General features: G+C 39.3%; 4 protein-coding genes across 6 annotated transcripts; all 4 read left to right on the plus strand.

Annotated features, from left to right (window-relative positions):
* The first annotated feature begins 25,197 nt into the window (after window positions 1-25,197).
* Window positions 25,198-81,442, plus strand: Vps50 (vacuolar protein sorting 50). Its single transcript, XM_071598305.1, has 19 exons — window positions 25,198-25,562; window positions 25,655-25,837; window positions 26,019-26,155; window positions 28,546-28,723; window positions 30,863-31,075; window positions 32,714-32,980; window positions 41,456-41,612; window positions 43,148-43,400; window positions 49,185-49,374; window positions 51,655-51,870; window positions 58,502-58,614; window positions 59,737-59,962; window positions 63,578-63,697; window positions 69,401-69,664; window positions 71,346-71,504; window positions 75,909-76,030; window positions 77,482-77,601; window positions 77,668-77,749; window positions 81,040-81,442. Exons 1-19 carry the CDS (start codon window positions 25,518-25,520, stop codon window positions 81,151-81,153), a joined length of 3,159 nt encoding a protein of 1,052 aa, XP_071454406.1. The 5' UTR covers window positions 25,198-25,517; the 3' UTR covers window positions 81,154-81,442.
* Window positions 81,443-86,926: 5,484 nt separating this feature from the next.
* LOC139699879 (histone-lysine N-methyltransferase SETMAR-like) lies at window positions 86,927-87,298 on the plus strand. The gene has a single exon (XM_071598306.1). It carries the CDS (start codon window positions 86,927-86,929, stop codon window positions 87,296-87,298), a length of 372 nt encoding a protein of 123 aa, XP_071454407.1.
* A 2,577-nt stretch (window positions 87,299-89,875) lies between these two features.
* Window positions 89,876-122,996, plus strand: LOC139699882 (traB domain-containing protein). 3 transcript variants are annotated; one of them, XM_071598308.1, is made up of 9 exons: window positions 89,876-90,679; window positions 97,664-97,896; window positions 102,384-102,498; window positions 106,566-106,702; window positions 108,048-108,184; window positions 111,673-111,840; window positions 115,066-115,171; window positions 115,850-116,030; window positions 118,557-122,996. In XM_071598308.1, exons 1-9 carry the CDS (start codon window positions 90,343-90,345, stop codon window positions 120,899-120,901), a joined length of 3,759 nt encoding a protein of 1,252 aa, XP_071454409.1. In that variant the 5' UTR covers window positions 89,876-90,342; the 3' UTR covers window positions 120,902-122,996. The 3 variants fall into 3 exon arrangements, with proteins under 3 accessions (XP_071454409.1, XP_071454411.1, XP_071454410.1); XM_071598310.1 differs by having other exon boundaries at window positions 111,668-111,840; window positions 118,557-118,669; XM_071598309.1 differs by lacking the exon at window positions 89,876-90,679 and adding an exon at window positions 90,745-90,850.
* Window positions 122,997-136,044: 13,048 nt separating this feature from the next.
* Window positions 136,045-139,541, plus strand: RpL37a (ribosomal protein L37a). Its single transcript, XM_071598304.1, has 4 exons — window positions 136,045-136,132; window positions 136,391-136,526; window positions 139,244-139,328; window positions 139,442-139,541. The coding sequence occupies exons 1-4, from the start codon at window positions 136,130-136,132 to the stop codon at window positions 139,497-139,499; spliced, it is 282 nt and encodes a 93-aa protein (XP_071454405.1). The 5' UTR covers window positions 136,045-136,129; the 3' UTR covers window positions 139,500-139,541.
* The last annotated feature ends 4,638 nt before the right edge of the window (window positions 139,542-144,179 follow it).

Genomic DNA, 144,179 nt, shown 5'->3' on the forward strand with positions numbered 1-144,179 from the left:
TGTATTGTTGTTCATTTTCATCAGATAAACAAAATAAAACCCAGAATAAATCCTGAAAGACAAGAAATGGGCATAAAAGATGCTTCAGCGCAAGTGTTAACGTTACTAAAAGAACCCAAATTTCAAAAAATATTGCGAAAACAGCTATCTTCTGTTTTAGAGTGAATGTTTGAGGTGTATAGAAGGCATTTATTTCATTTTTAGAATTTTAATTTTTCACATTTTTCCATGAAAACAGCCAATACCCCAGGTGAAAATCTCACTCGAAACAAATCAAACAAAAATGTTTTTATGTTGTGTATTGTTGTTCATTTTCATCAAATAAACAAAACAAAACCCAGAAAAAATCCTGAAAGACAAGAAATGAGCATAAAAGATGCTTCAGCGCAAGTGTTAACGTTACTAAAAGAACCCAAATTTCAAAAAATATTGCGAAAACAGCTATCTTCTGTTTTAGAGTGAATGTTTGAGGTGTATAGAAGGCATTTATTTCATTTTTAGAATTTTAATTTTTCACATTTTTCCATGAAAACAGCCAATACCCCAGGTGAAAATCTCACTCGAAACAAATCAAACAAAAATGTTTTTATGTTGTGTATTGTTGTTCATTTTCATCAAATAAACAAAACAAAACCCAGAAAAAATCCTGAAAGACAAGAAATGAGCATAAAAGATGCTTCAGCGCAAGTGTTAACGTTACTAATAGAGCCCAAATTTCAAAAAATATCGCCCCCCCCCCTTGGGTTCTATGTGAAAATCTCACTCGACACAAATCAAACAAAAATGTTTCCATGGTGTGTATTGTTGTTCATTTTCATCAAATCAACAAAATAAAACTCAGAATAAATCCTGAAAGACAAGAAATGAGCATAAAAGATGCTTCAGCGCAAGTGTTAACGTTACTAAAAGAGCCCAAATTTCAAAAAATATTTCGAAAAACAACAACTTCTGTTTTTATCTGAATGTTTGAGGTGTATAGAAGGCATTTATTTCATTTTTAGAAATTTTAATTTTTCATATATTTCCATGAAAAGTGCCAATACCCCCTTTGGGTTCTAGGTGAAAATTTCACTCGACAGAAATCAAACAAAAATGTTTCCTAGGTGTGTATTGTTGTTCATTTTCATCAAATAAACAAAATAAAACCCAGAATAAATCCTGAAAGACAAGAAATGAGCATAAAAGATGCTTCAGCGTAAGTGTTTACGTTATTAAAAGAGCCCAAATTTCAAAAAATATTGCGAAAAACAACAATCTTCTGTTTTAGAGTGAATATTTGAGGTGTATAGAAGGCATTATTTCATTTTTAGAAATTTTAATTTTTCACATTTTTTCATGAAAAGTGCCAATACCCCCCCCCCTTTGGGTTCTAGGTGAAAATCTCACTCGACAGAAATCAAACAAAAATGTTTCCTTGGTGTGTATTGTAGTTCATTTTCATCAAATAAACACAATAAAACCCAGAATAAATCCTGAAAGACAAGAAATGAGCATAAAAGATGCTTCAGCGTAAGTGTTTACGTTATTAAAAGAGCCCAAATTTCAAAAAATATTGCGAAAAACAACAATCTTCTGTTTTAGAGTGAATATTTGAGGTGTATAGAAGGCATTATTTCATTTTTAGAAATTTTAATTTTTCACATTTTTCCATGAAAAGGGTTCTAGGTGAAAATCTCACTCGACACAAATCAAACAAAAATGTTTCCATGGTGTGTATTGTTGTTCATTTTCATCAAATAAACAAAATAAAACCCAGAATAAATCCTGAAAGGCAAGAAATGAGCATAAAAGATGCTCGATTATTATGTCAGTTTAAATCGTGAATTTTAAATTGGAAATACCACAGACTTAAACAAAAAGCGTAGTTTTTCCATTTACACTCACATTTTCACTAAATAAACGAGAATTTTGATCGCTACGAGATCGTTAATCGTGTTAAGTTTTATATTTTTCGTTTTTAAAAAATTCTGTTGTTTATATCGTTCATTCAATTTAAAATCAATACCTGCGTTAATACAAAAGCACGGTTTTTTTGGTTAATTTTACATTCTCATTAAAAAAACACGGTAATTTTTAATTTCAACTGGAAGGTATATCGTTTTGCTATTTAGTTAGGGGTTTTTAATTTCTTTTGTCATTTCAAATCGTGACTTTTAAATTGGAAATACAACAGCCAAAATAAAAAGAGTGGTTTTCAATTTATACTCACTTTTTCAAAAAAACGAGAATTTTGATCGCTAAGAGATCGTTAATCGTGTTAAGTTTTATATTTTGGGTTTTTAAGTAATTCTGTTATTTTAAATCGTTAATTTAATTTAAAATGAATAATCAGCATTAAAAAAAAGAACAGTTTTCCGATAAAATTTACATTCCCAGTAAAAACACGGAAATGTTTAATATCCAAGCGACAGTTTATCCGTTTTTCTATTATGTAATGGTTTTTTAATATTTCTTTTTATTTTAAATCTTGAATTTTTTTATTGGAAGTACAACAGAATTGATAAATAAGCGCAGTTTTCCCTTTACTGACTTATTTCCACTAAATAAACGACATTTTTTTTGCTACCAAATCGTTAATCGTATTAACTTTTGTATATTGGGTTTTTAAGTAATTCTATCATTTTACATCGTTACATCAATTTAAAGAAACAACAGCGTTAATAAAAAAGCGGAGTTTTCTCATTAATTTTACATCGGTTGTAAAAACACGGAAATTTTTAATTTCAACGCGAATTTGTATCGCTTTTTCTATTATTTTATGGGTTTTTAATTAATTTTGTCATTTTAAATACTTAATTTTAAATTGTAAATACAACAGCCTCAATAAAAAGTGGATTTTTCCATTTACTCTCACAATTCCACCAAAACAACAAGAATTTAAATTGCTAAGAGATCGTTTATCGTGTTAGCTTTTATATTTTGGGTTTATAAGTAATTCTGTTATTTTAAATCGTTTATTCAATTTAAAAATAATACCAGCGTTAATACAAAAGCCTATTTTTTTGGTTAATTTTACATTCCCAGTAAAAACACGAAAATTTTTAATTTCAACGCGAATGTGTATCGCTTTTTCTATAATTATACGGGTTAGTTAATTGTTTTGTCATTTCATATCGTGAATTATAAATTGGAAATAAAACAGCCAAAATAAAAAGCAGCAGTTTTTCCATTTACACTCAAATTTCCACAAAATAAACGATAATTCCAGATCGCTACGAGATCGTTAATTGTGTAAAGTTTTATATTTTTGGTTTTAATGTAATTCTGTTATTTTAAAACGTTAATTTAATTTAAAATAAACAACAGCGTTTATAAAAAAGAGCAGTTTTCCGATTAATTTTTAATTTGTATCGCTTTTTCTATTATTTAATGGGTTTTTAATTAATTTTGTCATTTTAAATACTTAATTTTAAATTGTAAATACAACAGCCTCAATAAAAAGTGGATTTTTCCATTTACTCTCACAATTCCACCAAAACAACAAGAATTTAAATTGCTACGATATCGTTTATCGTGTTAGCTTTTATATTTTGGGTTTATAAGTAATTCTATCATTTTAAATCGTTACTTCAATTTAAAATAAAAAGCAGCGGTAACATAAAAACGTAGTTTTACATCCGTTGCAAAAACACGGAAATTTTTAATATCACTGGACGGAATATCGCTTTGTCTTTTATGTTATGGGCTTTTAATTCATTTTGTCATTTTAAATCGTTAATTTTAAATTGGAAAAACAACAGCCTTAAAAAAAGGGCAGTTTTTCCAAGTACACTTACATTTCAACTAAACAATCGCGAATTTTTATTGCTACAAGATCGTTAATCGTATTATCCCTATATTATGGGTTTTTAAGTAATTCTATATTTTTGAATCGTTACTTCAATTTAAAATTAAAAACAGGGTTAAAAAAGCGTAGTTTTCCGATTAATTTTACCTCCATTGCAAAAAGGCCGAAATTTTTAATATCCACGCGATATTATATCCTTTTTTCTATTAATTTATGGGTTTTTAACTTCTTCTGTCTTTTTAAATCGTTAATTTTAAATTGGAAATACAGCAGCCTTAATAAAAAAGCGTAGTTTTTCCATTTACACTAACCTTTTCATTAAATAAACAAGAATTTTGATCGCTACGATATCGTTAAACGTGTAAAGTTTTATATTTTCGGTTTTTAAGTAATTCTGTTATTTTCAATTGTTAATTTAATTTAAAATAAAACACAGCGTTCATAAAAAAGAGCAGTTTTCCGATTAATTTTACATTCTTAGTAAAAAGCACGGTAATTTTTAATTTCCACTGGAAGGTTTATCGTTTTGCTATTTTGTATCGGGTTTTTAATTTCATTTGTCATTTCAAATCGTGAATTTTAAATTGGAAATAAAACAGCCAAAATAAAAAAGAGCCGTTTGTCCATTTACACTCACATTTCCACAAAATAAACGAAAATTTTGATTGCTACGAGATCGTTAATCGTGTTAACTTTTACATTTTTGGGTTTGAAGTAATTCTATCATTTTTCATCGTTACACTTATTTAAAAGAAACAAAAGCGTTCTTAAAAAAGCGTAGTTATCCGAATTATTTTACATCACCTGAAAAAACACAGAATTTTTTAAAATCCATGCGACAATTTATCGCTTTTTCTATTATGTTATGGTTTTTTAATTTTTCTTGTCATTTTAAATCGTGAATTTTAGATTGGAAATACAACAGAATTAATAAAAAACCGCAGTTTTTCCTTTACTGTCACATTTCCACTAAATAAACGCGAATTTTTATTGCTACGAGATCGTTAATCGCATTGACTTTATAATTTGGGTTTTTAAGTAATTCTATTAATTTGAATCGTTACTTCAATTTAAAATTAACAACAGCGTTAAAAAAGCGTAGTTTTCCGATTAGTTTTACTTCCATTGCAAAAACCCGGAAAATTTGAATATCCACGTGAAAATAAATCGCTTAATCTACCATGTTTTGGGCTAATAATTTTTTTGTCACTTTAAATCGTGAATTTTAAATTGGAAATACCACGGCCTTAAACAAAAAGCGTAGTTTTTCCATTTACACTCACATTTTCACTAAATAAACGAGAATTTTGATGGCTTTGAGATCGTTAATCGTGTTAAATTTTATATTTTGGGTTTTAGGTAATTCTGTTATCTTATATCGTTCATTCAATTTAAAATTAATATCAGCGTTAATACAAAAGGGCGGTTTTTTTGTTAATTTTACATTCTCAGTTAAAAAACACGGTAATTTTAATTTCCACTGGAAGGTATATCGTTTTGCTATTTTGTTATGGGTTTTTAATTTCTTTTGTCATTTCAAATCGTGAATTTTAAATTGGAAATAAAACAGCCAAAATAAAAAGAGCGGTTTTCCATTTATACTCACATTTTCACAAAAAGACGAGAATTTTGATCGGAAAGTGATCGTTAATCGTGTTAAGTTTTATATTTTGGCTTTTTAAGTAATTCTGTTATTTCAAATCGTTAATTTAATTTAAAATTAAAAATCCGCATTAAAAAAAAGAACAGTTTTCCGATAAAATTTACATTCCCAGTAAAAACACGGAAATGTTTAATATCCAAGTACCAGTTTATCACTTTTTCTATTATGTAATGGTTTTTTAATATTTCTTGTTATTTTAAATCGTGAAATTTAGATTGGAAATACAACTAAATTAATTAATAAGCGCAGTTTTCCCTTTACTGACACATTTCCACTAAATAAACGCCATTTTTTTTGCTACGAGATCGTAAATCGTATTAACTTAATATTTTGGGTTTTTGAGTAATTCTATCATTTTGAATCGTTACTTCTTTTTAAAATTAACAACAGCGTTAAAAAGCGTAGTTTTCTGATTAGTTTTACTTCCATTGCAAAAACACGGAAAACTTTAATATCCACGTGAAAAAAAATCGCTTTATCAATGTTGTTTATGGCTTATAATTTATTTTGTCATTTTAAATCGTGAATTTTAAATTGGAAATACCACAGCCTACATTAAAGCGTACTTTTTCCATATACACTCGTATTTTCACTAAATAAAGAAGAATTTTGATCGCTACGAGATCGTTAATCGTGTTAAGCATTATATTCAATTTATAATTAATACCAGCGTTGATACAATAGTACTTTTTTTGGTTAATTTTACATTCCCAGTAAAAACACGGAAATTTTTAATTTCAACGCGAATTTGTATCGCTTTTTCTATAATGTTATTGGTTTTTAATTTTTTTGTCATTTCAAATATTGAATTTTAAATTGGAAATACAACAGCCAAAATAAAAAGAGCAGTTTTTCCATTTATACTCATATTTTCACAAAAAAACGAGAATTTTGATCGCTAAGAGATCGTTAATCGTGTTAAGTTTTATATTTTGGGTTTTTAAGTAATTCTGTTATTTTATATCGTTCATTCAATTTAAAATTAATACCACCGTTAATACAAAAGCGCGGTTTTTTTGGTTAATTTTACATTCCCAGTAAAAACACGGACATTTTTAATTTCAACGCCAATTTGTATCGCTTTTTCTATTTTGTATTAGGTTTTTAATTTTTCTGTCATTTTAAATCGTGAATTTTAAATAGGATATAAAACAGCCAAAATTAAAAAGAGCAGTTTTTCCATTTACACTTACTTTTCAACTAAATAAACGAGAATTTTGATCGCTACGAGATCGTCAATTGTGTTAAGTTTTATATTTTGGATTTTTAAGTAAGTCTGTTTTTTCATATCGTTCTCTCAATTTAAAATTAACAACAGCGTTAATATAAAACAACAGTTTTCCGATAAAATTTACATTCCCAGTAAAAACACGGAAATTTTAATATCCACGCGACAGTATATCGCTTTATGTATTATGTAAGGGCCTTAAATTTATTTTCTAATCCCAAATGGTTAATTTTAAATTGAAATAAAGAAGCCTAATAATAATCGCAGTTTTTCCATTTACGCTTATATTTCTACCAAATAAACGAGAATTTTGATTGCTATGAAATCGTTTATCGTTTTAACTTTTGTATATTGGGTTTTTAAGTAATTCTATCATTTTAAATCGTTACATCAATTTAAAGAAACAACAGCGTTAATAAAAAAGCGGAGTTTTCCCATTAATTTTACATCCGTTGTAAAAACACGGACATTTTTAATTTCAACGCCAATTTGTATCGCTTTTTCTATTTTGTATTAGGTTTTTAATTTTTCTGTCATTTTAAATCGTGAATTTTAAATTGGAAATACCTTAGCCTAAATGAAAAAGCTTAGTTTTTCCATATACGCTCACATTTTCACTAAATAAAGGAGAATTTTGATCGCTACGAGATTGTTAATCGTATTAACCCTATATTTTGGGTTTTTAAGTAAATCTATCATTTTGAATCGTTACTTCAATTTAAAATTAACAACAGCGTTAACAAATTGTAGTTTTCCGATTAATTTTACCTCCATTGCAAAAAGACCGAAATTTTTAATATCCACGCGATATTATATCTCTTTTTCTATTAAGTGATGGGTTTTTAACTTCTTCTGTCTTTTTAAATCGTTAATTTTAAATTGGAAATACAGCAGCCTTAATAAAAAAGCGTAGTTTTACCATTTACGCTCACATTTTCAATAAATAAACGAGAATTTTGATCGCTACGATATCGTTTATCGTGTTAAATTTTATATTTTGGGTTTTTAAGTAATTCTGTTATTTTTAATCGTTTATTCAATTTAAAAATAATACCAGCGTTCATACAAAAGCGCAGTTTTTTTGGTTAATTTTACATTCCCAGTAAAAACACGGAAATTAATAATCGCCACGCGACAGAGAATCGCTTTGTCTATTATGTTATGGGCTTTTTATTTATTTTTTCATTTCAAATCGTGAATTTTCAATTGGAAATACAACAGCCTTAATACGAAAACCAGTTTTTCCATTTACCCTCACATTTTCACTAAATTAACGAAAATCTTTATTGCTACGAGATCATTAATTGTGTTAACTTATATTTTTTGGGGTTTCAGTAATTCTATCATTTTGAATCGCTACATCAATTCAAAATAAACAAAAGGGTTAATAAAAAAAAGCGCAGTTTTCCCATTAATTTTACATTCCCAGTAAAAAAAAACGGAAATTTTTAATTTCCGTTTTTAAAATGACAAAATAAATCGTTAATTTTAAATTGGAAAAACCACAGCCTTAAAAAAAAGCGCAGTTTTTCCAAGTACACTCACATTTCCACTAAATAAACGAGAATAATCGTTAATCGTGTTACTTTTTATATTTGGGGTTTTTAAGTAATTCTGATATTTTAAATCGTTAATTTAATTTAAAATTTACAACAGCGTTACTAAAAATCAACATTTTCCGATAAAATTTACATTCCTAGTAAAAACACGGAAACGTTTAATATCCACGCGACAGTATATCTCCTTTTCTATTAATTAATGGGTTTTTAACTCCTTTGGTCTTTTTAAATCGTTAAATTTAAATTGGAAATACAGCAGGCTTAGTAAAAAATGCAGTTTTGCCATTTACACTCACATTTCTACTAAATAAACGATAATTTTGATTGCTCGTGTTACTTTTTTATTTTGGGATTTTAAGTAATTCAATCATTTTGAATCGTTACATTAATTTAAAATTAACAAAAGTGTTTATAAAACAGCGTAATTTTCCGTTTTTTTTACATCCATTGCAAGAACACGGAAATTTTTAATTGCCACGCGACAGAAAATTGCTTTTTCTATTATGTTATGGGCTTTAATTTATTTTGATATTATTAATCGTTAATTTTAAAATGGAAATACAAAAGTTTTTATAAAAAAAACGCAGTTTTTACATTTACACTCACATTTCCACTAAATAAAGGAGAATTTTAATTGCTACGGGATCGTTTATCGTGTTATTTTTAAATTTTGGGTTTTTAAGTAATTCAATCATTTTGAATCGTCATATCAATTTAAAATAATCAAAAGCGTTCATAAAAAAGCGCAGTTTTCCTATTAATTTTACATCCCCTGCAAAAACACGGAAAATTTTAAAATCCACGCGACAGTATATTGCTTTTTCAATACGTTATGGGTTTTTAATTTCTGTTTTCATTTTAAATCTTTAATTTTAAATAGGATATACAAAAGCTTTAATGAAAAATGGTTTTCTTCCATTTACACTCATATTTCACATGATTAAACGAGTATTTTTATTCCTACGATATCGTTAATCGTGTTAAGTTTTATATTTTGTGTTTTTAAGTAATTCTGTTATTTAAAATCGTTTCTTCAATTTAAAATAAAAAACCGCTTTAATAAAAAATCGCAGTTTTCGGATTAATTTTACTTCGCCTGTAAAAAAACACAGAAATTTTTAATGGCCACAGGACTGTATAACACTCTATTTATTATGGAATTGGTTTTTAATTTATGTAGTCATTTTAAATCGTCAATTTTAAATACAACAGTATTAATAAAAAAGCGAAGTTTTTCCATTTACACTTACATTTCAACTAAATAAACGAGCATTTTGATTGATACGAAATCGTTAATTGTTTTAACTTTTATATTTATGGTTTTTAAGTAATTCTATCATTTTGAATCGTTACATCAATTAAAAATAAACGAAAGCGTTAATAAAAAAGCGCAGTTTCTCATTAATTTTATAATCCAAGTAAATAAAAACGGAAATTTTTAATTGCAACTCGACAATTTATCGCTTTTTCTATTATGTTATTGGTCTCTAATTTTTCTTTTCCTTTTAAATCGTTAATTTTAAATTGGAAATACAACAGCCTTAATAAAAAAGCGCAATTTTTCCATTTACTTTAACATTTTCACTAAATAAACGAGAAGTTTGATCGCTAGGAGATCGTTTATCGTGTTTTATAATTTAAGGTTTTTAGTAATTCTGTTATTTTAAGTCGTTTATTCAATTTAAAATAAACAAAAGCGTTCATAAAAAAGCGCACTTTTCCGATTAATTTTACATTCCCAGTAAAAACACGGAAATTTTTAAATTCCACGGGAATGTCTGTCGCTTTTTCTATTGTGTTATGGGTTTTTAATTTATGTTGTCATTTTAAATCGTTAATCTTAAATTGGAAATACAACAGCCCTAATAAAGAAGCGTAGTTTTTCCATTTACTCTCGTATTTCCACTAAATAAACGAGAATTTTTATTGCTACGAGATAGTTGATTGTGTTAACTTATATATTTTGGGTTTTTAAGTAATTCTGTTATTTTAAATCGTTACTTCAATTAAAAAAAACTACAGCGTTAATAAAAAGGCGCAGTTTTCCGATTAATTTTTCATCCCCAGCAAAAGTAAGTAAATTTTTAATTGCCACGCGACAGTATATCGCTTTTTCCTTTTTGTTATTGGTTTTTTATTTTTCTTTGCCTTTTCAAATCGTTAATTTGAAATTGGAAATACAAATGCCTTAATAAAAAAAGCGCAGTTTTTCTATTTACACTCACATTTCCTCTAAATAAACGAGAAATTTTATCGCTACGAGATCGTTAATCGTGTTAACTTTTATTTTTTGGGTTTTTAAGTAATTGTATCATTTTAAATCGTTACTTCTATTTAAAATAAACAGCAGCTTTAATAAAAAAGCGTATTTTTCCGATTAATTTTACATCCCCAGTAAAAACACGGAAATTTTTAATTTCCACGCGACAGCATATCCCTTTTTCTATTATGTAATGGGTTTTTAATTTCTTTTGTCTTTTTTAATCGTTAATTTTAAATTGGAAGTACAACACCTTTTATAAAAAGGTGTAGTTCTTCCATTTACACTCACATTTCCACTTAATAAACTAGAATTTTCATCGCTACGAGATCGTTTATCTTTTTAAGTTTTATATTTTGGGTTTTTAGTAATTCTGTTATTTTAAATCGTTCATTCAGTTTAAAATAAACAAAATCGTTTATAAAAAAGCGCAGTTTTCCGATTTATTTTGCATCCCAAGCAAAAACAAGGAAATTTTTAATTTCCACACGACAGTATATCGCTATATCTATTAATTTATGGGTTTTTAATTTCTTTTGTAATTTCAAATCGTTAATTTTAAATGGAAAATACAGCAGCCTTAGTAAAAAAGTGCAGTTTTTTCATTTACTCTCACTTTTCTACTAAATAAACTAGTATTTTGATATAATTTTTAAATTCCACGGGAATGTCTGTCGCTTTTTCTATTATGTAATGGGTTTTTAATTTCTTTTGTCTTTTTAAATCGTAGTAGTAGTAGTTTTTAGGGGAGGCGACCGACAGCTAAGGTCATTTGCGCCATAGGGGATAGACAGGAAAGGATGAAGGGTGGAGAGAAACCCGGCGTCGGCATTAGCCTACTCTTTACGAAAGGCGCCAAGGGGTCCGCAGCTTAACGTCCCATCCGACGGACGCCGTACTCACTCAAAGTGCCCTCCACAAAGCACCTCAAGTAGGGATCGAGATACCTCTGAAAAATATTCAACACCGCCGGGATTTGAACCCGCGCCCTCAGGGTGGGAAGCCAGTACGTTAGCCCCCGCACCATCTCGATCCCCATTTTTTAAATCGTTAATTTTAAATTGGAAGTACAACAGCCTTCATAAAAAGGTGTAGTTTTTCCATTTACACTCACATTTCCACTTAACAAACTAGAATTTTGATTGCTATGAGATCGTTAATTGTGTTAACTTTTATATTTTGGGTTTTTAAGTTATTCAATCATTTTTAATCGTTACTTCAATTAAGAAAAAACAACAGCGTTAATAAAAAGGCGCAGTTTTCCGATTAATTTTTCATCCCCAGGAAAAGCAAGTAAATTTTTAATTGCCACGCGACAGTATATCGCTTTTTCCTTTATGTTATTGGTTTCTTATTTTTCTTTGCCTTTTTAAATCGTTAATTTTAAATTGGAAATACAGAAGCCTTAATAAAAAAGCGCTCTTTTTCTATTTACACTCACATTTCCACTAAATAAACGAGAAATTTTATCACTACGAGATCTTTAATCGTGTCAAGTTTTATATGTTGGGTTTTTAAGTAATTTTGTTATTTTAAATCGTTACTTTTATTTAAAATAAACAAAAGCGTTCATAAAAAAGCGCATTTTTCCGATTAATTTTACATCCTTAGTAAAAACACGGAAATTTTTAATCTCAACGTGACAGTATATCGCTTTTTTTATTATGTTATAGGTTTTAATTTATTTTTCTTTCAAATCGTTAAATTTAAATTGGAAATACAAAAGCCTTGATAAAAAAGCGCAGTTTTCCCATTTACACTCACATTTCCACTAAATAAACGAGAATTTTCCATTTATTTCCACTGAAAACATGAATATTTTTACTGTCACGCGCGAGTAAATCGTTTTATCTAATTTTTTGTGGTTTATTTTGTCATTTTTAATCGGTAATTCAATTGAAGAATACAACAGCGTTAATAAGAAAGCGCTGCTTTTCCATTTTTTTATATTTCCACTGAAGGCACGAAAAGTTTGCTTGCCACGCGACAGTAAAACGTTTTATCTAAAATTATTCAGGTTTTTAATTTATTTTGTCATTTTAAATTGATATTTGTTGGAAAAGTACAATAGCGTTTAAAGAAAAGCGCAGTTTTTTATGTATTTTTACATCTTCACTGAAAACCCGAAAATTTGATTGTCACACAACAGTAAATCGTTTTATCTATATTGTTTTGGGTGTTTAATAAATTTTGTCATTTTAAATCGATAATTCAATGGAAGAATTCAACAGCGTTAATAAAAAAGCACTGTTTTCCCATTTACTTTTTCATCTCCACTGAAAACATGGAAATTTTGATTGCCAGGCGACAGTAAATCGTTTTAACTATTCTTTTTTTTCTGAGTTATTATGTCATATTAATAAAGAAGGGTATTTTTGTATTTACTTTATTATCTACACTCAAAGCACGTGTTAACTTGTTTGTTCTCGGTTTCTGATTTGTTATGTCGTTTTAATAAAAAGGGCAGTTTTTTATTTAGTGTATCTTGTCCACTGATAACACGATAATTTTAATGCCACGCGATAGTAAAATTTGTTACCTATTGTTTTTGGGGTTATATTCAATTTGTCATTTTAAATCTTTACTTCTATAAAAAATACAACAATGCAAATGAAAAAGTCAGTTTCTCCATTTATTTTTAGATTAAAAAAATGCGACAATTTTTAGTCCTCCGCGAAAGCTAATCGTTTTAACTATTAGAAGTTGATTTTTCATTTTTTTTTATTTTAAACCGTTTCTTCTATTAAAATATGCAACGGCGTAAATAAAAAAAGAGCTGTTTTTCGATTTACGCAAGTTGATGAGAAGGCGAAACCTCCTACTCCGTTGGAGGTACACCTCTTTACACTAGAGTCGCTGGGCCTCACACCCGAAGAGATTGTGGCGATCCAATTTGGATGTAACCGCCATTTGGTATTCCTGAAGTTGGCAATTGAAGCTACTATGAAGAGGAGTCTAGATAATATCCTACGAAAACCACCGTTCCCATCCCTAAATGATTAGAGGACGACGATTACCATTGACGAGACCTCCGGTAGCCCTTGTAATGTCGGGGTTCTTTGTCTCCCCGTGGCGACCCCATTGGAAGATATAACAGGCGAGCTTCAACGTTTTGTAAAAATCCATCGCTCGTGGGAGAACAGGTGGGAGGGCGACAAAATGGCGCGCGTGTTGACAGGTACGAGAGTGGTGCGGATGACGGTCGAAAGAAATATCCCCTCGTACCTCCACATCGGCGGCAACCGGGCCATCATCATCTACGAGGGTCAGCGCCGCACCTGCGCCCGTTGCAACCAAGAAGGCCACGAGCGCAAGACCTGCCCTCGGAACCAGGGAGGGAAGAGCTATGCGAAGGCAATGTTTTTGGACTCCAATCCGAACACCGCCGAGGAGATAGATGAGCCCGAGATGGCTGTGGAGGAGAGGGCGCGGTCCCTGATACTTATCGACGGTGCGCCCCCAGCTGTTCCCGCCGAACCCCCGCATCCCCCTCCACTTGGAGGGAAATTTTAGAGGGAGCGAAAGTCGTCAACGGAAGAAAGGGATCCGAAAAAGAAGAGGATGGACGACACTGCACTGCTGATTTCGAACATCGATCAAGCTGCGTTCCCTACCAGCTCGGATACACACTCACGACCACCCTATCTCCGTGACCCCGTCAAAAGAGGACGGATCATCCTGCGTCCTTCCTTTCTCTGGCCACACCAACGACGTGTTCTCCCCGCAATCCTTGCTTCACGGGCTTCCAACTCCCCGAGAATCACGGATGACAGCGGGCGAGGATGTATCCGATTGCGACTGTCCCCCTTCCTCAACGGTGGGCCCCTCGATTACGGTATCACGGAAACTCAAGAAAGTATCACCGGCCGCGGAAGTTGACACATGTAGGAGTAAAACCTTGTCGACGTAAACAATCCCAGACATTCCATCGTCCTTCTCCTTTGAGGACAGCCAAGGTGTCGACGATCTTCGCAGGGTTCCTCTAGAGGCGGACCAATTCGACCGATCTCCTCTAATTTCTCCCGACGGGGCCCCTTCGGCAGAGGACCACAAATCCGCCCCCCCCCCTGAGGCCACCTCCTGGGCTAGGACGGCCCATAGCTTTGCTCGCTCGAAGAGGGGCCCCCGTGGAATGCCGCCGAGTAACCCGCTCTTCGTAGAGACCACGGCTGGGTCTTCCTCTTCGGACGAGGTCGGAGGGGAGGTATGCGGTGACAACTCGAGACCTCGATCGTCGACCCGTCGGACGAAGCGTCCCGGGAAGCGGCGAAGCACTCGTCGCCCGGGTTCGCGCCGCGACCGAAGCGACGTAAGCCATGACCAGGATGTGATGTCCGGTGCCCATAGCTGTCCTCTCATTCCACCAATGAATATTATTTCGCTTAACATTGCTGGCGTTTATAGCGCTTTAAAAATTGCAGTCCTCCAACGTTTTCTCCGCGACCTTAGGGCTGATGTAATCCTCCTTCAAGAGGTAAAGGAGGACATAGTCTAGGATGCGAACATCTTTCAGGCTATCGGCAATTTCGCCGAAAGTCATTCTGGCACCACCACCCTAGTCCGTAATGGCATTCCGTTCTCTCATGTTCGCCGCCACCCCTCGGGCCGAATAACGTCCGTTATCGTGAATGGTATCCATATCACAAACCTTTACGCTCTCTCCGGTGAGCGCGCGAGGGCAGAGCGCGAAACATGTTTCAATGAACTTCTCCTCCCCTACCTGTATTCCTTCTCGGGGAAGGCCATATTGGGCGCTGATTTTAGCACTATCTACCGCCGAGATGATAGTGCCTCGAACAGGGATAAGGTGACATACTATCCTAGCCGGGCGCTCTCACTGATGCTCGAATCCATTGGAGCGATTGACGCAGTGCGTTCTTGTTGGGCCGGTCCCGCCCCTTCACGCGATCAGGGCCTAACTTTCGGACGCGGATTGACTACCTCTTCGTCTCGGCATCCCTAAAGAATGATGTCCAGACAGTGGACACCCTCCCGGTGTCCTTCTCTGATCACTGCGCAGTGATCATGAGAGTTACGTGCCCGGACACAACCGCGGGCGCGCACGTCCACCGCTGCGGATCCGTGAGGCGCATGGACCTCCGCGTGTTGGAGGACGCGACTCGTCGTGATTCTATCCGCACCCGGCTGTGTGCACTGATCGCGGCACTCCGTCCCGGTGCAAACCTCGCTGTATGGTGGGACGAGGTTTTCAAACCCCGCATTGTCACCCACATCAAAAGGCAAACTTTCGAGTGGCGTAGGGAAAAGAACTACACCATCTCCTTCTACCGCCGAGCGCTGGAAGAGCTCCTGCGAAAGGATGTAGCGCCGGAGGGTTTCCACGCCCAAGTGTCGTCCCTAAAAAAAATTATCCTGGGCCACGAGCTCCAAAAATACGCTCCCCAAAAGTGGCAAAAAGAACTGGACACGGATAAAGGGGGCCCCCTAACGCTATCTGAGCTTCGGCGCTGGATGAAATCCAACTCTGGCTCCGATATAGACAGAATCCCTGTCAGAGAATATGCCGCCGGTAACACCGACCTTCTTGGGGAAGCAGGCCGACACTTTCAAAACACCTTTAACAGGTATCCTCCATGGAAGGAGGGAGACACACCCCCTCTCCCTACGCTTCCCACAGATCAAAAAGACGATTTTTGTCGAGACATAAGTTCAGACGAACTGGACTGCGTCTCGTCCATGTTCCCGAAGGGCAAAGCACCCGGCTTGGACGGCCTACCCTTTGAATTTTATTTAGCGTACTGGGATGTTTTAAAACCTATTTTAACCCACCTTTTTAACTGAATTTTAGCTAGCGGCTCTCTGACTGCAAGTCAGAGGACCGCCGTGATAACGCTTATACCAAAGAAGACGTGGCCAAAGTCGCACGACTTCAGGCCAATCGCCCTTTTAAACGCAGACTATAAAATATTGGCGCACGTCCTACGATGTAGAATGACGGCTGCTGCCGACATCGTCCTCTCTCCATCCCAGTACGCCGTGTCGAAAACGCGAAACATTTTCGATGCAGCACTTTTAATTCGCGACATTTATTTTTTCCGCGCCCTTGTATGGCGATCGTTTTTATCACTGGTGGCTATCGATCTTGAGAAAGCATTTGACCTGGTCCGGATCGAATGGATTCTCACCGTGTTTAAGACGATGGCCTTCCCCGAGTACTTCATTCGTGCCGTATCAACGATGTATAACGGAACATACTCTATAATTAGGATAAACAATGCCACCTCGCCGCCCATCCCCGTCAGTAACTCCGTTCGGCAGGGCTGCCCACTGTCAATGCTGCTGTTCGCCCTTGCCTTAGACCCCATACTCAGACGACTACAGAGCAGTGGAATCGGGGTACGTCGTCACGGCGCCGTCTGCCTGGGCGTCGCATACGCTGACGACATAACCCTCTTCGTAGACGACCCGTCCCACATGGCTCTAGCCCACGACATATTAACGTCATATGAGCAGGGTGGTATCTTCCTCAACAACCGGAAATCCGCGTTTTTGCTGCTGAAGGGCGACCGGCCCTCGACCTCCATCGGTTGGTCAGAAGCGCCCTCGCTCAAAATCTTGGGGTTCTGGTGGGAGAAGGAGTTGGCTCCCACGATTGAGCGAAACTGGGGAATTATTGACCATCATGTAAAATGGAGTGTTGGAAAGCTTTCACTCCCTTCCCTCCCGATCGTGACCCGCGTCCGCCTCCTCAACAAGATTGTCTTCCCAAGGATATGGTATGTGGTCCATCTGTGGCCCTTACCCACTAAATACAACGCATACTTTATTAGAGTGTCCAACCAAATGATCTGGAGTGGCTACGTAAAGAAAGTGTCCCGAAACCAGTTCCATGGCCCGTTTCAGCAGGGTGGTCTCAATTTAACCGATACAGCTCTAAAGGCGAAGGTGGTCTACGCGAAGCTTAGCCTGCGCATCCTCGGCGGTGACGACGCGTGGCGCAAGGCACTCCTCAAGGACGCGTGGCAGAAACTCGCGCGCGACGTATGCCACCGGAGGGCATTTGATGAAACGAAAAAGGTCGCTTCTCTCCTGCGAGATGGAGAAGCAATTCGGGTGAAGACCCTGTATGTCAGAGCGCTTACCGAGCAGCAACAAAATACATCCAAAAGAACGATTTCTTGGAAAAACTGGGCGACCAGCAGGGCGAACGATGAGGCACGTAGAGGAACGTTTAACCTAATCGCGAATACAGTCATGACGAGGGAATTGAGGCACCACCTACAGCTAGCCGATTCGTCCCTTTGTCCGTCATGCGGTCGAATAGACAACGTCGCGCATCTCATCCTTGGATGCAACGATAAAATCAGAGAATGGGAAACTCTAAAAAAGATATGTAAAACCTGGGACGTGTTCGGTGGTGGTGCCATTACCGACATGAATCTGATCACCTTGAACTTTCGGCTCTTTCCGAGCTTCAAATCCTTCATAATGACCACCCTAATCGTGGAATTCACACAGATGAGAACCGCGAATAAACATTCCGCTAAAGGCATGCAAGCATTGGTGGAACGGATGTGGCTGCCCCCGGTACCGGACGCACTTCGTCCGTGGTTAAAGAGCTGTTTTTCTGAATAACTGTGCTTCAAAGCTATCAATAATTCCAACCAAATCTAATGTTCCGTCGCTAATCCAAATATTTCCTTCTATATTTTGTGAACCCTGCGTTCATTATTTCCTTCCACAGTATTGTTCATGGTCACAATTGTTTTATGCAATGTATATGAATGTATGTCTATGTAAGTGTGTAACCATTATAAGAAAAAAAATATTCTGTAACCATAATCTGTAAGCTGACAATGTGTACAATGTAAACACTAGCAGTGTAACATACCAGACCGAATAAAACTAAATTGAACCATAGCTCAAGTGGTTAAGAACATCCGCCCGGCAATTGGAAAGATCCGGTGTTCGAGACCCGGTCAAGGAAATATTTTTACTCTTGTGATCCGTTCGATTCCGTCTTCCCCACCTCTATTGTGTTCGTCCTTTATGTGTGTTCCTATCCCTTTTCCTTATATCTGTTTCTATATAAATGAGTATTTATTCGCCGTTCGGCGGGATTTCGGGTTTGAATGTATGGTTATGATACCTTGTTTGCTGATATATTTATTACAATACAGGATACTTTTGAAAATATTGAGAGATTTTAATAATGGCAAGTTTATATTGTCCAATGAGGCAAAGCTTCCAAGTATTGTATTCCAATAATTCAAAACATAATCGTTGAAAATATATTCTATGGGGCTTGAGGATTTGAGATTAGCCCCTTTAGCCTCAATGTGGTTCATGTGAAATACTCATTTGAGACCTTCCACGTGCAAAAATAAATTATGTGGCAGTATGACCGTAGTGACCGTAGGTTTGACGTCATTTTAGGACGGGCGCACCGACGATACGCACAGAGCCTTCCATGGATGCGGCGAAGATGAGCCTATGAAGATTTTTACTCACAATCGTATCTTGTAAATGCTATTTTGTAAATGCTTCAAATGTGAAGGGTTCTATGTATAATGGATGTAAATATGGCCACTGCCACACTACCAATCACTCGGACACTCATATTTTAGCACACTCGCCATCACACCATTTCAAATACTCGTAGGATACACACATTGTGTGCTTGGATGTGAGTGTATTTAGGATTGTGTGAGTGAATGCATTGGGAGCGAACGGATAGATTATTGGGGTTTGAAAGGCCTAGCCAGGTACATAAGCAATTGCACCAGTAATAACTAACGTGTCTGAATGTGTATAGTTTGAGTGGTGCTTGGTGCTTATGAGTCACCATCAACACAGCGAATTTAAAAATATGTCACCTGTGTACTTTGTGTTTGTGTTTTGCAATGATATTAAATGGTTCATGTTTTACGAATATCCTCTGTGTGTTTATCTGAATTGCATGAAATTGTGTTGATGTCATTAGCATTGGATCGTAAGGCGCCCTGTGAAGGCTTTTGCGGGTTTCCCTTCACCCCGGGTGATACGCGAGGCAGGAGTGGCATTTTTAACGGGAGTGACATTTGGCCCAACCAAGTCGGCTAGACCCAATGCCACTCCCGTTAAAAAAATCAAGTAAAGATTGGAAAAAAAATAATGTCTTTAAGTAATTTTACTTAAAATTTTACTTTGGATGAATATTAGGTCATTTCTGTCGACAACAGAATGCCTAAAGTAAATTTGCAAAATTAGAAAAATTAATGTGATGTTTATTTTTTTTTTAAATTGAAGAAATCAGCATCTTCCAAGAGAAGAAAAATATGCGGAGGAAACATAAAAGGGTAATCGGAAATGGACCATAAAAATCATGACTTCCGAAAATGTGTTTATATTGTTATTATTAACATTCGCATCTTCAGAAAATTCAATTCAATAGTAACATTACTGAATTTATAAATGAAATGGCATTGATGGAGTAAATTTTACATATTGGCTGCCAGCGATTGCCAAAAGAAGCATAAAATTGAACAGCAAACATTTATCTTGTATCTTATATCTGTTTTATCTTTATGCTTTATCCTTTGTAAAAAATTGCGATGTACTTTCCATAGTCATAAACAGCGGTTATTAAACAAAGAAAGAAGGGGATAAATTGAGTTGGTGCGCACTGTAGTAATTGAGGGTTCTTTTTTAAATATTAAAAAAACATTATTATCCACGTTATATTTAGAGTAATGTAGTTTCAAATGAAATGCTCTCAAAACTCAAATGATTTAATTTCGGAGCGGAAATTCAATTTTTCCCGCCTAGTTTTATGTACTAATAACATTAAACCATAAACAAGGGGAGCGTGTTAAAAAATGATGACTGTTTCATCATCTTGATAATTAAATAGAAACGATACAACGGGGAACAGTATCTTGGCTTTTGAGATATTAAGATGTACTAGGCATGGCGGGGGAGAAGAGAGACTTGTTGGGAGAAATCCGAAGCGGACTAAAATGGAGTATGCAGAGCATTTAGATTGGCGGTGTAATATTCGATAAGTATTTCGAAGGGAGATCTGAGGTCATTTGCGCCAGAGACCTTGCGTCGGCCTACTCCTATCGAAAGGCGCCAAGGAGTCAGCTGGTTAACGTCCCATCCGGCGGATGTCGACCTCGCTCAAAGTGCTCTCCACAAAGCACCCCAATTAGGTATCGGGATACTACTGAAAAATATCTGCCGTCTCCAGAATTCGAACGCGGAACCTCTGCGTGGGGAGACAGTACCTTACCCCTGTCGCAAGTATGCGACATAGTATTCCCTCCCAAAAAATTATGGTAAAACCAGAATTGGACGCCCTCTTAAACTCTGACGAACCAACAATTATTGGTGATGATTTTAACGCTAAACATTATGACTGGGCCTGTCCGACAAAGAACGAAAACGGGAAACTTATCAAAAAATGGACAAACGATCTTAGAGCAAAAATAATAGCCCCAAACGAACCGACGAGGGTATATGGCAAGAACGTCATCGATTTCGCAATACTAAAAATTATAAGGAGTCCAGCGAGAGCCATTACCCACAAAAACCTAACAAGCGACCACTACCCGGTATTAATAAGCATTGGGACTAAACCAATAACAAACCTGGACAGGACTAAACGACCCTCTTACGGGCTAGCAAACTGGCAACTCTTCAGGGAAGCTATCGCAGACAGCCTAGAAAGAAGGAGCCACAGCCCAGACATGACTGAGACGATAGATGAGATGGTAGAAGTAATAACAAATGCCTTTGAGGAAGGTATAAAAAAGGAGTACCGGTGGCAAAGAAACGACCCTATGATTATCTCAAGCTAAGCGACGAGGTCAAAATCCTCATCAAAGAAAGAAATGCTCTTAGAAGATCATACTATCGCCTAGGCACCCGAGAACTTAAAAATAGGGTTAAAGATCATAACAAAAAAATCAGGACTTCAATAGAGGAATCAAGGACTGCTAAATTTAATCAGCAACTAGCACAACTGAATAAAAACAATCACTCCGTCTGGAAGCTAACAAAGAAACTGCGGAAATCCCCACCCAGTGACCCAAGTATAAATACAAAAACAGAGACCCTGACGACGTCCCTGGAAAAGGCCAAACATATGGCAAAATGTTATGAAAAGGTTTTTACGACCAACGACCCGGGGGCCGAAAAAGCTGAAATTGAAAAACAAAACGAAAATGACGTAGGGTCACCGGAGGGGCAACTAATAATCACACTAGAAGATGTTGTTGAAGAAATAACCAAACTCCCAAATAAGAAATCCCCGGGAGAGGACAACATCACGAATGAAATAATAAAAAGACTTAAGGAAGCGGCCGGCCAATATTTAGTAAAACTTTTTAACGCGTCAATCACCCTTGGATACTATCCGAAAAATTGGAAGGAGGCTTTAATCAAATGTATCCCCAAAAAAGGGGGGAAAACACTTAATGAGGAAAATCTGAGACCAATATCCCTCCTCTCAAGCTTGGGTAAGCTCTTCGAAAGGATTGTAGCACCCCACATCAAGAGATATGCGGAGCTAAAGGAAGTCATGCCGCAAGAACAGTTCGGATTCCGCCAGGGATGCTCAACCGAACAACAGATTCATAGAGTTACAGACTTTATAAGTGATGCTTACAATAAAGAAGAAAAAACCATTGGAATCTTCCTTGACCTGTCTAAGGCTTTTGACAAGGTCTGGCATGAGGGCCTAATTCAAAAGAAGGAGTCGTGGAATTTCCCTAGATGGATGACAAATTGGACAAAATCTTACTTAGACGGAAGGATATATAATAAATGTGAAACTCCAATAGCCGTAAACAGTCTACCTTTCTAAAGAAGTAAAAATGAAATTAGTTGGCTAGCGCCACTAGTCATGAAGGGGTAAAAGGTAAAAAAAGGAGAGGATAAGAAAGGTGATTTTTACCTTTTACCCCTTCTTGACTTGTGGCGCTAGCCAACTAATTTCATTTTTACTTGTTTAGAAAGGTAAACTGTTTACGGCTATTGGAGTTTCACATTTATTATATATTACTAGCCGTAAGAGCTCATTTCTATCAATAAAATAGACGGAAGGACATTTAAAGTTAAATGGGGAGAAGAAATAAGCGACAGTACAACTGCCAAAGCTGGTGTCCCACAAGGATCCATATTTGGCCCACTGCTATTTAACATTTATACAGCCGACTTCCCAATACATAGAAATGACTGGCGAAGTACATCTGCCGTCTACGCTGACGATGCCGCAATCCTGGTAAAAGGGAAAAATATCAACTCAGTCAAAGAAAGAGCACAAGACGCACTGGACGAGATAACATCATGATACAGAAAATGGAAATTGCAGATAAACACGAAAAAAACCAAAGCAATACTCTTCGCCCACCCAAGATCACCTAACATATCTTGCGAATGTATCAGGATTGGACAACAACCTATTGAATGGAGTAAAAGTATCAAATATTTAGGAGAGGACATAGATGACAGACTGAACTTCAAAATACATATTAAACAGATACGAGATAAGGCGGCCGCTATCAGGTCGCAATTGGCACCGATTCTCAGACAAAACGCCTCCCATCAAGACATAAAAATACTAAATACTCGACAGTAATAAGACCAGTATTGACCTACGCAGCACCTTCGTGGATGGGACTAGTCAGTAGATTCCTGATGAATAAATTAAATAGTACAGAAAGGAAGACGCTGAGGCTGGCTTTTGGTCTCCCCCATGGGAAGAAAACGAGATGGTACACCTAAAAACAAACATAGAAAAACTGTCAGACTTCTTACTGACAAAGTGTAAAATATACTTCGAAAAATTAAAAGAAAACACTAATACGGCTATGACATACACCAAACAAAATAAAATAGGCCCCTATGACAAATATAAGAGACCAAATAATGCTACACTCCTAAAAAATACGAAAAATAATCAAATAAATGAAAAGAGGGAAATACAACGACACTGGTAGTGCTCCAGGAAGATATTGGAGCTTAATATATTGTGACACAGAGCATAAGCCCAACTAGGCGACCTCTGAAAAATAATGCCGCTTCAAAAAACGGCAAGGCATGTCATCGTTTAAAAGCAGTCAGTTGGTTATTGGCGGTAACCGGTATGACACGATGCTTCGGCCATGTTGCGCTTGTCGGGACAGCGTGTCCTATTGCTGACTCAACTTCGAACGAGGGCTCTGCCTAGGTTACGAGTTTCGTGACCGCCTCCACCCTGCCATACTCCCTTCCTTTCCAACGGCCGAGGGCCTTGCCTAGGTTGCGGCTTTCCTGACCGCGTCCACCCTGCCCTTACCCTGTCCCAGGTAATGTTCTGCCATTTTAATGCTGTTCGCACTCGCGTTGGTTTACCGAGGGTCTAGCCATCCATAATTTGCTTATACCTATGTAAATGGTGCATTATGGCTGATGTTGTATAATATACGATATTTTGGGTAAGACTCGGTGTAGTTATTCTGACTTTCCCCGACACCCTTTGTGTCGCACAAGAAACGCCCCTTGCGACACCCCAATACTCGAATTTCACATGAAAACCTTCAGGATACGTTTTCCGTTCGAGACTATTCACAACAGCTAAATTTTTTAGAAAATCCACACCCAGAAATTCATGATGAGTAATCGGACCAAACTTTGGCGTATGCAGAAGAGGGAGTTGGGAAATAACGCCAAGGTGTGCGAGTTAAAATGGAATATATAAGAATGTAGTGAAAATGTATTAAACTAAGTTTCCAAGGACTAAAAATAATTCTGTACGCCGTTATTTAATCATCAAATTGAAGCAGGCAATTCGTCATTTGTCAACCTTCAAGAAAAACATTTACGACACTTTAATCTAGTTAAAGTTCGGCAAGTACAAATTATGGTGAGATGCCCCGAACAGAAGGAAAAATTTTAAAAATTAATTGCATTCTCATTTTGGCTGCGAAATGATAATTTATAGTACAGCAATGTTTGAAAGATACACGAGGAAGATAATTATGGCTCTCTGATACTTGAATTTCATTTGCCATTGTGAAGAAATAATGAATGAAATGCAATTCTTCAATGAAATAAACGTTTGAAAATCTCTATTAAATCATCATTTGAAGAATAATTCAAAGCAGAATACCCAAAAATACCCATAACCCAAATTCTAAGCAGTAATGATAGTCAATGATTCGCTTAAGCTAATCACCGGTTTTGCACTGTAATTTAATGCGACCCCATCGTGATTTTAATAGAAAATGTAAGCAACAACGAATCAATAAGCTTATAACCAGTAGAAATAAGAAAAATTCATTCACTGCAACAGATTTAAGAAGGTATGGTGAGTTTTCTGAGGTGTTTTGAATGTTTTCATGGTTAAATGTAAGAAGTTGCCTTTCTTAGTGCTTCAGTGTTTTCTTTTTTCTGTACCTTAGTTTAGGAAGGAGTTTGGTTGACGCCCATGAAAGCACCTCGACCAAAACCAACCTATGTCAATTTTAAACATACGGATAGTTTCTTTTTTATTCCTGCTCAAAAATATCCATTTCCCACAAAATACGTCCGCCTTGGAGCCCGAGTTACCTAGAAAAACAACATTTTTATTAGTAAAAGTGCCTACTTTACACCGTGGGTATTGTGATCGTTTTTGGATATAATTGAACGTTCCTCCTGTCACAAGCTACGGGAATATTTCACATGAGATTTCAGTGTAAAGTTGACTGTCGTTATTCGCATCGGATGATATGTTTATGGAGGGAGGAATTAGTTGCGTTAGGGTTTAAGACGTTAGTGTGTGTTTTTGGTGAATGTCAACAGTTGTTACATCTTGAATTTATTGCTATTATTCGGATAGAGTAAATGGTTATGCCAAATCGGCGTTTAAAGTGCCTGTCAGTACGCAATGTTGATTTTTATTCGTAGGCTTATAATAGAAAGAATGGTTGGCAATAATTCGGAACTAATATACCTTTTGTTAAAATTTGGTACAAGCTATTAGATTTTTAGTAATATTAGCTTATAGTTATCTGTGCCATCACTATTTGCTATCAGCCGGTACCGAATCACCAATGGAAGACCTCAAGCATAAAATTTTATTATTAATTAATAAACAGGTGGGCTGTATTTTCGTAACAACTATTTCGCTGGCTCTTTCAGTTGTAAATTGTCTTTATCTAGGAATTATTTTGAATTTATCATTTTGAAGAATCCTCATCAAAGATTCGATGAAGGAGAAAAGCCTCCAGATTGGATGTACAGGAGGAAACTCAGTCGACCAGAGGACGAATCTCAGAAAGTTGCGCTAGAAGACCTAGAAATTCTCGACAGTATAGATGAAGGATACTTTGTGGAAGAGAATGAATTTGACTCTTGTCGGTTTGAATTAAAGGTTTGTTATAGTTTTGCTGCAGGAATACATTTGTGGTTTAAGTATGGTGTTGAATTGAACTATTTCATTTTATTTGTAATTATCAATAAAATAAGATGTCTATGGTGTACCGGTTTTACATGATATGCAATTTCTTTTGGACTTTTATCAATTATTAATAGTCTTTTCTTTCGACGTTAAGAAATTACCTGCAAAGTTGGAATGCGAAAAAATTCAACAAGAACGATTAAAGCTGTGTCAACAACAAAAAGTTGTATCCAAAAAAGTTCTTCAGCTGATTCTTCAGAAGCAGTTAGCTTGTAGTGATGAATTTAAAAGGTAATCATATTTATTAATGATCATTAATAAACTTGTACTATGTAATGTGGATATATTTCCAATAATTGATTTCTAATCTTAATTTTTACTCATAATTACTAAATAAATGAACTTATAAATCTATTTATGAAATGAATTGCTGTTAATACACTTAACATCATTTTTGCATGCATAACGTGTATAAAAAAATAAAATCTCTGTTTTATATTAGTTTCTAATTCAATTATTATATGCTATTTTTATCAATGTTTGCTGGATAACATAACAAGAAATGTACTGCAAAGCCAGAGAATATCTTAACCATTCAATGTGCCAAAATTAATGCAGAATACGTAATGTGCTAGAGGAAATGAGTTATTTAGCTTAAAATGTTTTATAAGTCTACCAGCCTTCAATACCCTGTGTGCAGTACAATAATAGGCATTTTTTAATTAAGGCTTAACAAATTGTTCATCCTAGGCATTGATGCATTATACAGGTATTTGATTAGATATGTATGTATGTACAATGGATTGTGTATAAAAGAAATAGCAAGAAATGTTTACTGTAGTCAGGGCTGGGGGTTGAAGGAAAGGAGAAGGATGCACCGTGTAGTGGGCAAGGGTCGCGTGGTCCAAGCAGACTCTCAAAAGCCAGATGCATGCGGGATTTTTGGTGTTAGCGGTGCACCTGAAGGAGGGAGGGAGGCAATAATAGGCGCATTGAAACAATCCTTGCATGGCGCATTGTGGAGAGAGGAATGTTTAGGCACTGCTGGAGAGAAACTGATGCGGTGGAAGGGTTGCAGGGATCGTTGGATGTGGATGCTGATGCTGACCATGCATCAACATCCACGTACAGGGGCGTGTTGCGCTTCCCAAAGTGGAAGGAGGGATGGAGTGTGCAGGAAAGATGGTAGATTTTATTATGCTTTGAGAAGTGCATAAGGGAGCATTGTGGGATGGGAGAGAATTGGCAAGTGGAGAGGGGAGGCAAGGAGTGGTGAAGATGGACAGGTTTTACATTTTGATCCATTACAAGGTACTGGTATGAATTTGTTAATGGAAGAGGATAGTCAGTTTAAAGATATTAGATAAAGGGGTAGGTCGTTCGAAAGTAACAAAGGGATGTTTGCATTCAATTGTTTCTGGCTCAATGGATGTTTGCATATTTAGTATGCTATTGCTTTAATGGTGTGTCATAATGGAAAAGCGGTCTTTCAGAACATTTTTGAAGGACTGAATTCCTGGGAAATATGTCCTGCAATTGGAGCGGGTGTGCGAGTTGGTGTCTTGGGAAGATTTGGGCTGGTGAAAGTTTCAAAGTAACTTCTCATTAAGAAAGGTTAACTATTTATATATATACATATATAAAAACACATATGTAGATTTTTAGACTATAGTGACGCAAAGAAAGGACACTCACAATATGTTGTTTTGACGGTTCGGCCGTCGTCTTCAGAATGGCTTTCTTGGGGAAGAGCGGAGAGGACATGGAAGAGCGGAGGGGTGAGGGAAGGAGAGGTAAGGGACCAATAGGAAATGAACAAGGGGGTGGGAGGGGACATGCAGGCAGCCATATGATGCATTCAGTGGGCTTATTTCAGCCCGGGCGGTTTGAATGATTGGGCCACCCAGATATGCGCCATCTCGCGGGTTCTCACCTCTATTATACTAGCAGATTTGGGAAGGATTTCAATCACCGAAACGGAGAAGCAGTCATCAAAAGATTGGTTGTGGGAAGCGGTGTGAGTAGGGATGGGATAATTAAGGAAGGTGGGAGATTTGGTGGAATATTGGTGGTTTTTCATGCGGATGCATATATATTTATTTATTTATATATGTGTGTGTGTATATATATATATATTTATTTATTTATGTATATATGTATATGTATATGGACTACTGACCGGAGGGTCCCAAGTTCGATTCCCGGGCAAGGCATTCTGCTTTCTGGGCACGTGCAGCTCCACCCGAGCTATGTGATTTTTAGGTACCAGATCTTCCTGGGAAACCATAACCGGCACAGGGGAAGGAACTGACCCCCCCACCCTGATGTGTGAATTTCACATGCCGTCAGGCTTAGTACTGGGTGAACGCTGCCATCACCTACCAAACCTACCTTAGGGTTGATTACTGTAGACAGCTATGCAGATTCAAAACCAATTATGAGCTATCGATTCGGGCCGCAAGGAGCATAAGGAAGATTGTTTGGCATTTGTGTTGAAAAGGGGGTAATAACAGTGGTAGAAATCGGTTAAAACCAAGGGGGGTGACTTTGAAAAAGAGCATTTAGATTCGGAAGGCTGGATGAATATTTTGTTTTCCTGTCGAGCGTGCTGGTCATTACTCTTTGAGTGTTAGCGTGCTTGTATGTGTATGGATAGGGATTTGATGAAGGTTCCTCTGCAGGGTGTTGCTTGTGCAGGATGACGTGGGTGTGGCTCTGAGGAAGGCTGCCGACGGAAGGCGATGGCTTGGGCTTGCTCGGCACAACCTCACATCTGCAAGCCTGGGCATTCTCGCTAATTACAAGAAAAGGCTGGCCCTAACTTCGCTGCTCACGGCCCTGCATGCTATCAAGACACTGGTGGGTGGCATTTCTGTCATTTATTCTCGTTAACTATCGTATGCAGGAATGAGAATGTATTAAGTGTATTATGCTATTTTTCGAAATTGCTCGGGTTTAGTTTTCTCACTTGTCACAAAGTGTATATTTTTCACAAATTGTCCTTTAAGTATTTCCTTTGTTTTCAATGGACTTTTTGAGGTTCATGTTCTCCACCAGTTCAAAGATTCCTAATTACATTGATTAAAATACAATTACTGACATCATTCAGATTCTTGCACTTGTAGAGTTTCCCTTTTTCTAAGGAATAATGGGTTTAAATTGTGTTATCATGTCATGATACTTATTTCAATAATCTCATTTGTATCCGTGACATTTCTTAAAATTTGGAATTAATTTCATGGCCTAACATGACCTGCTAGATACTCTTTTCGTAGGTTTCAGTGTTTGTGGTGTGGAGTGTTTTAATTAACTTGTGAACCCTGATGTAGATGAACTGTGATTGGTTGGCTGAAAGAATCTGAGGGCATATGAGTCAATTGAAAGAGGTTCCTTGGATTTTGACGAGAGTAAATATGAATTTGTTTGAGGTTATAGTTTGTGAAAATTCATGATCACTGAATGAATAACTTGGTATTTTTCCGATCACATCTCTGAAAAAGTAACCAATCTATTTTCGAAAGACAAATTAAGTATTGGATAGAGCAACAGAAGCAACCTGTGAACATTTTTGAATAGGACCAAGGACAAAGTGGAAAACATGGAATAAAGTGGCATTTACAAACTCAAATGTAAACATTGCAGCGCAGTCAATCTAGAACAAATGGGAAGATCTTTCGAACAACGCACCGAGGAACCCAAGAGGAATCTTCGGAATGGGAATGTCACCCAATTCCATTTCGCCAAGCACCAATGGGCCATAAGAGTGCCTTTGTTCCATATATACTTCACCTCAAGGAAAAGGTACAAAAAATGGACTCGCTGGAACAGTTAGTAATGAAAAAAAGAGTATTGCCAGACATTTGGTAAACGAAAACATCTTTGTAAGATACTCTTTTCTTTTGAAAGTTTTATTGTCCATCAACAAAGTGCATTCGTAAACTGTGTGCCTTACTCCGTTTTCATAATTCTTTCCTTCCCACCTTGTCTCTTCCCCTCCCCCGCCAGCCGCCTCATTGCGCCAACCCACGCCCTCCCCGCTGTCCTAACCAATACTTCTCCCAAATTCCCTTCCGTAGCCCACCTCTCCTCTTGGTCAGTGTATGTGAATGTATATTTCCTGGCCAGATATGAGATTTCACACAAACATGGATGGAGTAAGAATAACAGAAAACAACCATTTGAAATAAATGCACAAATGATCTATTGTCTGAAGAATGAGTGGCATGTTTTGTGGAGTCATGTATAGGTAATGTATAAATGTGAGTTCAGTCCTACGTGATTTGTGGGTAATACATTGTCACTTCTTCATCTCAGTCTTGCAATGTTTTGTCAAAGAAACATCTGATTTTGGAGCTTTTCTTAGCTGGGCAAGAATTTATTATTTATCTATTTGCGTCCTGTCTTGCCTTTTCATTATAACTGGGCAAGAGGAACTCTTAGGTTGGGAATGTATCCTTTCCTTTTTCCTCTTGTGCACCTTTCACCTTTCCCTCATCCTGGCTGCCTGGTCCACAATAATATCTGGGTTACAGCCGTCCCCGTAAGACCGAGGCTCTAATAGGGGTGGAGGAGAGGTGACCAAAAGTATTTCTGGCCAAGGCATTGGACAGATCAGCAGTCGACACTTGACTGCCATGAGAGGACAAATGACCCCCAGAGTGCTTCTCGCAGCCTGTGCACCCCAAACCATTGTGACTTCACCCTCGGCTTCTTCTCTTCCCAAGACATGTGCAAACTCTATTCCAGTTTCAGGTGATGAATAAGCTCAGTTTTGTTTGGTTAGCTTCTGTGCTAATGCTTGATCACCAACACCAAGGGCAAGAACATACATCAAGCACCGTTTCTGCATCCCCTTCGCGAATGGAGTCTTGCCTGGCAAGCGCCAGTGGAAACCCCTCCTCTCTACCTTGATGGTGTTGAGGAGTATTTTGTTTTGGGCCTGGTTATGTTTGATGTCGTGAGACCTTTCCTGAGAGCCGGTTTCCTTCCTTTGTGTAGCACCAATCCGAGGAGAAGGTGCAGGAGCTGCTTCATGGGGGTGCGGCAGATGGTGGCATGAGGGGTGACTATGTGGGTGCCATTCGCCTGCTGCTGGAATGCCAAGGGGCAGCGGCCACTTTTGGTCACTTCTCATGCGTGGATGCCCTCAGCGCCAAGCTGCAGGACACGCTGGAGATGGCCGAGGAGCAGTTGGATGTGGCCCTTGCCAAGGTCAAAGCCATGCCCTTCTTTCTCTTTGTGGTTTCTCTTTTTTGGTCCAAAGATGAGGACGGCCTTTGATGTAAATTAATTTTAATGCATTTAATATCAAAGGTCTACAAATTAAAAAGTTTTATTTGTTCTTCTTCAAATCAGAAAATAATATAATATTCCACCCCTTGTGGAATAGTGGTGTGGTGTGTCTTAAAGTCCCTCGTGCATTAATCCAATCAAGTTGCAATCTCACATCCTGTAACTATGGCAAACCACTTTAATGAACAATTCTGCTTCTTGTAGTTCATCCTTGGCCTTCCTCTGTTATTTCTCTCCTACATGCTTCCTTCATTTATGATCTTCAGAAACTATTGTGAATTAGGATGTGTTCAATTGCTTAATTTTGCTTACATGCGGGGTTGTTCAATGTAAATAGCTTTCCTGCCTGGCGATATATTTAGTCTGCTACAGAATTTAGCTAGGCTAAGCATTTTGGATAGAATTAATGGAAGTAAAAAGTAAGCAGGGCTAAGGAATGAGTTATGAGTAGTGTGTGGTTTAATTATATTTTGTGTAATATTAGTTATGGTTAGGTGTGTAGTAGTTAGGAGTTGTTTAGGGTCCACCAAAAACTTATCCATTGCCACTGGACACTGATTAAAAAATCACACGCAGCCAGAATGAAAGGATTGTTTCTGAAATTAGAGGAAATGGTCTCTCAATTTTTTAATAGATATTTAAAAGCAGCTTTACAAATCACATAAACTTATTTAACAAAGTCTAGTTGAAATGCCTAACGTGTGTTTTTATCAATTTCTCTCATTTTGTGTCAACTTGGAAAAAATGGAAGACACTTTGGTGTCATCCATAGCATGGGGCTCCGTGTGTGGAAGGGCACCAAGCACTCATCATGTGACATTGTTGAATCTGTAAAAATTGTGTATTTCTTCAATTCACTAGTATCTCTGTATACTTTATTGATGCAATTTCCAGGTACTCGTAAGTGCCTTTTAACGTGTCAATGGTGAATTCCAAAGAAACTGCGGGAGATGCCGCAACAGTAACTTTTAACGGAGTCATCCGCTAATGTGCATTTCAATGCAACAATTTCAGAGTGTAAAAATCATTCGCCTTGACTGGGACTCGAACCCAGATCCCTTAATATCCGGTCGAGTGCTTTAGCCACTTAAGCTACCGAGGCGTCCTCTTAAACTCTGAAATTTCAAATTTTAGAGTTTAAGAGGACGCCTCGGTAGCTTAAGTGGCTAAAGCACTTGTCCGGATATTGAGGGATCTGGGTTCGAATCCCAGTCAAGGCGAATGATTTTTACACTCTGAAATTGTTGCAGTGTCAATGGTGGTTTTGCCGTCTTGTTGCATCACTTCTATTTCATAATCTGACCTCAAATAAAGACCTCTATCTTTCTCAGTCGGGATTTAAAATGGACTGACTGCCTTGAGAAGCATGCAACACCTCCTGGCTTGCCTTGCGCCTTTGGGTGAGGGTCGTGGGTGGGCCAGGAGTGTGCCCGGGTTGCCTCCGTCTGAAGTGGTCGCTCTTACTGACCGAGGCATCTGCCCGCATGGGGTCAGTGGTGAGGCAGCGCGAGTGACGTGATGAGTAAACTGACGTTCCCCTCCCCTGCACGGCCGTAGGTGTGCGTGGATTTTGGCGAGGCGGAGTACAGCCGTGTGCAGGAGGCTTGGCGATTGGTGGGGAAGACGCAGGCGGCCGTCGACCAGATGCAAATGCACATCTCGACGGCCCTGCACGCAACGGCGGCCTCGGCCCTCTCCGCCCATCTCTCCAAAGGAGCAGTGGCGCCACCCTCTGAGGATGTCAACAAGGCACCGGCCATGGAGACAGGGGAGGGTGTGCACCAAGTGGACATGCACCACATGCAGTACAAGGAACTGTGCAAGGTGGGTGAAAGAAGCAACTCGGATCATCTTATTGGTGAGGCCAAATAGAATTGCGACAAGGAAACATGGTGAGGGAAAGTTAACGTAACTTTAATGCATTCCTGAACTTAAGTGCAGTTGTAGTTATCTGAGCTGGTCGATTTGCATAAATTTTGCCATTGTGCATTTGTTTCGCCAGACAAAATGTGATGCATATTCACTCTGCCATCAATGTGTTCTTTGCTCAAAAATTGAAACCTAAAATCTAATGCTTTAGAAATTTTCAACTATTACTTTCATAACAAACCGAACGGTATTAGGGTTAACCCTGTGAAATTTATCCATGATGGAAAGGAAACAAACTATGCAAATTTCACTTGAATAGAGATTTATTCACGACCCGGGTTTCAAACACTTAATGTCATCTTCAGGTGAGAATACACCTGAAGATGACATTAAGTGGTTGAAACCCGGGTCGTGAATAAATCTCTATTCAAGTGAAATTTGCATAGTTTGTTTCCTTTCCATTATTACTTTCATAATGTGAGAATATCAATGCGGTGCAAGTCGTCTTCTTGCATTTTTAATATCTCCAGAATTCTTTTAAAAATTCTAACCATGTGATAGGCCATGATTGGTTCGGGACATCGTGTATGTGGAAATAAATCTGGATGTATTGTTTTTGGAATCCCTTTAGATTAGAGTCTAAGTCATCTTGCCTTCAGAAATTATGTTTATATTCATAGCGCAAAATAAAAATCAAGTATTTTTTCTGAGGCTTTAAATAATAGTTCGGCATTATGTGAATATATTTAAGTATGTTTGCACATTCTAATCATTTTCACATATCTTTGCCATCCATCAGAAGCTCCAATGTATTTTGAAAACTATGCTGACCCAATAGAACTCTCATTGGTCACTTGAATAGGGGGAGTGCGCCTAGAGTTTGCTCCAAGAAATGGCGCCTGCTCCGACTCAGCAGTTGAGTGGGAGCAGTTGTGGCTGGGGAATCCCTTGGCCGTTGACTGAACTTCACTGCTACTCCCCCTGAAAGCGCCCACTGGGTTTTATGCACTCATGCATAATTCTCTCTCTCTCTCCATTCAATTCCAAGAGCGTTTTTACTAGAGATAGCCATTACATAAGCTTTCAATGAGTTCTGTATGGGTTTGTAAAATAAAAGGAAGCAATCATTGCAAAATCAGGAGAAGAGACATTGATGTATTTGCTATTCACTGATTAACAGCAAAATTATTGCAGATGTTAATTTGACTAAAAATAAAGTAACATATTAAAAATTTAATGGAAGCCTTCTCCATTGAGTATATATGAGGGTAGGCTGAAAACTAATGCACACATGCCCGTAGACCAAAAACAAAATGACTTTCGGAAGCACTCCATGTGGTACGTGGAAGTAACATCCCCCCTCAACATTCACGCGTAGATTTGAGATCGTTACATTCATCCAGTGTATTTTGAGAAGCAGGAGTATAGAGGCGTGTTCTGGTGCTATGTCAACACGAGTTATGCATGGATTTCCTTAAAAGTTTATAATTCCACAAAATCAAAAGCTGTCAATATTATTTGATGGTTTAATTAAAACATCTTTGTGAACTCTTCGTACCTTCCCCATTTTTGTTTCCCTTGCATTCACTGGCCCTGAGAACTCCATATTTTCTTTTAAGGCAATAGCAAATACATAGTTTTATGTACTGTGCACCAAATAAGTCATCTACAACATTCACCGCATTATTTTGATTGGTCTCATATGAGGAATATTAATCTTAATTAGTGATCCTTTGTTTCATTTGTCCTTCCTGTCATTTGTAATTTTCTTGGTCTACATCCTATCCTTGGGCTATATCCTACTCAGGGTCTCAATGCTCCCAGAATTGACTGGTGTCTCAAAAATTTGCCTAATGATTGACTTATGGGGAATAAATTAAAATTAATAGGGAAAATGATTATGACACAAGGAGTTCAAATCTCGATGTGGTGTGTGGGAAATAATGGCAGGATCGCAATTATCAACCAAAGCCTGAAGCCAATGATCAGTTGCCCTTCACGGATCTAGGAGATGTTGCATTAACTTCACCGCTTCCATGTCCAGCAGTTGGTCTTATTGTCTTTCGTCCTCTGACTCCTATTTTCCTTTCCTCCACTCACAGCAGGAGTCCTATGTCCTCTGGTCTCACAATAAACAAAAGGCAATCCTCACCCAAGATTGCACGAGGGAAATTCTAAATGGTATACCCTTATGCCAGCTCTCACATGCCCCAATACTATCTGTGTCTGGAGAGTCTAACTCTGGCAATGTACTCATTGCCATAGCAAAGTATTTTACCAGTATGACATAAAGTTCTCAATACCAAACGACCATTTAGTGAATTAATTTTAGGTACTTAGTTCATGAACTTTGTTTGCATAAAGTTGTACTTATGTCTCATCCACATTTGCATTGTCTGGCCCAGAGAATTGTAAATTTGAATTTTACTAACACTGAAAATTCTTAAAGAATTCTTTGAACCCCTCTGTCATTCTCTAACTCTTTTTGGCCTGGTAATGCGGACAAATAAAAAAAAGTGGCAGTCTCGTGTACTTCTGGCAGAAGTGAAAACCTGATCTGGATATATGACCCAGCTACTTTGGGGTTGAATTGATATTTAGGAAATTCGATTCTCTCGACTATTCCATCAGCCCCCACCCCGGTAACAGTTGACCTTTTTAAACAATTTCTCAAGATCGTGGAAAATTATATACGAGGGTCATCCGGAAAGTAGTACCCGTTCGTGCCGCATGAAGTGCTGACGACGCGAGTAGCCGCTGGACGAGGTCAGATAGCTTCAGTGGCTTGTCTGCCTTCTCTGAGCCAAGTTGCGTGACGCTAGCATTGCCTGTGTTGTTTCTGTGATTGTTTACAATGTTTAAAAAAATTGAGAACGCCGCCAGTTGTGAAGTGAGGGCAGTGATTAAATTCCTCAATGCAAGAAACGTTCGCCCATGTGATATTCATCGCCAATTAAAGGAGGTGTATGGAGACAATGTAATGGACGAGTCGTCTGTTCGGCGGTGGTGTCGCAACTTCAACATGGGGAGGGGGAACACACACGACGATGAGCGTTCGGGGAGACCGTCTGTCATTACAGACCAACTGGTGAGCTCAGTTGACGAATTCGTGAGGAACGATCGGCGCGTCACAATTGATGACATCTGTGAGCATTTTCCCAATGTTTCTCGAACAATTGTTCATGAAATTGTTAAACACCATCTGCATTATGCAAAAATTTGTGCAAGATGGGTCCCTCGCGTATCTCAATGAGCTGGCGGCGAAGGACTATGCAGCAGGAATACAGAAACTTGTCACACGTTATGACAAATGCCTTAATTTGCTTGGAGATTATGTTGAGAAGTAGTTTAAAGTATCCTCTTTCAAATAAAATTTTTTATGTTTGTTAATATTTACTTTTGTGTCTTTATTTCACGAACGGGTACTACTTTCCGGATGACCCTCGTAAATATGATGCTCACTAAAGAGATTTTGAGTCCTGGCAACTACGGGGCTCAGCCCAACCGGCCGTGTGACATGCCCGGCAGCTGCGGAGGCAAGACTTCCACGGTCATCATCCCACGACACCCTTGCAAGGGAAAACCAGCAGCAGCAGGAAAGAAGACGCAGGAGAAGAAGACCAAATTAGTTAGAATAGGAACGTGGAATGTTAGGACAATGATGAGGACAGGGAAATTGGAGAATGTTAAGCGAGAGATGGAAAGGGGAAATATAGATGTTTTAGGTTTATGCGAGGTGAGATGGAAAGATAGCGGGGATTACTGGAGTGATAACTATTAAATAATAAACAGCGGCAGGACGAGAGCCAATGAGGGGTTGCCATAGTATTAAATAAAGAGGTAGGATGAAGCATAGTCAACATAGAACAGGTAACGGATAGAATATTACTAGTAGAGATACAAGCAGAACCGACAAACTTGGTTGTTATTCAGGTATACATGCCGCCGAGCAAACATGCGGTGAAAGAGGTCGATAGGATATACAATCAATCGGAGGACATAATCACATGTGTTCCTGCAGGGAAACATTTGATAGTGATGGGGGATAGGAATGCGGCAGTAGGCGAAGAAAGAGATGGTGATGAGGTGGGGGACTATGGTTTAGGCACGAGGAATGACCGCAGGGAGAAAGCAGTTGAGTTCTGCAGGAGACAGGGGTTAGTCATCACCAACACTTGGTTTAGACACCAACACTTGGTTTGATATGGAGCGTAGCTATGTACGGAAACGTGGGCATTAAAATAGGAGGATAGACGTAGACTGAAGACTTTTGAAATGTGGGTGTGGAGAAGAATAGAGAAGGTGAAATGGACCAAGAAGAAAACAAATGAGGAAGTGCTAGGTATGGTGGGTGAAGAGAGGGTGTTGTTGGGAGAAATCCTATTGAGGCAGGAAAAGTGGATGAAGGGGGTATTTACGGGCAGCGGTATGTGGCATAAAAAGATCACTAGATCACTCACACGTTATTTCTTGATCATTTGGATGGAATTCAGCTCCGTCTTCAGCGGAAGAAATAATAATAATAATAATAATACATTTATTTGTCCGGAGATTTGTTGCATATTCATACATACACAAATATAGGACACGTCAAATATAATTTTCACAATTTCACAATAGAAGAGATACCATATATAAATATATATATATATATATATATATATATATACATACCAATACACTAGTATAATTACATATCAATTGTTTAAGCCGGAATTGATGCATTGCGACAATTCAAGGTATTCATTTACAGAATAGAACATATTATTTTTTAAAAGGTTAAACAGCTTTTTCTTGAAAACAGGTACTTTTGTTTCATATTTGATTTCATGGGGAAGTTTATTGAATAACCTTAAGCCCATTGCTTTGGGCCCATGGGCAGTATTGTGTGTCCTGACAAATGGTTGGTGCAGGTCATTGCAGGTCCTTGTGTAGTGACTATGGTAATTGTGGTTGGACTTATAATGGGAAATATTACCCTTTGCATGTAAGATGACATTAAATATATATATGCAAGGTACTGGTAATAAACAAAGTCTTTTGAAGAGAGGTTTACATGGTGCATCGCAAGGAGCATTGCTCATAATGCGTATAATCCTCTTTTGGATTTTGAAGATTATGCCCGCATGGGGAGAGGAACCCCAGAAGAGGATACTGAAAGTAACACGAGAGTAAAATTCACCATAGTAAATGGATAGAAGGACCTCTAAATTTACAGAATACCTAATATTTCTAATAAGGAAGCATAGGGAGCTTAACTTGCTGCGTAATTTGAAAATATGTTCCTCCCAAGACATGTTTTTCTGTAGGATTACTCCCAGGAATTGGGTACTGGAATTTTAGGGAATGCTCACACCTTCTACATCTACTGAGATTGCAGATGAAACTTTCTTTTTATTCGAAAAATAAATCAGGCTGGACTTATTTAAATTGGGCTTTAGAAAGTTATGAAGACACCATGAATTGAAAAACTGAGCTACTTCGGCTGCTCTTTCTGTCAAGCTGTTTACTGAGGAGGCTGATACAATGATATTTGTATCATCAGCATACAGTATTGGGTCTATCCCCTTAATGAGCTTAAGATTGTCTGGGAGATCATTGATATAGATTAAAAATAAAATAGGACCAAGTACAGAACCCTGGGGAACACCCAGTGTTACTTCTCTACCAGGGGAAACAAATTTGGAGCCATTACTTGAGAGCTCAACATACTGATGCCGTTCACTTAGATAAGATTCAATCCATTTGTAGGGCGTGCCTCTTATACCATAGCATTTCAGTTTATATAGGAGTAACTGATGATTGACGAAGTCAAAAGCTTTACTGAAATCGAAAAATAATCCTAGAGTTTCAGTTCTATTATCCAATCCTGAAAGTATTTGATTCACCATGTGATATGTGGCTGTTGTAGTGGACCTTGTTTTCCTAAATCCATGTTGAGATGTGGATAATAGCTTATATGTCTCAAGATATGATACAAGACGTTGATAAAAAACTATTTCAAATATTTTCCCCAGCTGGTTTAACAGGGATATTGGTCTATAAGAATTCATTGCCATTTTGCAACCTTTCCCTTTGTATATTGGCACAATTTTTGCTGATTTAAGAGGGCTCGGGAAAATTCCAGTTTTTAAGGATTCATTAATTAAGAACAGCAGCTGATCCTTAATAGCATTAAACGACCTTTTTATGACTATCCCTGGGATGTCATCTAATCCAGGACTAAATTTGTTAGGGAATTTATTGATTACGTTGGTCAGTTCCCTGGCTGAACATGGGAATATATATAATGAATGGCATGAGTTAGGAATATGAGAATAATTTGCTGGATTGACTGAAACTGTGGGATTTTGATGGGATAGAGAGAAGTCATTCAGGATGGAGGCCATTTTAGAGTAATCTGATATAGCATTACCAGCGGAGTCCTGCAGTTGAAGATCTTGTACATGATGTCGACCCTTGGATTCGTTAATAATTTTCCAAATCTCTCTAGATTTATTGTCTGCATTGGTAAGTCTAAGGTTGTTGAAAGATTTTTTGGCACGCTGTAAGGTTTGGCGATAACTTTTCTTGAGTACTGAGTATTCTTGGCGATCTGCTGGATTTGATTTACTTTTGTAATACACTGCGGCGTCTTTCATTTTCTTTGAAAGCCAACGAATTTCATCAGAGACCCACTGACTTTTGTAGTTAACAGAAGAGCTTTTGTTTTTTGCATGCTTCAGGACACGGGGAAAGCAGATTTCAAAGTAATGTAGATCGGTGGAATAGAAGTATTCAAAGCTAAGGTCAAAGGACTTCAAGGAAAACAAATCGGACCAGTCATGGGAATTTAATAAGTCACAAAAGGCGATCATATTCTGATCAGAGAAATACCTCCTGTAGTATTTTTTACTTTCTTTGGATGTAGACACAGCAATTGTAGAAAGAAGTGGGTAGTGATCAGATATGTGGGCATTAATGGTATTTGTTTGTACTAGATCAAGGTCGATATTAGTTAGTACATTATCTAAAACTGTTTGCGAACTAGCACTCACTCTAGTAGGTTCACTGTTGGTAGCATTGATGTTGAATGACGTCAGTAAATCCATGAATTCCTTTTTAGCTTTAGAATCGGCCGTAAAATTACAATTAAAGTCACCTGTAATTATTATGCAAGGCTCATGGATTGACCAATGGATTATTTCCAAGAGTTTCGTCAGTTTGGTCAGGAAAACGCAAAAGTCACTCTTCGGCGAACGATAAATAGACAGTACATAAAAAACAGTAGTATCCATTTTGAAGCAGGAAACACAGCATTCAAATGATTGTTCTTCATTGAGAAATTCGTACGGGTAACCAATGGGAATATGGGAAAAACATTCAGACAGTAGGATTAAAACACCACCATTTTTGTGAACAGTCCGGCAAAAGGCACTAGCGATGACATACCCAAGCACATGAAGAGAGTCTAGTTCACTCGCATTTAACCAATGTTCGTGAATAGAAGTAATGACTGCTCAGTGAAGTCAGTGCAATGACTTAGCAGTCATTACTTCTATTTCTTCCGATGAAGACGGACCTGAATTCCGTGGAATTGATCATGAAATAATGTGTGAGTGATCCTTTTATGCGTTCTTATATTGTTTGTTGCTGTCCAAGTTTTATATATATAGCCTGGGAATTGAACCCGGATATATATATATATATATATATATATAATATATATATATGGTTATATAATATATATATATATATATATATATAATATATATATATATATATATATACACGTATATGTATATATTATATATATATATATATATATATATGTATATATATATATATATTTAGGGTAGAGAGTTGGACTGCTGACCAGAGGGTCCCGGGTTCAATTCCCAGGGTAGACCTCCAGGCAACCTTTAGCTCCACCCAAGCTATGTGATTTTTTGGGTACCAGATCTTCCTGGGAAACCATAACCGGCACAGGGAAAGGAACTGGCCCCCTTACCCCAATGTGTGAATTTCACATGCCGTCGGCCTTAGTACTGGGTGAACTTTACCATCACCTACCAAACCCACCTTCAGCTTGATTACTGTGTTTATGGTTTCGTGTATGGGTTTATGGATTTGTTTTAGAAAGTTTAAGCTTTCGGTCTCTTTGAGGCCTTCTTAACGTCAAACTATATATTATATATATATATCCATTTATGTCAGGATCATATGTTCCAGTAATTATGGTTAACCATGCTTTTTGATCACCAGTGCTTCGTTGTGCAGCCATTAGCTGATGGATAATTTTGGGTTCGCTGTGCATCTAATTGTCTCTGTTACAAAACCATCTTACTGCATGTCGTCTTTGTGTTGGTATGTATGTATGTTCAGAGGGGAGTATGTTTTCCTCTTTGCATATTTCATGTTGCTGGGTGTTTCCATTGACCTCAACTCCAGAATGTCCCTCACAATGAGTTCCTGCCGTGCTTGAGTGACCTCTGCAAGTCACTGTGGGGAATCGTGCGGAGTTACCATCAAGTAGTGAACTGGCATTGTGGCAGGACCAAAACTTCCACCAGTGAGGAGGGCAGCCGAGAGCGAGTGGATGTTCATGGTATGTGGCAAATTGACCTGTGGCACATCTATTGTGGTGGCCCTGTCTCACTCTGGGAGGGACCATCATGGTTGAATGCCTAGTAGAAGGATAGCATCAGATGTAGACATGGGGAAGTCGTTATCTTAGGAATGCCTAAGGTCAATAATAAACCTTGCAACTTTTAAAACGAAGGGAATCATTTTCTTTAGATTAACTCAGGAAAGTAACATATGTCGTTGAAAAATTGATATTTCTCTCATTTTACCCAGGGAAGTTCCCTATTCAGAAAGAATGGTCTTTCTTTCATTGCAGGTGGGTTGGAGAGGAAATAATTATTCACACCTAGGTTTATCTCTGTTCTTCTTCTTGTTCACACTGTCTGTACTCTGACACTCAATGAAAACTGAGTCACATGGCCTGGTTTCCTGACCAAACTGGTCTTGTACATTTAATGAAAAACTGAACATTTTATCAAATTGTGTGCCCCTAATGATCCTGTTGTTACGCACAATAAAAGAATTTCAACCGATAAAAGAGTGATACATATAATAAAAATACTTCAAATGAAAATAATATTAATATTTATTGTTTAAACAGCAGGTAATTGGTTCATTAGATTTTTTTATGAAATCGTTTGACACAGTATTTTGAGTGGCTCCCCTGTCCGGCTCTTCCATGTGCATTTAGCCCAACTATTTGTTTGGCATTGGCAGAGACTCATTCACATTAAAATTTTTGTTTATCTTTAATCGAAAAACAAACATTTACAGTATTTCACCATGTCAAAGACAAAGGTTTGTTGTTTATGTTATAATGCTTAATAGTGGAGTTAAGTTGGACAATATTGAGTGGACAATTTGATAAAATGTTTTTCAGCAAATGTACCAACACTAACTGGTCGGAAAAGTATTTCATGTGACTCAGTTTTGGATAAGTATGATGGTGCAGAAGGTTTGAGCAAAGTCTTCGAGGCCAATGCCACAAATGGCTCTTTTATTTGTCAACTTTACACGGAATGGTATGAATGAGTTTCACTTTTGCTTAAGTTTGAACAGTTATTAAGTGTATCATGCAACAGTCACTCTTAACTAACTTATCACTCGTAACTATTTTAGTAATGTGCTTAAACAAGTCCATGGCATTTATTTAGTTGTCACAACTAATTTTTTTTGGGGGTCCTGAACTCAGTCTAATTACATTCCTGTGTAAAAGTAAACATTATTATAAGAAAAAGTTGCTATCGCATTCATCGAAACAGTGTTTGTCGGAAAGCAGTAATTAGAGCCTCAAAATATTGGAGATTTATTCAATCAAAAATTGTTAGTTCATTTTATGTTGTGCATTCATATTATTGGTATGGCTGTCATGTCCTTAGATGGATGAATTAAAAAATATTGCGTATTTTAATCTTCATGTTTTTTATCAAGCACCGTTAATCTGATCTGTTGCTGAGCACTGTCAGTATCAAGCACTGTTTTGACAGAGAGACAATGTTGTTTCTTCTGCTCTTGGACAGCTTTGATGTGGTGGTCCCAATGTGTTCTTCTTTGCAGGAGGCCTCCGTGATGGGGAGAGGGCATTGGACAGGAGGAGAAGGGAAGAGGGAGGGGGGAGCGTGGAGCAGGGGGAGGATGAGGACAGCAGTGGTGACCTCTTTGGCAACGACTATGTGATGCAGAAGCTAAACACTGGACTCACCCGCATCTGGAACGAAGTGCAATCCAAGATATGCGTGTTCCTCCTGGCCTCTGACCTTTCCTGGTACAAGTTTGATGATTTTCTTCGTGTCCTTGACATCATTCACAGGTACGTCTCTCCTTTGATAAGGTTTTCAGTGGTATGGATTTTTGTCCAAGAAGTATCATGAAAAGTTTTGGAAAAATTTATTCATTTCAGATAATGCTCTATCAATGCCTAGAAAGTCTTCAAAAGGCATATCTTTAGTGTCGGCACACTTTTGCCGGAGTGACTTTCCCATGACTCCCCGGTAGGCGGTTTGCGGAATGTCCTTAAGGGTATGCATGCCAGCTACTTTGATGGCACTTACACGTGCCCATGGCTGTTTAAGGGAGGGTTCTTCCTTTCATCCCTTTGAGGGAGGATCTCACTTTTGGTAATAGGAAATAGTCTACTGGTGCCGTGTCGGGACTTTAAGGGGGTTGGGGTATCATCGCGATTCTGTTGCAGGAGGCCTTGGCAAACAGTCACTCTTGACTCTGCTCTTTGTCATCCATAAAGACCTTTGGGACAAGATTGGCGCAAATCTTTCGGTGAAAATTGTGTGCATTGTGGTCTCATCATTGCCAATACAATCTGCAGTCATGCACACACTAAACCAATGGTCTGAATTCAGTATTTCTCACAGTTATCTGGAAAAAATTGTTTCCAATACTTTTTACACAAAACTTGTGTGCAAATTCTCATTAATTAACCAATTTATTCTTGATGGGTGAGGGTTGAGATCGTGGTATAAAAGAACCAGTTTTAGAGGCTGGCTTGACAGCTGAACTGAGTAAAACACTTGACTGGAAATCAATGAATTCATCCATGTTTGGAGCCCAGTCAATCGCTTGCTTATTTTTGGTTGTCAAAATTTCACTTGTTTAACGTGTGGAGTTAACACATTCACTTACTGCATGACTTTCAATCATCAATTGTCTCATTTTTTGAGGATTCCATGAAATTCAGTTTCCATCTTGTGAATTGTTTGGGCAAAACCGGCATCACCCAAACAATTCAGGTGATGGAAACTCCAGTAAGAAGAATGAAGCCTTTAACAATTTTCTCATTGTTTGCTTGTGTAGTTTTGTATAAACATGAGTTTTTTTTAATAGTCCTTTGGAAAAAATAGGAAAACAAATTATTTTGGATAATGGAAATTTTTATTTTGGTTAAAATTGAAAACAATGTATCCTGTGATATGCCAGTGACTTTCACTATTTCATAAAATTTGATTCTTCGATCCTCAAAACCATATCATCAACTTTGTAAATGATTTCAGAAGAAGTCACTTCCACTGGACACTTCGAATGATGTTCATCATTCGTGGATCCAAGGACTTGTTTAAGATCACATATCCAATTGTAAACAGTCACAAACACAGGAGCAAATATGCCATGAAGTCAAATTAACTTGGCCTTGGTCTCTTTCGGTGCTAAGCTTTTCAATGTTCAATCATCACACAAATTGCATTTTTTCCAATATTCTAAATAAACTAAAGTCTCTTGCTTCCATTTATTATGGAAATGAAACCACCTGATGGATATAGCTGAAACTTTAACAGCTCTCTAGTGACAGATGAGACGTACTGATAGCAAGCCTACAAGCACTATCTCTTGGATTTTTTTAGGAGTTATTGAACAACCCATGTAGGTAATGATTGCATGGGTCAATGCAAAATTAATGGTGAGATAGAAAAAGTGTTGAGGCAACTGATATCAATTACGGCTGTAGGGGAAGATAACATCTACGCAGAAGTACCTAAAGGTTCCGGAAAACATGGAAGGAATAGGGAAAGGCAGATAGGTGTGAGGATTTAAGAGCAATAAGTTTTAATTTTGTGTGCAACTAAAATGGTTCTCAGAACTATCCAGAAGAGGAGAGGGAGGAGAGCAATGATTGGGGCTCAGGTGATTTTCAGTTTGGGTTCAGAATGGGGAGATGGGCGTGTGATGCCATGATGGCTGGTGGTATTAATTATTATTATTATTGTTACTTTTTATTTGCCCAGAGATCACAATACAAAAATACCAGGTGAGTGGTGTATGTACATGATATAAGGCACGTCAAAGAGGAGCAAAGACACACGCTCAGTTAAGATACATAGAGAAAGAAATGATGCTCATAGTTACATAAATGTTTGGTACAACCCCATGAACATTGGCTGTAACATGCACATGCAATATCAAAGTCAGAAAAATCATTGATCACCAACATGAATCAGACCATGACCATTGCTAGAAACTAGAAGTATGAACTTACTGGTCGGGAATATTGTTGAGATATTCGTCAACCGAGTAGAACATATTACGCTGTAGATATATATCTTTTTAATTTATGCCTGAATGCAGCAGTTCCCTTTGTATCCTTGACACTTCTGGGTAGTTTGTTATATAATCTGATGCCCATTTCAGTGGGTCCTAATTTCAATGTTTTAGTTCTTATATTCCCACAATGGATGTTGTGCCTTCCTCTAGTGTAATGATGATGATAGGTAGAGTCAAGAGAATAGTTGCCAATATTATTTTTTATATGCAGAATTAAAAAGACAATGTAGATGTACAGGAGTGGTAGCAAATTTAATTCATGGAAATTAGGCCTTGAGGGAGCATTGTGAGGTTTCCTGGTGATGATTCTAATAGCTTTCTTTTGCATTTTAAAGATGGTTTGAGAAATGGCAGTTGATCCCCATAATATTATACTGTAGGTTATATTTGAATAAATTTCCCCATGGTACAAATTGAGTGGTACAGTTTTACCTGTAGTTTCATACAGGATCTTAATAAGTAGCAAGTTGAACTGAGCTTGTGTTGAAAGGCTTTTACTTGAGTATCCCAAGAAATATTTGCACATAGAGAAATACCTAGAAATTTGCATTCTGTCTCATGCTCAATTGATTGGTCATTGATTTTTACCAGCTGATCATCTGACATGTTCTTATTGCATGTATAGTGTACTATTTTACTTTTATTTACAGTTAAGTCTAGAAGGCTGTTTGTACACCACTTGTTTAGTGCAAGTGTGACAGACTTTGATTTCTCTACAAGATTGGGATATGTTTGTGTTGATATTATTACATAAGTGCTGTCAGCATACAACACTGGTATAGTTCCTTCATAATTCTGTAAGCAGTTAGGTAGGTCATTGATGTATATCAGCAAAAGGAGTGGTCCAAGGATTCAGCCTTGTGGAACGTCTTTATTAACTTGGTATGCTTAAGATGAATATTTTGACCTATCAACTGATAACATTACTTTCTGAGTGTGATTATGATTGTAGGACTTCATCCAAACTTATAGAAATTCCTCTAATTCCTATTCTATTGAGTTTAATTAGTAGTCTATTGTGGTTTACATTATCAACAGCCTTTGACAAGTCAAAAAACATTCCAAGAGCTTTGCGTTTAGCATCTAATGAATTAAGTATGCTGTCGATTGCCTGACATATGGCAGTTGTGGTAGACCTTTCAGATCTAAATCCATGCTGAGAATTTGAAAGTAGGAAGTTTTTTTTTCGAGATAAAATGCCATTTGCATAAACATGGCTTTTTCAAGTATTTTAGCAAATGTATTTTGGACGGCTATTGGTCTGTAGTTGTTCAAATCATTGACACAGCCATGGTTTTTATAAATGGGCACTACTTTTGATTCTTTTAATTGAGATAGGAAAATCCCTTGTATCTAAGATTCATTAATTAAAAATAAAAGGGGTTCTTTTATGGATTCAAAACAATGACGAACAACTTTACCAAGAATTTCATCAGGGCCAGTACTGGATTTGTTTCTGAGTGAGGGGACAATAGTTTTTAAATTGGTTTCAGAACAGGGCTTGGCAAACTTTGATAACGGTGCATTTGAAAAAAGCACATTGGCTGGAGAAGTAGTTGGGCAAGGAGCTGATACGTAGTGTTTGTTAAATTTATTAGCTAAAGATGAATAGCTAATGGCAGTGTTATTTTCAGGGTTACAAAGTTTTAATGAAAGTTGTAGGGAGATTAGTAGCTCAGTGTAATGGTTGTGTGATTAGAATCACAAAATAAAGGTTATGCAGTTTTCAAGAAAGAGGAAAGGTGTGGTAAGTGTAAGCTAGGCAATAATTAGAGCAGGTGGAGCAGTTTGCCTACCCTAGACATATCCTGGGCTGAAATGGTCAAAATAGTAGGGACGTTAGCAGAAGAATTGCATTGGGCAAAGAAGCTTTGACAAAGAGAAGGGAATTGATGACAGGGATGTTGGGTAAGGAATTTAAGAAAAGGCTCATTAAAACTTTGATATGGAACGTTGTTATGTACGGCGCAGAAGCATGGTCATTGAGGCAGGATGATGGACAAAGATACCAAGCACAAAGATGGACCGAGCACAAAGCCAAATGACGACTGCTTCTTGCACTTCCTCGTCTGACTTGAATTCTGTCCTCCAAGGTGTTTTTTGAGAGCAGGAAACAAGTGGAAGTCGCTGGGGGCAACGTCCGCGCCTGAAGGAGGGTGGTCGATGATATCCCAGCCGAATTCATTGAGTAGGGTGGTCGTGTGATGTGGCACATGTGGACGTGCATTGTCATGAGATGCAAACACTTTGCTTTGCCTTTGGTGAGACACCTTGTTGTATCCGAGGACCTCCGACACAATAGTCTGCAGCACGAAGAAGTAGCCACCCTCTTCATTAAGGCCTTCCTTTATCTCATGAAGGGTGATTCTCCGGTTATTGCGCACTATCTCGTCGATTGGAGCCACCGTTGACTACGGCCGTCCTGACCGCTGCTCATCGTGGACGTTTTCCCGGCCGTCAAAAAACTTCCTGCACCACTTCCGCGTGTTTTTGATGTCCATACACTTCTCATCGTACACTTCCACTAAATGGCGATGAATTTATATCGGAGGAGCAGTCGTCAGTTGGCTTCGCGACGTGGCGGGAGAAAGGTACAAGGCCGTTATCAAGAAGCTGCTTACAAGAATGGAAAAGGTGACTGGTAGTCAAGGCGACTATGTAGAAAAATAGCTAAATGCTCAGCCTTCCCAACGATGTACGCATAGTTGAGATTAAATTTCGTTTTTCATGTGTTTTATGTGATCTTGTTCAGCTCCTTCTTCGATGCAGTCTTTATCTTGTCAATCGTAGCGTATCGTCGTCCTCTTGTGGGCCTCTCCAGTTTCAGGAACAAGAAAAAGTAACTGGGGGGCAGATCTGGGGAATACGGTAGCTGCGGCATCATTAGTGTGTAGCTGTCAACAATTAAGTGAACATTCAAAATGGCCAAACTTTTCGGCATAAGTGAGAGATATAGGTACGAACATAATGCCACGAAAAAATCAAATATACGTAATCTGTGGAAATCCAAAATTCGCGATACTTTTTGAACGGGCCTCATATATACCTGTGTGAATATAACTACCTTGTCTGAAGATGCTGCACCACAGTGACACCTGGGTTGCAATAAAGCTTATTTTTCATGTGGAATTACCATGTTTTATTTTTAAATTATTCAGTAGAATGTTACACAGGTTTTATGACATTTTCATTATATTATTGAAATTTGGAATATAAAAAAAAGTTCTCCTTGAGCTGTACAATCAAAATATGGAGGGAAATAATCATTCAAACTTAATTTGTATCAATTATACTCTCTCATGTAAACTAGCACTGAAAGAATATTAAGTTTCCTTTAAAATATCAGATTTACATCATAATTTATATTCCTGAGTATTTTCCCCTCCAAAGGGAACCATGTTTAGGTCACATCAGGTCTTGGTTTGATTTTTTTTATTTTTGAAAATCCACATTTCACCCAACCTTGGTGCACGCCACAGATCTCTTCTGTCATTGGTATTTGATGCCAATTTTTTCTTTGGGCTCTTGTTTTCATGTGTTGCAGGCTCATTGAGGTGGGTGAGGAGTTCTGTGGGAGCAGATCACCCGAGTTGCAGGATTCCGTGCGTGCCAAGAGCCTTGAGTATGTGTCCCACCACCACCGTGCCACCCTGGATGAGCTGCGCATATTCCTGGAGAACGAAGGCTGGGAGATTTGCCCAGTGCGACCCTCATTCTCCATCCTCCAGTTAAGGGTGAGCCTTCCCACACTTTCAAGCCATCAGGTTTGTCAATTTGCGCAGACAATGAACCCCCCCAATCGATGCTGGGCTGCCAAGAGTGCGAGGGAGGGTCAAAAGTGATGGAACTGTCATCTTCTGCTTGTGGATGCATTGTTAGAACTATGAGATTTAGCTCTCTCTTCAATTTGCTAGAACACTCTTTGCTCTCAATGGTTAAGTAGCTTGTTATTTATTTAATCAATGTATAAACTTGTTTAATGGCTTTTTTCACTCAATAACTCCTTATTGAATTGTAATTTAGGGAACATCATTTTTATTAAATCAAGTATTTTTAGTTCACAAAAAAATAGTAACACTCGTATGTAATCAACCTTATCATACATTGCCTACTTCTTCTTAAACTTTTGGGAATATGAATTGTACCTTGCGTAAACATCCATCATGCAGTGATGTATGCTAAGAAAAGCAAGGGTGACTTTCCCATGAATAAAAGTTATCACCGACACAATACCAGAGGATGTAAAGAGATACATACGTGTGAAAAAATCAAATCCATCTATGGTAGCTCAAAGACCAGCATCAATGTTCACAAAATTGTTTAACTATCTGTCTGTTTAAAAAATGAGAAAAGAATATTGGCATTCAAGGAAAGTCTATTTGCATATCCGGTTGAGCAGTGTTATTATAGTGTAAATGACTATCTTTGTAAAACTTAAGTGTACATTTATAAGTTTCCAGTCATAACTTTATTTGTATCTCAATTTGGGAATAATGTGATCCCATTGATGTTTCCTTTACTCCTGTCATGTATTGTCAACACTGTACGCAGTGCCTGCAGGACAAATAAATATATTATTATTGATATGCTTCAGAAATAGAATCACATTGGTACTGCTGTTATACTTAATTTTTTGTCCCAGACAGGTCGACCATATGAAAGGTTGCAAAATAATTTCCCAAGTTCTTACAATTTGGAAGTCCATGGTTTTTGTTATGTTTTGTCAGATAGGCATGCAGCAGATGTTTCATATACTAATTGCAATGACAAGGATGGATCTCTCTTCAATCTTAGTGCCATGTTTTTCACATTCAGTACTTACCTATGCCTATGTGATTCTAATTTATTTTAATACATGTATGTTAAGATTCCTGTGTCAATTTCAGTTAGCGTTTGAATAAAAAGGGCAGTAGATAGGAATGTGAAGAGCAGCATCATTAAGTCTCCCTGAAAGATGGATAAGTAAGGGCTCACCTCTTATGGCACCAAACGAAACAATTTTGATTGATGGCTTCATTGGATGCATTTAGGAGAAATTGGTTAAAATTGGGTAAAAAGTTAATTGGGTGCATTGAAAGTTTTGATTTATATCCCCGCATTAGCAATCCATTATTTCCTTTGCATTTAACTGGTTTTTATATTGACAATGATTGCAGTCTTTTTTAGGCAGGCATAGGCACTAAATGAGCAAAATCATTTTCTATAATGCAGTTCTATAGGCCATGGTTGCTCAGAAATGGGATATAATAGGGGTTTCAAACTAATTATTTGAAAGAAAAATAATGAAATAATAAAAATAAACATTTTAAGCACTTTAAGATGGCAACATATTATTTCTCAATTTCCGCGTCTCTTTTGGTTATAGGCTGCAAAAAGTCGCATTTGGCTTGCAGAGTGCCGGAAAGTGATTCCCCATCACTTATTGCAGTTGATATTTCTCCAAAAAAGGGGGACTTTTGGATGGACAACTACAGTTATGATTTAATTGGAATTGTTTTGCCTGTGAACTTGAAAATGCACTCTGTTCCAATTTGGATATCCTTTCTTGAAAATAAAATAAGTTCAATGGATCTAGCCCACTCCTTCATGACCAAAGCATAGTGAAGTAGGGAGTGCAAGAGTTTTTCAATTGGTAAAGAGTGAAATTGGCCAAGTTGGTGGTGTTTGGTTTTATGTAATAGGGGTGTCACTTGAAGCAGGAGAGTACCTAGTTCTGCATGATGAGGGGTGCAGTTTCAAAGAGCAGTGGCCTGGGAAGAGGTCTCGAAGGAAAATATTCATCTCTCCGTACAACAAAATTTCGACCGTCCGAAGGAGTTTTAGAGTATTCTATCAGATACCAACTAGTCTCATATTAGTGTTATATTTGCTGGGTTTAACCATGAGCTTACCTCATGCCTAACTTTGTTTCCATTTCGAATTCCCTCAGTTTGTCTTTCACCGGTGTGGTTTGAATGTGGGGAGTCTCCCCCTCCCTCCCTGCCTAACCATAGTCCCTTCTTCGGTTGTTGCAGGAGTACCGCTGTTTGAGATCCCACTTCCACAGTCAGTCATCACTCGGGACGTCTGATGTGGGTGGAGCAGAGACATCATTCAACTCACCTGTGGCAAAGCATGGTATGGAGGAGGACGGTTACTTCTCCAAGTATGCCAGTGCATCAAACGGCACACCCTTTGACGAGGATTCGTTTGCTGATGAGGCTCAGGATGAGGACATTCTACTGGACAAGGTTTTCCCATGCCCCCCCGTAGCTCACTTCTGTTTGTCCACTGTCTCCTCCCCCCTGTTGCACCTTTGCGTGCCACCTTGAATCAAGTCCGCACTTTGCTTTGCTTTGGGGCTGACTTGTGCCTGGGAGAACTATAGATATGAGGGAAATATTTTGCGTGGGATGCAATGGTGAACTTGGTCAATTACCACCATTTATCTCTGTGGGAAATTGGTTAAAACATTTCAGAATTAAAATATTTATTCGACAGCTTTCATCCCTAACTTTATTTCCCTTTAGAGACGTAATAATGTGCTTTCATGAAACCATTTGTTGCTACCAAAGTTGGATAAAATGACACCTATTCCAACACTGTACGAAGACACTATCCTTCCGTACATCCATGGAAGACTTGAATAAATATTTTTATGCACTAAATATTTTTTATCTACATTTTGGAGTTGTTTAGAGATAGGGAGAGAGGCATATAGGCTTGATGAAGCTATGTCTTCATGCCATCCAGGATTGATAACATGATATGTATTGACTAAGCTTCGGCTGTGTGTAACCAAGTCTTTAAAGAAAAGAAGGGCTCATGCATTCCTGAAAAAACTCTTTCGGGATACAGTTATGGTAGGACTTCCTTGAAAACATTTTTATGTCAAGTGAATAAAATTAAATGATTATTTTAGGATTTCTTAGCTTCGCTTCTGAAATGTCAGGAAAATTTGTCATTTGTGCTTGGAATTTTTGATGGACCTTTTTTATGGAGGAAAACAGTATTTAACCCTCTTAGTGCGGCGGGGATTTCAGGGGTACTAGTGAGAAGTGCGAAGTGTAATTTAAGAAAATGTATCACCTTAGGAAAAAAAACATTATGAAGTTATTTGTTTAGATATCCATATGCAGTTTTTTTATTTTAAAATATAATATTGTAGTTAATAATGATGTAATACATTTACATCATCTGAATAATAAATGTAATTATTACAGTATGATAAATTTGAATAATATTTTTTTAGCAATAATATTTCGATTTTTAGACACAAAACTAATATTTTTTTAAAAACATTTTTCAATTAAACTACAATATTTAAATATAATAAAGAGTCAAAAAGAAATGTAGAAAATATTATAAATAAATAAAGAAAAACCAGTGAGTTACAAATTTTTTTGTCAGCCTCTGCATAGTTCGATTTTGTTGAAAAGGATTATCTCACTGAGTCAAATCGGGACTTTTCCCCTTTCCTTGAGACTGCGGCAATGTGCTTACAATCTAAAGGCAGAAAAAAACTAAGTTCTAACTCACAGAGAACTGCTGACAATGTAATCCATTATACAGGGCGCAATTGATTAGATACGACGGATGGCAAGAGAAACCAAAATGATTACAAAGCAGTGCTCTCATTTCCATCGTCTCAACAAAGTCTGAATAAGCAGGTATATATCAACACCACGACACCACAACACATTCAAGAGATTACAGATGAAAACAGATTATTAGCCTTTCAGTGGCTTTTCATAGTGGAAAGACTACTCAGAAAAAAAACGAGCAAACAATTAGGCAGAGCTTCCCGACATGTACAAAACTGAACGAAAAATTATGGTATGAATAATACTTTTTTAAAAGCATTTAAAATTGCTAATAAAAAATTTAAAAAATAGTTACGTAATTCTATGGAATTCAACCTATCGATAGCACAAAAACCATAAATTATTAAAGAAAAAACCATAAGTTACAACGATTTAAACAAAAGCCTACGCAAGAGCCGATATATCGGCCCGCCGCACTTTTCGCCAGGGATACGAAAGCCGATATATCGGCCCGCCGCACTAAGAGGGTTAATGTAGGTATGTCCCCTTCCACCAAGGTTGGCGGGAGTGCAATCGCATGACAATGGTAATTACATCGTGAATGCATATTAATGCAGTCATTTGAAACACAAATTCACTTACCTTATCAGAGTCCTGGGACGGCACTTAGCACTCTTTGTCATCGGAGAGGATTAATTTGTCATGGATCCTCTCGAGCAGGGTTTCCAACTTATAACTGTACACTCGCTCGGTAGACAATGGCTAGAACAATGACAGAGAGACGAGAAACAAATGTAATTAGTGTTGCCATATGACACTGGAGAACACGGAAATACAAGAGAGTAGCAACCTATTGCCTTGACTGTAACTTATATGCAGCGGGCTCTTGCCAGCATTTCTTTGAAGGGGACATAGAATTCTGAACCAACTGAAGAGTAAAACATCTTTATGGGAAGTGTAACCCAAAGTAGGGAAATGAATGGCTTTAATATTTTTCACGGCTACTTTAGTAAATGTTTTCACTCTAATCTTCAGGAGTAAACACAGGAATTCCATTTCCCCACAGTTGATGATAATTCCATGTTGCCTAAAATCAAGGTTTTTGATCATAATCCTGTTGATGAAAAGGCAATAAATCTGGCTGCGTAGGTTTTCACAGCGGTGGTTTGAAGGATTCTTCATTCTCAGGTTTCACTGCGTTGTTGTTCAATGCTGGCGACAGTTTTGCGGAAGTTGCATCCGGCATCTCTTCGACCTGAAGATGCCGAATGCAACTTTGGTGAAACTGTTGTCAGCATTAAGCAACAGCGCGGTGAAACCCGAGAATGCAGAGTCCTTCAAGCAATCAATCTGTTTAAAACATTCAGCGATTGTTTCCATCCAGACTGTTAGCCGTATTTCAGCCCATGTTTCATGCATATTACTTAATCAGGATGACGAGTGACCACGGAATGTGAGTCGATAGCAAGGGTCATCAGAGTCGCCCTTTCATGGGCTATCACAAAATTCGTCCCAAGCAGGAAATGCAGCAATTAACATTTTAGTGCTCCATAATCCTCGAAACTTCTGCTAAAAGTTATAATAAGTATAAAGGTGGTGGGAATCAGAAATAAAGCACCCCAAGGCTGACAAATGGCACTTGATTGTTGTGACAGATGACCCCTTTCATTAGACTGATTGAATTTATCATTCCTCTCCTCCCAATGGCACCAGCTGCATGGGTTCCATCCCATAGGAGCGCACTCCTCTTGATTTTGATGTGGGAGTCACCTTTACTGCTCTGAATGAGGAAGGGATTGATCCGTCCCGCTGGACAGTCACTCTCGTGCTTGGGTGTGCGTGAAATTGGTTTGCTGGCAAGGGGAGAGTTCTCTCGTAAGCCCTTTGTGTGTGTGTGAGTGTTGGGGCTAGGGAGGGTCAATACAATATAACCCTTTGCTTTCGGGTGCTTTTTTTCTCGATTGCCTTAATCTACTCGGGATTTAATTTTTTCAATATCCCAAATTTACTAAGCGTGGCACTAGAATGAAAAACTGGAGTTTCTTTTCATACAAACTTATTTATTTGGATTTTTTTACTTAATTATTGATAAATTTTTTGATAAACCATAATTTAAACTCTATAATTATTCATGGTATGGTATTTTTGGAAGCATTCATCAACATGAAGACCTGGTTTACATTCACATGTCTCACAGATATGTATCCTCTCTCTTCTTCCACCTTTGATTTTTCGATTATAGCAAACCGCACAATCTTCATGTTTTTGTCAGGGTGAGGTGTGATTTTATGGAGTTTTCCATCTAAACATTGCTCTATGTTTGTGGATGGTAACCTAACCCTGTAAGTTAGTGTACCATCTCGGGATTCTCCAACGAGGTCGTGTATTAGTTTCCGAACAAATTTCACATGCGAGATCGGTTTTTCATTTTTTCTTTGTTAGCATTCTTTATACTATATATATGAATTAACAACACTGACCTCAAGCCCCGAGAAAAACAATTTACGCCGTCATTTTAGAGTATCCCTCATGAAACAATACATGCTTGTGTAATGATCTGCTATATCAACTCCCCCATAAACTCGGTATAGTTTGTCACAACCTTAGGTTTGAAAACTATTTCATTCCCACCACCGCCACGAACCCTCCCTTCCACGGACTCAGTCTCTGCAGTGTCCCACGCACTGAGCATTGTGACCATCCTCTTGTCCTTCCATGCAAGGAGCATTACATTTTCATCCCTGTAAGCCACTCTCTCTCCTTTCTTTAGCTTTGGATGTTCGATCACAGCTGGATTATCTTTCCTATTGGGCATTATTGTCCCTGTCAAGTTTGCTTTTTCCTTTAGCAGTTCCCTTGCAAGAGTGACACTGGTGTAATACCTGTCAGTGAAGAAATGATGGCCTTGAGAAACAGATACTGAGTTCTTCAATCTTTCATGCAGCTCTAAAACCATTCTGCTATTGAAAGGGAGATCAGGTCTCACCAATGTTTCAGTCGTTATTCCGCCATAATAAGGGACAAATGAACGAATGCACGTAACCACATTGGAATCTGAGAGGACATATAGACTAATGCCCCATTTTGTTGGCTTTTTAGGATTATACGTGATGAAGTGTATATTTCCCGTGAAATCAACAACAGCCTCATCAACAGAAATCTCTCTTCCAGGGCAGAATCTCTCCCTAAATTTCATTTCAAGGTATGACAAGAAGTAGTTTACCCCCTCGGTTCTTGTTCTCAAATCTTTACTTGACTTTTGATCATTTTTCAAGCGTAACATCAAAAATATTTGCAAGAACCTTTCTCTTTTGAAAACAGCTCGAAAAAATGGTGTACGAGACTCAAAGTCCGTGGACCAATAACTCTGTAAATAAAGTAAAGCCTTCATTTCCTCAATCGTCACATCTTTCCAATTATTGCGAGTGGATCGCCGCGGTAGTTCGTTCTTTCTGGCTAATTTTATGCCTAGCATACTCGTTTGTCTCTTCCGTTGTATTTTGTATCAATGTGTTTGTAAAAAACAACTGAAAAAAACTATTGGTGTGGCACATCCAGAAGGAACTTGAGGTCCAACTCATAAGTGACCAGTGGAGAAGGGGATTATGCTAGGCTCATGGTCATTCACAGATACAGCATTCCACTTTTCTTTTTCCGGTTTTCCACCATTAACACTACTTTCACTGGGCCTTATGCCCGAATGCACAATGCTATCACCTATATCTCCATCACTATCGCTTGAATAAACAATTGTGCATCTTCGTTTTGTCAGTATGAAGTCAACATCACTGTCACTGTCAGTACATTCACCCTGATCTTTGGGTGAAGCAAGGGCCGTTTTCCTTTCCATAGTTCCACTTGGACCACCGACTGGTTCATCATCTCCATATGCATTCTCAGATAACTCACTTTTGTCGCTATTATATTTGTCAATAAATTCATCAGTTTCGATGTGAAATTCATCGTTGCTGCTTTCTAATTCTTTGGAATACTTATCCAGTGGGAGGAGGTGAAATTCGTCCGGAATGAGCAACTACTAGCTGGCAAACCATTCGTTCAACTAAAGGGAAAGCATCTGTTGTAAGAGAACCCTGTGTCATCAGGGAAAACATCTGGGTTATGCTTCTAGAAATGTAAGCAAACCTCGTGGACTAAGATAAGGAAGGTTCTTTACCACAGGAGGATGATGCAACCTGAAAAAAGCACGACAAAGGAAAAGTGCTAGGGTTCGAGTTACTATGAATATAATGGACTCATGTCTTGGACCCTCCTACTCGAGATTCCTGACTATGCAATAGATAGTAAAAGAGCAGGCAGAACATTTGATGAGACAGGGGACACAAGGAAGAAAAGGAAATGAAAGAGTCCTAACTAGAAAGCTATGAACCACGGAACAGCTGACTGAGGTAACTTTACATTCTGATGCTCTTTTTTCAGACACAAATCATCTCTCAAAGGCATTGCTTTACATTTAGCCGACTTCCAAGTAATGAAGGGGAAACATTGCAAATGAAAAAGAACGTACCACACTGTAAATAGATAACAACAAACATCTTCGTACGTGGTGGCATCCGTTGGGAGATGGCATTTATGTCGGCAATGACATTATGGATCAATGCTATTCATTTATAAAACAAGTCATGCTACTAATTAAGCTTTACTTTACTTGTCCTTTAATGCAGAAGATTACAAGAACAGTCATTGGAAAATTAGACAAAAATCCCAATTCCCCTCGTGGTCAAACTCCGTGTCAAGTGTGGCTCGCAATACGATCTGCTACCGTTGCTAACCGTCACACTCGACGTCCAAGTGCAAAAGGTCCAAGCCAGAGAGTGCGTGGTTTATTTATTTTTATTTGTTTTTTGTTGTGTGTTTGGGGGGCTTCTGGCATGGGGAGAAATCTGTCGCCAGTCCTGTGTGTTTTGAGTGCTTGCGATGGGCAAGGGTCAATGCTATCTAGTAGCCCACCTTTGCCAGAGTGTATTTTGATATTGTATGTTGGTTTGATTGTTTGTTCTGTCCTAACCCACTATTTCTCATTTAATTTTATTTTATATTTTCTTACCCTGAGTATTCCCTCACCATATCCTTTGCCCACCATTAAGAGTACGGCTTGAGTTGATCTTTCCCATAATATCATTGTTCCAACTCATGCTGAAAATGCACGCCCGAATGTTGCTTCGCAGCAGGGCAAGCACTTGTAAGTAAGAAGTCTGTAAAATAGCCACTGTGTACAAAACAGCCCCTGAAAAATGTGAATTTAAGGTCTTTTTTAGTTGGCTTGATTCCTCGTTGGTGGTGCCAATCATTCCATCTCTCTTCTTATTGTGATTTGAAGGGGGAGTCTTCGGTGTACTGGAGTGATGAGAGTGAGGAGGATGAGGACATCCCGGAGGACATGAAGCGCGACCTGGTGGACGAGAATGCTGGCGAGGTGAACATGAGTGGAAAGTAAGATCTGGACTTGGTTAAACGTTAAGCACTTCCTTAAGTTCTGTCAACACGATGTACACAAGATGCTTTAGTGCCAAAAATTGAAGCGTCCCACTGAGGATGGGAGTTTGGAGCATAAATAGCGTTGATTGGTCCCATACTGGCGACGGGACCAATCATTGTTGGAGATGTAGATGTAGAAGAACACATCATTGTTTTCAAGGAAAGCCATACACATTTGTTTACAATTTGCATTTCTGTGTGCTTGTGATGATGTTGCTTTGCAATTGTTCTTAATACTTGCTTGAAGAAATAATGAATTTTGTCGGATATGGTTTTGAAACAAAACTAAACTAGGTCTTTTGGGTTTAAACTCAAGAAGGGAGGCATCAAAAGTCAAAACAAATCTTTGGTAATTTGGCGCTGCATCCGACTGAAACATAGCATTTTGTGTTCTATTTATTCTAGCATTTCAAAAATAACAAGAGCATGAATGATGAAGATGATGAATTTTCCCGGCCACCCTTCTACCGCTTTCACCAAAATTTTTCGCTGAAGTTCAGAATAATGTTAGAGGTTGTCAGCAAACAATTCATCTTATATGCGAATCTTTTGTTTTGGCCGTGCAAGGCTCAGTTAATCTTATCAGAAGCCCTTGAAATGCATCCCATTTTCATCAAAATTTGTGCTACGTCTGCTAACAAATGAGTAATTTGCCGGCCCCAGTGGTGGCAGGGTAAAGTTTTCGACTGCCAACCCAGAGGTCACAGGTTTGATTCCAGCCTAGGTGGTTTTTCCTCCACCTAGGGCTTGGGTGTGTGTAATTGTTAAATGTTGAAATCAATGTTCTAGGTCCGATGTGAAGGTTGAAGGGCTGCTTTCGGACTGATGCAAAATAAATGAAGAGGAGCACTGGAGGAAATGTGTGCAGAGAACACTTTGGGAAGCACCCGGAATTCATTTCACCGTCTGATGATGAAGTGAAAGGGTTTTATGCGTGCGACCAAACTCCAAGCCAACTCTCAGCGGGCGTCGCAATGAAAGCCGAAGAAGTCTGTCCACAGGGGGGGGGGGGGGGTCGCCTATTTGACTCACTGTGTGCAACCCATCCGGCCACTAACCTCGTCCCCTCTTTTACAGGGGCCTTGGGTGTGCCAAGAAGCGACCGAATAGGGGGCCGTCATTCCGGGGCAAGCCCCCCCTGCCTTTCCTCACTAACACGGCACTCACCGTGCTGCGCCTGGTGGGCCGCTACATCCGCATGGCCTGCCTCCTGCGTCCAATCGCCCCTGGGGTCATCGTCCGAGCCACGCATCTCTACGAATACTACCTCTACACCGTGTTCCACTTCTTTGCCTCCGAAGTGGTTGGTATCCCGCTCTCCCGGTGAATTTGCTTGCCTTTCCCCTCCTCCACCCTTGCCCCCCCCCCCACTCTCGCCCCCTTGTCGGCCAGCCAGAGGACACTTGCTAGACGCACAACTTTAAAACCCCTGCATTTTCCATGAATTAAAAAGAAAAGCGTGAAGAGAAAATGGATAAGCATGAATTTGATGTTCAAATCTGATATTAAACCATTCAGTGACTCCCGATGATATCAAATTTTGGGCTGGCCAAGAAATCACCTTTATTTCATCCCATAAACACCAAATGCATTGAATTGAAATATGCCATTTAAAATTGCAAATTTTTTTGGTTCAGATATTTATTACATTTCTCTGAGCAGAGCAGTCAGCCATGACATCGCAAGAGTGTATCATTGTTGTTTGAGGTCAGCACTGTTCTAGTGAGTGGTTTGTTTCAAGGTTCTTACCCCACATACTGCAGTGTTTATGTTTGATGAAATAACCACATCTTATGAAATCATGCCATTCGAAGGACATTCTTTGATTGCAATCACAGATTTCATTCTACGATATTTTTTGGGGACATCCAATAGCCTAAGTACTGAAAATTATTGTTTGTTTATGCTTATGTAAGTATGTCGAATTGTTTTATCCATTCTTAAAAGGGATTTGTTGATTTTTGGTTGTATTTGGTCGAATAATTATGTGTACAAAGTCAATAGCAAGTAATAGTAGAGCTCTCTAGTAATAGCAGTTATTGAGGCACTTCGATTTAATTTGTGGTTTACAGGTATGCCTTATTTTTCCCTTTCAAATACACAGGTTTTCTGGATGAGAAACTGGTGAGACGCTTTATTCCTTAAGTCCCCATAAGCTCTTGAGCACAATGAGGTGAGATGATTATTGTGGTGCCTTAGTAGGCCTTGAATTCTGGTGCCTATTGCTCCTCTTTTGAGATGTACATAGTTAGTATAAAAAGTATCAGGAAAAGTTCAGGAAAATTAATTTGTTTCAGATAGTGCTTCAACTCCTCAAAATTCTTCCAAGTTCATCCCTTGAGCGTTTACATACTTTTGCCAGCACCTTTTCCACGACTCGAAGGCTCCCTGGTAGGCAGATTCCAGAAAAGGGTATGCGTTCATTCTTTGACGGCACTTGGGGTCCCTTAGGGTGGTGTCCTCCGAGGGAGGATTTCACTTTTGGGACTAGGAAATAGTCTGCTGGTGCCAAGTCAGGGGACTGCTAGGGGTTGGGAAATCATCGCAATGCCATTGCAGAAGGTCTTTGCAAGTACGCACTCTACTATGCTTTTGGTTGTCCAACAGGACCTTCCGGAAGGGTTCAGTGCAGGTCTTTCACATTGCCAAATTTTCAGTGGTAAGTCTTCGCAGCAATGCCAAAACGAAGTGTGACCATGAGCACACTTAACTGATGGCCTTCATTCACCACTTCAGGCTCACGCTGCACATGGTCATCGGTTCTTGAAGTCGATGGCCGTCCAGCAAGGGGCTCGCTCGTATTCTACACTCTCTCTGCCATCTTTGAAGAGCTTGTGCCTCTTAAAAACTGCAGTTTGTGACATGCTATCATCCTTGAATGCTTGGTGAATCATGCCCAACGCCTTCTTACTTAGATTTCCCCTGTCCAACGCTTAATTCGATGGCATGCCACTGTCCGACTGTTAGCTGTATTTTGCGCTTGCACTGAGTCCCTCGACCGGGCTCCACTAAAAACACAAAGCAGCCTAAATGAATGCGCGCTGGCGATTGGCGCATGTTGAAGGTCAGGGCCCCCACCACTGATCCTGTGGAAATAATAATCCCACCAGTTGAGAAGTGCACACTGCGATTTGATTATTGTGTGCAAAAGGATCATCAGCTGCCCAAATCCATTGGGAGTGTGACTAGTTTGTGGAGGCAGTGGCGTAGAGGCTTCAAAGATGGCAGGCAAATGTGCACAGGGAAGAGAGCTGAAGAGTGACTGACCCCGCAATGAAACCACTATTGATTGAATTGAGCTCTTATGGCTAGTAGTATTGAATTAATGAAAATACTCCAGTAGTCGTAAACTGTTTACGGCTCTTGGAGTTTTTCATTTATTCAATGAAACCTCTTATCAAGTGGACCAGGATCTCAGATCTGATTGACAATTTCCAAGAAACAGCTGGAGATGCTGCAACAGTAACTCGCCAATATGCATTTCAGGGCAACAATTTCAGAGTGTAAAAGTCAACGGCGTCTTTTTCAACTCTGAAATATTTTTCCAAAATTTCAGAGTTTAAGAGGACGCCTATATAGCTTAACTGGCTAAAGCACTTGGCCGTATATCGAAGGATCCAGGTTCGAATCCCAATCAAGGCGAATGATTTTTACACTCTGAAATTGTTGCAATGATTGACAATTGACGAATAGTGTGCTGTGGCTGATAAATTTCCTCTTATTGGATGCACCACTATTTACGCGAGTGTTATAGAAAAGCTCAGGTATCGCAAATTGTGTGCAAGGTGGGCACTGGAAATGCATACCAACTAACGCCAAGAGCCAAAGAATATTGAGTGGATGAGTGCGCTCTTGGACCACAATTGACGAGGCAGAGGTGACTTGACCTTGCACCCAGCATCTGTTTCTTCTTGTTGAAACAGTGGTTTGGTGGGCAATGGTTTGAAGATGACTGCTAACTAACAAAGTCTGTATTCCATTCCGAGGATATTGAAGGGAAACCTCTTTCAAAGTTGGCTGAAAATTCTGGTACGAAATGTATAGAATTGTAAAGGGAGTAGAGCAATGGCTCTTCCAGTCACTGAAGCATATTAAATGCTTCAATTTTTTCATTTTGTTTTAAGAAATGCACATGTAAAACCCATGAGGTTCAATTGCCGCTAAGATGTCCCTGTCAACTCCAAATGCACCCTTCGAAGTTCTTTCAATTGGGAAGTGTTTTTTGGTTCTTTACCAATCCTAAAATTGTTTGTAATTGTAAATTTATTTTGTTTTGAAAAATATAATCATTAAAATTTATCTTTCTCTTTAACAAACATTACATTCGCCGAAAAGAGTTTTTATTCACTGGTTAGTAATTAGGAAGTGTATGGGACTTGCAAAAAGAGTTGGCAGGAAAACATGAACACATCGTGGACTTGTTTAAGACTAGTTGCTTGGGTAGTTATAATTATAAATGAAGCCACTTCATGACTCGGTCAACTATTGTGGCTGAAATTAGTAATTAATGAAGTAAATGCCTGTATGCAGAATGGCATCAAAATTATTATGAGATTTATAAAGTATCCATAACACAGGTGTGTAGTAAGTGATTTCTGGAGAGGCAGTGTATTCATTTTTCATTATTATGCCCAAATAAAATGTAGTTCTGCCATATTTTAGCACCGAGCTACCAAACAGTAAAAAGATTTTAAAAGCCATTCATTTCCCTACTTTGGGTTACACTTCCCATAATGCTGTTTTACTCTTCAGTTGGTTCAGAATTCTACGTCCCCTTCAAAGAAATGCTGGCAAGAGCCCGCTGCATATAAGTTACAGTCAAGGCAATAGGTTGCCACTCTCTAGTATTTCCGTGTTCTCCAGTGTCATATGGCAACACTAATTACATTTGTTTCTCGTCTCTCTGTCATTGTTTCAGCCATTGTCTACCGAGCGAGTGTACAGTTATAAGTTGGAAACCCTGCTCGAGAGGATCCATGACAAATTAATCCTCTCCGATGACAAAGAGTGCGAAGTGCCGTCCCAGGACTCCGATAAGGTAAGTGAATTGGTGTTTCAAATGACTGCATTAATATGCATTCACGATGTAATTGCCATTGTCATGTGATTGCACTCCCGCCAACCTTGGGGGAAGGGGTGATTAATTGAACATTAATTATGATTATGTCCGCCTACGGTAAGTGGCTGCTGCTGTTGGGAGATGTCCACTAATGGGGGAACTGGAAGTCTTGCAAAATATGAGGGAGTACATATTGGTCCATAAGGTTAAGGCGAGTGTCCTGGTGATGGATCCTGGCATTTCATATTATTGTTCTTTCTAAGTCCTGCCTAACATTACACGTATGAATTATTTATGTATTTGTCTAAGAACCAGATAATTCAAAAGAGAAATTTCACAGTAGTATGAGATGCCAGATGGGAATAAACAACATTAGCAATATCTTGGATGTTATAGAACATTGTTTTCAGGAAGAGGCATTTCAGCTTACACTTACAAGGATGTAAGGCACATGTTTCAAATTTGACTGGCAGATTATTGTACAGAATGATACCCATGTTCGAAGGCCCTAGAGAGGAACAGTTAATAGATACATAGAAATATGCAAGTTATGGACCTGAAGGATGCACGTGTGTACACCAAAGATACAACCATTTCAGCAGTGCTCCCTCTGCTTTGTTCTGAAGCATGGTTAAATTATATCATCCACAGAATAAATTTGTATAAATTGCTCATTTTGCTGAAATATTTAAGGATACTAAATCTGATGGCTTAAAAGGTGACAGTATGATGATATAGTTAATGGCCATTGAATTCCTCCTGTTTTTATTTAAGGTGGCTGCATTCTATGTCCGAATGAAGTTGGCCCAGTTTTAAAAGATGTTGACGGATGAATAATGGGAATGAGAGCCTGTTTTCATTCTTGTGATCGTTACAGTAAAAAATTAATTATTAACAGCTTCATTAAATAATCAGTATAAGGGGGACCCCAGCTTCCGACTTCTCAAGTGCCTTCACCCAATAATGCTCTAAGTGATGTGTATTCATTGAGAGCCACACTCTTTTGAAGCCATTTGTGTTGCACTGGTTTACCATCGGAAGAACTCAAAATGATTTTGGACGTTACAAAAGTGCAAGGGAAGAAGTGGCCATTTATTATAAACATATGTTCCACAATTATAAGACATGCAGCATTTTGATGAGCTAGTCAATTATTGGTTTCACATAGCACTGGTAATTTATAATTTGCAGTACTGCTGGAGAAATGATGAATAATATAAATATGGTTTTCATTCATGGCGAGGGAAACTTCAAGCAAAATGTATTTCTCCTCAAGGGGCGTCCATCTACGGACCCCATGAGAAAGTACCTGCACTGCATGGCCTGATTCAGTTCAGATTAAGTGGGTGTCCAGATTAGGGAGTCTTCCTGTTTAGCTTAGGAGAAAACATCAACTGTTCATCCTTCCAACGACACTCTATCCTGTTTTATTCAAAAATTAGTTTTGTACTTTATTTTTTCAGGTCTTGAATAGATTTTTGCTCAAATCTGAGCTAATCCTAGGATATTTGAGCAGTTTCTTGGTATTCAGTCATCCTCAAGTTCAGAAAGGGGGGGCATCATTTGTCCAAAGAAATTTCCTTCCGGCAGTGCATCCCTCAAGCATTTCATCAAGTGGAGTTCCATCGGTGAGCACCATGGCTGTGCCCACACACTTCTCCTGGACCACATTTGTTTTTTACTCATTTTCAATGTCATGACTCCTCCATCGAGTCCCCAAAGTTGCATGCATCCGTCTATCTGCCGGTGCCTGCAGTTTGAGCCGTTTGAAAGGAGTGCGGAACCGTGAAGCACTTCCAACTTGGAGGCAAATTAGTTGGGCCGCCAGGATGAATATGAAAGTGTTTGTTTGTGTCTGATGAGGGCCTGTCTTCTGGTTCCTCTTGAAGATTAACACATACAGGGTGCGTTCCAAAAGTAATGCAATTAATTTTCAAGTGAACTTTTGCAATGTATTGAACCTGGTTATATGAACAACGCCATTACTGATGATGAAACCTGGGTGTTTGAATACGACCCAGGGACCAAACGGCAAAGCTCTGAGTGCACTCCAACCAGTCCCCCAAGCCCAAAAATGCAAGAATGAGCAAATCAAAAGAGAAAACAATGCTCATTGTCTTTTGCGACAGTAAAGGAGTGGCCCATAAGGAGTTTGTTCCTCAGTGACGGACAGTTAACGCTGCCTACTATGTGGATGACTCCGAAAAAGGGTCATCAGGATAAGAAAAGACATCTACATCTCAAGCCGCTGCAAGGGCGTGTGGCGGGGGGTGTTAGGTCACCAACCGTAAAAAGGAACAATACCACATGCAAAATAACAACGTGGATAATTTCACCCACAGCAGCGCAAACCCTCATGCAAAAATCCCTTCATCCAACACTCATCTAAACACATATACCGCAAAACAACAACTGCACCCCAAGATGCAGCACAAAAGCCATCCAACAACACGCAAGCCAGGACACAACAAGCAAGAATGTGAAACACCACTACCACATGAATATGTAACAAAAAACACTCTACCCCCCGAGGAGACTGTAGAAGGCAGGGAATGCAACCCTACGTTGCAGGTAGCAGGAATTTGCCCCCACGGAGAGGGACGAGGTATTAAAAGGGAGATTTAAAGACAGATGAAAAGGGCGCTAATGAGGTTATTCGGAAAGAATGGGTTATGATAACAAAGCACACAAGGTTAGTGAAAGAGCATGCAATTGACTATAACTATTTATTCCCTAGACGCTGATATGTGTGGCAAGTGGAATTTTTGCTATCTATAACCCTGCAGTTGCTATCCCGTATTGTCCGTGGGAAGAAGGAGTCCTTGAGTCGGCTAGTTCTGGCATCTATTACCCGAATTTTATATGCATGATCCAAGTGACTAATGTATGTAGGAGTACGAATAATTTGCGAGACCTCGGTGCTGAAACATGCGGATCTGAATTTATTTAGTAATTTCAATCTTGCATTGAATCGTCTCTCAGCCAATGATTCCCACCCCAAATCCATGAGCATTTCGGTGACGCTTTGCGTTTTATCGTAAGAAGTTTTTTACAAAACGGGCTGCCCGGCGTTGAACCTTCTCAATTTCCCGAATGAGGCCTCTTTCACTCGAATCCCACACTCTACATGCGTATTCTAAATGAGGCCTTACAAGAGCGTGGTAACGACGTTCCTTGACCTTCGAGTCACTTTTTCCGACAATGCGTCTAATAAATACCAATTTTTTATATGCTTGACCACAGATTTTACGTATGTGAGTCCCCCAAGTTAAGTCTTTTGTGAATGTAACACCTAGGTATTTTACCGTATCAACTACTGCTAGGTCACCTCCAGCTAATTAGTAAGCAAATCCCGTTGATCTTTTAAAGAAATTTACCACCAAAAATTTATTATAATTTAGTGTCAATCCCCAGTTAGAACACCATTTAGTAATGCAATCTAAATCCTGCGCTAGAATAAAACGATCCTCATCCCCAGATACGAGGGTCATCCGGAAAGTAGTACCCGTTCGTGCCGCATGAAGTGCTGACGACGCGAGTAGCCGCTGGACGAGGTCAGATAGCTTCAGTGGCTTGTCTGCCTTCTCTGAGCCAAGTTGCGTGACGCTAGCATTGCCTGTGTTGTTTCTGTGATTGTTTACAATGTTTAAAAAAATTGAGAACGCCGCCAGTTGTGAAGTGAGGGCAGTGATTAAATTCCTCAATGCAAGAAACGTTCGCCCATGTGATATTCATCGCCAATTAAAGGAGGTGTATGGAGACAATGTAATGGACGAGTCGTCTGTTCGGCGGTGGTGTCGCAACTTCAACATGGGGAGGGGGAACACACACGACGATGAGCGTTCGGGGAGACCGTCTGTCATTACAGACCAACTGGTGAGCTCAGTTGACGAATTCGTGAGGAACGATCGGCGCGTCACAATTGATGACATCTGTGAGCATTTTCCCAATGTTTCTCGAACAATTGTTCATGAAATTGTTAAACACCATCTGCATTATGCAAAAATTTGTGCAAGATGGGTCCCTCGCGTATCTCAATGAGCTGGCGGCGAAGGACTATGCAGCAGGAATACAGAAACTTGTCACACGTTATGACAAATGCCTTAATTTGCTTGGAGATTATGTTGAGAAGTAGTTTAAAGTATCCTCTTTCAGATAAAATTTTTTATGTTTGTTAATATTTACTTTTGTGTCTTTATTTCACGAACGGGTACTACTTTCCGGATGACCCTCGTATCTCCCTATAGATCACCGTGTCATCCGCGAACATCCTAATTTTACTTTTTACTTCGCGGTTCAAATCATTAGCAAAAATCAAGAAAAGCAACGGCCCGATCACACTTCCCTGAGGTACCCCCGACGTGACTCGAACGCTGTCGGAACTAGCGCCATCAAGGACTACCCTCTGTTCCCGCTCTGAAAGAAAATCTTTAACCCAACTTATGGCACCCTTGTTTATACCCACAACCTTTAATTTATGAATGAGTTTACCATGGGGAACCTTATCAAATGCCTTTTGAAAATCTAAGAAGATGGCATCCACTTGCCTACCTCTCTCACCCGATAAAAGTAAATCATGTGTAAATAATCCTAATTGGGTACCGCAGGAGCGGGTTTTCCTGAATCCGTGTTGATTGTCACTTAAAAAGTTAATGTTATCAAGGTGTCTCATTATTGAACTGACAATTATGTGCTCTAAGATTTTGCAACAGATAGAAGTGAGAGATATAGGTCTGTAATTACTGGGGCCCTCCCTGTCACCACTTTTATAAATAGGCGTTATTTGCGTGGTTTTCCAAATCTTAGGTACTTTGCACTCTGTGAGGGATTTGTTAAATATAAATTCAAGGTACGGGGCAATGTTTGGAGCTAAACCTTTTATCACCCTAGCTGGTATATTTTTGAGCAGTGTATATTTTTGGGACCCGGGGATTTGTTGGGTTCAATCTCATTAAGCAATTTGAGATTTCCTTGTTGGTCCGCTGTTATTTTTTCAATGGGTTGAGTATGTATTGTTTCGTGGAGATATGCGGTGGCAACATCTCCACTACCTGGCATCTCCATCACAACAACGCGCTACGAGTCCGCAAGTTCCTGGCCCAACACCAGGTGCCAATGCTGCCCCACCCCCCCTATAGTCATGATGTCGCCCCAGCAGACTTCCTTTTGTTCCCTCGAATAAAGGCAGCCGCGAAAGGAACCCGTTTTCGTCCATAGAAGAGATCCAATCAGGCGTGTCGAAGACCTTGCGAGAGGTCCCTGAAGATGCCATCCGGGGCACATACCGGTCATGGCAGAGTCACTGTAGAGGCCCAAGGAGTGTGCTTTGAAGAATTTTCAGTGTTTGTGCAAATCTGTTCAATAAATTACTTAAGAAAATAATTGCATTACTTTTGGAACGCACCCTGTAAATGAATGAATACTTTTATTATTGTGTATCCTTTGTATCTGAATGATATTTCACTTCATGCAGATATCTCTTGACATCTGTTGGCAATAACTGTGGTGGTATTCTTCTGAAATTATGATGGAAGCCGATGAAATTATTGTAATGATTCATGTCCATTCATGTCTTTGGTGGTTTGGTGTTTGAGATTTAATGGACGAGAAGTCCTGGGGAAGTATTAAGAGGGGGAGTGTCCCACGATGTGCACCATTGCATCGGTTTTACTCCGTCAACAGGTGCTCCACGCCCACCTCTCTCCCGTCGTGGAGTTGAGCAAGCCAGAGAACCTGTACGGCCTGGCCGAGAGGATAGCAGCCGCCGAGTCGGTGTCCTTCCTGTCCTCCCAGTTCCTGTTGCTGCAGCCGTACCTGGAGAGCCTCCTGCTGCCCCCGCCCACCCTCGCCTCTCGTGCGACCCCGCACCGGGGGGGGCAGAGCTGCTACCAGCACGGCACGCCCTCACACACAGCACGGCACTTCCTCACACAGTTCTACTCGCAGGTGCGCACATGCTGGCCCCGATGGTGGCGGGGTAACGTCCTCCTCATCTGCCAATCCAAAGGTCACAGGTTCGATTCTCACCTGGGTGGGTTAAATCCTCCACCTAGGGCTTGGGTGTTTGTAATTGTGTCCATTTTTATCATTGTCAGTAGTCCGATATAAATGCAAGAAAGTGCTGTTTTTGGATTAATGTCAAATGAATATTTTTTTAAAATAAGGCTGAACTGGCTGTCAAAAGGGTGAGACATTCCAAAGGAGAACGCTGAAGTTCACCAACCAACGTGGAATGAGGGGATTGAAGTGGACACGCTCAGCTATGAGTTAACAATATTCCCGAGCAAGTAAATCACTTGGACATCAGATTTAGAACCCCCTTCTCTCTGGGGTGATTGCGATGAAAAAGGGGCAGCGAAGCTAATCACAATGAAACAGAAGGGAATATTATGATCGAATTTTGATAATTTTTTCATCTAGAACAATAAGGAGATCAAAATCAAGAGGAACACAGCGTGAGGAAGGAAACTCGTAGATGAAGGGAAAAGAGAAAGATGAAAACACTCTTGGTGAAAACTAAAGGTCTCCTAGGGATTAAATCAAACCAATTTTCAAATCTTCCTACTGGTAGGACCACTTGAATCTCTTTCAGCAGGGTTAGGTTCCATGGCACATTCCAATTGTGAGTGGTGATCTATGAATTCACTTGGCTTTGGTGCTCTTACCTTTAGTTGAACTTTGAACACTTTTGGTATGCAATCATTGATGAGGATGTGGAATCTATCGTCAGAATCCAATGGTAGATATAACAAAATTATAACTCTTCCAAGTTAAGAGTTAACGTATTGGGTGGATTAAAATCAGGTTATAATAAGTTGTGAACTGTTTGCAATTCTATCTTTGCATATTATTTACTATAAGCTATAGTATATTTGTAAATAATTCAGGTTTCATTTCTAGGGCAGTGTGGTATCTGAAAACTGTTAGTTTGAAAAAATATTGCCAGGATAGTCATCTATATCAAATTCAAGTGAAGAAAGTACATTTTGATTGTCTACTGTCTAGTTCTCTACGAAATAACATCAATCCTCTAATTTTCCAGGTTTTACTTCTCAGGCTACTTTTCCCCAGGACTGTTTCAAGGATTTTCCCATTCCAAGTTTTTCCCAGTTTTGAGCTGTTCTGCAAAGCAAGCAAGCTAGACACACTGCCCTTCACCTATTTACAATGTAAAACAAACACAGTAATCAACCCGAAGGTCGGTTTAGTAGGTGATGGTAGAGTTCACCCAGTACTAAGCCCTATACGGCGTGTGAAAAATCACACATCAGGGTAGGGGGGCCAGTTTCATTCCCTGTGCCGGTTATGTTTTCCCAGAAAGACCTGGTACCCGAAAAATCACTTGAGCTTGGGTGGAGCTGCAGGTGCCCAGAGTGTATTGCTGGAAAAATGGTGGCCAAAAATATGGCAAATTCCTACAGTGCGCCATCTTGCAATCGCATAACCTCCTCTAAATGCCCAGGCTCATTCCAGATTAGAGAGGGTTTGCCGTGCGTACATTGTTGGTATATGCATAGTTGCGAGGAGTTACTATAAATAACGTGGATATCTTTCCATGAAACTATTCTAAGTCTGAGAAAGCTTGAAATGTTTCAGAATGTCTACAGATATGCGTGTTCACTTTCAGACTGTGAATGTGGCTGATGAGCTGAGGAGACCCATCTACCTGTGTGTGTCCAAGGGTGCCGTGAATTTGCGTCAGATCCTTGGCCTGATGGCGCAAGTCAACTGGGAAGTCCCAGACGTCATGAGTCAGCATTCACCATACATAGACATCCTTCTCCGGGTAAGAGGGTCTTCTGTGACAGTGAAGAGGCCAGTCGTCGTAATGGAATGAAGTGAGAGGAAGGGCTGTGGGCGAATCGCTCGTACAATGTGTATTATGTGCATTAAATGACAGAATTCATGGTTTGGACTCTCTGGCATACTTAGTCATGAGAGAGAAGGTAAAAGAAATGGCATATGTGATTTCAAGTGCCTAGGCAATAGTGCCAACTGAAAATTTATTTGAAAAGGGATAATTTGCATAAGAATACGTGCGTAGTAGCATTCTCAGGCATTGGAGGTAATCTCCCTTTTTCTTGGCTTCTGATATTACTCTTTCTGCTATTATTTATTGTTGCGGTTGAAACTTTGTGGAATGGGTCATTATGATTAAAACTAAGAATTGTGAGACTAGGGAATGAATTCCTTTGCTATCTTCCATCGGAGTCATGTGTTCCCCATCGCCACTCGGGAGGGAGGAGGCATACACAAGAGGATTTCATATGGCAAATATGCCGGAGAAGCAGTAGATATGAAACTTCTGTTTTCCACAAATTGAATGCTTATTACAATTTATTATGTAGGTTTACTACGCTAATGTCAAATAATTTTTACAGATTTCCATCTTTTTTACGAGATTAGTAACCAAAAATTAGATTATATCTATTATATATATTATATATGACAAACTAAAGCTTGGTCATCAGCAAACCTAACTGATTTTACGAATTCCCCTCCCAACTTTCATTCCTACCTCAAGATCTTTCCATGCCTCTTTAATCATTTCCTCTGCATACAGGTTGAACAGCAACGGTGATAATGGGCAACCCTGCCTTACACCTCTTCCTAACACTGCCCAACCGGACTCCCCATTCCCCACCCGCACCTGAGCAGTCTGAGACATGTACAGGTTGAGGATTAGCCTCCTTTCCCTCCAATCTATTCCTATTTTTTGCAATATACTCATTAGTTTTTCCCAATGCACTCTATCAAAAGCTTTTTCGAAATCTACGAAACAGGCAAATACCTCTTGGTTGTGTTCTATATTCCTCTCGATTAATAATCTCATTACTGCAATGGCATCACGCGTACCTCTCCCCTTCCTAAACCCAAACTGATCATCCCCTAAGTAATCATTTGCCCTATTCTCTATCCTTTTGTTTATAATCCTGAGAACAACTTTAGCTGCGTGGGATATCAAACTTATTGTCCTGTAGTCCTCACTTGATGTAGCCTTTACCTTTTTCAGATTAGGAACTAAAACTGATTTCACAAAGTATTCCGGATAAATTCCTTCCTCATATATACTACAGATCAGCCCATTAAGCCTCTTCCTCCCACATTTTTCTAAGATTTTTAAAAGTTCCGCGGATATGTTATCCACCCCCACGGCCTTATTTAGTTTCATCTCCCTGAATGCCCTTTCTATCTCATTGTCTAGTATGCCCGGACCTAAGCTGTCTTCCTCTACGTCATGTTCCTTTTCTATGTCTAACTTTGTTGGTCTAAGCTCTTTACTATACAGTTCTTCTATATATTCCTTCCATCTCTCTTGTATCTTTCCTGCGTCAACTATTACCTTACCCGCCTTATCTCTAACTGCTATCATTGATCTCCCTTTCTTACTTCCCGATAAAGATTTAACTTTGCTCTACAGCGCACCGATTTCACCCTTCCTCTGCAGACTTTCCATATCCTCGCACTGCATCTTCCACCATGCTTCTTTTGCTTTATTTGTTGCCCGCCTCAATTTATTGTTTAATTCTTTGTACTTCATTTTGCCTAATTCTGTATTTACATTCTTCCATTTTTGCCGCTCATCCATCTTTGTAATCATCTCATCCATGATCCATGGTTTCCTAGTCCTTCTAGCGTTAACGGTTCCAATAGTTTTTGCGGCTTTAGACAACCCTTTCTGGATACTTTCCCATTTCACTTCGATAGTACTCAGCTCTTTACCATCCCCCATGATTTCCTCTACCGCCTGTTTGTATTCCTTCCTTTTCAAACCATTTAATGCTTCTACATTCCATTTTCTAACTCACCGCCCCTGCCTTATCTTTTTGAAACAGACGCTGCATTTCATAACAACTAAACTGTAGTCAGAGTCCGTATCCACTCCCAGGAAGCTGTGGGAATTTATCACACTATTCCTAAACCTGTGTCTAACCAGAATATAATCTAGCTGATACCTTCCTGAGTCACCTGGCATTTTCCAAGTATACCTGCGTCTTTTGTGGTGTCTAAACCAAGTGTTGGTGGTGACTAACCCCTGTCTCATGCAGAACTCAACTGCTTTCTCCCCGCGGTCATTCCTCGTGCCTAAACCGTAGTCGCCCACCTCATCACCATCTCTTCCTTCGCCTACCGTCGCATTCCAATCCCCCATCACTATCAAATGTTTCCCTGCAGGAACACACGCGATTATGTCCTCTTAACTGTTCGTATATCCTATCGACCTCTTCTTCCTTATGGTTGCTCGGTGGCATGTATACGTGAATAATAACCAAGTTTGTCCAGCCTGCACTTCTCTTTATAATTTTACATCACATACTAGAGCATCTTTTGCAAAAGATGAATAAGCCTATTTAATTCTTATCTATTGCTGATCCTCTAAATATTGCTCTATCTGCTCTTTGGCCCTTCTCTTCACTTTCTCCCAGCATCATCTTTGTGCCTTGCACAGGTTCTCTTAATATTTTGCAACTCCATGTATGTCTTCTTGGCACGTTGGTTTTCTTCAAGATGTAAGCACACATGACCTATTTGATTCACATTTTCTCTTCTAGATACATCAGTGAATGGCTTTGTGTTCAAAACATATGCTTTTAGTAAGCATGTTGAATTACTGGCTGAATAGCCTTCCATCTTCAGTGCCCTCATTATTTCTATCATGAATTTTCCTGCTACACGTTGCGGGAGACCCTCCAATTTTTGCATTGAAATCCATCAGTAGCAATAATAATGTTTATTGGTTCTTATGAGACATTTTGGTAACAAGTATGGAATGCATCACATTACATGCTCATATTCTTGGCAGACATCACTGAGTGGATACTACAGAGTAAACATACATGTATCTCAAAATAAAAATGTAATTAAATGTACAGAGTGAAAACCCAAAACAGGAGTCCGGAGCAGTTAAATGAGTATTTTCATAGAGTTATTTATGGAGAAAATCATTTACCTAGAGAAAGGGACGTATGAATTCATTAACTATGTAGCATTGATGATCACAAAGGAATTGACGTAGTGTAAGACTTAAATGACAAAAAAATATCTATTTCCCTTAATTTTCTCTGTAGTGCTGTCAAGAATTTCCCGCCAGCATATCCAGGGTTCTTGGCAAACATGGATGAGTTGTGGGCAGTGAATCTTAAGTCCTTACAACCTCTCGTGATATACCTATGTATGTCAGCATTGGTTTTCAGAGTGAACAAGGTTTTGTGGAATGTTGTGGAATTTTCCTTCATTAGTTATTTTACGTGGTCTATCACCTAGTGGCATGAAATTTATAAAACTATTCCTTTTATTTATCTATTTATATTTGAAGTGATCATGAAGCCAGTTAAATGGCTAGGGTCACTAGCGGTGGAACTGCCCGCCCAGCACCTCTTTGGAAAGGTGGTGCCTCCTGGGGAGGATTGTATTTGTGGTCTACCCTTAAATTAATTAATGCTTGAGTGATAACTTAAGGAACTAGAAAATATAGTAATTCCTCAATAAATTTTGATGCTCTGTATCTTAATGCCGCTGGTGATGTAATACATTACTCTCTCTAAACACTGAAATATTTTTTCTAGAAGATTCATTAGCGCCCATCGAGTTTATAAAAGTCACAATCTTTAGCAAAACTAATTGTGAGTGGCACACGTGGTATTTGGCGTGTGCCTTTTCATCAGTCATTGCAAGCGGTGGGAAATTTGAAATTTCAAGTTGAATAATGAAATAAAATTACATTAATGATAATACAGAAACTGTAGGGACATGAGGAAGATGTAGACACCATGGATGCATCCCAGTTCTCATTTAAAACCAGCCAAATAACTTTATTATACCCCTGATTCTCTCATCATGGCACTAATATGCCATCATGGCATGACCCCGAAGTCAGTGCAAAATACACGAGCTAGAATTTGGATAGACTCCGGGAAGAAAGTGCCCAGGTGATGATGCTCCTGGAAAGTGAACCCATTCACGTTCACAGCAGTTGATTGAACATTGAATCATGTGTGCTCTCGATGATACTATTTGATTTGTGGTTTGATGCTTTCTTTTCACCACTGCCATTGTATTATTATCTGTTGACATTTGGTGTCATTGTTCGCATTTATCTCGGAATTAGCCTTGCAAGTGTCGAAACATGTCAGTTGTGTTGTCATAATCTCTTGACCATTCCACCATTGTTTCCCCCTCCCATTCGCAGGAGCTGCAGATCTTTGCGATGCGACTGGAGGGTGTGGCGTCGCGGGTGCCCCTGCCCTCCTCCGTCCACCTCATCCTTTGGCAGCAAGTGGTCGGACTCGTCTGTGACACTTTCGTTGAGGGGTAAGCCGGAGAGGGAGTTGTTTCCATTCAAGTCCCACGAGTGACTTGGCAAAGAAGACTCACCAAAATCCTCGTTTCAGTTCACTCTAGAAGCATTGACTTTGTATAAATTTCATTTTTATCCGGACAAAATTACTGGTTTAATTTTACAACAAATTGTGAGATTTAATTAGATCATTTATTTCTGTTGTTTATCGATACTTGAAGATTTATAATTTCTTGGTGTAAAAGTGTTGCCTAGTGTTATCAACATAGCTGTATGATAGTATTAATAGTGGCTTTATTGAGTAATGCGCAAGTCTTAACACGCATGCGAGGAGTATGAAAATGTATAGTACTAAGGACTCTATGTAACCACTGTTAGTTACGAGGGCTGCTGTTTATATTTTCAGCCTAATAATGAAAAGACAGTCATTTATTGTTGAAAATGGCTTTATTGTTTTTCAAAGCATTATCTATGATGATCAACACAATTTTGCATGAGCTTGAATGAAATGACAAAATGCTCTGAAGGAAGTTAGTGTTAAAAGGGTGAAACTTTCAGATGGAAACGTCAGATGTTGCCTAAAGTACTTAGTGTCGTCAAGTCTCAAAATATATATAGCAACCCTCGTATTATACTTTTATTTTTTACACTTTTCAATCTACAGAAAGCTGCATAATTTCTAGAAAGGGAAAGGCTAGGCTAAACATTGGAATAGGAGAGCAAAAACTAGAGCAGGTAGAACAGTTTACGTATCTCGGAAGTTTTTTGGACCAACACGGTCAAAGTAGTAGGGACGTAAGGAGAAGAATTGTGCTAGGCAAAGAGGCTTTCACAAGGAGGAGGGAGTTGATGACGGGGACGTTGAGTAAGGATGTTAAGAAAAGACTCGTAAAAACTTTGATATGGAGTGTAGCTATGTACGGAGCAGAAACGTGGTCATTGAAGCAGGAGGATAGACGTAGACTGGAGGCTTTTGAAATGTGGGTGTGGAGAAGAATGGAGAAGGTGAAATGGACAGAGAAGAAAACAAACGAGGAAGTACTTGGTATGGTGAAATAGGATTCTTGAGAGAAATCAAAGAGAGGCTGGAAAGACGAATTTATAGCATTTTGATTGTGAATGGGAATTTGAAGACAGTGATAGAGGGAGAGCATTAGGTGGATGAGGAATGGGATGGAATAGGACAGGTATGTTGGATGAAATGAAGGAAGGAAGTATGGGGAATTGAAGGAGGACTTACTTTAATGTCCGTTTTCAAGTTGTGTTTTTTTTGTTAGGAGAGGCTAGTAACTGTATTGTTGTGTTCGCTTTGTCCATCCAAAACCTACCCTAACCAGTAGAATACCAATGATGAGAATAATATTAAATTGCACGTCTGCCTAGGGGATGGTACTGATATTGGTCCAAACCCCCGTTTTGGAAATCTTGCTCCAGGAATAAATGGACTGTTGTTGTCTTGTAATAGGTTTGCCAGTGCTGGTCGTCACTGTTCGAACGGGGGTCGGGGTCTCATGCAGCTGGACTTCACGCAGTTCCTCACCAAAGTGGAGAGCATTCTGGGAGGAGAGGGGGTGGGTGGGGGCACGTGTCGGGGGCGGGGGGTGCAGGGGGGAGGTACGGGGGCATGGAAATCTGGGGTGTTTGGCACCAGCAAGGAGCGAGTTGAGGCATACGTGAAGGCCTTCTACCAGCCCGAGGCCGGTCTCGAGCTGTGGATCAAGGAACACGGATCGGTAAGCATTCCAATCCGTAACTGTTATTTCAACTCCAAAAATTAAATTTGTTTGCTCAACATAGTTCAAACCTTATTTGTATAATTTTTCCCCTATTTTCAAATGAGCACAGATAATAATAATAGTATATTTATTTGTCCAGCCGACAAAGTTTACAGTGTTGAGAATTGAGGCGTTGAGAATACATGGCTGGCGTATACCTATGACATTTCCTATATGTGTGTATACAAAGGACACATCATTGGGATATAGATCACATTATTCCCAAATAAAGATACGAATAAAGTTATGTCGGGAAACTTATATATGTACACTTAAGTGTTATATAGATTGTCATTTACACTGTAATGAGACTGTTCAACCAGATATGCTGATAGACTTTTCTTGAATGGCAAAATTCTTGTCTCATTTTTTAAACAGGCTGATAGTTAAACAATTTTGTGTGCATTGATCTTGGTCCTTAAGCTACCATAGATGGATTTGATGTTTTCCCATGTATGTATGAGGTCTGTTCAAAAAGTATTGTGAATTTTGAATTTCGGTGGGTTACTTATATATTTGATTTTTGATTATTTTTGGAGTAATGTTGTTACTTATTTCTCTCACTTATACCGAAAAGTTTGGTCATTTTGAATGTTCCGTTAATTGTTGACAGCTGTTTCGCTTACATGTGTTTTGGCTTGTCTTCGATTTTTGCCTGTTCCAAAAAATGGATCAAAGAATCTGTATCAAATTTTTTGTGAAAAATGAAATTTAAGTGTGCGGACGCATTTCAAAAGTTGACTGTGGCATGTGGAGAAGCTACCGTGGACCAAAGCAACATTTATCAGTGGTACAAAATGTTCTCAGAGAGCCAAGAAAATGTGAATGGCACAAGGCGTGATGGACGCCCGATCACGTCAACAGCAGACTAAAACATTGATGAAGTGAAGGAAATAGTATTGGCCGATCGTCGTATCACCGTTAGAGAAGTTGCTGGGGGCCTAAACATAACGATTGCCTCGTGCCATTTGATTTTCACCAATGGTTTGGGCATGGCACGGGTCGCCGCGAAATTTGTACCAAAATTGCTCAATTTTGATAAAACATAGCAACGCATTAACATTGCTAATGAGGTGTTGGTCTCTGTCCGCGACGACCCAAATTTGCTCCAGGGGGTCATAACTGGTGACAAATCATGGGTTAATGCTTATGACGTGGAAACTCCCAATCATCCCAATGGGAGCTACAGCACGAGCCAAGGCCAAAAAAAGCACACCAAGTTCGGTCGAATGTGAAAGTTTTGCGTACAGTTTTCTTTGATGTAGGGACGTGGTGCATCATGAGTTCTTGCCACAGGGTAGAGCAGTAAATAAGGAATACTACCTGCAATTTGCGCGAAGCAATCCACCACAAACGCCTGGATTTGTGGGAGAACAAAAGTTGGCTTTTGCACCATGACAACGCCCCTGCTCACACATCATTACTTGTGTGTAAATGTTTGGCCAAAAACAACACACTAATGATGCCGAAGCCACCGTGTTCACCAGATCCGGCCCCCAGTGACTTTTTCTTGTTCCCGAAACTGGAGCGGCCCATGAAAGGACGACCCTGCGATACGATTGACGAGATGAAGACTGCATCGAAGGAGGAGCTGAACAAGATCACAAAAATGATATTGTGAAGTGCTTCGAGGATTGGAAAAAATGTTGGCACAAGTGTATAATATCTGATGGGGATTACCTTGAAGGGGACAAAATAGAGATTCAAGAGTAAATAAATAATTTTTGAGAAAACACAAAAGTCACGACACTTTTTGAACAGACCTTGTATATCTTTACATCTTCTGGTATTGTGATGGTGATAACTGTGATTCATTGTAAAGTTACTCTTGTTTACCTTTGGGTAGGTCACTGCATGACTCAAGGTACAATTAGTATACCCAAATGTGTAAAAAGAGATCAGCAATGTACACAATAAAGTTAATTACATATGAGTCTTACTATACTGAGTTAAAAATGCCCGATTTGATAGCGATGATGTTCCCCACATTACAATTCCATAAGAAGTTATTGAGGAAAACAAGCCATAATATAGAATTTTTAGGGCATCTAAACTTACGGTGTCTTTTAAAACTGAATTTTGGTAGTAAACTGAATTAATTATCTTGCATACCTGGGAGATGTATTGATCCCACTTAGTATGTTGGTCGGCCTTTATCCCTAAAAATTTTAAATTTTCTACCACCCTGACATTACACATCTTCCTTTGAAAATCAAAATCGTTAGTTACATACTGCCTTGAAAACAACATCATTTGTGTGTTACGATTGTTAAGGACCATGCTATTACCATTACAACATTCCCCAATTCTCTAGAATCCAGTAATTTATTGAATGAATCACAGCAATCGATGATGCTCGCATCATCAGCGTACATGACTCATTTATTGCAGTGAACCAATAAATTAATGGGTAGATTGTTAATAAATATTTTAAAAAATATTGGGCCTAGCACATGCTCCTGAGGTGTGCTTTTGATCACCTTCAGTTAATTTCTCCCTGTCATTTATTCTAGTCACGTTTTTTAACATGCCTGGCAACTCTCTGAGGCCTAGATAATCTAAATTATATTGGGTGGTTAGGACATCCAAAGGCAACGCCCAAAAACTGAGCCGGCCCATGCTCATATGGTACGTCAGCAGACAAACTCATTGGGATGGTGCCATCCTGCTCTCAACAATATGATATTTGAAGTTTTAACCATAGCTGTCAAGCACTTAGTTCTACCCGCATGTGCTGCTTATTTATTTGCTCTTGGGGATGGTGCGGTGGCTAATGTACTTACTTCCCACCCAGAGAGCTTGGGTTCGAATCCCGGAGGCGGCAGGTATTTTTCAGTGGGATCCCGATTCCTACTTGAGGTGCTTAATGAAGAGAGAGTGAGTGTGATGTCCATCAGATGGGACGTTAAACGGCAGACCCCTTGGCGCCTTTCGGCACGAGTAGGCTAATGCCGATGCCGGGTTTTTCTCCACCCTTAGTCCTTTCCAATCCATCCCTAATGGTGCAAATGACCTCAGCTGTCGGTCACCTCCCCTAAAAATACTACTACTACTATTTGCTTCCAATGTTGGTTTTTACCTAAGTGTGAGTAAATGTTACCTTTAATTTTATTCTTTTTTCATGGACAAAAAAAAAGTGTAATTTGTTCAAAAATGTAATTTGTGCAACATAATTTTGCAGGAATTAGAAGTAAAAATGTAATCAAATGAAATCTAATCTATCCTTTCTTTCATATTTTCATTTTAAGCAATATTCCCAGAAGCAGTTAGTATCGCTCGTAAGCTGTGTATGCCAAAATAGTAAGAAGAGTAGACAACGTTTGCTTGGTTTGATCGAGGACATAGATCGAGGGGGTAGATGAAGGGAGACACCTGCAGGATATCTGTGAGTGTGATGGCACCAGGGGCCGTGATGCTGCTGCAGGCCTTAAGAAGGCCGTCACCGAGTGTCTGCAAGTTAGCAGCAGCCAGACGATTCAAATTGGTGCACTCCAGGAAAGAGAAATGGTTTCAACTGTAAAAGAAACTATATTTCTCTGCAACAGTTTATATTTTGTTGTGATGTCCACTCTAATTTACCAGTTTTTGTAAATATACAAATTATACATGTTGTTATTTATATTTGCTAATCAAAATGAACGTCAGCATCATTTATAATCTGTTGCTTTCTTTATTTCATTCCTTAAAATCCAAACCAAATTCAAGATGGAGCCAAATCTCCAAAATACCTGAACCTGGCTATATCCTACTCAGGGTCTCAATGCTCCCAGAATTGACTGGTGTCTCAAAAATTTGCCTAATGATTGACTTATGGGGAATAAATTAAAATTAATAGGGAAAATGATTATGACACAAGGAGTTCAAATCTCGATGTGGTGTGTGGGAAATAATGGCAGGATCGCAATTATCAACCGAAGCCTGAAGCCAATGATCAGTTGCCCTTCACGGATCTAGGAGATGTTGCATTAACTTCACCGCTTCCATGTCCAGCAGTTGGTCTTATTGTCTTTCGTCCTCTTGACTCCTATTTTCCTTTCCTCCACTCACAGCAGGAGTCCTATGTCCTCTGGTCTCACAATAAACAAAAGGCAATCCTCACCCAAGATTGCACGAGGGAAATTCTAAATGGTATACCCTTATGCCAGCTCTCACATGCCCCAATACTATCTGTGTCTGGAGAGTCTAACTCTGGTAATGTACTCATTGCCATAGCAAAGTATTTTACCAGTATGACATAAAGTTCTCAATACCAAACGACCATTTAGTGAATTAATTTTAGGTACTTAGTTCATGAACTTTGTTTGCATAAAGTTGTACTTATGTCTCATCCACATTTGCATTGTCTGGCCCAGAGAATTGTAAATTTGAATTTTACTAACACTGAAAATTCTTAAAGAATTCTTTGAACCCCTCTGTCATTCTCTAACTCTTTTTGGCCTGGTAATGCGGACAAATAAAAAAAAGTGGCAGTCTCGTGTACTTCTGGCAGAAGTGAAAACCTGATCTGGATATATGACCCAGCTACTTTGGGGTTGAATTGATATTTTGGAAATTCGATTCTCTCGACTATTCCATCAGCCCCCACCCCGGTAACAGTTGACCTTTTTAAACAATTTCTCAAGATCGTGGAAAATTATATATATTCAGACACACATGAGGTATGTTAAAAAAGTATCGCGAATTTTCGCGGGTTACGTATATTTGATTTTCGATTATTTTTGGAGTAATGTTGGTACTAATGTCTCTCACGTATGCCGAAAAGTTTGGTCATTTTGAATGTTCCGTTAATTGTTGACAGCTGTTTCGCTTGCATGTGTTTTGGCTTGACTTCGCTTTTTGCCTGTTCCAAAAAAATAGATCAAAGAATCTGTGGGGGATCGAGATGGTGCGGGGGCTAACGTACTGGCTTCCCACCCTGAGGGCGCGGGTTCAAATCCCGGCGGTGTTGAATATTTTTCAGAGGTATCTCGATCCCTACTTGAGGTGCTTTGTGGAGGGCACTTTGAGTGAGTACGCCGTCCGTCGGATGGGACGTTAAACTGCGGACCCTTTGGCGCCTTTCGTAAAGAGCAGGCTAATGCCGACGCCGGGTTTCTCTCCACCCTTCATCCTTTCCTGTCCATCCCCTATGGCGCAAATGACCTTAGCAGTCGGTCGCCTCCCCTTAAAACTACTACTACTAAGAATCTGTATCAAATTTTGCGTGAAAAACGAAAGTAAGTGCGCGGACGCATTCCGAAGGTTGACTGTGGCATATGGAGAAGCTACCATGGACCGAAGCAACATTTATCGGTGGTATAAAATGTTCTCAGAGGGCCGAGAAGATGAACGACGAAGAGCGTGCTGGACGCTCGAGCACGTCAGCAACAGACGAAAACATTGATGAAGTGAAGAAAATAGTATTGGCCAATCGTCGTATCACCATTAGAGAAGTTGCTGAGGACCTAAACATATCCATTGGCTCGTGCCCAATTTTTGGCCAAAAACACACTAATGATGCCGGAGCCACCGTAGTAGTAGTAGTTTTTGAGGGGAGGCGACCGACAGCTGAGGTCATTTGCGCCATAGGGGATGGATAGGAAAGGATGAAGGGTGGAGAGAAACCCGGCGTCGGCATTAGCCTACTCTTTACGAAAAGCGCCAAGGGGTCCGCAGTTTAACCTCCCATCCGACGGACGGCGTACTCACTCAAAGTGCCCTCCACAAAGCACCTCAAGTAGGGATCAAGATACCTCTGAAAAATATTCAACACCGCCGGGATTTGAACCCGCGCCCTCAGGGTGGGAAGCCAGTAAGTTAGCCGCCGCACCATCTCGATCCCCACCGGAGCCACCGTGTTCGCCAGATCTGGCCCCAAGTGACTTTTTCTTGCTCCCGAAACTGAAGAGGTCAATGAAAGGACGATGCTGCGATATGATTGACGAGATAAAGACTGCATCGAAGGAGGAGCTGAATAAGATCACAAAAAAATGATTTGAAGTGCTTCGAGGATTGGAAAAAAAAAAAACGTTGGCCCGAGTGTATATTATCTAATGAGGATTACCTTGAAGGGGACAAAATAGAGATTCAAGAATAAATAAATAATTTTTGATAAAACGCAAAAGTCATGATACTTTTTGAACATGCCTCGTATATGCAGCTGCGATCGCGTGGGCGCATGCGTACACGAGCGTCGCCTGGCGTTGGCGCATGAGAGAGGGGGGGTCGCCGCTGTAGCAGCGCTGGGTTGCGCGGCGGTTCGGTCGCAGCTTGGAAACCCCGTCTTTTATGCCATGTTATAATGTACAAACTTACGTATTTATTTAAAAACGGCAAATAAAATAATTAACACAACACAGGATGTGTGTGTATACATAAACAAATCAATAGTAACAACATGTGTGGAAACCTGTTGATTTCTAGTATTTGTTGAATAAGTTGACACGGTTGTCACCACCGTCGGCGTATTGAAGAAGGAGCTGTATCTCCATTAAAGTAGAGTTAACGCTTTTCTGACCAAACATTTGAAGGGAAAAGGGGGGGTGGACTAACAATCCCCACAGCAAGTTAACACCCTCGAAGATGGAGTAGGTGGGGGTTTGAAATTAATGATATTGTAAGAGAACCCATGTTAATGTCAATTAGATGCACAACAATAATAACCAGCCACGTAACGGGACATCACACAACCCTCACCAAATATCTCCCCATCAAGAAAAGCCGAAGAAGCGGACCTCGCATATGAAGTTTTCACTTAAAAAACTACATATTTAAGTCCCCCTTGATAGCGGTTGTGGAACAGCTCAGGAAGTTTTGCTACACGGTGTCACCTTCCTCATAAAATTTCATGAAAATATATGACGGATTTTTCAGACACTTCTGGAGTTGAGAGCCTGCTGCCCTCATATTCCTATGAAACATTTTTTAGGAGTGCAATAAATTGAAAATGTATGCTTGCTTTGTGTAATAGACTATTGCAGCCAAATGACGCACAATGTAAACATCAAATGAGTCTGCATTGTTAGGTTGTGAATTTACATCCAATTTTTGGGTATCTGATGCAAGTAGTCGCTCAATAATTCTTTAATCTCAAATTTTTTATATTTTCTCTCAGATTGGGAAATAGTATAGGGCAGATATATCTGTGGTATGAGGTCAAAACAACTTTTATCTGTTTATGTTCAATGGTGGCTACATCGAGTAATATCCTGGTGTGTTGATTTTTTTGTTTTTTCATCTCACTGTCCATTATTTTCCTGTTTGAAAAATCAGAGGCAACTATGAAAGTGGAATTTTGCTGGAGTTCTTAGAGAATAATTTAAGGATTTCAGCGCTGAAAAATACGAGGTCTAATAAGAGACAGGAACAGGGACTTTAATGTCACATTATGTCCAAAATGTGAACATGGATAATTATCTAAAGGAAATAAAAATTGTGGGAAACTGATAGAATTAATTCATATTCCAAATTTAAGTGACCATTCTGTCAGGAAGAAATCTGGATTGCTCAAGTTCTTCAAAATTTTAGGGAATCATTGGGAAAAGGGCTACTTTTGAAAAGGTGGTGAATATGAAATGACACACAGGGTGAATTTATGAGGGTGGTTTTTTTCGACCTCCAATAGGCCATAAAAAAAGACAAGTGAATATTTAAAAATTATTTTATTACTAAAAGTATGTACATTTACGGTTACTTTTCGACGTGCTAATCACCTTGATTATTGAGGTACTTGTCGCACCTGTGGACAAGCTTTACAATACCCTTCCCATAAAATGTTGCCGCTAATGAATTTAAATGAGTCTTGACGTTGGTTTGAAGCTCCCCATTGGTTTGGAAGCTCTGCCCTCCAAGCCACTTCTCCAGGTCAGGGAAAAGATGGAAGTCAATGGGCACCAGGTCAGGACTGTATGGTGGGTGATTGAAAATGTTCCATTGACATTGAACCAGGAACGGCTGGGTTGCACCAGCACTGTGAGGATGGGCGTCGTCATGGATCAGAACAATTCCAGAAGTAAGCATGCCTCTTCCTTTATTTTGGATGGCCCTCCGTAAAGGTAGCATTTTACAGTAAACAGCTGCATTAATCATTATCCCCGCCACATGTAACCAACGAGCAACATTACTTTTTGGTCCTGACACACAGTAACCATGACCTTTTGATTGGTGAAGGTTTGTTTGGTGTATTTGTGGGCACCCATTGCTGTGACTGTTGCTTTATTCGAGAATGTCATATTGAATCCACGTCTTATCTCTGGTCACAATTGATTTCAAAAAGTCTTCTTTTCCTGCAGCATCTTGATCAAGGATGTCTAAGCTGAAGTCATTCTGTGAGTTTTGTGGATGTCAGTCAACATTTTTGGGACCCAGTGATCACGAAGTTTTTTGTAGCCTAAATGTTCCGTAACAATCGAGTGCAGGGAAGATCTTGAAAATTCCACAGACAAAGCACTTATGGTGAACCTAAGGTTTTCTCCAACCACTTCATCAACTAATTGAACAAGGCCGTCTGTGGCAACAGACTTGCATCCTTGACCCCCTTCATCATGCACACCAGCCATCTTGAAATTGTCAACACCATTCACGCACAACACTATCACTCATGAAATTTTCTTCATACACTCACCTAATTCTTTGATGAATTCCTGCTGCACTATTCCCTTCTGCTTGCAGACAATGAATAACGCTTTAAAATTCACATGTAGTGGGAGGCATCTATGTTTATGTGGCAGGTACTCAGCGCAGACCGATGACTTAAGCTTGGCAGTGGCAGAGCATGTGGTGCAAGAAATTCCCTGTTACCTAAGCACAATGCACTCCACTCACCTGCCGCTTGTCTAGTGTTTATGCTGTGCGATTGGAGGTTGAAAAAGAAGCTGCTCTCGTATACTATTTGTTGACTGACATCCACAAAACTCACAGAATGACTTCAGCTTAGACATCCTTGATCAAGATTCTGCAGGAAAAGAAGACTTTTTGAAATCAATTGTGACCAGAGATAAGACGTGGATTCAATATGACATTCTCGAATAAAGCAACAGTCACAGCAATGGGTGCCCACAAATACACCAAACAAACCTTCACCAATCAAAAGGTCATGGTTACTGTGTGTCAGGACCAAAAAGTAATGTTGCTCGTTGGTTACATGTGGCGGGGATAATGATTAATGCAGCTGTTTACTGTAAAATGCTACCTTTACGGAGGGCCATCCAAAATAAAGGAAGAGGCATGCTTACTTCTGGAATTGTTCTGATCCATGACGACGCCCATCCTCACAGTGCTGGTGCAACCCAGCCGTTCCTGGTTCAATGTCAATGGAACATTTTCAATCACCCACCATACAGTCCTGACCTGGTGCCCATTGACTTCCATCTTTTCCCTGACCTGGAGAAGTGGCTTGGAGGGCAGAGCTTCCAAACCAATGGGGAGCTTCAAACCAACGTCAAGACTTATTTAAATTCATTAGCGGCAACATTTTATGGGAAGGGTATTGTAAAGCTTGTCCACAGGTGCGACAAGCAGATCATCTGACATGTTCTTATTGCGTGTAAAGTGTACTATTTTACTTTTATTTACAGTTAAGTCTAGAAGGCTGTTTGTACACCACTTGTTTATTGCAAGTGTGACAGACGTTGATTTCTCTACAAGATTGGGATATGTTTGTGTTGATATTATTACATAAGTGCTGTCAGCATACAACACTGGTATAGTTCCTTCATAATTCTGTAAGCAGTTAGGAAGGTCATTGATGTATATCAGCAAAAGGAGTGGTCCAAGGATTCAGCCTTGTGGAACGTCTTTATTAACTTGGTATGCTTAAGATGAATATTTTGACCTATCAACTGATAACATTACTTTCTGAGTGTGATTATGATTGTAGGACTTCATCCAAACTTATAGAAATTCCTCTAATTCCTATTCTATTGAGTTTAATTAGTAGTCTATTGTGGTTTACATTATCAACAGCCTTTGACAAGTCAAAAAACATTCCAAGAGCTTTGCGTTTAGCATCTAATGAATTAAGTATGCTGTCGATTGCCTGACATATGGCAGTTGTGATTGACCTTTCAGATCTAAATCCATGCTGAGAATTTGAAAGTAGGAAGTTTTTTTTTCGAGATAAAATGCCATTTGCATAAACATGGCTTTTTCAAGTATTTTAGCAAATGTATTTTGGACGGCTATTGGTCTGTAGTTGTTCAAATCATTGACACAGCCATGGTTTTTATAAATGGGCACTACTTTTGATTCTTTTAATTGAGATAGGAAAATCCCTTGTATCTAAGATTCATTAATTAAAAATAAAAGGGGTTCTTTTATGGATTCAAAACAATGACGAACAACTTTACCAAGAATTTCATCAGGGCCAGTACTGGATTTGTTTCTGAGTGAGGGGATAATAGTTTTTAAATTGGTTTCAGAACAGGGCTTGGCAAACTTTGATAACGGTGCATTTGAAAAAAGCACATTGGCTGGAGAAGTAGTTGGGCAAGGAGCTGATACGTAGTGTTTGTTAAATTTATTAGCTAAAGATGAATAGCTTATGGCAGTGTTATTTTCAGGGTTACAAAGTTTTTGGAGATTGAGTTATGGATTTTTCCTCCACAATCATTGATTGTATCCCATGCAGTTTTGGACTTATTATTGGAATTAAGTAACTTATTATCGTAATAAGTTCTTTTCATGGTAGGAATTAGTTTGCGGTAATACTTTTGAAATTCCTTATAGCGTAACCTTTGTTCATGATTGCTTGAACTTTTACTGGAGATAGCAAGTTTTTAAGGATAGTTGAGTGGTAACAAATTTCATCAGTTAGCCAGTTAGCTTATGTTTTGTTCTATGAAATATTTTATGATGTGTTACTGGAAAACACATTTCAAATTGGTGTTTGAAAATTCAATAAAAGTAATTGAAACCTTTGTCTACTGACTTAAGGTCATAGACATTGTTCCAGTTTTGGGACAGTGGAAGGAGCAGGAAATGCTGCATATTTCCATGAGTAAGAGACCGACTTAGGCAAGTTTTATCATTTAGGCTCTCTATTGGTTGGTTAATATCAATACCTATGTTCACCAAACATATTTTATCAATACTTATTGTCTGATGTACCTGCGTCAATAAATGCAACTTAATGAGGATCTGATATACTAGCAGTATGCTTTAAATGAGATCTAACTAGTAGAATATAACATTTCTCTTAAATCTTCTTGTTGCATTTCCGCAATATTCTTCCAATAAATTCTAATTTATTGCTAGCTTGCACACATGTTTCACCCAAGGGAGGTCGTTTGAGTGACAAAATATTCAATAGGTTCTAAACTTGCTATTTTTAATGCAGTCAACGTTCAGGAGGGAACTACTACTATTCAAAAAGTTCATCGCCGCATGCTTTCTTAAGTTTAATTCTAAATACTAAGTTTCCTGCCTAGAAGAACACGCTGAAGTGTTACGACCTCGTCCGAGGTCGACTAGGGGGCTTGTCGTTTCATTATGTGAGGAATTTCATGGAGGTGGGAGGGGAGAGGAGTGTCATTGCATTAAGTTTTCCACCGGGATTAATGGTGAGGGTTTAAGAGGAAACTTAAATATAGATAATTATATTTCCTATACAATATGTATGAATAAATAATGTCAATCACCCTCTATCAACAAATGGGTCACTGAGTAGATACTAATAGCAGTCTAATCTCAGAATTCCTTATGGACTCACCAACCTGCTGAATGAGTTTCGAAATGTTTGAGTCATATAAAAGGCGGGAAAAGAGTTGTCGGACGCCAAAAACGGGCAGCCCTGATTATTCTACTCTGTAATTTTAACCAGGTTTGCGAAGTAGTTGACTGAGACAAAACACTTTACTGAATATACTATGATTTTCATGTAGGAGAATATTCGTACTGCTATGTACTAGCCATATTTAACGAATTTTGAGTTTTTCTCCTAGAAATAGTCATTAACTTAGTATCTATAGAGTGTGTAGTATACCGCGCACACGAAACACGGTTAACCTAACTTTAAATGTTTTTATCACTATAATTTTATGAATCATCCTTTGGTTGGTACCAATGCGACTATATCGGTGGACATCGTTTTTATTGCTACAGGCATGAGGCAGTCGTGGGCTAGCTTCCCGTGGGCAAATTTCCGTGTCGTTATTCGAGTACCCTGATGAGAGTGCCAAAGTAGCGAGAGTAACGCGTGAGACCGAGAATCAGCACTCGTTACTTCGTATCCAGAGAGTAACGAGTAGTAAACTTTTCCCATCGCTACGTGGAAACATATGTTCAATCTCACCCAACCTTGGGCTACCGATAACGTAGTTATAGTAGATGTACTTTACTTCCCAATGAAATGAGCCACATACAATTCTGAAGAAATATTTCGTCTTCGATGGTGGCAATGCAAGAAACTTCTCCTTAGCATGCGTTGATAACAAAGGCCTTCTTTAGATGATAGTTCATTTTGCAGTGCGAAGAAAACGTACCCGATTTTCAACGTTTTAGTGCGTTGATTACCAGGTTATATTCATGACGTTGGTTGTATACTTTTTAAAATTTTATCTGTTTAGCTGTTTGTGATGGAAAATATTCCAGACCCTGCTACTCCTTCCGTAAGTGCATCTCTATATACTACAGCTAATGCATCCACTCTAGATTCGAACTCGACTTTGGGAAGTGGTCTTGGAGATTCAATATTAATATATGATAGTACCAAGAATGACGATGAGTTTGTTGACAAGGATGGAAACAGTAATGGAACGATATGTTTGGACTCGACAGGCGACACGTCCAATTCCAGTGTGGTGGAAATTTCGAAAACTTCAACTCCAATAGTACCATATATTGCCAGTAAGAAATCGACAAGGAATATTGGTGATGATAGTTTCGCCGTTGTCATCGATGATGAGCCTGAAGGTTTGTGCTTAGTTTTTCTTGCAGTTATGACAGATATACCCTCACTTCCTCGTTATCATGTAAGGCTTCTCTGACCTTAATCCTGTAGCATTTCAGTTGAGTTTTCATAGACTTTAAGTGTAGTCAAGATGGTTTCAATATCCGCTGGAAATAAAACAACAAACCTAAAAGGTAATAATGAAAAAGTAGGCTGTAATGGGAATTTCATATATTTTTCAAGCATAGTGCATACATGTTAACATTTACCATCAAAATAAAATGGATGTGGTTTATTTGTCACGGATTTCATTAGAAGTTCATCGCCAATTACAATGTATTAGTTTTTCTCAGAATTTATCGAAGAAACTTATTTATTGTAGTGCCTAATGAACTGGTTTTTTTGTTTTTAATCTTAGCCAAGCATGCTCTTTTGACCTACCATTAGTATAACATTAAATTCACACGTAAGTACTCGAAATTAAACTGGAAAATGTTACTAGATCGAAAGTCTTGTAAGTCACTGCAGTTGGTGCAACTAGATACACTCGAAGTTAACACCACAATTTATAATCATTTAGGCACCAAATCAATTCAGCTCCGGTGCAACATTTGGGTTGCCATGCCAATGTATGAGACCGTTTGAGTATTTGATTTCTTGTTCATTTATCAGAATACGACCGTTGGTGCCAAATTTCCAGTTGCGTTTAAAGAAGCCGTCACAAATTATTTTTACAAGTGAAAAACAGTCACTCATGTCATATCCGTCAGGATTCCGTAGTAATGAAGTCATAAGGTTATTAGTTGTGTGGTAAATGTCGTATCTACTTCACTCTATGATGAGGTTTCACTGTTGTCTAGTTTCTTGTAATGTATACTTTTAACCATGTTTCACTTTAAAAAATCTAACTTTGTATTCATTCAAATTCAACCGCCCCTTGTTCTTTGTTAAATGGTTTCTTTGTTCAAATTATAAATGATTAGACTGTAATATACTAAGAACTCCAATGGATATTGTAATTCCGGTCCACTGACGTAAGGGGGGATATTGTTTTATGTGATCTCATTTAAGTTTTCTCTGAAGGCTGCCTCAGAGTTTACTGAAAGATGCAAATATTCAATGATGTCATTTGGTTTGCATCACAAAACTGTTTTTCCTCTCTCAACCAATACTCGACTCTGTGTGTATGTGTTCTTGAACTGTTTTCATTATGTTTTGTCAACAAATTCTGTGTGCTTTGACTTTGATGCCAAATGAAAATAGTTTCATAACCTTCAGCTCTTTCAGCCGACTGGGCGAATAGCCAACTTCCCTGCTTCATTGCGAGCCTTCATTGACCTTATCACGAATGACCTCTTCTCTTTGGACAAAAAATCACACGGCTGAGGTAAAAAGCCAAGGGTGCCCAAGGGCATCATCGCCTGCAATTAAATTCCGTCTCTTTTCTACACTTTGTTTCACATGGAACCCTGGCTTCTGAAGTTGGATCAGTATATTCCTCAAGTTTATGCAACATCGAATCCTTCAGAAGAATTCCGCAATGAATTCTATTTCTGTGTTTTCATCTTTTAGTCCATGTTAAACAACCATATCAATATTGTTGGCTTCTTTGCCCAGCTAAATTAGCAAGCTAGCAGTTGCAATGTTTCATGAAGTTTTTTTGGGTCTTCCATTGGGTCAGGGGTTCCATATTGACCAACATTTGGATGTCCAACTCGCGCATCGTCCTCAGGGTAGAAGGTCGCCACTCTGTATTTGGCTGTCTTATATACTTGTGGTCTCAGGTCAGGTGACTCGTGATTGGTCCGAAGAGGAGGAGCCTCCTGATTGGTCTCCGGGCCATTGTGGTCTGTTCCTTCCTTTTCTTACCTCCATTAGTACAGGTTTCCATGCATTATTGAGGGAATGGCCAGTATCCCTGAGAGTGCAAGTATGTAAGACGGCCAAATGCGTAGTGGCAATTGTCTACCCTGAGACTGATGCACGAGTCAGGCATCAAAAGGCCAGCCAACGTGGAACCCCTTAGACCTGAGAAAACTTCATGAAGCAAATATGCCGGGAAAGTACCAGAGTTACAAGGTTGGCAGCATTATAGCAGATAGTGCAAATTATTTTGCTTATATCCTACTCTGTCAACTCATTTGAACTATTCAGCCAAATGCTTTGTCGTATAACCTCAGGATAAGGGAAGCAAACAAGCAAATTAGATTTTAATTTGAAGTCTTTGCTGCTGTATTGAATTATCACAAAAATGGAGGTCTGGTTGTCCTCGTATTTTCAGCCATCCAGAGTAATGCAAATAATCCATTTCGAAAACTGGGTTTTGTCCATATCTTAGTCTCATTATAAATCTGTGGGACAAGATCATTTTAATTTTTCTTCTCACCTGTTAAGCTGCGAGCATGATTTAGGTTTTCCAAGTAATTTTTAAATGCACACTTTTATCTAGTTAAAAAGGTAAATAACTTTTTACTTCCATTTTCACCCAAGTAAATAAACTCCTCGAGCTTTTGTGTCAGCTAAAGGTTTTTCGTTGGCACCATTCAACGTGGTGTCTGTCCCCTCTCTCTCTCTCTCAGCATGATTATTCCCTCATTGGTGCCAGCACTCTTTGGTGCACCTCTTCTTTTTGAGTTCTTCTCTCTCGGCTCCATTGGGATTTTGGTATTTGTTGCTGGCACTATTTTAGGTTTTCATGATTTTCTTGGGTTTTACCTGATTGATTCTGCCTTGCCTCAAATAAATGCAACTTCCTGTTGCATTTATTTGAGGCATTCTTTTGGTTTTTAAAGTAGGCTCAGTTTTACTTACTCTTCTATTTATTTTGAATTACTTTTTGCTCTTGATAAATGACTGTTTGACAATTGATTTAATTGCTTATTTGAATTGCAATATTTTTTAATATTCTCATGGTTTTTATTTTGTTTGGATATTTGTCACAAATCATATTCTTGGCTTAATGGCAGAGAAACAGGCAAAAATAAGAAAGGTATTGTTAATTCAAAATGAGAGAATTGAAAAATTTTAGCAGTACAAGGTACACAGCATTTTACGTAGTCGTGAAACTCAAATGGCTTATGAAAAGAGCATGAAGTTGATCAACTTATACTGCATATAAGCATACATACTGTCACAATAGACTCTGGCAAACCAACTTAGAAAAGGAGTAGCACATGCCTTTTGAAATCCATTCAAAAGGCAAGGACTAAGAAGAGAATGAAGTAATAATATGATCAAAACTTTGAAGTTTATATTAAAGTTATATTCGAACTCTCACCAAGCTCTGCTTAGTGTACACCAATAAAATGGCATCTTGTGAAATATTCACAATATTAAAATTTTATAAAATGAAAATAACTGCAGCAAAGGAAATGTGTAAAGGCAAATATTTGGTATCACTGCTAAAGAACGTTTCATAATTCAATGAGTCATTCAAATAATGGCTCCGTCGGGAACATCATCAACCATCCTTGAATACTTGGGAAAAAAGGAAGTAAAAGAGCCTTGAAAAATTGTGGAATTTAGCATTAAATCCTGAAATTTTGGAGGATAAATATTATTGAGTCAAAAAATAGGCAGTCGAAAGGCATATAGACAGGAAAAAAGTGTGCATTTTCTTCATTTGAATTGATAGTACCTGCTGATATTTCTTGGTATGATCACACGCTTGCAAAATTGTATATCCTAAACGCTGTCAATAAGAAATGTAAAAACGTGATGCGACGTAATTAACATTCGACGATATGCTTAAAATAAATTTAAGAAGTTCCAGCAAGATATTTTCCCATGGAAGGAGGCAGTTCCCATCAAAATATCAAAAAGTGTACGCCTACCTGCTGCGTACATGAGAATTAAATGAATTACATCAGTGCATCAACAAAATAATTTGTGTGTACTATAAGAAAAAGACGTGAAACTGGCCGCAACATTTGTTTGAGGAACCACATCATACCAGGGTATGTTCGTCTTCGTGGCATGCCAATCCACCAGACTTGCAGTGATAAAACGGCCATCTTCGAAATGGTGAAGCAACTCCAATACCATTCAAAGCATGAATGAAAGAAGAAAATGCAGCAAACCAAGTGGAAGTAATGGAACCAAGTGCTTCAAGTAAAATTGTGCTTCAAAAACTGATAAATCACTGGCACACAACGTTGCTCTTATAAACTCCTCATCAATTTTGTTTCTGATAAAAATGCACACAAACTGAATGTATTGGTTTAAATGTGGTGTGGGTGTGATCTCATGGACATAACGTAATACTTTCCAATATAATACTTTTAACACATTGTAATACTCTTAATACAGTGTTATATTATATTTTGTTTTCCTTTCTAATGTCTGTGAAATACTTACCTCATTCAAAAATTTTGCTTGATGTTGTCATAATGCTTATAACTTGGAAAGCCTTTCAGTAACAGTATTCAAGTGGCTTTGCCTCGACTGATCCACTATTGCCTGAAGTTACCTTCTGTGACATAACCCTCAAACGTGCCCCTCTCCTGCACTTATTTCCCTTACTGTGGTTTTGGCCACGTAAGGGTGAATGGATTATACTTTATTCTCATGCTCTTTCGGCCTGTGGCAATGTTTAATTAAAACATGGCCGAGAAAAAAAAAAATGTGTTATTAAAAAGTCGGATTGATTTTCAGTAAAATGCTGCCAGAATTCAATCTCTCTTTGCCAATCAATCATTTATAATTGATGTGATGAGTGGAAACATGACTGAATCCTTCTGTTACCAGGCAGTGAAGTGTTTATCAACAATTTCATTCGACATGGTTTATGTAAGAAGTATCGTGAATCATTTTTTCCTGACGTGATTGTACGTTGCATCACTACGCAGACTCGGTGGTGAGGGGAGGGGGGTGTGACCTCCAACAAGGGCCTGTCGCCTGCGAGCTTTCTTTCAGGCTGGATGACATTTTTAGTGGATCCCTGTCGAGTGGCTCGGTGCAAGCACTGGATTTAGTCCTGTTTCCACTGAAGTGACGTTGGGCATGATTCGCCAAGTGCTCAAGGATGAAAGCATGTCACAAACTGCAGTTTATAACTGACATAAGCTCTTCAAAGATAGCCGAGAGAGTGTGGAGGACGAGCCACAAGCTGGACGGCTGTTGACATCAAGAACTGGCGACAATGTGCAACAGGTGCGTGAATCCAGACCATCAGTTGAGTGTACGCTCGATCCCAAATTGTACTGGCATTAGCAAGATGATGATGCGCACCAATATCGCTGAAATTTTGGCAATGTGAAAGACCTGCGCTGAACTCATCCCAGAGGTCTTTGGACGGGCAACCAAGAGCAGAGTCAAGTGTCTCCTTGAGAAGACCTTCTGCCATGGCATCCTGACGATTGCCTTAACCCCTAACAGTCCTTACTTCCTGAGTCCTTACAGTACCGGCCAACTATTTCCCATTCCCAGAAGTGAAATTCTCCCTCAAAGGACACCACAGAAGTGCAAAAAAAAGCCAGTCCAAAAAGGTTTTATTTTCCAAGTGCCATCAAAGAAGCTTGCACGTGTGCCCTCCAGGACCTTCTAGAATCAGCCTACCAGGGAGCCCTCAATTCATGGAAAAGCTGTTGGCAAAAGTTTGTCGACACTCAAGGAATGTACTAAGAAGAATTTTTAGGCATTGATGGAGCAATTTCTGAAATATCCATTTTCCCAAAACTTTTCGTGATACTGTTTATTCAAACCTTGTATAACACAAAGACCGGAGTAGTGTTCATGGACGTGAGAATAAAAGAGGTGCTAGGTTGTGGATTTGAGTTGCATCGGACATTCAGTGCTAGATCAGATGTGTCGTTGAAACTTCATGTAAGCCGGTGTTTGTTGAGAATCTCCTCTAACCTCATCCAAGGCCTGTTCTTGGCCTTGACCATGTGTGTATGTGTACCTCTCTTCTCTGTGACTTTGGGGCTCTCCTCTTTTGTCATTCCAGAATGACTTCATCTGTACTGCTGCTCGTTGGCTTTGACTTAGATGTTTACAGAACATCCAATTGCTCCAAAGATGCTTGTATTCCTTCCTCTGTCATACATCAAATGGGTTATCAACTTAAAACCAACCTGGACTCCATTTATGAGTTTATTTTTCATCAAATTGTTGATTTTTAGGCCGATAGGGAGAATTTTCCAAGCTTCTTTGTTTCCCACAACCTGTGGTCATCAACTATGGTGAACTTACAAAATGTTCTTGTTTGATCACTGGTATTGAAGGTCAAAAAATTGACTGGACCCTTGGATATCTAGATCCTACTCGGGGGTCAATACATTATCTACCTTTGTCTTCAAATTATATTATAAAGTACTCCCAGGTATTCTCCTATACCGAGATCATTAAGAACTGCCAATAAAAGTTCAGATTTTGTCAGAACTAAGAAGGTTCTATGATCAATTATTTCACTTACCTTGTGATTGTGACTTGTAAGGATACGTACATATTTATCTTTTCAAATATCATCTTCATGTTTTATTTTTTAATATCAAAGTGTATGAGATTTTGGTAACATCTTTGTATTAAATGAATTATTTTGATGTGAAATATATTCTTAACCAGGTTATCTTTACAAAATACACCCTCTCATGTTTAAAATTTGCTGTCTCCGGCATAACATATTGAAATGAAATTATTGACTTTTAAATGAAGTGTATGGAATTACAAAGTCAATAATTTCATTTCATTTCTCTCACGTTTAATATATTTTGTGGAAATTTCCATAATTAGTTAAGAAAAGAAATTAATTGCTTGTAACTTCATAAAAATTTTCATTCTTACAGCTCATGTATAGGCTTCAACTTCTTCTTAAAATGTTCTGTCATCTTCTTAAAATGCTCATGATTTAGGTTTACTGCATCATGAGCATTTCAACTTTCAATGGAGCTACAAGCATTTTATGTCACTCCTTATCCTACTGAGTACTCTTTGATTGTCGTCAACAGGAAATTGGTATTGAATCTGTCGTGTATATGCCACTTATTTGAGAATGTCCCCACAAACAGGATTCAACCCAAGCTCTGAGGAAGATTCCGAGCTTGACCTGGAAGATGAGGATGAGGAGGCTGGGGCTGAGGTCACCATTGGAAATGTGCTCAGCGGCAGCCCATCCACCACGGCTGCCATCAACAGCTCCCTCCCCGACACGGTCACCCTGCTCTCCACGCCTGATGGCGGATCCGTTTACCTAGTTGGTACGGCTCACTTCAGCAAGGAGAGCCAGGAGGATGTGGCACAGGTGAGGGCCAACTCCCACTCCTTCGGACTCGAGATTTAGTGTTTTGCCATCACTGCGCCAAAGGGAACAATGTAGAGTCAGTATATCCATCGATGAGGTGTGTTTAAACCTTCTTGAGGCTTGTTTTAAAAGAAAGAACTTCTCTGCTCGTTACTTCATTTTTGTAATGAAAGCATAAACTTACTGATGGCTCATGAAACACAATGAAATGTTTCCAAAAGGGAATTATGAATGACAATAGAATGCTTAAATTTGATCGAAGAAACAAAAATTAAATGCACATGTTTCAAAGTTCTGGCAAGTGTTTATGGTATAGGTTTGTCTAGTGACGGAAGATTTCACTGCCACCTCCATTTTATAAGTTAATGCCCTAGGAAATTTTCCATCCTCTTACCACTTCTAGGCCTTGGACTGGCTTTGGCAAAGTTCAAAATCTGCAGTTACTTTTTGTTTCATATCCGATGCATTTATCGTGACCCTTGTCTCTTCTCATGCATGCTGCTTACCAAACACCTGCGAGCTGATGATATTTTTTTCTCAACCAATGCTTACAACACTCACTTATTTCCCTCGGCTTCTATTGGATTCAGTCATGAAGGCTCCTTAATTATTTTTTCAAATTTTTATGTTAAAAGTTGTGATTGAAACTAAGGTGTAATGGCAGCCTATCACTTAGAGCAGGGGTGACCACTCCGTGGCGCATTGGATGACTTAAAGTGGCTGGCGCATTGCATCCTTGTGCGTACTTATTTTTTTTAAACAGGTGTCATGAATCCATCTTAATATTTTCCACTCCAAAGTGATCTCTGTGCAATTCGTACAGCCTTCGGTAATGTTCAACCTCTCTGTATCTGGAACTTAGAATAAAACTTTTGAGATGTTACTTTAGGCGGGTGTACAAACGTAGAAATATTTTTATCGTTGTTGCCATTGCACATTTCTGCTCAAACGATCGCAATCACCGTGCGCACCGCGTGATGTATTGCTTTAGTTAATACATCATGAGTTAGCTCGATATGGTCAGTCAGTTCTGAGTGAGCCATCATGGCGTGGAGTTTGAAGCTGTGTTTTATTGAGTTTACTGGCTTGGTTTTTGTATTGAGAGTGATTGAAAGACAGATTCAAGATTAAAATATGTATTAAGTTTCCAAAGAAGAGAGGCATTACTTTTTCTTGACGCGAACATAGAATTAGGTTCCACATAATCGATATTCTCTGTGATACGACGAAGTGATATGCACTTCCGATCGATTTGTTCTATTTTCCCTTTTTTTGTTTTATACTTTTCTATGCTTTAATTCCTTTTATCCAAAATTGCAAAAGAAGCATAGAAAGTGATTGTAAGCAAGTTCATCAGGATAACCATTTTGCATTGTTTGTGAAAGTACTCTTTCACATAATAGGAAACTTGATCTTAAGAGACACTGTAGAACACGGAATCAGACTAATATAGAAGAAAAAATGAACCTTGTTCTTGGTTCTAAGTTATGAAAAGAATATGCTGCTAAGAAAGAGCAAGAAATGAGAACAAGACAAAATATATTTGTTAAAATAAGTCATGAAGACTTGATGACAGAAGCGTCTTACAAAATTGCTTTAGCATTGGCAAAAAAATAAACCTTTTTTGTTGGAGAAGAAATTGTTAAGACTTGTCTCCAAATATTTGCACGCCATCTTGGTAATAAAGGTTTTGAAAGGAAAGCAGACGAAATTGCCATATCAAGGCAGGCAGTAACGAGACGTATTGCGGAAGTCTCTCAGCATCGCATCTCAGCAACTGGAAGACCTCATCCATTCTTGTACTTTCTTTCCTCTAGCTTAGAATGAATCCACAAACAGATGTGATGTTGCTTATCTAAACATTTTAATAAGAGGCAGAAATGATAATTGAAATGCCTTTGAAGAAATGGCCAGTTTGGAGTAATGGCATGGTAAAATAAGAGGATCAGACATGTTTGAAAGGGTGAAATCATGCCTAGGTCTAAAATTTGATTGCAACAAAATTATCGTGTGTGAAATGACAAAGTGCCATCAACGATAGGTAAAATCAATGGTGGTACAACTTTGCTTGAAAATTGTTTACAACGTCCTATACTGAAATATCACTGCAGTATACACCAAGAGGCACTGCGTAGGAACACTTAAAGCACACGGAACTTTGTTTTAAGTTGTGAAATTTGGGGAAAAAATTACAGCAAGTGCATAAAACAGACGAGAATTCAGAGAACACTGTGAATTGCTGAATTTGGAATATGGTGAACTCACCCTTCATAGTGAAGTGCGCTGGCTTTCTAGAGGTCAGGTTCTCTGTAGATTTTGGGAGTTGAAAAATGCTGTTCCTAATTTTTTGGAACCGGAAAATGAACTACCTGATGAAAGAACTCTATTGTTTGACAATAGCTGGATATTTGATTTGCTATTTTGAATTGATGTTATTAGCCATCTGATTAATCCAAATTTAATCTCAATTTTTTTTAATTAACTTTATTTAACTTTAATTCTAACACGACAAAAATAAATCATTTCCTAAGCGAATAGCATCAGTTCATTTAAAATGAAATGAAAACTGTTCATCTCCCAGTTCAAAAATAGGGATTTAAGTCAAATATCCACGTTTGAAAGAGCAGGGTGAATGTGCTGTGGATGATAGCAGTTTGGCTAAATTAATTGAAACAATCAAGCATTGCAAGAGTTTTTTGAAAGTTGTCTCTATGATTTTACTAAAAAGAAGACTGCATGTTTGCGTTTATAGACCCATTTTCACGTACTGAATAAAACTTAATGCATTTCGCCTGGTAACATGATAATGGAACTGATTGATTTAAAAACAAATTCTCTCTTGAAAATGAAATTTGATGAGGTTTTTCCAGATTTAGATGAATCTGATAAAATTAACTTCTGACATATATTACCCAGTGAAGATTTCCCAGAGCCAAGAAGATATGCAAAAAGTTGTATAGGTTGCTTTCGAATGACATGCAGGTGTGAACAAGCATTTTCATCCATGAAATCGATTACAGTCAAATCTGGTTACTATGCCACCTCGCTATTAAGCCACTCTTGGTATTATGCCTCTTTTTCTCGGTCCCGACAAAATTCAATGCAAAATAAATTTACTATGCCACTATTTCCAGCCAATTCGTAACCTATGGATCAAGGAATCATAGAGAACCCCAATTGCCACTACAAGAAGCTCCCACTATGCCGCTGGCTTGAGGCTATGGACGAGGGAAAAGAGCTCAAATTCACGTTGTTCGATGCTAGTCGCCCGGCGTGCTTGGGAGCAGGTCGGCGAGTGGACAATCAGGAATTTTTTCGCGAAAGCCAAGTTCATCGGAGAGATCCAAACTGAGGCACAAGATGCGGAGCTGTTCGAGATCAAAGAGGCTCTGCCTACCGAGGAAAAGATAGATGAGAAGCGGGAGAACGAGCTTTCTAACTTTCTCGAAGCCGACGAGCGCCTTGTGACTGGCAGGTCTTTCATGCTGGAGGATATCGCAGAGGAGATGCTGTGCAGTGCGGAGCTGGTGGAAAGCGAAGATGACGAGATAACTGTTGAGGAAGCCCAGTGCGCTTGGAGCACCGTCCGGAAGTTCAAGCGACAAAGAAGCGGGAAGCCCGGAGTGACGCAAGCGTGCGATCGGATAGACAGCGAGATGCACAAGGTCCGTTGAAAGAAGATGCGCCAGCCGACGCTTCTTGAGAGCTTTGGACTGATGGTTAACTTGAGAAAATAAAGCAGCCGTTTTTACAAACCCTCGTCACTATACCTCTCTCGCTACTATGCCACTCTTGCTCGGTCCCCGCAGGTGGCATAGTAACGAGATTTGACTGGACAAGTGAACAGGGTTGCGAAAACTTAATCAAATATGAAGAACTCTCTGCTGCTTTGTATGAAACATTTAACACCAAACATTAAAAAACTAGCGTAATCCAAGCAGGCACAAAAGTTACATTAAAGGTAAGTGATGTTTTTGTGCTATGGTAGATATTGTTTTTCATGCAATAACAGAACCATCTAAAAATGTTGAATATGTCAATAAGCATACTTTTATTTCAAAGGGCCACGACTGTTATAAATTATATTCCAGAACCCCTTCCAAATGAGAAACATGTGCCTTTTGAAATGGTGTAAATTAATTAATTGAATAGCATGAATTGATGTTTTGCCTTTTCCTCCCTCGAGGCAAAGCAGATCCTATCCCTATTTCTATTTTACAGCCCCGAACGTGAAAGTAAGAAGGTGAAAAACTTGCTCCAGTTGTATGGCGGATTTGAACTTGTGCGTGAAAAAATTGCCGCTTGGTTTGCTTAATGTTGGCCGCCACTGACCTAGAGTATCTCTCACTATCAACTCTCCCTTGAACTAATTGAGAGTATACATAGGTTGCATTCAGGCATAAACCTATGTGTTTTTTCTAGGTACAAATATATTAATTTAGTATTAAATTAACTGTGAAAATGTTTTCTGTTTACTTTTTTCTAAGGTTATTCGAGCTGTTCAACCTCACGTAATTTTAGTAGAACTTTGCAAAGCTCGTGTGAACATTCTTCAGTTGGATGAGCAGACTATTTTGGAGGAAGCCAAGAATATAAACTTTGGTAAGGGCTATGAAAAAAATACATATTACCATATTTTCCCATCAGTAATGCACACCCAGAACTTGGTAGTTGTCATGAATTTGTATGGATACCGTGCGCCCAGGGCTTCAGAGTTATCTTGAACGTGTATAGATGCTGCACATCTGTATTTACATGTATATATATGCGCGTAAAAATTGTATATAGTGCGTCTAAAAATACCTCTATATCGGATGTGTGTGCATAAAAATACATTTATGTTTGGATTTTTTCAAATTTCATTACATAACGAGCATTGTCATTTTTTCAATCATCTGAACACTTTTGTATAGAAATCATGCGCGAGCGTTATGGATGGGAAAATAGGGTACAATTTTGATATTAAGACACTAATTTCTGTGACAAATGCTCAAAACCTTTGTGTGCAAAATGAGCAATTGTTAAAACTATAAATAAAACCTTTAAAATTGAACTGTACAAATGTATGCATTTAGTATAATTATTATCATGGCGGAATTGGGAGATGACCCACCCCCCCCAATTATCAAACGCATAAGCACCCTTCCACACTTGATTGATTTTGCTTTAAGAAGATAGGGCCTGGTTATACTGGTCAAAGTGCATTTTATTGGAACTTGAGGGAAAGCCAAGTTTTTTCTTCAGTGAATGTTATGCAGATATAAGATGCCGTGGAATTTGTGTGGAGTTAATGCCGTTAGTATCCACCTGCAAATTTGGACCAGCAACCATATTTTGAGAAGCCCTTGTTTATAAAAATTTGTAATCGATAAGTTCGTTTTTGTTGTAAAATGGAGATAACCTTTCAAATATAATCAAATTTTTGCCGATTATTCTCCGTGAGTGTCCTGTGAGAATTTTTTGTCAGTGTTGGTCAGCCGTGGCTATGAAAGTTTATATTTTTAAAGATCTGTGAGAGCAAAATTGTGGTATAACTATTCTGTGGAAGCCATTTTTGTTTACCTTTCATTTTTCTTACTGCATACCGTCTCAAATTCCAAAGAAACTGCGGGAGATGCCGCAACAGTAACTTTTAACGGAGTCATCCGCTAATGTGCATTTTAATGCAACAATTTCAGAGCGTAAAAATCATTCGCCTTGACTGGGACTCGAACCCAGATCCCTCAATATCCGGTCGAGTGCTTTAGCCACTTAAGCTACCGAGGCGTCCTCTTAAACTCTGAAATTTTGGGGCTTTTAAAGGAACTAGATGTCCCAAAATTTCAGAGTTTAAGAGGACGCCTCGGTAGCTTAAGTGGCTAAAGCACTCGACCGGATATTGAGGGATCTGGGTTCGAGTCCCAGTCAAGGCGAATGATTTTTACGCTCTGAAATTGTTGCATTAAAATGCACATTAGCGGATGACTCCGTTAAAAGTTACTGTTGCGGCATCTCCCGCAGTTTCTTTGGAATTTGTCAAAGGGAAAACACCATACGTGTTTAAAGTTGGCTTTAACCTCGTGGACAGTGGCGCCTCGCGCACGACTACGAATGCATGTGACATTGTATGTACGGTATTTCGTCATAACATCTAGTTCCTTTAAAAGCCCCAAAATTTCAGAGTTTAAGAGGACGCCTCGGTAGCTTAAGTGGCTAAAGCACTCGACCGGATATTGAGGGATCTGGGTTCGAGTCCCAGTCAAGGCGAATGATTTTTACGCTCTGAAATTGTTGCATTAGCATACCGTCTCTCTCCAGATAATTCACCATTCTCATGTTCTGTTCAAATTTGGCAGAAATTTATATCAATAGCCTACAGTAGAAAACGTGGAATTTACTACCAATAAATAAAACTTGTATGTTTCAAGTATTTCCGTTGAATTCCTTGAAATTTTTCAATTTTTCTTTGACACTATATGAATTTTTTTTACAAAAAGCAGAGAGTCAGTTGTATTCCATGTTAGGAAAATCTTTGCATTTCTGCCATGCAAAATAAGAAAAACTGTGGCACTAGAAGTTACTAGATGAAGCTATGTCATGAATGAAATGCCCATAATTTTAAGACATTTAGAGAAGGGTATAATTTGAATGGAAATGTGGCCAAAATTGAAAATGGCGGTGAAGGAAAAAAACCACGACATGGTTTGGGTTTTGAACTGCCAAAGTAGAAGAAATATATTAGTAACTTTGATGATAAAGGAGAGTTCAAAACTTGTGGCCTTCGCTATGTAGAGTTATTTCTACTTCTCTTAAATCTTTCCTGGCTTAATAATAGTTTTCTTCGTGTATTCCAAGAAACTGCAGGAGATGCCGTGACAGTAACTTTGAATGGAGTCATCCGCTAAATGCATCAATTACAATGCAGCAAGTAGTTACTGTTGTGGCATCGCCTGCAGTTTCTTCGAATTTGTCCTAGGTGAAACACCAATCGTGTTTAAAGTTGGCCTTGACCTCGTGAACTGTGGCACTTAGTGCATGACTACGAATGCCTGTGACATTGTATGTAAGGTATTTCATCATGACTCCTTGTTCCTATAAAAGCCCACAAAATTTCAGTGTTTAAGAGGACACCTCGATAACCGGCTGTGGCACTCAGCCAGACATTGAGGGATCCTGGTTCGAATCCCAATCAAGGCAAATGATTTTCTACACTCTGAAATTGTTTTGTTGTTCTTTGTTTATCTCTAATAGTGCACATGTCCTTCTTACTTCTTAATAGTGCATTCACCTATCTCTACAGCGCACCATTTTTTCGACCCTCTGTAAACTTTCCATGTCCTTGTACTTTGTCTTCTCTAATACTTTTTTTGACCTCTTTAATTTCCCACCTCGGTTTATTATTTATCTCTTTATACTTTCCTCTAGCTCATTTTGTGTATACATTCTGCCATTTCCTTTTATTATCTGTCTTCCTAATCAGCTTGTCCACAATTCATGGTTTCCATCTCATTTCCCTATTGACTGTTCTTTAAGTTTTATTTGTGGCTTTCAATATCTCTTCCATTTTTCTTCTACTGTACCCATCTTCCTCTTAAAAATTTTCCTCCTGCCTCCCCTGCCCTTCCTTTCTTTTTCTTCTGATTTTAATGTTTATGCATCCCACTTTCTCATTCTGTTTCCCTGGTGTATCCTCTTGAATCCCAGATTACATGTCATTAGTTCTCTCTTATAATCGTCTTAGTATGCATCCGCTCCCTGGAAACTGAGGGACAAGTATGCCATTCTGAAATCTGTGCCCCGACGTAATACGTGTTTAGTCTTAACTGATATCTCTCTGAATCGCTGGGCGTCCACCATGCTTCCATGCATCTGCCGAGGTGTTTCAACTAAGTGTTCATTGTGGTTAAACTGTTTCCTTCTGAACCGTATTGCTTCCTCCATTTATTCCATTTTCCTAAACGTGTGGTACCTGCCCCACTGCAATCTCTCCATTCGCTCACTGCCACATACAAATCATCCATGAATCATTCCTACCACGGACACCTGAAATTATTTCCTCTAATTGATCATATAGCCTATCTATTCCTTCCTCTCTATAATTGCTTGTTGGCTTGAGTGATGACCGAGTGCGTTGATTCAGCTCGTGCATGCCTTTGTTGCTGCTGCTGTCGGTTCAGCTTTGCAAGAATTTGGGTGGTGATGGTTGGACTGAAACTTTCCACTTATCTCACGGAGATGATATTGATTTGGTTGGCTACCATTTATAGCACTAATTATTCCTGCTGGTTGCTAACCATTTTGTTCTTCTTGTAAGCTCCTCAGTGAAAATGAATAACTCAACTTCAGTATTTGGAGTATGCTGGCAATTTGGAACTGCACAATTTTGGCATTTCAGCTGTATTTTAAAGACTAAGTAGCCAATTAAAAATATCACTGATGCAATTCTTACGGAGGTGACCTCAAATTGAGCACAAAGGTGACCAGTGCCCCATCATTGCGAAAGCCAGTATCGGTGGAGATGATGAATGGCCGTGCCAATTATCATTTAATTGTGCCATCCATTTAACTCACGTCTTGCCGTTGCCTAGTCATTCCTTGCGTGTGCTCAGAAATCATCCCTCCATTGAAACTCCACAGAGTTGTATTTTGAGTGCGCCTTGCATGTCTTTATTTGTGCAATATTTTTCCAGATAAGATCAAGTCTACCATACAGCAGAATGGCTTGTTCCATGGGATAATGAATATTTTGCTGCTCAGCATGTCTGCACACCTCACTAAGGAGCTTGGAATGGCCCCGGGTGGAGAATTCAGGCGAGCATTCTCGGAGGTGCGTTACTTTGTGGTTTTGCGTGGTAGTTTCCTTGAAGAGGGCCCGGCCTGGACACCTGCCAACATTCATGCTCTGAAAGACACAGTCAGCATAGACATAAATACCCTGCGAACCACCAAAAATGTGTGTGGCAGGGGATGCAAGCACCAGGTGGGAAGGGTGAATGACAAGGGAAGAAATAGGAGAGGAAGGGAAAGAGGAAAAATATTTATTGCATATCTATTAAATAACGTGCAAACTTGTATACATGCTGGAGGAAGACTCTGTTCAAAACAAGGGTTGATTCGCTTAAAAAATAGTGACTTATTATGCGAGTAAGGGAATAAAAATGAACCAAAACCATAAATGCGAGAGGCCTCGACCAAACCTAGACAGGTCATGCAGAGCTGAAAAATAAGAGGGGGAAACTCCACCATCGCATGGACATGCATGTGATGGTCCCCTTCCCCTCAGACACAACTAGGGAATGGGACACACTGCCTCAGGCAGCGGAGGCCCCCACAGAGAGAGACGAGAGGTTTGAGTGTTGACTTCTCATAACAGACAGTCAGTCAAATAGTGCTGGAATGCGCTCATTTGCCAGCTTGATGAAATTTCACCGTGACATATTCCAGCCAATGGCACGAGAGGCAGAACAGGCCAGGATCCTGGCGTAACATCAGCCGAAGCATTCTCCATTTCCATCCCTTGAGTGCAATACCCTAATTACTATGTTTATTGGTTTTTTTAATTTTGCTATCCCCTGCTAACCCTCCCCCTATTTCCATTCAAGTCAAAAATCCCCCTTCCCACCACAAATTTCTCTCCCCTTCCTCCCCGGAAAAAATTCACATTAGACGGCACTTGCATGCTATTTGTACCTGAAGATGATGTAATGCATGAAAACTAGTCGTGTAATAAATCGATAATCTGGTGGAAAAGTGTTATCAATTGGCCATCATTAGGAATGAGAAACATGGGGAACGGAAAAAAATACTTGAAGTGGTGAGACAATGGGCTGAGAATAACTCAGACTCAAAGCAAACAAAGCTGCTTGATGGAAGTCTAGCTAATTAAATGCATTATTGAACCTCAAATTCCTGGCACTTCAAGTGGTTGGCTCCTGGTTCAATGATATGAGGTTATGCTTGACACCAGTCAGTGCACCAACCCCAGGTCAAATCATATGGTCATATTTTGGAATCTGCTTAACTCATTTAAATTAAATGACATAATTTGTCACAGTTTGCCAAGCATAATTTTATTTGCATGGTCAGAGGTTATTCAGTGCATCAATTGGATATGGTAAGCAAAACTTCTTAACGGAATCAATGAATACCTAAAAATGAGATATTGTCAACAGGCAAAGAACGTTCCAGGATGTGTGGTCCACCTTGGGGATCGGCCCATCAAGTTGACGCTGCAGAGGGCTCTGGCTTCCCTCTCCTGGTGGCAGACGTTGAAGCTCACCTGGCACATCATGTCCAAGGAGTCCATCAGGTCAGTGGAGAATTGTTTTGACTCGGGGCTCTCCTATTCTGCTGTATCCCAGTCATTTTCCATGTATACCTACGCCAATTGTGGCGTCCAAACCAAGGGTTAATTTTTTTAAGAAAATAATCTGTGGAAAACTCATTGTTTCAATTAAACCCATGCATGTACAGGGTGGGTTCTGAAAGTAATGCAATCGAATTTCCCTTGCCGCTCCTATGGGTCAGAGTTAGATCGCCCCCACCTACCATAAAGCCACTTGGAGTAGATGGGGGAGACGCTAAGCTTTGCTACAATACCCATCTCAATGCTCTTCAAGTTGTGGAAGCACCTGGGCATCAGTTATTGTAAACCCTTGCGTGCCAACCACGTCATGAAAAATATGGAATCGACGATCAAGCAACATTACACGATTACTAAGTTTTTTGCTCAACTGAAAAAATCTCTTGAGGAGACTAACGAAATGATTCGTGAGGCTTACGTGGACTCCGCTCTGCCCTACTCACAAGTTAAAGGAGGTGGTTAAAAGGCCTTTAAGGAGGGCCAGGAAGAGATTCACGACGAACAACACTCTGGGCGGCCGTCAACCAGCAAAACCGACAACAATGTGGCTCGTGTTCGACAATTGTTGGACTCTGACGTCGATTCAGTATCAAGATGGTTGCCAATGAACTGAACTTGTCATCAACCGTTGTGTATCGCATTGTTACTGAAGATTTAGTGATGAGGAGAGTGTGCGCCAAGCTCGTGCCCAAGGTGTTTGCCACAGCGCGCTACGAGTCAACGATTTTGTGTCTAAACACCAGGTGCCGTTGCTGCCCGTCCATGAAAAAGATCCGATCAGCCGTGACGAAGACCTTGCGAGAGGCCCCCGAAGATGCCATCTAGGGCACATGCCGGTCATGGCAGAGTCACTGGAGAAAATGTGTAGAGGCCCAAGGAGAGTACTTTGAAAAATTGAAAGTGTTTAGAGGCCCAAGGAGAGTACTTTGAAGAATTGAAAGTGTTTGTGCAAATCTGATCAATAAATTACTTCAAAAAATAATTGCATTACTCTCGGAACGCACCTTTTATGTACAATTTATTGTTAATATGCAAAATTATATTGTTTATTATATTATTTATTTAATATTACTGTTAAATGGGATGCGGAAGCCCTGTGCAATGTGGGTGCTGCATTTGCTGAATGCCGATGGAAAGCAAATGGGAATGTGATTTCTACAGCAATGTTCGGACCCACTCAAGTGGGAACCGACTGATTTTGTGCGGTGTTGGGCACCATGTGATGATGCATAGGTCACTGCTCGCTAGAAACAAAACCGTAGTCGAAGCAGTGGGTGGAAGCTGGTGGTTCAGCACCAAAGAAATTATAGTCAATCGCATCTGCCGGAAAGGTCATGGCGAATGTGTTTTGGTATGCCGAAGGGATCCTCTTAATTGGATTCCTTGAAAAAGGCAGAACAATTGCAGGTGAATATTACTCCAATCTTCACTTGAGTGATGTTTTCGTTAATCTTCGTGACGCATCTGGCTCTCTGGTCCTTTCGTCATCTTCAACTGGCTCTCCACCCTCCTCAAAAGGGTTCTACAGCCAAAAAACAGTGGCATGAGGCAGAGCAGATCCACCATGAGCCAATTTCAACATTTCAAATGTTTCCATCACACTTTTTCCAGCTTAAAAGGAAATTTACACCACGTTTGATATTTTCGTTCTTGGTGAAATTACGATCCTTTGATGCTACCACATGACCTGCGGCTGAATCGCTGCATGTCATCCGATTGACTTGAATTTTTGTTTGAGGGGAGAAGAAGGTTTTTAGTAACTAGTTGCCAAAATTTCATGAAGATGGCACTAGTAGTGCGGATTTTGTAACCACAGTCTTGAAACTTATGGGACGCACTGTGTACGTTGATTGGCAGATTGGAGAGCACTGTTCATACACTTTCCAAGTTTTCAATTTGACATTTTGGCCAGGTTTCAGGCTTCAGCTGGTGGTTCAGACTATGAGATTCAATGGCACGGGCATCAAATGACATTGCCTGTGGTCACTGTGTAGTCCATGGCACGGTTCTTCCTGGTCGTTTTCTAAATGTATGGTGTGGTACACCCAATCGCCCAAAGTCCAAATATAGCAGGTTCATTCAAAATTGTGAAAGGAGAAGACGGCATGGGAAAATTACGCTTCAGTTAATTTTTAGGTTATTATTGATTATGTTAACAAATTGTGCATTTAACTATTTGCATATGTCATATATCCCATGGGAAGTGGTAAAACGTTGGTTGTTTCTCAAATCCTGTCCATAAAATGTCAATAAATTGATTTCCCCATTTCATCCCAAACCTTTAAATGTCTTTTGCCCACTCATCCCGGCATATTTTACTATTTTCTGAAGGCTAGCATGCTAGTACTCTTTGGAGATGTATTCCTTGCCTGAAATTGAAGACCATTTTCTAAACTAATGTTGGGCCAGATTATTAATTATCATGTGAAATGGTTTCTTCCTGTAGTTGTACCCTTTCTTAAGCACTAATTTTATGAATTGGGAATGAGGGTTTTTTTTAGGAATCATTATTGAAATTAGTTATCGGAATTCCTGGGTTGGGATAGGAATCAGTTTAAGTTCGGAATCCACTCATTGTTCATTGTAGAGTCATTTGGAGTCATGGGTTTTCATGTAATGAAATTTATATAATTGTAATTTGAATAATGATAGAACTTGTTGGTTGATAAAAATAAAAATCTGACTTATTCAAATTTTTGTGATGCTAAAATACTGTAATGTAATAGTTGTTCATTAACTTCATTGTTGTGTTCGAGTATTTAGACATTAACAGTAAATGCGTCACGATAGCCAACCACATGGTCAGAGGTTAGACCAGTGGACTCGAGGGTAGCGCGGGATATTGGGAGAGGCTCAAGGCAAGGTGAGGCATCTCCGAGTGCAGTTGGATGTTGGATCAGCAAACCCGAGGGGCAAGGGGAAGACGGGGAAGGAAAACTGACGCCTGCTCTGGGATCGTGTCGCCTTAAAAGGTATCCGGAAGGGTCAAAGGTGGCTGATGACACATGAAGAGAGGGGCAGTTTGGTAGTGGACATTGTCTTGTTTGCTCGGGTGTACTCCTCCTAGGGAGAGATGATTGTTGTAGTAGGTTTCCTAGAAACCGGCATTAAAAATACATTTTTGTTTAAATGCTATATCTTAGTATTCTTAAACACTTTGCAAACTTATTCTCCTTTATGGTGGCTCACTGGTGATTGGGAAATGTGTGGGAGGTTTCACTGCCTGAATGGCATTGCTAGTTTGTCGTTAAGAATTGCACGGGTGCAGTTCGCAAAGGGTCCTATCTGCATGAGTAGTGGGCTCCTACGTTAGACTTGTCTAACTCCATTGTGACTTTTTCCTCCCTGGGTGATCATGGGTGGCGTCACTGTGTGCGTTGCTGTGTGATGACTGCCGTTGCCAATGCCACTGGTGTTTGGGCTGTGGAGCAAAGAGGAAGTAGAGCGGTGCAAGCAGCGAGATCTGCTCGAGGAGATGCTGGCCGAGCTCACGGGGGAGTTTCCTGCTTTCAGTCGAGTCTTTGTTGCCGAGAGAGATCTCTACTTGGCCAACTCGCTGCACATGGCCGCTCTGCCTATTCACAGCCCATCATCGCCCAAAGGTGAGTCCTCCTTGGTCCGTTGATCGGTGTCCTTTGTCCTGTTGACACTGCCATCAAGACTCCCCTTGGTGGTCTGTTCGACGCAGAAGCATAAATAGTACGAGGTCTAGCCAATAAATACGCAAACTGAGGCCATAAAAACTTTATATTGCAAAATTTAGTCTGCATCGATTTTGTTGCTATGCACTTATTCCGTCATCTTTTCCGCTGTTTAAAGCACCCTTGGAAGTCCTCCTCGGCAGTTAGGCTTATCAGCTTTCTCGTCGTTTCTTGCTTTATTGTGTCCACTATCTTCCCAGTTAAGTCCCCTCATCACATTTTTGCATTTTTGGAATAGGAAATAAATCACAGGGGTCGAGGTCTGGCGAACAAGGAGGAGGATGATCAAGGATCAAGGCGATTGAATTTTTGACCAAAAACTGGCGAACAATCAATTCTGAATGTGCAGGTGCATTGCCATGGTGAAGGTGTCAAGCATCTATCATGTTCGGTTAAAATAGTGTGCACTGTCGATTTTCCTAAATTCAGTTCATCAGACATCATTCGGACAGTTTTGTGGACAATCGGTAAGGACAAGGGACCACACACGATCAATGTTGTCCTCAACACAGGGGGTAGGAGGAGTCGTCCCGGCTTGCATCATCATCCGTGCCATCCTGTCGCCCATCTTTAAAACGCCTAATCCACTTTAAAACGGACGTTTTCCTCCGAGCATTATCACCGTAAACAGCTGCAGTCAACATTTCAGTCATTTCTTGATGACTTTAATTTAATGACTTTTACCACGCTTCACAAAAAAACTTGATGCTGATTTGTTGTTCCGTGATTGCTTCAATTACCATTTTCGACAAACAGTAAAAACAAGCGCAATGGAAACTGACATAACTGGCACCATACGCACGGCTTGACGATCAGCCGAGCGCTGACGGCTCATTGGGTCTCAGGCAACCAGCGCCTGGCTGGTGGGTGGGGGGGCTATAGTCTGTTTCATGGCCACCAGGTTGCACCAGTTCACATATTTATTGGCCAGAACTGACTCGTATGTGCCTTAAAAGGTGAATGGTACGAGGCTGAATGCTGACCATGGCCCGTGGTCAAGAGGGAGAGCAGTGGATGGCATTGAAAGGTGTTCGGGTCGAGGCTTTCCAACCCTCTCGCAAAGTTCATTAATATTCTGTTCATAGTTTCAAAAATGTCCCCAAAGAAAAGCCACGGAGGGAAAGCCATGAGGGAATTTAAATAACCATCGAAATGAAGAGTAAAAATCTTTAAGAAGTGAGAATGAGGTGTGAGAGTGGCTGTTCTAGTGTGCATGTGAATGTGGTCGGCAATTTGCACTCTCCTCAAGGACAAGGACAAAAACCAGGGGATGAATGCTTCCAAGGGAGTGACGGAATATCAAAGCCCCGGTGACGTAATCTCAACGATGTTGGAAGGTTGCTTCTCATGTGTATAAATGGAAAGCATTGCAAGGTGACACTATTAACGAGAGCATCATTTGTGGGAAGGCGACAGTGGTGTTTGCATATTTTGTTTAGAAGATGCCGGGAAAGGCCAAAGAAAGTGTTCAAGGAAAGTCGCGGGTGATTCAAGAAGTTTAAGAGAAGAGAAGTCATCCACGGCATTGTACGGCATGGTGAAGCAGCAAGCTCCAACTCAAACTCCTCCCCTGACTTCCATGTGGGAAAAATCCACGACTTCAAGAAGTTACCTGCCACAACAGGTTTTTAATTGTGAAGAGACAGGTCTCTTCTGGAAGAAGAAGCTAAACCGAACCTACGCAAAAGCAGAGGAGGATGTATTGCCTCAGCCACAAGCCAATGAAAGGCTGTCTCATGGTGCTATTTTGTTTCAATGCAAGCCGCGATTTGAATATTAAACCCCCTTCTTGCTTACCATTCAGAAACTTCACGAGCCTTCCAGAAGTGTGAGGCCCAGAAGAGCAGGCTAAATGTGATGGGGAGGTAGTGGGAAACTCCTGCATCATTGCATTGGGGAGCATCACCTTAATAAGGCAGTGGCTATGCACCCTACAAATTTTTTTAATGATAATGTTGTGTCATGTTTTTCCAAAATTTTGAAGTGCCAGCATGAGGAAATGTCTCCAAATAGGCTTCTTGTGAAAAATAGTTAGGCATGTAACATAAATGATGAATTAATTATTTTGTATCTTTTTTTGTTTTTACAAATAGAATTCACATTCCAGATTGATTCATTCCCCGTAATAAAAAAGATGAAGATGATAAACGATCCCTAATGATGCATGTGTAATTTCCTTTGAATAAACTTTGTAAACAATTCATTGTTTTTGGCATGAAATGCATCATATTTCGCATTAATCAATGTGAAACAAATTCTTTCATTTTACATGTTTTGCTTTATGAGAAAGATTCTGGATGGCCAGATTGTGCAAGGTTTCCCTGTATTTATAAACCTAGTGTGAGATGTTTTGAATGTGTCGGTAGGATGTGATGTGATTTGTTTCTTTGGTTTTTAAATCCTTTTTCTGGGGTAATGATATAGAAATGAAATCCACTACTACTCCACCATAGATGCATGCTAATGACTCTGACTCTAATTTCAGCTTGAAAACATGATTCAAACCGAATTTGATTATTGAAATTACAGTTGGGAGAAAATCCCGATAGATTTCTTCCTGGAATGATATTTTATTAATTGCACATTATTTTACAGTGACTACCTACGGTTTAAAAAATAATTAATATCATATACGAGATTTTCTCACACTTGACTTACTTCAGTGTATAATATTTTATGAACATTTATTTTTTAAAAAGTCTTTTAGAAATGCCATGTGCAAATGAAACCTTTTTCCAGTGAGTAACATTTTGGTGTGATGATGTAAATGGCTTGTCCATCAATCATTATACTCGTCAAGGAATAGTAATTAATGCATGTGGATGAATCTGATGTCGTCACTTGGAGAGACCAGGAAAAGATTGATTTTTCCATCTATCAAAATGGCGGGTGGCATCCTTGAAGTCGTCGTTGGAGAAGCTACCATTCCCTTTCATGTTCAGCCCTGTTGGCGAGTGAAAAAAGGTGTTACTGATTTACATGCCCAAAAGTTATCTTTCCTGTGCTTCTTTCATTTTAAATGAGAAACAAGCGTATGCCACCAACTTAAAAAGTGAATTGTTTGAAAGATGGAGTGGCTGTTGTCAAAATGTCTCCTTTACCACACCATGCCCCTTCTTCACACAGGATACATTCCTGCCAAGGTGGTTGGAGTGGTTGGCATAGGGCATGTGCCGGGGATAGTCCAGCACTGGGGCAAGGTGGACGTGAATGCCATTCCAGCCATCATGAAGTGAGTGTTGAGAGGCCCATGATCTCCCATTCCCTATTGCCCTGTGTCCGTGCGCGCGTACCTAATGTAGATCACTTGTGCCTCGCAAAGTCCCACCATGTGCTTTAATTCTTTGTTTTTCTTGCAATACAAATGTATAATCATGGGGAAGGGTCCCTTTAAGAAGGGCCGGCACAACCACAATAGCTCAATTAATTGCAGTGCCCAGTGATTTGAACATGATAGTATTCCTATTATTTCTCATAGTCCATTTAATTTTTCAAATGATACGTTTGTTCATTCGGTTTGCTCCTGTGCTGTGCTGATAAATGGCCAAAAAGGATTGCCAATTGGTTTGGTTAAAGTCATTGATTGATTTGGAAGTAACTACATAAATATAACAATTCATCAGCTCATAGTAGCAATCCATGAATGCATTATTTTTTTCTGTTCTTCTGATCTTTGGCAACTTGTTTTGACTGTGATCATATATTCTCGGCAATTAAGAGGAACTCCAGTTGATTCCATTGTCAAAAACCATGAATGCCACAATTAAGTTATTTAATCCAACGTCATTCGCTTGATGTTGACCGAGTTCATGAATGAAGTGAAGAGTGCATGAGCGTGTTGGGTGAGAGCGAATCACAATTTTTGTTTGCGATGCATGTAAACGGGGAATTACTCTGTTCTCTCCCGCAGGATCCCGCCGCCTTCACTCACAAGCCGAATGCTCAAAATCACCATGAAGGCTTCCTTGCTGGGCCTCCTTGTTTGGGGCTGCGTGCGCATCCTCCCCATCCCCCCATTCTCGAGGGACATTGCTCGTGGTGCAGAGAACTCACTGCGCACCATCAAGGCCACTGTGCAAGGCCTGTTCCAGGTAACTACCTCCTCCTGCTGGTGCACCATTTGTCATGAAATGACTGTCGAAATAAATGAAGCCCTCGCTGCCCCAGATGATATGGGGTCTGCTGGTGTTCTACAAAGTGAATGGAATCAGTGACCAAAAGAATAGTTTGTGAATTGGCGTTGGGGCTTTCCTAAAACTGAGAATACCTAATGGGAGATTGAAGGTTTCACCAGAGTAACGATAGCACCCCTCTGATAAATTCCTGATTGGGTATCATTGCAAGCTACAGGGGATCATGCATAGGGATCAAATCATCTTGCTGGTCAATGGGAATACAATGAAGCCAAGAGTAAAACAACATAGTTGACTTTTGGGTGATCAGGGGAGACGATTTTGAGGAGCAGGATTTAAGAATTGTGGGTGAGCCATCTTAGGGATACATCTCAATCTTCACGGATGCTCTCCGTATTGCTGCCATCTTTGCCTCCCTCCTTTCCCTCATCTAAATCTCTCCACCCTAAGTAAGATCTGGTGCTTTCTTGGCATACTGTGCGCATTTTGAGATTCTCCATTCTGGCCCACGACGTCTCAATATTCTACTCGTCTTCGGGGCAAGAGTGGCATGTCTCCCTTTTTGGTCCCCTCATATGCTTTCATCTCTGGTTCATGGGACACGGTATTGATTGGTAAGGTCAGATGGAACATGAAATCCATCTTCGTTATTCTTTAGTTGAGTTTACTGTTGGGACATAAAAACCAAAATGACATTTAGAGAATAATGGAAAAAATGAAAGAAAAGGGGGAAAATGGAAAGACCAACTCTAAGCAATTGATTACTGTATATTACTCAATCAAATAAGTGAATATTCATCTAAAGGGAAAAGTGATTCTTGCCGAAGACCCAAGTAAAAATGAGGACAACACCTTATGTGAAGTGGAAACAGTAAATTTACCAATACTATGCAGTTCAGAAGGAGAAGAATATTGAGATCTTGCATCTACGTACACTTTTTGCGAGCATGTAATATTACCACTGGTTAGCTCTTCATATCTAACATCCCCTGTAATAACTTTCTTGGCCATTCAGTTTCAGTGCAGAGGTTTAAGTCTGGTGAAATTTGCAGTTTTTCGGGTCAAGTTTGGGTTTAAGTAATCGGAAAGTGCTTAATATAGTGTGAAAGGTGGAATAATGGGAGGAATGCATGCATTGCATGTGTGTAATCTTGCCAGTGAGTAAGTCAGAGGAAAAAATTTATAACGAAATAATGCACAATTAATCAAGTATGATCTTCCAAAATAACTTCAATTGAAAATAATTGAAACCTTATGTTTTGGTGTATACCTGTATTTCATTGCGTGAATCCTCTTTCTAAGGTTTGAATCTCAGGTTCTTGGTATCTTGGGGGGGGATGCTCTTTGAGTAAATGCTTCCCTAGTACCTGCATTATTGATTCTTAATTAATGTAACTGTAATTTTGCAGCAAGTGTATGTATTTCTGTTTGCATGAATTTTGACTTTAAAATAATTGCCCCATGAAAACATCTCTGAATATATTTCACTCTTCAGCGCACACGCGCCCTCTCAGCATCGGCTGAAACTTCTTATTTTCATAGCAATGGGTCTCTGAGGGTCCCTCATCTGTGTCTAAATTATATCCGTGCAATAAATAATAGCAAACTGAAACATTTAAAATGCCATCATGGGTGTAAGAGTTACTGTGCCGCCACTCTGTCTGAACCTCATGCGACAACTACATTCTCCGAAGTTCCTGCCCTGTCATGCCTGTCCCGGCCCTCAACAAGTAGTCTCTCCCATGTGAAAATTGCTATGGAATCTGGAGCGCTAATTAGGATTCAAAGGGTGAAATAATTTCAGTCTTACCTTTGCTGGGAGATCCTACCCTCAAAATCTTCATGATCATCACTCATTTGCTATTCATAAGAAAAGTCCCTAACTATTGTCAGTATTTTGTTATAATTCAGTAATTTTGATTTTGTGAGGCCTTTTCAAGCATCATTTTTAAATAAATTGATCCCTCAGTCTACATAAAAATGTTTGAAGTCTCCTATAACAGTGCCATCAGTTTCCACTCATCCCAGGCATTTGGATGTTTTGTACAGAGCTCGTCTTTGTCAGTAGGCATTTAGCAAGAGACCGTTGCTGTTTTCACTTTCTCATATCATAAATATTATGAGTATTGGCTCATTACATTTATCCCATATAATGAGTGTCAAGGTGTAGTAGTGCATTTTCAAATTCATCCAACTGAGATTTAAAAGACTCATAGTTTTGTCAGGAAGATTATATTTGAATTGTGGTTTCAATCAAATCCTGAAAAATGTATGCTATTATTTCGTCTATTCATCATAATTTTTGACTAATTTGATGGGATACTTGGTCCAGGGAATGTGAGTGCTTGCCTCCTTCCTCTCCACAAATGTACAAAGGCATTTCCAAAAATGGGAGTCGCGCATTCAGCTGAAGTGATGTGATCATGTGTGTTGAACTGCGTAGGTCACCTGCTCAGACTCACTCTCTCCTTGTTCTTGTTTCAGTGAGGCATGTTGGTCGGCTGTGGCGTGCATTGGTTCAGTGCATCTCGACTCTCCTCGTCAGAACTCTGCCCCTTGTCTTGATCCTGGTTTGTGGTTTTTCTTTGGTGTATGGGGTTGTATACAGATTTTTCTGGGAAATATTTTTAACTTGCAAGGAGCTGGACCAAGAAGATTGGCTGGGTGGTGCTGGAGGAGCATTTGCTGCCTCGGGAGAAGCACCAGCCGACAAGTTGTGTCCTCGAGGAATGCCCGCTCCTCAGGCAGACTGGTGTGGCTGCACCCGGTGCTCTCCCGCTGGGAGTAGAGGAATGCCAATTCAGCATACCTTGCACGTTTTCATACCCAGTATTCATATTGTTTTTAGTTTCCATTTAATCAAAAGTAAGCATTGTTTTGAATGTAATAAACAAGAATATTTAATTAAGCAGGAGAAGAATATTGGCACATTTACTTGTTTGAAGAGGTCACAGTTTGAAAGTTGGTCAAATTGGAAAGTCTCTCGGAATAAAAAGAATGTTTTGGAAATCACCCTCGGAAAATGTTTTAAAACCATTTATAGAGGCATGGTTGAATTCCTTTTCTGTGTACTTTATAACAGCTGGGATTGGAAGAGTGACTTGTGTCACAATTTCCCCCAACATTCTCATTCCACATGTACCACGAGGATGTTTGGGTTATCTAGAAAGATTCCACCAATCCATCATTCTTTGAATGCCTGCAAAATGGATTGGTTCTTCCCAAGGTCGTTGAATTTAGAGTCGAAAGGACTAAGTCGTGTCAGTTTGGTCAATCGCAAAGGAAAAAGAAGTTTTTTCGACCTCGGTGATTGTTTTGATCCTGAGGGAGGTTTGCCGTTTGGTGGATTGGAGTTGGATTGCATTCTGAGGGATGGACGCTTTCCTGTGGAATTCAGTGCATGGGTGGGATTGGTGGGGGGAATAGGGAACGGGGGAGGAGGGGAGGAAGCTGGCCGGGCGACAACGGCAGGAGAGGGTGTGGCCGAGGGAGGCCCCTCGGGCGCGGAAGAGTGCGGGAAGTCCATCGAGCCAGAGCAGGAGGAGCCCCACCATTTCCCCCTCGACACGTACGAGCACCCAATTGAGAGGATTTTCTACGTGCCCACCAATGTGTGTGGCCCGGGTGGCCATGCGGAAGATTTTGACTCATCGTACTCGGGTTGCGATTGCTCACTTGGGAGTTTGACGTGCGCCGGTGCTGGCCTGAAGTGTGCGTGCATCGCCCGAAGCCTCGGGCCCAACTACACTTCGCACGGCCTCCTTAGGGCTGAGAAGCGCGACGGCCACCACCCGGTGTTGGAATGTGGGGACCTGTGTGGGTGTGGCGTGAACTGTGGCAATCGAAGGGTACAGTTTGGCCCTCTGGCCGAGCTGCAGGTGTTCGACACGAGGGCAGGGAAGGAGGGGGGGGGGAAGGGATTGGGGCTGAGGACGCTGGCGTCTGTGCGTCAGGGCTCGTTTGTTTGCGAGTATGCTGGGGAAGTGATTGGCCGGGAGGAGGCGCAGAGGAGGTGGAAGGCGGATTGGGCCGAGGGGAAGGCCAATTACATCCTCGCGCTGGTGGAGTGGTCGAAAGGATCCGGAAATGCAGGCGATGCGGACGTGGGACCGCACTCGGGGCATTCCAAAGTTCACGAGAGGGGTGGTGTTGCGGAAGGGGTTGGAGATGGGACTCCTGTGGGTGCCAAATGCCTGGTGTCAACTTACATTGACCCGACGAGAATAGGGAACATCGGACGGTATGCCAACCACTCTTGTGATCCCAACACCGTGGCCATTGGTGTGAGGATTCAGAGTCCAGTGCCACACCTGTGCTTGTTTGCTGCAAAGAATCTGTGTCCGGGGGAAGAGGTTACCTTTGATTATGCTGGAATGGGCAAGAGTCAAGAGAAGCACTCAAAAGACGATTGTCGAGAAGAAAAGCTTCAAGCGTCGAGTGTCCAGAGGAAGGCGTCCGACCTTTGTCCTGCTGGTGCTTTGAAGGAGGAATGTGATTGCTCGAATGAGATGCAGGCTTTGCAGTCTGGTGTTTTCAAAGGTGTTGGGGAGGTTTTCGGTGGGTGCACTGTGTCCATCAAGTGTCCATCAGAGAGTGGGGATGCGAAGGAGAGTGGGTCAGCCTCGGGGGATGGCCAGGGTGATGATGATGTGTGCCCTCTTGTGTCTCGGCACCCCACAATCGCCAGTCCTGAGGGCACACCTGGGGATCGTGGCGTGGTGTGGGTGGTGCCGGAGTGTGCCGAGGAGACTGGGGCGGCACGAATCCCCTGCTTGTGTGGTGCACAGAACTGCCGCAAGTTCCTCCCATTCACCGGTTGCTGGATCTGATTTATCATTGAATGAGTGTGTGTGCCTTTGCTGTCTGACGTTCTTTGCCTCGTCTGTATTCAGTGGGGCAGTCTTGAGAGTATTTCAGGGGAACAGTTGCAAAAGACGTGTCATTTGGGCCATGCTTGAGAGAACCTGCAGTTTTTCAGAATTCATGACAGAATGACTTGATCCCTTTTGGTGACGGCAAATGATGCAATGTTCTTGTAAGTTTTGTGGTTGCCACTAATGAATTGTGGATATGCCATTGAATCAAAGGAAATGTCTTGCCAAAATGTTGGCCAAAAATTGCATAAGATTTGAGCGCAACACAAATGCCACCTGGTGTCCACTCACACTTTCAAGCAGGGATATTATGTACACCCTTTTATGTCGTTGGGTGAAAGATGTGGCGAATGGTGTTTTGTACCCTCTGTTTATTTTCCTGTTAAATCCCTCTTAAGAATGGGGTTTTTAAGTCTGCGCTATGCTTACCATCCAGCTGGAATACTGGTGAATGAGATAAAACTTCGTTTAAGAATAAAAAAAAATTCCTGGCAAGAGACTATGGTAGTAAGATATTCCACAGGATTGACCCAATATTCTATTGCCTAATTATCTTATTGTGAAACCAGTGATCAGAGTTTGGTGAATCCCTTCCTAATTTGAGAAATCCTGCCATTGTCCCTCCCGCCCCCTCATTGGTGGTTCCTCAGTGACGCTTATCCAATTGCTGCTGTGCTCTTTGTTCAGGCCAGGCTCTCTCTCATTTGTTTTATGTTCTTGTTGACACAACCATGATTAAAAAAACATGGATCAATCCCATGAAGTGGAATTTATATTTTATTATTACTTGTAATATGGTTCATTCGTGATAAAAAGGAATGCCTGAGCTGCCTTGAATCATTGGAACATTTTATTTGTTTAAATGGACTTATGCTTTTTAACCGAAGACAGTGCGTCTCCTCTCCAAGGTCCATAAGACGTGGTTTTGTTTGGGAAAACTTAAATGCCTGCTTACTTCATAGATTTTTCTCATGTTTGTATTGGCATTCTTCACTCCCGTCATGTGACTCCTAGAATTGAATACTGTAAAGTGCTAATTGCCCTAGGTAATTTAGGGGAAGGCAGCAGTGGTTGATTAAAAGTTGTGGATAATAATATATCTTGTGTTTTGTGCTCTAATAGACTCATTTGCGGTGGCATATTAGATAAAAGTCTTCCATGTATTTTTTATTTCATTAATCCAATTGGTTTCTTTCACTCCTCCAAGAAATTTCATCAAGGCTGAAATTAATGCTAGTTTATTGTATAATTGCTGTTTTCATTCCATATAATCATTCAATCATCAGTTGCAAATTTTATGCCAAATTATTTCTAGAAGTAATTTTTTCAATTATCCATGATTAGTTACTCACCTATGGCACACAATTGATAGATTTATCATGTGGGAAAACTGCTCCTCTGATGATGGCTTTTCTAAGTAAGTAATGGTTCATCATGTGATAGTCCGAATGGTGTTATCTTCCATTGCCCATTTCCTACTTCGTGAAAGCCAGACAATCAGCGAGGACAATAGCAAGCAATGGGTCCCATTACCCACTTTCACTGAGGCAGGAATGGATTCAAGAAGAGAGAATACTTAATTGCTCGAACCAACAGGCAGTCCACCACCCATTGGATAACAGGACGCGAGATAGCAAATGGCCTACTTTAGTTTCACCGTACAGGTTTGCCTCTTGCCATCAAAAAAGTATTTTCACCATTTGATTTTGATTTGTGGTATCTTTGGAATAATTTGTCTACCAAAAATGTTCATCTTTTGATGTAATCGTTATGCTCTAGTGATAAGCATTATGATGCCATGTTCCTGCCTGCTGCAAGAAGATTCGTTTATCTTGATGTGAGCTCGGATGGCTCTACATACAAGCTGTAAATGTTGACATTTTAGAGACTCCAGTTTGTTGAACCGTGTAAATATGTCACATTTATAAATATTTTTACATTCATTAAAAGATTGTTAGGAATTGTATTTTGTGCAGTATGTTGTTGAGAGTAATAAAGTATGTGCCTGTTTCTTTGGAAAAGCTCTTTCTCAATAAACGTCTAAATTTATTCCTGTGGTTTTAATGGCATTGTTATCGGACGTTGCATTAGAATAAGCTCTGCAAGGACAGTCACTCCATGCATGCGTTATGGATCCTGATGATTGACGACTGGAGGGATAAGAATTGGTGAGACAATTGAAAGTGTGCATGCATGCGTTGGAATCCTGCATTTTTACATCTTACAGGCTTAGTTTTCCAACATTTTGCCATTTTCATGAAGTCCTGTCCATCATCCCAGCTGGACCTTGAAATTTATCCTTCCATTTAGTTGCCTGAATCTTAACTCTTAATAATTAATTATTAAAAACTGACCATGCAGTAAATGTCAATCTTTAGGAAGAAAAACTGGAAGTTGGTTGTTGTAGATACACTGAAACAGTTGACATGTGCTCACAGACAACAGGGTGCACTCATGGTGTGCTCTGATGGAATTCTCTCTTAATCCTGCTTTGGTGAATCTATGTCAAATTTTTTGATTTTAAAAAAGCCCAGAAAATACAGCAGTTCTATTGGCATTATAATTCAATTGTCCATGTTCACAGCCTCACTTGCCTATGCAGTGAATACGAGGCCATGGTAGGACTTTTTATGGGACTCCCCAAGTGGCGGCTGTGGAATTCATGAGCACCAAGTTGAATGAGCTGGTGAATTTCATTCCACATAGCACTGCAACCCACCCCACTGATTGCACCACCTTTGGTCGTATGAATTGTGGGGGTGTTGTTGTGCTCCTTGCAGATGGACACTTAGTCAATTCCGCCAAAGTATTTAAGGTTGGTTGAATAAAACACCCTTCCCATGGAATAGAGCATGGTGGAAGGGCTTGTGCGTTCCCTAGAGCTGTCCTGCAGGGTCTCCCATTCAGGGTTGAAGGTTAGGAGCCAGACAAAAGGTAGTCCGCTCAGCGACTGTTCCTCAGTGAGGCAGCTGCAAAGGCATCAGACCCCAGTGGGGCGCGGCCATTGAGTAACAGTGTCACATTAATAACACTATTGAGAAGGCTGCCGTGGTCATCATCCCATGAAACTGTTGGAAAGGAAAACCAACAGTAGCAGGACAGATGACGCAGAAGAAGAAGACCGAATTAGTTTGAATAGGAACTTGGAATGTTGATGACAGGAAAATTAGAGAATAAAAAGCAAGGTATGGAAAGAGAAAATATAGATATTTAAAGTCTATGCGAGTTAAGATGGAAGGATAGTGAGGATTACTGGAATGGTTGTTCATCTACATCTACATAATACCCCGCAAGGGCGTGTGGCGGGTGGGGGTGTTAGGTCACCAACCGTAAAAAGGAAAAATACCACTTGCAAAAAAACAACACGGAAAATTACACCCACAGCAGTGCACACACTCATGCAAAAATCCCTTCATCCAATACTCATGCAAACACATACTATATACCGCAAACCAACAAAAAAACTGCACCCCAGGATGCAGCACGAAAGCCATCCTACAACACGCGAGCCAGGACACAACAAGCAAGAAATTGAAACATCACTACCACATGAAAATGCACCACAAAACACTCTACCCCCAAAGAGTCTGTAAAAGGCAGGGAATGCGACCCAACGTTGCAGATAGCAGGAATTTCCCACCGCGGAGAGGGACGAGGGATTCAAAAGGGAGACTTACAAACAGACGAACGGAACACGAATGTGGTCATTCGGAAAGAATGGGTTATTATAACAAAACACGTAAGTTTAGTGGAAGAGCATGCATTTAAGTAGAACTAATTATTTTTTAGACACTGAGGGTGGCAAGTGGAATGATGGAAAGTGGTTGTTATAGAGTAATATGCAGTGGAGGGGACAAGAGCCAATAAACAGGTAGGAAAAAGTATAGATAAGATAGAGTATTATTCGTAGAAGTAAAGGTGGAACTAATGAACTTATTCATTGTTCAGGTATACGTATGCCACCAACCAATCATAGGGAGGAATGAGTCACTGGTCGATTAGAGGACATAATCACGAGTGTTCCTGGAAGGGAAAATTTGGCAAATGAAATTAAATAATTGACTTTGTAATTCCACACACAAAAATATTCACAAAGGTACCTGGAAAATGCCTGGGAGAGGAATTGTGAATCAAAAAGATCATGTGCTGGTATCCAGGAGACATTCATCCTCTATATTAGACACATAAGGTCTGCACGAGGACCAAATTGTAACTCTGATGATCACTATCTAGTGAGAGTAAATTTTGGAGAGCGACTGGCACTCATGGATAAGCTTAATATGCCAAGAGTGTTTAAATGGAATAGTAAAATTTTAAGAGATCTTGTTCAAGCTTTGAGGTACAAAGATGAAATAAGTAGAAAGTTAACAAGGAATGGGGAAGATTAGACAGAGCAATATTCTGTGGAATATCAATGGACAAGAATTAAACAATCTTTTCTATCAACTGCAAAAGACATAATAGGTAAAGTAAAAAGGAATTCATATTGGTTTGATAATGAGTGTAAACTTGCATTAGAGGAAAAAAATAAGAATAGATACAATATGTTACAAAGGGAGACTAGATTGACCAGAGAGAAGTATAGGCAGAGGAGGAAAGAAGCTGATAAATAACTCAAAAGAAAGAAAAAGAAGTACTTAAAAAATCAGATAAAGGCTGTAGAGGAGCTCAATAATGCTGAAGAAAGCAAAAAGTTCTACCAAGCAGTAAAATGACTGAAGGTTATCAACCAAAAGTGCACTCCTGTGGAAATACAAATGGTCAAGTCATTGGGGACGAAAATGAGATGATAGAAAAATGGGCTGAATATTTTAATGACCTGTATAACAAGGAATTAACTCCAGGGGTAGAAAAGCATGAACAAAGTCACAGAGAAGACCAGGAAGTGCTTATTCAAACAATAGAAGAGGTAATTGAAAGTATTGCAAAACAAAGACAGATAGATTTATTCGCCATAGAACAATACATACTTGTATGGGCTTGGAAAAGGAATGACACAGTACCAGGAGAAGATTGAATAACAGCTGAATTGTTTAAAAATGGAGGTAAAGATTTAAATAGAGCATTACATCAGCTAATTTGTAGTATTTGGAAGTTGGGAGAGTACCCAGAAGACTGGAAGATAGGATTGATTTGCCCAATATATGAAAAAGGTGACAAATATGATTGCAAAAACTATAGGGGCATTACATTACTGAATGTAGCATATAAAATTTTCTCCAGTCTTCTTCTAAAATGCATAAGCACCTATTCTGAGGACATAACTGGAAGAATATCAGTGTGGCTTTGGAGCTGGTAGAAGTACCGTTGACCAGATATTCTTGGTGAGACAAACAATGGAGAAATGCTACGAATATAATGTTGACTTGCACATACTCTTCATTGACTTCAAAAAAGCTTTCGACAGCGTGGACAGGAAAGAGATGTTACGTGTGTTGAGAGGTTTTGGTATTCCAGACAAACTGATAAGACTGGTTCAATTGACATTACATGAATCACAATGTAAATATTTTATTGGGGGTAGAGCATTTAATGTAACCTCAGGGGTAAGACAAGATAATCTCTCAGCCAAGTTATTCAACCTGGCCCTGCATAATGCAATGAGAGATTTGAATTCAAGAGGGACCATTGTGCATAAGTGTTAGCAAGCTATAAAGCAATTCGCTTATGCAGATGATATAGCTCTAATTGCACAGTATGTGAATGACCTAAAAGAAATGCTTAACATTTTAGAAAAAACTGGTAAAGAAGTGGGGCTGAAGGTTAGTGAAGAAAATACCAAATACTTGAAAATGTCATCTCCTCAGAACAAGCGGGACTTGCAAAACATAATAATTGCAAATTATGAGTTTGAGGGTGTTGAGGAGTTTACCTAACTAGGAGTCAGACTTAACAATGAAAATAAGATATCCACGGAGATCAACCAAAAGGTAATGGAAGGTAACAAGGCATATTTTGCAAATGTAACACTCCTCAAAACAAGGTTACTATCAAGGAAGACATAACGGAAGAGCTAGAAAATGCTGATTAGACCCGTGTAACTTATGGAGCTGAGACATGGACATTAACAAGTCAGGATGAAGAAACCCTTAGATAGTTTGAAAGAAAAATCATAAGGATAATCTATGGCCCAACTGGAGAAGGAGAGGGATTGAGAATTAGAATGAGCATGGAGATAAAAGAACTACTAGAAGGGAAGGACATAGTTAGATCTGCCAAGTCACTGGGGCTGGAATGGTTGGGCCTTGTAGAAAGGATGGAAAATGACAGAATTCCCAAAATGATACTTAATAGCAAGATGGAAGTGGTCAGAAGAAGAGGTAGACCAAGGAAGAGAAGGCTACGAGGTGTGGAGGATGGTTTGAAGGCAATGGGAGTTACAAGGTGGAAGGAAAAAGTAAGGTCAAGAAGGGAATGGAGGCATATCATGGAGGAAACCAAGGCCTAAACCAGGCTGTAGAGCTGCAGATGATGATGAATTCCACTCACAAAAAAAACAATTAAGGCAAGAAAAAAAAGTGTGGAATTACAAAGTCAATTATTTCATTTCCATATGTTAAGCAAACTCAATAAAGTAATGGAGACAACAAATTGGATAGTGATGGGGGATTGGAATGAAATGGTAGCTGAAGGAAGAGATTGTGGTGAGGTAGGAACTACGGTTTAGGAACAAAGAATCACTGCATGGAGAAAGCAAAAAGTTTTAATGTACTAATTCATACCATTTTTGAGGAAGGAATCTGGCCGGGAGGCTCTGTGAGATCAGTGTTGGTTCCTATCGCAAAAAAGTTAAAGGCTACATCATGTGAGGACTATAGAAGAATTAAAATAGGAGGGCAAAAACTGGAGCAGGTAGAACAGTTTACGTATCTCGGAAGTGTTTTGGACCAACACGGTCAAAGTAGTAGGGACGTAAGGAGAAGAATTGCGCTAGGCAAACAGCCTTTCACAAGGAGGAGGGAGTTGATGATGGGAACGTTGAGTAAGGATGTTAGGAAAACACTCGTAAAATCTTTGATATGGCCCCTAGTTAAGTATGGTGCGGAAATATGGTCATTGAAGCAGAATGTTAGTCGTAGGTTTAAGGCTTTTAAAATGTGGGTGTGGAGAAGGATGGAGAAGGTGAATTGGATAGCAAGTAAAACAAACAAGGTGTAATAGGTATGGTGAGAGTGTGTTGTTAAGAAAAATCAAAAAGAGGCTGGAAAGATGAATGCAGAGCATTTTGATTGCGAATGGGAACTCGAAGACAGTGATAGAGGGAGAGCATTAGGTAAAGGAGGAAGAAGGAATAGGACCAGTATGTTGGATGAAATGAAGTGAGGAAGTATGCAGAATTGAAGAAGGACTTTAATGTGGGGTGACCGCCTGGTGTATATCAGGCGGAGGAGTTCCTCAAGTGATGAAGGCGATCAAGGTGGCGGTCAAGGTCAGGAAGTGCTCTCGGCTGCAGGTCGTGGCCCACTTGGGCACCAACGACGTCACGGACTGTGGATCCGAGGAGGCCCTCTGTTCCCTTATGGAACTGAGCTCTGAGGTGAAGCGTGTTTAGCGTATCAAGGGTGTATGGCTGGGTTTAACGGTCTGCAGCATTGTTCCGAGCAGGTATCTGGTTTGGAGCTGAGTGGAAGGCATAAACCGGAGACTTTGGAGATCCTGCTCGGACATAGGAGCCTCCTTTGTCGACCTAAGGCCAACTTGGGTCCATCACTTGTCAAAAACCCGCTGGAAGTCAGTCAGTTTCAGGAATACTGTTGAGAGCCTTAGTTACAGCCACTTGAACCGCCTCGATGGAGTCGAACTGATATCCTTTGAGCTCCTTTTGAGCTAACCTTTGAGGTAGTAACATTGTTGAGAAAATATTCATCTTTCTGGATGCAGTCCAAAATATCTTGTGAAATTTGCACCCGTGACAGTTTATGTTCCTCGCTCAAGACTTTCGGCACCAGCTTCTCGCACACTTTCCTCATCGCAAGATCCTCTGTTACAATGATGTGGACGGTTCCGACTGATAGGCCGGTCTCCTCACTGATAAGAGCGATGGTTAAACACCTGTCAGAGTCCAACACGTTTTTCACTTTGGCCACCTGAGCATTGGTTCGAGCGGTCATCGGGCGTCCGACGCGGTGCTCGTCATCGATGAGCTCCCGGCCTTCCTTAAACATTTTGTGGCGCTCAAAAACTCTTTTGCGGCTTAAGACATCATCCCCATAAGCCTGTTTAACGAGTTCAAGGGTCTTTGATGCGGATTTCCCGAGTTTAACGCAAAACTTCACAACGTAGCGTCGCTCGACGGTGCGCTCCATGCTAGCGCGACGATGCCGCAAACAATCACACGTCACAAGAATCCACCTCCTGTCTCAATGCATGCCCGAGGGCGACTGAAGTTCGCCTGAGTGGTGGGGGTCCCCTCTACCGAGCCGACAGGTCGGACTCCCATCCACCGCTCCGTTGAGGCTACAGCGAAACAGTCATGATACTTATTGTACCGACCCTGTAATTGGTGGTGACTTTAACCTCCCTGGTATCGATTTGTACAGCAATAGCGTTAAATCTCGCACCCGCCATCAGGAATCTTGTAATTTCTTATTAAAATTGGTTCCAAGAAACTCCCTCCATCAAGCAGTATGCATGCCCACCCGTAGAAAGAACATATTGGACCTATTTCTTACGAACACACCGGAACTTATAATTAGTGTATCATCTGACGAGGGCTTGAGTGACCATAAATGAGTTAATATCAACTTTGACGGAGAAATAAAAAAGATTGTTGAACCAAAGAGAAAAATTTATAATTATCATGAAGCAGACTATGAAATTTTTGCCAGTCAATTAAACTCTTCACTACCCGAGTTCAAAATGTGCTTAAGTCATACCACCGTGGAAGAAACTTGGACATAATTTGTCAATATCATGCAAAAAGGCATCACAGATTTTTATCCCTTTAAAATGCAATAAAGCAAAACGCCACCCCAGGTGGTACAATAAAGATGTTAGAAAAGCCCTTCGAAAGCAGAGAATGCTACACTCTGGGGTAAAGAGGGCAGGCATGAACACATCATCCTCGGAGAATAAACATTAATGGGACACATATAGATCCTCTAAAATTGAAACCAAAACACATTTACGTAGCGCCTTACTGGACTTTAAACGCAAAGTACTTTGCGAGTACTTGGACACTGACCCCAGAGCTTTCTGGTCATATATTAGGGAAGTAAATGGGAGTAAACACACCGTGGCTTGCTTAAGGGATTGTACCAATATAATTCATACTGACAGTGAGGGTAAAGCTATCATTCTAAGGACATTCTTCCAAAGCCTATTCACGGACGATGTTGCCTCCGCACATCTCCAAGAAACAATACATACTCAACCCATGGAAAAAAATAAAAGCCAACGAACAAGGAATTGTCAAATTGCTCAAAGAGATTAAACCCAACAAATCTCCGGGTCCCGAACATATACAATTTAGGGTGATAAAACATTTAGCTCCTAACACTACCCCATACCTTGCATTTATATTTAACAAATCCCTCGCAGAGTGCAAATTCCCTCAGAATTGGAAAACTGCGCAAATAACGCCTACTTTAAAAGTGGTGATGGGAAGGGCCCCAGCAATTACAGACCCATATCTCTCACTTCTATGTGTTGAAAAATTTTGGAGCACATAATTTTCATTTGCATCATAAGATACCTTCATAACATTAACTTTTTAAGAAACAATCAACGCGGATTCAGGAAAACCCGCTCCTGCGAAACCCAATTAGGATTATTTACAAATGCCTTACTTTTATCGGGTGAGAGCGGTAGGCAAGTGGATGCGAACTTATTAGATTTTCAAAAGGCATTTGATAAGGTTCCCCATTGTAAACTCATTCATAAATTAAAGGTCGTAGGTATAAACAGGGGCACAATAAATTGGGTTGAAGATTTTCTTTCAGAGCGGAAACAGAGGGTAATCTTTGACGGCGCTAGTTCCAACAGCGTTCGAGTCACGTCCGGGGTACCTCAGAGAAGTGTAATCGGGCCGTTGCTCTTCTTGATTTTTGTTAACGATTTGAACCGTGAAGTGAAGAGTAAGATTAGGATGTTCTCCGATGGCACACTGATTTATCTGGAGATATCTGGGGATGAGCATCGGATTCTAGCACAGGATATAGATTAAATGGTGTTCAAAATGGGGATCGTCATTAAATCTTAATAAATTTCAGTGGTAAACGTCTCTAAAAGATCAACGGGATTTGTTTACAAATTAGCTGGAGTTGACATAGAAGTAGTTGATACGATAAAATACCTCGGTGTCACATTCACTAAAGACTTAACTTGGGGGGCCCACTTACGTTAAGTCTGCGGGCAAGCATGTAAAAAATTGGAATTTATTAGACGCATTGTCGGCAGAGGTGACTCCATGATCATTCCACTCTAAGGGACGTTGTTAACACCATCTTGTAAGGCCTGATATAGGATATGCATGCAGCGCATGGGATCCAAGTGAAAAAGACCTCATTTTGGAAATTGAGAAGGTTCAATGCTGGGCAGCCCGTTTCGTTAAAAACTCTAACCACAAAATGAAAAGTGTCACTGCAATGCATATGTAATTGGGGACAGGACCATTAGAAAAAAGACGATTCAATGCAAGGTTGAAATTACTAAATAAATTCAGATCCGCATTTTTCAGCAACGAGGTCAAACGCCACACGCCCTTGCGGGGTATTATGTACAGTAGACTTTGAAGAATATCCGTTTTCAGGTTGTGCTTTTTGTTAGGAGAGGCTAGTAATTGTATTATTGTACAATTGTATTGGCTTTGTCCATTCAAAACCTACCTTGACCATTTGAACACCAACAATAATAATGATATGGATTCTACGTACAGGGAAGAGAATTGGTTTTAAGATAGTAAATAGAGAAATGTTGGCCATGAAAACCATAACTCTTTCCTTAATTACAATGTATTCTCGGACAAATGCGAGGATAGTAAAGGCATTATGTAGAGATTGAAATTCCCAATTATATAAAGTTCAGAGTAAATTTAAGGACATGATCTGATGACAGGCTCCCCTTATTGAAGCATGAATGTATCTAGTTTAGCATGAGCTGAACAAATTATTATTTTGTCGTTCCAAAACCATTCCAGAGCTTTGGCTGGTTTATTGCAAGCAAGTTTGTTTAGTAGATGTGCTATATTCATGCCAATCAAGATATTTATTTTCTATTGGTCTCTTTTGATATTTAAATTTAATAATTACCTTTGATTTATACTAGGTAGTTTATTTTGCACAATTCACTTTCGCAAAGAGATGTAAACCCCATGGCTGTAGCATTATCAAGCCGATTGACTGATATAGTAACATTGTATCATCTATGTTGAGCAGATGTGCGGCCTATGAGGGAGATGACCAATAGAAATATAGAAGCAGCAGGATCAAGGATAGTTTTCGGTGATCTTCAGTTGCAGATGTGAATTTGACACTATAATAATAATAATAATAATAATAATAATAATAATAATAATAATAATAATACTTTATTCATTTTAAAAATGGTACAACCATATTAAATGTCGTCAATCATAATATTACTTAACATATAAACATAAGTTCTTAAATGTGATGAAGATTGTCACAAAAGAATTCATCCAATGAGTAAAGTGGGTGAGCAAGTAACCAGGTATATACCCTATTCTTGAAACTATGGATACCATCTGATTTCAACTGAGTAGGCAGATAGTTATACAGTCGTATGTTCATATTGTGAAATGTGTTGTAAGTTGATGACAATCTACAATAAGTAGTATTTAGATTCGATTTACCTCTTGTGGAATAGTTATGGAGGTTGGATCTTAATTGGTAAGTTTCTAGATTAACTTTCACATGAATCAGAGCCTTAAAGATATACAAACAAAATACAGTCATGATTCTATACCTAATAAAAAAAGGTTTGCAGGAATCACGCGGTGGTATATTAGCAAGAGAGCGAATAGCTCTCTTTTGCAGTAGCAAAATTTGTTTAACATGAGGGGAATGACCCCATAACTCAACACCATAATTCAAATGACATTGAAAGAAGGCATGGTAAAGTGTTAAACGATACTCATTTGAAATGATAAAGTTGAGCTTTCTTAACATATAAACAGCTTTACTAAGTTTATTACAGGTCTGACTGATGTGAGTCTCCCAATTAAGTTTTGTATCAATATAAATTCCTAGTATTTTAGCAGTTTCAATATCAGTTGTTTTTGATTTAAGACTGCACACAATATGCTGAGTTTTGTTAGTATTTAATTGTAAATGATTAACATCAAACCATTCCTTAGCCTGTTTTTGGGTAGCGCTAGATCGTAACTTTGCATCTTCTGGATGTTGACACTTTTGCACAAAAGTAGTGTCATCAGCATATAAAACAGATCTAGGTTTCATATTACAGGGCAAATCATTAATCATGATAATGAAAAGTACTGGGCCAAGCACAGAGCCCTGTGGTACACCACATTTTACTTTAAGAGCTGCAGACCGACAGCCATCAAGTTCAACCAATTGGTGGCGATCATCCAAATATGACTTCATTAGTTTCAGTGCAACTCCCTTAATACCATAATATTCTAGCTTTGTTAGTAATATTGAATGATTAACACAGTCGAAGGCCTTACTAAGATCACATAGTGTCACTGAGACTGATTCCTTTTCTTCAAATGCATTAAGGACATAATTAACTATGGACTCTACTGCCAAAATTGTAGATTTCCCAGATCGAAAGCCATACTGGGATTTGGAAAAGAGATTATTTAACTCAAAAAAATTACATATTTGATCTTTCATAATAGCTTCAAAAATTTTACCAAAAACGGGGACTATGGAAATGGGGCGGTAGTTAGCTAAATCATCTTTATCACCTTTCTTATAGACAGGTACTGTTTTGGAATATTTTAGAGCTGTTGGAAAATCTCCTGTCTCAAAACATAAATTGACTAACATTGCTAATGGTTCCGCAATGAGCACAATAATGTCCTTTATTAGGGAGTTAGAAAGACCATAAATATCCTTACTGTTGGATTTTTTAAATTTTTTAACAGTCGATATAATATCAAGTGGAGTAACAAAATTCCATTTAAAATTTAAATTATTCGGAGGAAGATTTTGCAGCATATTACCAATATTGGCAGCATCAACTTTTCGAGAGAACAAATTGTCTTCAACAGCTTTTAAGAAAAAATTATTTACAGCATCTGGGGTGAAAGGAAGATTTTCTTTTCCATTACCATGACCAACTTCTTGATTGATTACACTCCATGCTGCCTTTTGTTTATTTTTTGCATTCAATATAAAATCCTTGTGAGCATTATTTTTTGCACACCTAACTAAATTATAACAATCTCTTTTGTATTTCAAGTAAGCCTCTTTGTCATGCCGGCTTCCACTGGTTTTGTAAGAGTGGTAGTAACTAAGTAAATCATTTCTAAGAGCTAATAACTCCCCAGTATACCAGAGATTTTTTTTATTTTTAGTGGGGATAGAGTTTAGAATTTTTTTAGGAAAGCATTGCTCAAAAATGCCTAGGAAATTACCTAAAAAACTTGAGAAACATGTTTGTTCTACAGAGTCTGTGCAAAAACCATGCCAATCGATACAAGATTGAAGCAGTTGGAAACTCTCTAAACCTTCTATTGTTATGGGCCTCACGATTATGGTTTTACCTCTATTTGGATACATCTTTTGAGTTATTTGAGTATTAAAAGTGAAGCTTATACCTTGATGGTCAGAAAGGAGATAGTCAATAACACTTATACTGTACAGTTCAGGACCATAATTGGTAATTACATTATCTAGGCAGGCAGAAAGTCGAGTAGGCTGTTTGTTTGCCCAGTATAAATTATAAGAAAGCAAAAGATTTTCAAGAACCTGACAATCACTAGTTTTTAGTGTTATGTCAATGTTGAGATCTCCACAAATTATGATATTGGCTTTCAGAGTCAAGAATAGGGATAGTACTAGTTCCAGTTGATTGCAGAAGTGTTCAAAAACACCATTAGGGGAGCGATACACAGAAGCAATGATCAAATTCAGGTCCTTCAATATGATCGCAGATATTTCAAAGTGCAATTCCAGACAGAATTTGTCCAAGTCAATTACCTTGAAGGGCATACCTTTCAGGACATAAATACAGGTATCACCGTTTTTTGCTACAGATCGGCAGTAGAATGATGCCAAGCCAAAATCACTAATGTTATACACATCAAATTCATTTTTTGCAATCCAGTGCTCATTGAGACATAGCACATTGTAGCCACCATGGGAAAGGTCGATTAACCTAACCATTAACCGAGTTATGGTAAATGCAACCCGATTGTATGAGATTCATACGTTACTTAGGAAATCAAGATTACTTATTATGACGTTGAAGCGAATAATATCAATAACTTGGATAAAATCAAATATCAAACCAACAGGTCATACCCTTTCCAGGAGTGGAGAGAATGAGATTAAATATTTTTAGTAGCGGAGGCAATGGTTCTGAGATTACAAAAACCAAATTATAAATCAAAAATATGTAAAATAAAATAATATCTATCACCAGATGAATGCTTTAAAAATATTTTGAGTTTGGAGAATTCATTCTGTATACTAATTGGAAAATGGGAATTTATAACATGAGGATTCCCCCATTAAATATTGAGAGAATGAATAAAAATTTGAAATAGAGAAAAAAAACATAAGCTGAAGAGATGTCTTTGTTGTGCCAAACTCTGTCTTAAAATTATGTTTTACCGTCTTCATTTCGTGGACAGTTCTCAATGGTCTTAATTTATATCTGCACCAGATCTGTCTGTAGTCTATCTGCAGTTTAGACACGTTGTCATTATTAAACACTTTTATCATTTGTAAATTAGACAGTTTAGTATCAGGATTTTTAAAATAATATACTTTTAACATGAAAACAGGATTCATGAGAGGAAACTTAGAGATTTATTCTAGGTGTATACATATATAATCCTTAGAACGCATTAATATCCCGCTGATAGCGTTCCTTTTCCCCGCTGAAAACTCTTTCGTTTCGCATTCTGTTGCGCACTCAAATTTAAACCAATGGGACGACGGGTGACTGCAGAGAGGAAGTGGCGGAAGTTGACAGTTGGACTGCCCTCTGCTGGCTGAAAGTCTCGACCCGTAGTAGATCCCCTTCAAGATGGTAAGTTGTTGAACTGTGTAAATTCCATCCTTGTTAAATTTAATCCATCCTATCACCCTGAAGCTCGAATGATATGTTTACTGAAAATCAATTAGTTTTCACTCAATTTTTTTACAATATCTTCGTTAGTTATATTGTTCTGCAATTCTCTGCGCATGTGATATGTGACCGCATGAGTTTCGTCTTGATAGGAATAAATGCCAAGGGCTAAATGTGATGAAAATGTGTATTTGATGATTTAATTATCTTTACCTCCAGACGAAGGGAACTTCAAGTTTTGGAAAACGTCGCAATAAGACACATACACTTTGTCGGCGTTGTGGAAGGTCATCCTACCACATTCAGAAGTCGAAATGCGCGCAGTGTGGTTACCCGAGTAGGAAACTTAGGCATTGTAAGTACAACTTAAGTTAATACTCGATTATGTGATTTAATTCTTATTTAAATGTTGTAGAGCTGCTTGTGTTGTTGAGGGTTTATCTGCCTGTCTGGCATGAAATCACACCAATAAAGAAACGTTTGTTTTCGTTAAAAGTGTGAATTTTTTTTGAAATGTAGGTCCCCAAAAGCATGTGGTTTTCTCTAATACCTTGAGTTGGTATTTGTTAGTAAGATTGATAGTTGAAAATGCGTGATCGCATTCAGAACTGGAAGAGAGGTTTCAGAACTGTTTTTTCTTCCTTTGTACCTGTCATTGTTAGGTTTATGATGATGTGGTTTTCCGTAAGGGTCCAGCTGACCACCGAGAATAATATATGTCGCCATGAGAAGTTGGGTTAACTCCCGTTTTTACATTAGTTGCCATTTGCCCTTAGTCCTTTTCGATGTTTCCTCTTCTGGAGTTAAACAGTTATGATCTGTCCTTATTACTTCGTGGCAAGGAAGGGTAATCGTCTGGCATTGGGGATTTTTGTGAGTGGTGAACTGGAAAGTAACTGATACGAGCAATGCGCAGTAAATCTTTAGGATTGCCATTCTTCAGTGCCTTGTGGTTCTTGCAGTGTTTGTGTGTGCCCGTTTCATTCGGAAAAAAGTGTCGACTACAGATGCAAAACCTTTATACAATATTGTCACAGAATGCTCGGCTTTATTTATTAATTTTTTTCAAATGTCATAAATTAATTCGTCTTTGCTGTATCACTTATCCCTTCCAGGGCGCATATGTGAAATAGAGTATCCAAAGCATTTCGCCGGAAGCAATATAAAGTTAGTTGCTCCCTTAGCTGCCCCCCTACGGCCATCGTTTGTGATGGAATGAATCAGTGGAGTTGGGTGCAATTTTTGCCCTATCCTTTCGATCACAATGTGGCCACCATTGCTTTCCAGTTCATAAATGTGGATTTTGACTGCATAATTATTTCTATTGGAAGAAAGTATTTAGATAATGCCCAAATATCGCGTGTGGCTTATGTTGGAAGTAGAGCCGAAAATACCCTAAATGAATTATTTTTCTAAAAATCGAAAGTATCACTCGCATGCTTACACTAGATCACTGATCAAATTACGTTCTGCCTAGTTCGACGCGAGTATCACTCATTCTTGCTGTATTTTTTAGTGGTGAAGTTGAAAATAGCATTAGCTGAACCCTGCTATCAAAGTTGATCCGTCATTGTATCAGCTAGTTTATATGGAACTATGTTGTGCCGATGTTCTATGCTGACGTCAGGATGTCAAATCCAACTTGACATATCGGTAGTCTGTGATAATTTATCATTATTTTCAGTCTACGCAGGTATTCTATAAGCTATAGACTCCTGTAGGTCATGTACTTCAGTGCGATGGTTTAATTTTTCACTTTTAAAATCTGCAGCATTTGGCTAAGAAAGAAGTGGTTTCTTAACATTCGATTGAATCATTTTTAATAGAAATTTGTAGTTTTGATAAAATGTTCACCAAGGCATAGGTGCACAGACAAAGCCCTTGTGTAAAAATTGGCTTAACATTATATTTCACCATCTTTAAGGACCTTCCATGTTTGGTTCTGCACTTGAAAAAATCCTGCATTTTGTCTACAACAAATGTATCAGACATAAATGCAATGTATTACTAAGGTCTGTTTAAAGTTATTACTTGTGCCTCGACGAGGTGAGTGGGTGGCAGTTGGGCTTCTATAGTGAACGCATTCATGGGAGTCAGGGAAATTGTACATTGGTGACATTTTATGAATTGTTTGTGTGAGATGTGATATTAAGATGAATCAGTTGTTAATTCCTATTATGTCCCTTTGAAATCCACGTGAACACTCCTAATAACCCAATTCTTTCATTTTTTGTTACCAAATATAAATGGTGCTTCATTTTCATTCTATTTAGTTAAAAAATAAGATTCACAGTTCCAAATCTCTTGCTTTTTTAAGACTTGTTTTATTTGTCGTGGTGCCACTGTCTGTTTTTTTCCAAAATTTAATCGGGTTGAATAATAAAAATGTTTTAAAATAATTAATTCTGTGCATATGGGCTCATCTTAACCTTTCATGATTTCTTGTGCCCAATGTAACTCATCGCATCCGCTAAGTCGGATGGACACTTGAGATGGTGTGGAAAATGATCAAAATATCATCAGGGGACAACCTCAAAACGTTTCATTGGAATCATGAAATCGGTTTTTGCAATAAGACAATTTTTCTCCTGTTCTGTTAATGGTGAAATGAAAATAAAATTCTTTCTATTTCATGTAAGTTTGGACAACTGCCATTCAAATTCGTTTTTATGTAATATTTGTAATTAATGATGATTTTAGTTAAGTAAACTGTCATTTGGCTTTCAGTTTTAGGCAAGCATCAAAGTTAACTGAAATCAGTAAACTTAATTTTCTGGGCAAACATTAAATGTCTCTCTCTCCTTTTCCATTTAGTTTACTTTTTACATCCTCTAAGCTGTTTAAACATGGAAAAGTAATGCATTATTAGTTATTTCATTTTGTGAGTTTGCTCCTACTATAAATGCCCACTGCTGGTTTAAAAAAAAGTATTTGGCGAAAGACGACACTATAGATGGAAGAATGTGGTCTAGGCATTGGGTCTCTGCATATGTTGGCATCACTGGATGCTCTGTAATTCAGTCTCCTTTCTTTGGGGGTAATGTGTGTGTGTGTGTGGTTGATAATCCTCAGATAACTGGAGCATAAAGGCGCAGCGCAGGAAGACGACTGGCACTGGGCGAATGCGCTACCTGAAGATCGTACGCCGGCGCTTCAGGTGAGGCTGTTGGGATTTGATTCTTTCCTCCTTGACAATTCCCCTCCACCCTGTTGCTTTTGTCTTTTGGTTGTATTGATGCTCATTGTGTGTATGTATTTACTGCATTTTAGGAATGGATTCAGAGAAGGCGGCAAGCCTGTTCCAAGGAAATCTGTTGCTTCGTCTTAAATGTGGAATGTCAATTTCATTGAATAAAATCATTTAAAAGTCTGAGTATGTTTTATTAATGAACTGAGTGGATGAAATTCAAGATGTGCGGAAACCTTCTTATTACGTTAGTTAGAAACTGAAACTAGAAGAAAGTGTGGAATTGGCGATGAACGTATCCCTATTATGCAGATTCACTGCTGCCTCTGATGATGTGTCAACTGCGTGTGGATCCATTATTATCCATTTCTCTTCTCCCTTATTTAAAAGGGAAAACTTTCTGATTCTAAGAAACTGGGAGATGATGCTGCAACAATATTTTTTAATGGAGTCTTTCATGAAATGTGCAGAATTCATGACCTTGCGAAAGATGCGCAATGCCCCATATGCAGATCAATGTTAGACTAGAAGTGGAAACCACAAAGGCTGAATTTTCTTGGGTGTTTATTTGATTTTCATAAAAGATATCTGGAAATTAAGGTTGGGAAGAAGGGATTGAGATTCTGAAAAGCCAACACCTGATGAATGTTAATGACAGCTTGGTGTGTGAAATATAAAAGGCTTTAAGTGCAACGTAACTTTAATCTGGATCATGATATTGTGAAGCAATTGTTATTCTATGTACACAGACAAGTACTTTGAAGATAGTTCATGCTAATAGTGGTGAATGTAAAATTAATTTTACTAGCATGAAATGGGAGCACTAAATGGGAAATGCATTCATGTGGAGAGAGGTTCGACCGGGGAAAGGATTAACCCTGAATGAGTAGGGAGATGGAACCACAACGTAAATTGGTGAGGTGGTGGGGCAGTGAGAGTGGGGGAAGGGAGTATGAAGTTGATGAGGGTAGCTGGTCCAGGCATACTTGATAGCAAGCTAGAGAATGATAAAGAAAGGTACATGGCTGTGGGGTTTGGTGTCATCCCTGCAAAATAGCTCAAGGATATAATGATACCACTTTTTAAATGCCATAATTGGAATGTAGGTTTTCCTGCAATTTACAATATTTTAATCAGCTCCCCTGAAATTTTTCCAACATTGGTTGAACCCTATCTTTACACTTTCATTTTCAGTATTCTCAATATGTGCTATAGTAAAAAACTTTCACATTCTAAAAGTTAGGTGTGTACATGTCTTTCGTATAAAAACTTTGAAATTCAGTTAGTGAATGTACACCCGAAAACGATATGAGAGAGTTCAGATTCTTGCTGTGAAATGATTGTATTTTATGACTAGGAGTCTGCGATATGTGATTTATGCACTACAGTAATGCCAGAGGAAGACTTCATATGGCACATTAGTTGAAGTTGTGAGGAATTAAACTTCTGGCAAAAAAATGTCCCAGGAATAACACAGTAACTGGCGACACAACTGACATCATTTGCACTGTCTCGACACTATGGTAATCGGCTCCTGAATAGCAAAAAGTATTGGAGTTTGCTTTATCTCTTCAAAACTACACTGAATCAAATATAATTTTGCTTATAACGAAATTTTACAAGTTGTACAGCAGATTGCACGAGTCAAACAGGTGGAACTCATTCTTATGTGATAATCTTCCCTCAATTACTTCAAAGTGTAAATTTTATCCTGCTTGACTTGGAAAGAAGAGGAAAAAATACTTTCAAATGAGGGTAAAATATAAATTTGGGAAAACTTGATTCTCATCATATAACTCTAACTGGGATGGCCCTCGGAAAACATCTTAAGGTTGCTGGCCTCTTGCGCTGATAGCATGAGTAGCGATTGTATTTTAAAACATGCAAACCAATATGGCATCCAGAAAACATGGTAAAGCCTTAGCCAACATCGGAAACTCGCTCCTCAATGATATCTGGGACTGTGATCCCCATGTCCGCAAACCTCTGGGAAGACCTAAAGTAGCTCTTACTCTGCAACACTTACCTACACTGATTGCAAAAGAAACACTTGGTTTTTCCACATAAAATATTTATTCACGACCTAGGTTTCGACGCTCAGCGTCATCTTCAGGTGAAATACAGGCCAAAATCTTTCTTTATATAACAGAAGGAATGGGGACTTTATCATTTAATGGGGAAATATTTATTCACGACCTAGGTTTCGACGCTGAGCGTCGAAACCTAGGTCGTGAATAAATATTTTATGTGGAAAAACCAAGTGTTTCTTTTGCAATATGTATCGTTTCCACAAAGTGACACCTGAAGTTATCTCCTTTACCTACACTGAGATATTTGTCACATGGCATTTGCCGACCCCATCGGCAAACGCCATATGAACAATAAATAAAACTAAATGGGAATCGAACCTTTACAAGACACATGCTGTAAACAGCCCATGGCTGGAAGCAGCTTCTCCTAGGAGCTGTGAAAGACTTGGAAACGTTCTCTCTCTCCTCCAATATGACATCATATTAAAATGCAGAAATCTATCAGGAAGGCAATCAAAGACTTGACAGTGTCCAATGGGTGGTAGGATAGGCTTGTTAGCGGGCACAATCTGGTGCCCAAGGGCTAGTGTGAAGACGTTGAAACTCCCAACTTGTGGATAGTGTTGGAATTGTACCAACTTATTGAAGGCTATTGCTTAAAAGATGTTCTGAATGCAGTTGAAATGGGGTCTTATTAATTTTGCAAATGTTGATGGAAGTGAGGAAACAGAAGTACCCGTTCCCAGCCACTAGTGCTTGGAAACTGGTAATTTTTGTCCAGCCTATCCACCAAATGTAGTTATACTGTTTGCGTGCAAACTAGCAGTGAGCTCCAACCACTGGATTTAGGTACGAAATTGACATCTCCGGATGATTGTGGTAGGAATGTCAAGACAATCGAATTAAGTGGACTGGGTTCTTTAAGGTCATGGGCTTGGAAGCAAATGAAGGATTCTACAATGTGCAACTGCTGCAGGAAGGCAGGATTCTATGTTGGTTGTGATGAAGAAATTTTAGTTGAAGTTACTCGTGGGGGTGATGATATTACAGAAAATGACTGGGATCTTCTTCATGCTAATTGCACGTTCTCAGAGGTGGTCAAATTAGAATATTGCGTTGTGACAATGGAGATACAAAGTGTTGATGACATTTTTCATTAAAACTTGGATGAGGGTGAAGAGGTTCCCCTACCTTCATACCAAGGCAAATGTTTGCTATTTTCACCGTAATAAAAAGGTGCAAGCAAGTGCTTGACAAACTGCAGAAAATTGACATTCAAGTGCATGATATCAATAGGCAGAAGGAATTCATGCTGTTGAAATTATGAGACTTATTTGTTAAGTAATCATGTTAATCATCGGAGAGTTTCAATGGTTCCTAATGGCAAATAAGAATGAAATGAACTTCATTCTTTCTTATTTTTACCAAATCTAATTTCTGTATTCAGAAGTTGATAGATTTTAGTATGTATTTATTTGTAGGGTCTAAAGCTACCTGTAAAGTGCATTTTCATTAAGTTTCTCCTTTAACCATTATTATTTTTTCCTGATGTTGATGAAGTTTTAACTTATTTTATGCTCCAATAAGGAAGGATAATATACTCGCATATTTTATGTAGCCAAGATTTTTTTATGTTCTAGTTATTTTTATTCATCATATATAAATAAGTAGAGCTATAATTTTGGAGATAAATAATAATGTTCCTCTTTTTCAATTTATGTCCATTTCTTATTTTTACCTTCAATCCAGAAATGCCACAATTTCTGGCATTAAAATCATTCGACTCGACCAGGATTCGAACCTAGATCCCTTGATGTCCACGCTGAGTGTTTTAGCCTGCTGAGCTATCGAGACGTCCTCTTACATTCCTAAATTTTGGGGACTTTAATGGAACAAGATGTTGTGATGGAATCCTGTTCAAACATTGTCACAGGCATTTGTAGTTGTGCTCGATGCACCACAGTCCAGAAGGTTCGAGCCAACATTAAACACTAGGGGTGTGTTACCTTTGAAAAATCCTAAAAAATTGTGGGATATGATGCAGCAGTAACGTTTAATTGAGTCATCCACTAAAGGAGCATTTCAATGCAACAATTTCAGGGTGTAAAAATCATTGGCTTTGACTGGGACTGCATTAAAAGTTACTGTCGTGGCATCTCCTGTAGTTTCTTGGAATTTACTGAAGTAATAACACATCTAAGAAGGAAATTCCTTTTCCAGAGATGTGTATTAACTCTCTGGTGTCCTTAGGAAAGTGTTAGGGATTCTGCTGCAGTTTGGGAAACTGCAGTAGAGTAATTATCCAAAAAAAGATGTATCTGTTGCTTTCTCTTTCCACATTATTGTTTTTAACAAGCTTAAATTGTTTAGTTTAATTTCAAAGTGAAATTGTAATGATACCTCCAGAATTTTTTAATTGCCTTGCAATATGCAAACATATTTTTTTTGTACAGAAAATGGGGACTATATTTTTCTATTTCAGCAAGAAATTTAAACTTCAATATCGCCCAAATGAAATTACAATGCAACTTTCCCATTCTTTGTCATACTCGAGCGCATGACGAAGAATGGGAAAGTTGATCAGCAACAATGAAAACTGAATTCATTCACTGAGATCAGCAACAACACTGAAAACCAAAAACATCTGCAGATTAATGAAGACTAAGGGATTGCCACCCTTAACTTTTAAAAGTCATACCAGCAACAACAGAATCTTCATTAGCTACAACTGTTAACCCACGACGTATTAACCTGAGACTTCTTCACAGCAGAATAACAGACATCATCTGTA

Source organism: Hetaerina americana, unplaced genomic scaffold, assembly GCF_022747635.1.
Source record: "Hetaerina americana unplaced genomic scaffold, ioHetAmer1.1.p SCAF_97, whole genome shotgun sequence".
Lineage (NCBI taxonomy): Eukaryota > Metazoa > Arthropoda > Insecta > Odonata > Calopterygidae > Hetaerina > Hetaerina americana.

Excerpts from the sequence above, each read along its gene's own strand:
- Vps50 (XM_071598305.1), top strand. The coding sequence starts at position 25,518 with ATGGAAGACCTCAAGCATAAAATTTTATTATTAATTAATAAACAG. Across the intron at positions 25,563-25,654 it reads TATTATTAATTAATAAACAG|AATCCTCATCAAAGATTCGA; the intron begins GTGGGCTGTATT and ends ATCATTTTGAAG. Across the intron at positions 63,698-69,400 it reads CGTCCCAGGACTCCGATAAG|GTGCTCCACGCCCACCTCTC; the intron begins GTAAGTGAATTG and ends CTCCGTCAACAG.
- LOC139699879 (XM_071598306.1), top strand. The coding sequence starts at position 86,927 with ATGATTAATGCAGCTGTTTACTGTAAAATGCTACCTTTACGGAGGGCC.
- LOC139699882 (XM_071598308.1), top strand. The coding sequence starts at position 90,343 with ATGGAAAATATTCCAGACCCTGCTACTCCTTCCGTAAGTGCATCTCTA. Across the intron at positions 106,703-108,047 it reads TCAGGCGAGCATTCTCGGAG|GCAAAGAACGTTCCAGGATG; the intron begins GTGCGTTACTTT and ends TATTGTCAACAG. Across the intron at positions 111,841-115,065 it reads CAGCCCATCATCGCCCAAAG|GATACATTCCTGCCAAGGTG; the intron begins GTGAGTCCTCCT and ends TTCTTCACACAG.
- RpL37a (XM_071598304.1), top strand. Across the intron at positions 136,527-139,243 it reads GAGTAGGAAACTTAGGCATT|ATAACTGGAGCATAAAGGCG; the intron begins GTAAGTACAACT and ends GATAATCCTCAG. Across the intron at positions 139,329-139,441 it reads ATCGTACGCCGGCGCTTCAG|GAATGGATTCAGAGAAGGCG; the intron begins GTGAGGCTGTTG and ends ACTGCATTTTAG.